Raw genomic sequence first — 121,896 nt, 5'->3', positions numbered from 1 at the left:
CCAGACTGTGTTTTTATTATTTTAAATTTACTTCAGCACGAACGAAAAAGACCCTCATTGGCCAATAAGAAACTTTAAATGAGGATTCGTTGCAGAGCGTCTGACAAAATTAATGTCTTGTATTGTAGAATGCACGCTTAGCACGCGCATTCAAAAGCACTTAACTCAAGAGACGAGACACAAGATTGGGTTCATGAGAACGAGACGAGGCCAGATTTATATTATTATTATTTTTTAAATCTTCAATGACCAAATACATGACTGGAAAAATAGTCTGCAGGTGCGTTTTGAATTGTTTTAACTAATCATCTTGTAATAAATGTAATTGTATCTCTACTTTCTGAGTATGAATTATCATATGCAGTAAAAGACAACAACACTCAGCACTGTAAAAGGTTTTGCCACAAACTCAACTGACTGGCTTCTCTTCTGTATGATCTCATGTGAGTCTTTTCAGACCTTAACTGTACATGAATACCTCCTAACTGAACGCCTTTTCGTAAAATTGAACACAGAAATAAAAGCAGTATAAATAACAAAAAATAAAAATAAATAATAATAATAACACAGTTCTTTAAGTGCAAACAAGTGCAGCCATGATCAAAGTAGGCTACTCTCAAATAGAGACCAAATTTTTCAAGCATATACAGAGCTAGACAACCACACAACCTATTATAGCCTACAACAGCCAATATATTGTATGTGTTACGTCTTGAGACGTATTTTGTTTGCTTTGTTCTGTGTTTTGTGGTATGTATGCTGTTGTTGTTCTTCTTTTGTTTTTTTTCATGTCTACTGCTGTCACTGTCGTGGAGGTGATTGGATACACCTGTTGCTGGTTACCTATTCAACTCGGCTCCACTGATTGGCTGCACTCAGGAGGAAGCAGCATAAAGCCAGCACTGTCTCAGCAAAAGGAGAGAGAGGTTGCAGTTTGTAACCTGTCACACGGACTTCTTTTCTCTGGCTCCAAGCTAACTTTGTTTTGTTGTTGAGTGCTAACCATTGGTGCTACTGTGAATTTGGTTGTAGATTTGTACATTTGTTTAGGGTTCAAGGGTTTTGTAAGGAAACTTGTAGGGAGGTGGGTGCCTTTTTCTTTAATTGCTTTTCTCCTGGTTATCTGGGTAGTCAAGGAGTTAGGGAAGTTCAATTTTGTTATTCATTTGTTTTTGGTTTATGTATAGGTAAGTTATGTTTAAAATTGAGTTAGAAATCTTTTGTTTGTTATGTTGGCCTTTGCCCCCTCCTGAAGCTAATGTTTCCTATTATTTTTTTCTTATGATTTAATAAAAAAACAATAACAAATTATTTTGTTTGGAGTTGTGTTATTGGGGCTGGAGACAAGAGGTCCCTGTGCTTTCTCTCTCCAAAGTTTGTTACTGCTATGCCCATTACGTCTAGACACAAAAAGGGCTAGCACATAACATATGTAACCTAATTTGCTCGCATCAGGGAGTCAGTTTCAAAGCGCGGGTTATTAAAATCGCTTTTGGATGCGCGTGCACATTTTACTTGGTTAATTAAATTAAAATTGGGTTTAACTTCTGTTTAATTAAATATGATGAACGTCTCTCTCTCTTATCCTTAGCTGGCGTTGTGCCAAAGACGACTTCTTAGCTCATACATTGCATTTGAAAGGTCTCCAGTTTGTTGATTTCCATCTTCAGAAGGGTCCAAGTCTCCGATCCATATAGTAGGATCAGAATAATTAGGGACCGGAAAAGGCACATCTTGGTCGCAATCGTGATATTGGCCTTCTTCCACAAGCACCACTTAAACGATGCAAACACTGCTGCTGATTGGCCGATTCAGCACTGAACTTCTGCAACTGCTGCAATCTTCTTAAAATTTTGCACTGAACAGATCATATGCGATCATGAACTGAAAACATAGAGAGTTTAAAACCATGCAGCCGTCCACTTAAAGAAAGAAGAGTAACTGCATCTGAATGTGTGAGAATTTCACAGCTATCAGTTTACACCGGGTGGGTTGAGCCAGTGCGGTCAAACCCACTCACGCGAGTTCACACACTCTGTAGTAACATGTTTCCAAACACAGCTCTGAGAATACTAGAACTAGAAGAGCGTAACACAAATCGGACAAAAAAATAGACATAAAAGATTGCTGATTGTAAAAAATTGTGTTATAATGTAGATCTCACATCTGATATAAATATATTGTTATAAATACAAGATACAAATATATATCTTGAGAGTAAACTTACATTTCAGTCATTTAACAGACTCTTCTCCAGAGCAACAAACTGCTTATTTTATATATATATACATATATATATATATATATATACATATATATATATATATATATATATATATATATATATATACATATATATATACATATATATATACATATATACATGAGGCTCCATTCATTATAAACGGATGGCAATCATGATTTTCTTTCTGAATTTTCAGCTGTGAGGTACTAACTAGAAAACAAGTGCAATTCAAAAATAATAATAATAATAATATATTTTCTATTACATACTATTTTTTGGAGAAACAATTAAATGATTTTCATACATTTTAGTTAATTAAATTGTCTGAGTTTCGTTATTTATTTATTTATTTATTTATTTTTTACAAATTTTTAAACAAATGTTCTAGTTTTCCACTTTTCAGTTGCTGTATACATTTATTTTGCATTGCTAAGTTATAATCTGAATGAACCTAACTGTTATATGCAGTATAGATGATTTTTCACATCTGTATAGCGTGAGTGTAATGCAGCTGTATAGCGTGAGGAATAAATCGTTAGTTGGTGAGATCAGAGGAAGTTAACACCCGCAGGAGGAGCTGATGATGTTTAAAGGAAGAGATGTAAATATAGAATGAAAAGAAAGACGGACAGAAACAGAAAATGTCTGATAAGCATCACATGTGTCTGCTGGGACTGATCACTCTCTCTGCACTTCTCACAGGTAAAGAAACCTGCTCATGATCTATAATACACTATAAAAGATCTGTATAATGAACCATTTCAAAAATGATTTAATTAATTTAATCCCTCTAGCCGTGAGTCTGGCTGGAGTTCATTTTTCACACATTTGAGATATTGTATGTCAGAGATTCTCAGCTCTGGTCCTCGAGGTTCAAGTTCCTGCAGAGTTTAGCTCCAACCTTGATAAAAACTCACCTGCCTGTAACTTTCTAGCAATCCTGAAGACCTTAATTAGCTTGTTCCGGTGTGATTGATTAGGGTTGGAGTTAAACTCTGCAGGAAAGTGGACCTCGAGTCGAGACTGCTGTGTGTCATATTGTTACACTCATAAATGTGATGCACAGGTCTGTTTATGTTAAGATTGTTATAAAATGAACTAAACTGTTGTAAGATATTTAACGCCAGTTTACTCTGCATTAATTTTCTGCTTAAAACAGGACACAAAAAAAAAAAAAAAAAGAGTAAATATATTAGAGTAAGAGTAAATATGAATATGTTTTCATATATAGGTACCAGTGGAGCAGAAGTGACTCATGTGTTCTGCAGTTCTGGTGAAAATGTCCGTCTGTCCTGTAATAATGCTCTTCCTGGCTGCACATCAACTACATGGATCTATACCAGACATTCAGAGGCAGTTGAACTGATTGCTGGAGGAATAAAGAAGAAAGACACAGAGATACATGAGAGACTGAGTCTGGGCTCTGACTGCTCTCTGAACATCAAGAACGTCACAAAAGAAGATCGTGGATCTTACTCCTGCCGACAATATGTGAATGGACCACAACAAGGAACTGATGCACGTGTTTATCTGCATGTTCTTCATGGTCAGTGTTTCTGTGAATATTATGATTATATGTTGAATTAAACAGTAATATTGTTGTCCCTGAAAAGACTGGAATCAGTCGTGTAATCTCTGTCTGATTTCTGTTTCAGTCTCTTCATCATCCTCACAGTCTGAGATCAGATCAGGCCGCTCTGTGACTCTCTCCTGTCAGTTATATTATGATCGAGTCTCTTGTGATACTTTGGTTGGTTCTGAGAGGATTGATCTGATCTGGGTGAATCAGGCTGGTGTGAATCTGCAGACAGACTCCAGATTTCAGATATTCTCCTCAGAACAGTGTCTCAGCTCTCTGACTACAACACTCCTGAATGAAGATCACAACAGAGAGTGGAGATGTCAGGTTACACAGAGAAACCAGCTGAAGACCTCAGCCACATATACTGTCAAGTATTCAGGTAAATTATTTATAACAATTAATTATCAGTCATTTAAACATGATTGTAGTCTATGATGTATCTGAACATTCATCTTCAGCTCCGACCGAAACAAAGACACCGTCTCCAGTCACCAGCTCTACATCAGCTGCAGCTCCTACACAACCAGGTACATAATCAGCTGTTAAGATGAATGTTTACTGATAGCTGAAGACCTCAGTCAGACACACTGACAAGTATTCAGATAAGAAACTACATTTCTTTAATCAATTTCTGAAGAATCTCTGATGCGGAGACATGAGGTGATGATTAATAATGTCCTTCATTCACGATCAGCTGGGTTTATGGCTGCAGATCACTGTGTTTTACTCTCATATAATCAGAGGTGGACAGTAGTGAAGTATTTTTACTTTACTCAAGTAAATTTAAAAAGTATCTGTGCCTTATCAGAGTGTTTTTCTTTTTGGGAACTTTTACTTCACTACATTCGAAAGTACAATGTCATACTTTTTACTGATCTTTGAATTACTTTTACTTGAATAAAAGTAAGAAAGCACTAGATTTCTAATTTAATTAAGTATTACATTATATTTAACATGAAAAGCAGTGCAGTAAAAAGTACAATATTATGCTTTGGAATATTGTGAAGTGAACGTTTTCTAAAGAAAACACTCTGATAAAGTGCAGACACTTGAAAATAACTTTCAAAGCAGAGTAAAATACTTCATTACTGTCCACCTCTTCATATATAATAGAAGTATAAACAACTCTGTAAATTGTGATAAATGAACACAAACTGTGTTGTGTTGTGTGATGTAATGATTAAGTGTGAAAATATAATATTAATGTTCAACAGTATGATGCATCTGAACATTCATCTTCTGCAGGTGTAAAGGATTCAACACTGATTCCAGTCAGCAGCTCAGACTCTGAGAAATCAAGCCAAACTACAGCAGCTCCTACAACACGAGGTACATGATCTCTGACACACTTCATCAGTCTCTCACTTCAGTGGTTTGCAGTTACTCTCACAAACTGTATCATTACATCTGCATCTGCAAAGCAACTCAGATTTAATCAGATTTGTGAATATAATGTAGTCCAGGGTCTTTTGATAAACATGGATCGTCAGTCATGACCATAATCATTTCCAGTACAGTGTGTTATTTGTAGTTCTACCCTTCAAAATAATCATGAATCATCAACATTAAACAGATCACTTGTAACACACGAGGCATGATGCTGCTTGCAGATGTAAATATGTATTTCTGCTGATAAAACATAATCAATTTCTACAGGAGGCTTTAAACAGTTCCTGTAATTAATCAGACTATCTGAGGCTATGAGGCTGTTTTTGCTAAAAAGCTATTCATATTAATAATAATAATAATAATAATAACAACAATGAAGTCAAACAGGGCTAAGATGTATTTTATAAAATATGGTGCATCAGATTCAGAACTAAAATCTTCCTTCTTATACAGATATAAAGATTACAACATCCCATGAGACAACTTCAGCTGCACAGCAAAGTATTTATATGTCTTACTCATTTCAGTGGTTTAATGTGACACTTACAGTAGAATTTATATTTTTTGTTGATTTTTTTTTTTTTTGTAGACTCTAAGGCTGATTATACATGTGACAACTTTTTTTGAGCAATATTGCTTGTGCTCTTTCCTGTTGAGAATGGGTAACAGATTTCTGTCTGGATATTTTAGATCGGTTGTGGGCCCTGTGTCTCACCTGATTGGCTGTTGATGGCAACATTGCTCAAAAAGTGCCCCGTGTATCATCAGCCAAAGAGAAATCTTGTTTAATTTGTAGACCTCAAGCACTTGTTGTGCCTCTCTCAAAGAGCAAGTCAATGTGAAAGCTAGTATATAAATGCACTCTTTCATCATCATTAAGGGATGCGTTTACATATAATTGATCAAACCATCTGAGGCTATATGAGGCTGTTTTTGCTTAACATTTATTGAAGGAAAAAAAAAAATAGGTGATTTTATTTTATTTTTTTATTATTACTTAAATGCTTATGTATTTTATCAAATATGGTGCATCTGAACTAAAATCCTCCACCTTATACAGTTACACAGATTACCCCAAACCCTTCAACTACGACACAGCGAGGTATTTATGTATATCTTACTCATTTCAGTGTTTTTTTTTTTTTTTTTTGTAGACTTTAAGAAAAGCTTATCACTGGTCTTATTTAATTTGTAGACCTCAATCACTTGTTTTCCCTCTCATTGAAATATAATATTTGAATATGGTGAACTAAAAATGCTTGCTCTATACTATCAGCAATATCACTGATTGCAGTTATGTATATACCGTATGTTTGTGAGTGATTTCAGTGGTTTTATTCACATTCTGGGGTTCTTCCGGAATCAGTCTCTAAATATTGAACTGATTTTTCTGTGGAGATGTTAGAAAAGCTGATCACAACTTTGACTTCATGTCATGTCCTTTGTACATCACCACCAAACCACAAGTCTTTAATCATGTCAAGTCTCCTAACAATCTGAAACAATCGTGTTAATTATTATTTTATTAATCTTTCAGTATAGTAGTTTTTATATCTTTGATTTCAAAGACAGTAATATACAGTAGATGTTCTGCTGTTGTCTTTATCTGAATCTGAATGTGTCTCTCTATAGTCTCTCCCTCAGTGATTGGGATTGTTGTTGCTGCTGTGTTGGCTGTTCTGGTTACTGCTGTTATTCTTTGGGTGGTTCGTAAAAAAAGAGCTGGTGAGTTTTCAGAGTTTACAGGCATTACAGCAGACAAGCATTTCAAAATATCAGACTTTATTAAATATCAGTATTTACAGATAGGCACATCAGTTTCAGTTTTATCACACATTTATTAAGATGTGATGTTAAGTACTGTATGTGTTGTGATGAAATGTTTGTCTTGAGTGAACAGCAATCAACAAACTAACAAGAAAATGTATGATATTTTTCAGCATTAGAATTCTTCAAGACTTTTATAATTTATTGTTTGCATTCTGTGTTTTGTTGGTGAGTTATCATAAATATTCCCATTATTTTCCAGATAACAGAAAAGTGACTAATGACTCTGTGGTAAGTATCATAATGCCGATGACCCATGAGGTTGATGCATTAGCTATTATTTTGTCTATAATCACTGCTCCAGGGCAGACTGTCTCAGTTATATGTGTACTTTTATTAGTCAGGTTAAATAAATACTTCAGCTGAGTGAAAAGTTAGTATATTTGTACTGTTTCTTATTTGAATATCACATATAACAATAAATATAATGGAACCCACTGATGCAATCATAACTTACTTCGCCATGTTTCCATTAATGTTTAGGAGCAGAAATATGAAGTGACTTATACTGAGGTTGCCACACGCTGTAAAATCCAAAAGCCAAAAAGAATGAGGTGAGAAAAACACTTCCCTGTTCTTCTGTCGATGCCACTAATGAATCCACCTTCTCTCAACATAACAGTTTGTACACCTAAATCAGTTTTATTCTTAGATGCAGGTCCTCTAAATTTGTATCTTGAGTTAAGCTCTAACATCACGCTGTAATATTTGTGAGTTAACACTTGCACCTTGTTTGACAATATTTGTGATGTTCATTCAGGTTCATGATGAGGATAAAGTGACTTATTCTTCTATCAGATGAGCAACAGCTGGACCTCAGGATGACTTTGTGAACAAGAACCATCACAAATAAGTTAAACAGTCATTAATTAAACAAAGACCTCCTAATATCAATCGCAGAGGAATATTAACCTTATATAACTGACTCCTAAGGGTTTCAGTCAGTCCTATTGTAAATGCCGTCTCTCACATTTTTGCAAACAATCCCAAGTGGTGATCTGAGTGTAATATTTTGGCCAATTTGGGATGTTTATGTCAAAGTAGCTGTTTGCTTGTTGAATTAATGTCAGTACCTTTATTATTAATTCTGGATTTAATCATTAACCTCTGCTTGTACAAAGAAAATGACAGTTTCTCTCTTAAATCATTCTCATTAAATCATCTATTTTCTTGAGTGATTACTGCAGACTAATTAGCTGTCAGCTTGCACTAATTATGAAAACAGAAAGAGTTATGTGATGATTTAAATGTTTATCACAATAAGACAAGAATGATAATTTGGTGTTTGAACCACTGAGCAGCTGCTTTCAGTAACATGTGTAAGATCAGATTTTATTTGTCAGTAATAAATGTAAAACATGAAGCAGCCTGTATCAAACATATATTTACAGTGAAATATTCTTGTGTAGATTTGGTAGACATCATACAGAAACCTCTTGATTGTGTGTTCAAACCACAGTGGATGCAGTGGAGTTTGTGCAAAACTATCTCTGTTAGTGTCAGATTGTGCCTGCGAGGGACTTGTCAGTGGTTTTTCACTGTAAATACTGTTGCAACGTAACTGTTTTACATCCTCTTTTAAACTATTTCTGTGCTTGAGGCATTTGTGAGTAATGCAGAAATGTCTAGAAATGCTTAATTTAACAACTGTAAGAGCTGAGAGTTAGTTTTGAAGAAACAGAAGAGATGATGTGTAGTGAATCATTTTATGACTGAATGATTCTGGTACTTTAACGGTTCTGTTGAATATTGTTTAAGGACTTCATGGAAGAAATATTTGGAAAATAAATGCTAATGCTAACTAATCTCACAATATTTGTTTCATTATCAATGTTGTGGGGTCGCTGCTGAATAATGCAAACAAAATGAACTCAAAGACAGAGACTGAGGGTGAATCCCATTTCTCTGTCTTACCCCTTCCCCTTAGTTTTGCGCCTTCACGTGAGAGTAAGGGCTATCCCAATTCTCGTTTTGATCGAGGGGTAGGGGAAAGGGGAAGTGGTAGATACCCTTAAAAACAAGCATTTTCGCGAGCTTACTTGAAACCAAGGGGTACCCAGAACACACTGCGCAACCGGCAACAATGGCGGCCAGATCATCAAGTATTCAAGTATTTTCGGGTTAAATAATTTATTTAAAAATTACGACAGTCTTGTTTTGTGCTCTAGACAGTCCTGTACATCAGTGGGGATTTATTTAAGACTGCAAGGGAAGCTTGGCTTCCCCTCCCAGTGGGCATTTGATGTCAATTTAACATCAATATGACATCAAACATTGATGTCAAAATTACGTCACGAAATAGGTCAAAAATGAAAGTCATTTTGACGTCAAAGTGTCGATGTCAATTTGATGTTAAGATTTTGACCTCTGCTGATGTCATTTTGATGTCATGCTTTGTTGGCATTTGATGTCAATTCTACATCTATTTGATGTCAGGATGTCATGATGTTGATGTCATTTTAATGCTATTTTGATATCATTCAATATCAAGCTTCGATATCAATTCAACATAAATGTGACATCAAACATTTTTTGACATCACAAATTTATTGACATATTTTGATATTTCAATGTCAAGCATTACTCAATTTCAACCTAAATGTACAATGACTGACAACATACACATACTTTGAGATCTGATATGTTTTTATTTTATTTTTTTGTAATATAGTGGGGCCGCTATGGATTCACACTTCCAGAGCTCTCAAGTGCCTGTAAAAGAGAACAAGAAAGCAAACATTAAAATGGGCCCTGTCCATTAACATAACTAATGCTTAGTACCCATCAGTAGTAGGCTACTCTTTATTATTATTATATTATATTATTATTAATAGTATATAGACAACTAAAAGATAACCCACATTATAGCCTAATCACATGCAGTAGTCAGAGGTGCAGATGTGTACTAATATATGATAATGGATCAAACCTTTTGTTAATATCTGTTAATAGTGTCATATGTCAGGATCTCATTTCACTGCTAGTAATCAGTCCACATTTTGTACTGAATTGTAGAATGTGAACATTCATTCATGGTGAATATTTTTACCCCCATGTCTTGCCACTCTGTTTAGAATGACATGGTGTAGGCGTAAAATGAAGGGGAAGGGTAAAAACAGAGAAATGGGATTGGGCCTAAATCTACATCGTTGTTTGCAGCAGCTCCTACCTTCCGGCGCCCAGTGCCCCCTCTTCTGTCCGGCGCAGCGCGCAAATGGTTGGCCATCAGGCTACCAATGGAAGCTTCTGTGATGCCAGGTTGTGACTTCTGGATGGCACCTGAAAAATTTAACAGCACTTGCCATTTATCTTGCACATACTGATCAAAATAAAAATCATGTAGAGAATAGAGCTACCACGGGCATGGGTAATGAGCATCATTACTGATTGCCAGAGTGACTCGCTGAGCAAATTCACATTGTATGGGTAAAGTTATGTAGCATCGGTATAAAACCTCTAAAACAATCACAAATAGGGCAGTTCATCAATTGTGGTTTGGAATTAGACCTACTGCAACTGGATTGATAAAAGTCATGTAGTTGCAAACATCTCACCTGGCTACTTGTATTTGGGAAGAGCAAAATCTGTGACAGCTTCCGGTGCTTGTACGCTGAAAAAAATTGAAAATATTTCACATGCTTAGGAAATCATTTTACATTCAATCATTGTTAATTTGTTAACTCCTTATTAAAATAAACACTTCTTACAAAATTGTACAGTTCAAGTATTATTAGTCATAATATGGATATTTTATTACCACTACAAGAACATACATTTGATCGGGTGTATTTTCGTGGGCTCAGGATTGAAGGGGAGCGACAATTTATTCCCGTGTCACTAAAGTGAACCACCAATGGTCACACACACGTCAAATTTGACCGCGAACAGTAAATTAAGGGGGGTAGCAACAGTGTTTAAGGTTAAGGTGAGATACTACAGGTGAATAAAAATTTTTAACTAGCAGATATCACCATGAAATTTTCCCAGTTGATTACCTACATTAAGATGAGAAAAAAATGTATTACAAGTTTTCTGTAATTTAATGTTTAAATAAGCAAATTAGGCAATATCTAATTAAATATGCACTAATTTGCATACATTTAAAAAAACGAGTATTGGATAAAGCCAGGTAAAAAAAAAATTCTATTGTGTTCACATATAATGGAAAACAAATTGAGGGATTTATGGATATCTACTTTTGTTATCCTGTAAATCAGAATATTGTCAATAGCCTTAAAAATGATTTCCGCCATGTTTTTTGGAATAAAATGTTATATAAATCAGGCTAGGAATAATATATTTACAAATCCCTCTGTAAATGTCTTCATAATATAACTAGGTACAAGACTGGAAAGTTTGGTGTATATAGGTACTACTGAAGTGGAGATTTCGGACTTCGAGTATGAGAGAAAAGTCATTTAGAGAAAATGGGCTTTAAATATTTATCATCAGCCAATTAGATTGCGCATTCAGCCCTTTTACTTTCACCATTGGTTGTTGATAAAAAAGGAAATGACCATATTTGGAACCGACAGCATTGCGGTGCGGTGCATGTGATGACGGTGCAGGCAGCGATCGCGGAGCAGTTAGAACGTGTATTTCGGACTTTTTTTCACCACAAGTCTGAAAGAAGACATGTTATTGAAGACAAATATCCAAAAATAAAAAAATTGACCATTAAAAAAACCCCGATGTTTTTGCCTGCCGTGTCTCGGTTTGGTCATGCGGTCGTCAGTCCATGTGCTGTTCATGAGCAAAAATATCCGTTCAACGGGAGCATTTGTGCCCAATAGAGACATGGCAAACTGACAAAGGAGACCCCGCGCACACACACACATTGTTAAAATCATACGATGGCAGATATTAAGGATCATACCGATTCCATCATACCGGAGTGTAAACGTTACACTAACATCAGGTTAAGTTAGCTAGCGTTAGCACGCTCAGGTAAAAGGATGGCTGTGAAATTATTCGACATAATTCGGAAAATTACACCCATTAAAATTAAGTAGCCTGTGTATAAGATGGTGTATTGACATAAAAACAACAATAGCATGCTAGCTGGTTACTTACCAGGATTTGGAAGTGAATAATTTTGTAATTGCAAATCTGTGGCAGTTAGACAGTGAGTGAGAGCTAGCGGTTATGCAGATCTGCTACTTTCCCGCGCGACATGGCCAGGATGTGACATCTTTTTGTAGTCAATTTGTAGTCCATGATGATTATTTAAAAAATCAGCTTCAATATCAGATTAAATTTACCTTTTATAGTATATGCAATTATAGTGTCAGCTGTCATTTTAAACGTGAACTAAATGTAAACATGCTAGGATTTAAATAAATAAAAACACACATGCAAAATACATAGATCTAGGCCTACAACTTTCAAGATGTTGAAAATGAGTCGCATTGATTTACAATGAGTGATAAATATACTTTTTCAGACATTGTTTTGACATAAATTTGACGTCTTATTTCCTGACATCAAATCAACATCGATTTAATGTCAATGATATTGACCTGAGATATAGGGACCAGAAAAAACATGTCAGATTGATACCTTTGTTGGGCCTCTTTACAACCAAAAGAAAATTATTACAAAATATAATGAAAATATGCATATTCATGCATGTCATACATGGTGGTCAAAATCTTGACTATTTGTTGATGTCAAATTGACGTCAAGGTGCCCGCTGGGCTATAATGTCAAAAAATTAATGGTCAAATATGTACTATTGTGTTAACATTTTATTGACTAAAAATGCGTTAGAACACGTTCATCTCGAAGACGAGTTCGTTCAGAATCAGCTACATACAGCAGGTCGACTGACTCGATTTCCTTCTCATACATTCCCGTAGCGCCAGTACATTTCCCCGTTGAAGCCTAGCGTCCATTGACTTCAATGGGGCTGCTTTGAACAGTTTTTTTCAGTGCTTCGAAACTAGACGGTCATTGGATAAATGCTGCGATTATGTCCCGCCCACGGACGCTCAGCGTCTCTGGGGTGAATGGAGGAGTGGGCGTGCCTGGACTCCGGGCTTCTGCGTGATGATTGGAGGGTCTGTCGAAAGACTGCATCTCCTTTTGATTGACAGCGATTTTGTTCTATAAAAAGTCGCTGACGCTGAAGCTATTCGAGCTCAGTCCCATAGCGGCTTTGCACTTGGTTCTTATCAATCATTATATATATTTTTTATTCATTTATAATGTTATGTTTTAATATACATGCTGCTAACTCGGAAATTTCAAGATATGCAAGCAAAAATTGCTCCTGACACTTTGGCAATACGACACGAGCAAGAGTGCTGTTTTTGTTTCGTTTGTGTTCGAATCCAAATCCGCGTTGTTTTGGGCGAATCACTGATTCACTGAGCCATTCATAAAACAGTCATTTGATTCGCTCCTGAAGGATTCAGCCGTTTTGAAAGAATCGTTTGACTGACTCAGTGATTCAATCACGAACTTCTGCCACCTGCTGGCCGTTTTTAGGTTTCCCGTCTAAAAGTAGGCATATTCCATTATTTTCCAACATATTTCTATATTCAGAATTTAGTATTTAAAACATTAATCTCATAACATTATGCAATTATAAATACAGTCTAAATGAATAAATGCCACATCTAAATGTCACTTCATGCAGCTTCTGTGCAGTGCTGAGATGAATTTTGTTTAGATCATTTCATGGATAACAATAGCCAGTCATTCATTCACATTATGTATTCAGAGAATAATATTGTCTGTTTTCACTTACATCTATTTATTTATTCAATTTTGATTAATTTTGTAGAATTGAATTATAAATTAAGTTGGTATAGTATCGTAAGACATTTTTATGGTATCATGACAACCCTATTATACACCACATTCCTCGTTTCAGTCCTCCGTCGAGTTTAATATCTTTTTTTTTTTTAGATTGTTCATTCAGTCATTCATACAGTAAGCTAGGCTAGCCTCAGTGGAAAAGACGCCTAGTTGGTACGACAGGGTCACAGAGCATTTTCATGAAAAGGAATGTAGGGCAGAATTTAAGTATAAATAAATGGACAATTTTTATGATGTAGGCCGAAAATGAGCTTCCCCTCTTTGAAATACCAGCAGCTGCCACTGCTGTACATATATATTTGCAACTTTGTTCTTTTGAAATGTTTTAAAAAAAAATCGCTAGTTTGCTACACTAACATTACATTGCTGATTTGCACAACAGTCCCGCAGACTAGCTTTGAATGGACTCCATGCATGTCTACAGTTTTAACAAGTTTGTAAAACGATCCAAAGTTTGTGATCAACACTTGTCGGCTCTGGTGACGTAGCAGCCAGCTAGCGACGGTGTATGATGACGTAACCGTAACCAAGTGGTGTCTCATTTCATAGGGGTATGTGTTCACCCCTAGCGCTTAACACTCGCTTTCGAGGGACAAGGGCTAGGGGTAAGACGAAGGGGTAGGGGAAAGGGAAGGGGTAAGACAGAGAAATGGGATTCACCCTGAGTCTGAAATCCTCGCCTATTTATTTTGAATTCCTTTATTAGATTTTATGCATGGAATATCAACTCAACAAATTACAACATTCATTTTATAAAATTATTTTTCCATGGTATTACTGATAATACCTCACTAAACATTTCCCTCCCTCAACACCCTATAACTTCCCACAGGGAGAAAAAACAACAACAAATAAAAACAAACAAACAATAAATAAATAAATAAATAAATAAATAAAAATAATAATGCTCAGCTTAAGTATCAAGACAGTTAGCCAGCAGATAATCTATAAAGGGGCGCCACACTTTGTCAAATGTCTTTAAAGAACCAGTGAGTGACAGTCAAATTTTTTTCCAATTTAATACAAGTAAACACTTCTTTTAGCCATGTATCAAAGGAAGGGGGTGAGACGTGCTTCCAGAAATCCTCGCCTATTTGAGGGGGCAGTCATTTGTAGTGGTGTATGAACCATAGTGGATATCAAATACACTCAGTCTATCCCACAATGCACTGCAAAAATTACTGATGTGTAAAAAAAACAACAAGAACTGACAATTGTGTGTGTGGGGGGGCTATTGTTTTTGGCCATAATCTAGAAAAGCCGATACTGTATTGGCTATGGCTTAGTGCAAGATAGGCTATTTTTTCTTTTCTTTTTGAGTAATGAAAATGCTGTACTTTATTATTATTTTTTTTTTCCTACTCAAACCGGTTTAGGAACAGTAATAATACAGAGGAACACGTGAACAGAAACATTAAAATACAGATTCTGCTCGAAATGAACTGAAAGATTTCTATACTATATATATACTATATATACAGTGAGGAAAATAAGTATTTGAACACCCTGCTATTTTGCAAGTTCTCCCACTTAGAAATCATGGAGGGGTCTGAAATTGTCATCGTAGGTGCATGTCCACTGTGAGAGACATAATCTAAAAAAAAAAAAAATCCAGAAATCACAATGTATGATTTTTTTAACTATTTATTTGTATGATACATCCTATCGTAATCGTGTGTTTATTATCTTATATAATCTATAGTGGCTGTTGTCATGTTTTTTTCTGCTGCTCTGCTGAAACTCACGTTGTTTGATGTTACAACCGCCTCTCCGTTCTTAAGTTGCCAGGGATACATTCCAAGTAAAATACACATTAGTAAAAGGATCTTTTTTAATTTTTATTTGTCTATATACACTTTGGGAGGCTGCCGTACATTATAAAAGTAGCCCAAAAAAACCGCAACCCACGGCTCTGTAATTTTTCCCGTGACTGTATTTTCAAAATAGCCCACTTGCGCCGTTACCCTGGCAACACTGGTTCGCTGTAACCTCGTCACACAATGATAGATAACCTTCCGCGCTGCGATGATGGGAAGAAGTTGGGGTCAAACCTTATCAAACGATTAATTTGCGTTAAAAAAATATTAACGCATTTAATTTTTTTGATTAATCGCATGCGTTAACGCGTTAACGTTGACACCCCTAATATATATATATATATTTATATTTATTTATTTTTCATTTTTAAGCCCTGATACACAGAGTAGTGTCTGATACTATGGATTGCTATGCATAAGCTGTCCACCATATTGGAGCAGTCAAATATTGTCCGCCGTATTGGAACTCATTTGTGAACACAAGTTGACTGCATCTGCAACCATAGCTATACGCATGTATGAGTATCTGCAATAGACTTCAGCAGATGATTTTGCTAAACTAACATAATATATAAGCCGTTAGCTAACATAGCATTGAAAAGTTACTACAGTTTAAAAACCTGTAATATTGGGTTAATAATATATGTATAAAAACACAAATCAATTCATTGTCAGATGTGAAAAGTTTAAATCTCAGCGGTTTTTACAACCAGAAGCTTCACAATATTGTGACATCTTGGAAAACTGATTTTTACTGTGCTTGAAGAATCGTTGACCATTTTGAGATGCCGTCAGTGTGTATGGAACTGTCAAATATGGCATCTACGTATGATTACTACACTGTCTCTTTACATAGCAAGTAGTTGTTTACTGATTATGTGTGTATGTGTGTGCGCGTTTTTGTGACAAATGAGGAAATACATTTGTATAATGACAAGGGTATGACAGGTATTACAAGGAGAAGGTGACTTTTCAGGACATTACCCCATGTCCCCACTTTTCAAAACGCTTATAAATCACACAGAATGGAGTGTATTGAAAATCTGAAATAGCACAAAGTTTCCTGTAAGGGGTAGGGGTAGGTGTAGGTGTAGGGTTGGTGTAGGATAATAGCACGTACAGTATAAAAACCATTACGCCTATGTGATGTCCCCACTTTTCACAAAAACAAACGTGTGTGTGTGTGTAAGTGATGAGGTGCAATTTTTATTTTTTCATAAATTGTGCTTATCTTGCATAAATAGCTTTTTGTGTGTATGAGCAAACAGTTATGACAATATTGCCTGTAATTTATGAGTGAGTTTTGTCATCTTCAGTCTACCTCGCTAATAAACAAAAATCATGTGTCATCATAAAATCATAATTACAATGTTCATTAATTAGTTGAGAAAGCAGTCAACAAGGCAGAAGCAACATTAGGGAGAATCTTAGCAAGCAGACAACACATACTAGTGAATTCAGAACCGCATACTACTCTTACAATTTTTGGCAGAAATAGTAATAATAGTATGCTTGTATGCGGTACCAAATTCATTAACAGATTCCAGTGTTTACCCAGGCTGAATAGAGCCTGCACATCATTATTGCCCACACCAATAATGTCCTGAGAACAGCAATAGAAGTACAACAAAAAAATAATATAAAATAAATATTAATTAATTAATTAATTAATAATAATAATAAATAAATTGTAAGGGAAGCATGTCCATTTAGCTCAAAGGAAATTATTTATGTTTTATAGGGAATTTAGACAGAGTCACTGTTTTCCGGCTGATGAACTGAATTGGTCAGTGATTCACTGAACGAGGCCATACAGCATCAACTCTGCATCAAAATATAGTGAAAACACTATTTATTAGCACAGTACCAAGATCGGCAGTTTAAGACATTAACTTGTAAGCACAAAACACAAGATACTTCTCTTTTCAATATAAATAAGACTTTACTGGATAAATCTAAGACAATATAAACTAATCTATAACTCACACAAGAGAGGAAGTGAGGAAAGAATGAGTTTAAGAGAGTGAAAATGTGAAATCCAAAAATTTATAGCAATATGTGCAATTTCATAGACCTGAACAACCATGAATCCTTTAATTAACCCTAGCATTGAGTTTCTCAAAGAGGCTAAAATTTATATTAAATGCACCAGTTCAGCTAGAATCTGGCGGTACCTGCGTTGTGTGTTCAGGGGGTTCCCTTGTTGTCCTTGTTGCAGAAAGGGGTTTCCCAAGTTTGTTGATTGGCTGTATGTCCAGTTGTCCTTTGAAGTGATGTCTTGGGAAGCCAATGGTTGGGCATTGGCTGAAGATGTGGAGTTGTGGACTGGTTGAAGTTTTGACAGGTATCATTGTCTTCTTATCCTGGGCCTCTTTGTGGAATTTGTCTCTTTGGGTTGTTCAACACCAATCTGATCGAATCTTAAATTGTCTGATTCACTCTGATACACTACAAAAAACAGACAGAGGATAATTTCCCTGTAGACACAAACACCATCACACACTTTTAGAAGATCATAAATAATTATCGAGTTTTATTATTTGATTATTTTTATTGTAGTGTTTTTAGCAACTACATAAAAATGTTTGCAAAAGGGAAATGTTGCAATATTTGGTTTGTTGTAGAAAACCACTTAAAGAAAGAAGAGGAACTGGCATGTGTGAGAACACAGCGATCGGACTAAACTGACCTCAGAGATGAACAGACTGTTCTCTGTGGGTTGAACCAGTGCGGTAAAACTAACTGAGTTCTCACACTCTGTAGTATCCTCAACAGCTCTGAAAACATGAGAACTCAAAGTCAGAACTCAGAGAGGACAAAATAGATTGTCTAGAGGGGGAGGGGGGGGGGGGGCAGTATTTATTAAAACTTGCAATAAACAAATCTGCTTCTTTACCTTACAGTGCAGAAATAAAAGCCAGCATGGTGTGTGTGTGTGTGTGTTTGAGTGAGAGAGAGAGAGAGAGAGAGAGAGATAGAGTTGAATTTCAACACACCTTCTATTACCTTTATTATCAACAACATTAAACAATCAACCCCTACATTACACACAACTCATTTTAAATACAAAAAATCAAAACAAATTAACAGCACACGAGGTTTAAAAAAAACTGCAAACTCCAAATCCTCATCAGTAACTTCACACAGATCCCTTTTATAACACCAAATCGTTTCGAAATGCATAAGATCTCCCAGAGGCTTCATGCCCATTCAAAGTGATTTTGAATGCAGCTTCCAAAAGACAAAAAATAGCCGACTAGCCTAATATTTTCTATATTTGATACAATCACACAGGCGTGATTAGAACGTTCAGTGCATCTGTCATCAGCTGCTTAATTCAAATCTGTATTCGCCGACTGGCGCTGATCCAGATACAGACGCGTTTTTACAGCGCTGCATTATAAGCAATCACATGCTGTTGAGCTTATGAATGCAATGACCAATCAGAGGCGTTCAGATGCCGTTTTTTCTTCACTCGCTTGCTGACTGAATACCTCTTTCTGGCAAATTCTCTCGTCAGAAACAACAAAGTGCAAATGTGTGTACGAATATGTATGTAAGATATTAATTTCACAGTGTAAACAGCTTCAGTGATTTTAATGGGAGTTTTTGAGAGTGCTTGAACTCTAGACAGTCAGTGAAAATGTTCTTTGATAATGTAAATGTTCTCTCTTTCTGTACATTGAAAGTGTTATGATTAGTAGCCTAACTTACAATGTTTTTATTGACATTAACTTTCAATGTTAAATTCACATTAAATATAAAGTCAGTCCTATTAAAATATGTTATGGCATGACACCCATATCTGTTAATTAAGTAAACAGACACGTTTTTATGCGTTAATAGATTACAATATCAGGTTATTTTGACCATCGCCCACAATAGATCAACTAACAATCTATAAAGGTGAGAATCAAGATATTTCATGATATAGTTAATGCGTTTGGGAATGTTTCGAATAAAAAGGAAAAAAATTGAAATAAAACATAATTGCTGTTGTGGCTGCTGTGTGTCACATAACACATCACCTCATTTGATAAGTAAATGTGCAATCCAGAAATCAGAGGTTCCTGGATCAACCAACGTAGAGAAGGTGTAGTGTTATGTTTCTGCACATAGATAGTCCACATAGTTTCACTCTTATTCTGATTAAGAGGGGCTCTATGGCTAAAGTATATAACATGCCAGATAAGGCGCAGACTTGCATGATACCTCTGAAGACCTTAAAAGGGGCACTTAATTTCCCATTAATTGAAAAACACCTTCAACTTCATTATACAGAACTTTTAGCATAGACACACAATCATTCTTAAAACCAAAGGCTGTTAATGTGCACCACAAATACGTGCGCTAAGAACTGCCCTTCTGCAACTTAAAGGTAACTGTCCATTCACCAAACTTTCATTGAGTACTTGTAACAAATCCAAGCTTACTTCTGCCCAAAATGTCTTATAAAATTCAGTCGGCAGGCCATCAATACCAGGCACTTTATTACATTCCATATTTTGAAGTGCCTTTTGTAATTCTTCTAAAGTAACAGCTTTACTTGATACAAAATTAAGTTCTTGAGGTACTTGAGGCAAATTTTCAAAAAAGACGCTCACATCTGACTCATCTAGAAACAACTCACTCTCATATAGTTTTCGATAAAAACCAACTGCCCTATTTCTTATTTCAAAGGGGACTGATAACAAAACCCCAGTCTCAGAACGCAAGTTATGTATGAACAGCTTTTGCCCATTCTTTTTTTCCAAAGTAAATAATTTTTTTTTTTTAATTAGAAGGTGCATCCATCAATTCAATATTTTGAAACCTTGACCTGAGCTCCTTGTGTAGCCAAATCCAACAAATTATTTACATATTTGTTTTTTCTCTTGAAAGCTCTTTATAAAAATTTAAAGGGTTAGTTTGCCCATTTAAGACATGAAGTTGTATGCAATCCTTAGCAGCACTATAGTGCATACACACTGACCCACCCTTTAGTCACCTCCCTGGTCAGAGTTCTGGCCGCTGGAAGTTTTTCAAGATAGTACTCCCGGTTAGTTTCCGGGGCCTCAAAACTGTGCGTTTTTACGTGAAAAAATTATTTGCGTTTCAAAGCTTTAATAATTTACATCACAAAAAACACGCCTGACAAAATTCATACCTCAGTTTTAATCGGCACTATTTTCTTTCCATTTCTATCAATCCGCGCTGCTGTCAACGTCAACAGTGCGCACGTTCAGATCAGCTGTTGATAGCGCGACTCGCTGACAACATGTCTGACTACGAAACTTCTGATGACGAAACCAATTTTAGCACAACGTCAGATGGAACAGATGATGATGAAAGTAATTTTCAGCTTGTTTACCGTACAGTTTAGACATTGGATCATAAAGTTAGTAAATAGAGCTTACCCGTGGTACTGGTACAGCAAAACTCTTTAAAATATTTTTTTTCTTTTTCCTCCTTGGTTGGGGATGTAATCGTCTTCGCTGAAGTGAGCACTGCACACACGGAAATCCTTGATTCTCGATATTTTAGCTCCCGCAGAGTAGCCGATGGCAACCAGCCAAAGCTGTCTCGTAGCTATATCCGAAACTGGAAAACGATGGAATCTGAACGGTGATCCCGGCACATTCTTGTGGTCACAGCCTGGGAATTTACAAGTTCGCACCATTGTTCATTTTCTACTTTTTATGTCGTTGTCATTCGATTGTGTAAACACTATGGAACAGCTGATCTGAGCGTGCGCACTGTTGACGTTGACAGCAGCACGGATTGATAGAAATGGAAAGAAAATAGTGCCGATTAAAACTGAGGTATGAATTTTGTCAGGCGTGTTTTTTGTGCTGTAAATTAATCAAGCTTTGAAACGCAAATAATTTTTTCACATAAAAATGCACAGTTTTGAGGCCCCGGAAACTAACCGGGAGTACTATCTTGAAAAACTTCAAGTGGCCAGAACTCTGACCAGGGAGGTGACTAAAGGGTGGGTCAGTGTGTATGCACTATAGTGCTGGTAAGGATTGCATAAAACTTCATGTCTTAAATGGGCGAACTAACCCTTTAATCTCCTGAGGTATCTCTACATTCCTGCATATCCTTTAATTATCTTTCTAATGATTCAATTGTACTTTTTCTATCCCTTGTTACATTAAAAGTGTGCTGCTGACACAGTTGTCTAATTTGTATCTTTGCACCACTGTTGTACAGATTGAAAGGATGATTTTCTAGATCTAAAACCAATCCAGAACTCCTTAAAAGAATCTTGAAATAAACGATCACACATCGAATTAGTATTCAAGTGCCAATAAGCACTCTTTGGCTTAATAAAACCCATAGTTATATAAACTAAACTGTGATCGGAAAAACCAACAGGAATAATGGAACACTCTTTAAATAAATTAAACTGGTGTCTGTATCCATAACATCTATCTAACCTGGCTAGGGATAGTAGATTATCATGAGCATGTACCAAGTATACTGTCTCTGTGAGTGATGAAAATTCCTCCATATGTCAACAATTTGATACGAATGAACAAAGAATAAAACCTTTAGAAAATAAAATTGCAACACCTCCACTATAGAGGAGCTCAAATGATTTAATATGGACATTCCATCAAACTCTCTGACCCAATCACACGCATTCAACCCATCACTGTGTCTCTTGAACAAACACAACATAAATATATATATATATATATATATATATATATATATATATATATATATATATATATATATATACAGAAATATATACAGAAAAAAGATATATATATATATAGATATATATATATATATATATATATATATATATATATATATATAAATCTCTTTTTCTGTTTGGCTATTACTAAAAGGTGAAAAATGTATGTTTTCTTCAGCGTTTGCACTATTCTTGTCACAGATCCGCCCACAGCATCATCCACACCAACCACCTACACCCGTTCGCAATCACCGGAGTACTGATTACCACCTGTCATCACTTACCTGCTCGCTATATCAAGTCCCTCACCACAATCCTGCGTTGGTTGGTATCAAGGTCGTAAGCCTGGCTCACTTCCCTACTCACCTCTTGGATTGCCTGGATCCTCCGTCCTGTAAGCCTCACCGACCGACCTATCACAAAAGTGTCACTTTGAGTTGGACGAAGTCACTGAGTTAAAGGACCCCTTTGTTTTAAGTTACGTTTTGTTCGAAATCCTTCGGGATCAGTTTATGTTTGTGGGAAGGAAATAAAAGAAGTGTGTTCCCACTAACCCTGTGTTTGCCTCTCCGTCCAAACCTGACAGAATACCAACCCCTCAAAAAGGAGTAATTGGACGTTGTTAAACTGAGATGGAAGACCAAGCTCTTCCAACACCGGACCCATTCACCGAACTAGTTCACGCTCTCATGAAGCCCTCCAGCCTCCTCCGGCCATCCCATCTCCTTCCGGGTGCCCAATGGCCAAACCTACCCTCTACTCCGGCGATCGGCCACCTGTAGTGGCTTCTTGCTTCAGTGTTCCCTGTACTTTGAGTTTCAACCTCACCAATTCCTGAACGATCGGGCAAAGATAGCTTTCATCATGTCCCTGCTGTCCGGAAGAGCCCTACAGTGGGCTGAGGCGCTCTGGAATTCACACAGCCCGTCGTGCGGTCACTGGGTGCCTTCACCGACCATTTCAGTGAAGTGTTCAGCCATACAGCCTCCTCCATCTCCGTTCACGAAGAGCTCTTTCAGTTACGACAAGCCAACATGTCCATCCATGATTACACCGTAAGATTTCGCACTCTAGCCGCCGCAGTGGGTGGAACGAGACAGCACTTCTCGCCGCCTATCGACGGGTCTTGCACCCTCCATAAAACAGCAGATGTCTGTTATTGAAGACTCAGTGGGCTTGGAGGGCTTTCTCCAGAAATCGTTGCACATTTCACAACAGTTAAATGCTTGTCGTTCGGAAACTACCCCAGCAACCACCTCACAAGGATCGGTCCCACTTGTACCGGAACCCATGCAGGTGGACCGGTACCACCTATCTCCGGAGGAACGGGCCCGCCGGAGAACCCACAATCTTTGTATGTACTGCGGCTCGAAGTCACTCCTGGTAGCCTGCCCGTTCGCCCGCGAACTTCACGGTGAGTACGGTCCATCTTCACCCTGATGTTTCCAAGATTCCACATAGTGATGCTCTAATCATTTACCTGAACCGATCCTTTCCAGTTAAAATCCTCATTGACTCCGGAGCCGGAAATTTCATCTCTTGACCAGCCTCCTTCAACTCCAACTACCCGGCTCCGAGTACTACATCCCACCGGATTTCCACCATACAAGGCAAACCGTTGAGCAAAGGGCTGGTACGCCACCACACTCCAGAGGTCACGCTCGCGTTGGACACTTTCACGAGGAACAAATCTCCTTTCTTATCTTGGAGGAAGCCATTGTGGATGTGGTGCTGGGTCGTCCCTGGCTCGTAAAACATCATCCAGACTTGCATTGGAGTTCGGGAGAAATCCTTCGTTGGAGTGATTCCTGCTTTGAAAAGTGTCTCCCCAGTCTCCCGGTACCTCGCCAGTCCGTACCATCTCTCCCACTCAACTCCACCACCGTGAGAGCCCTACCACACTTACCTCGGTCAAGATTCCCAGAGCCTACCTCCCTTACCAAGGCGTGTTCAGCAAACGGCCGCTACTGCCTTCCTCCGCACAGACCCTGGGACTGCACCATTGACCTGTTACCCGGGGCCAAACTGCCTAAAGGTCACGTCTATCCCCTCTCAATCCCGGAACGCATCGCCATGGAAGAATATGTGAGAGAGGCGCTACAGCAAGGGTTCATCCGTCCCTCCACATCTCCCGCAGCCTCCAGTTTCTTCTTTGTCGCCAAGAAGGACGGGGGCCTCCGCCCATGTATAGATTACAGAACGCTCAACGCACAAACAGTCAAATTCGCCTATCCCTTACCACTGGTCCCAGCTGCCTTAGAAGAACTTCGTGGGGCCCGAGTTTTCACCAAACTCGACCTCCGCAGCGCCTATAATTTAATCCGAATACGGAAAGGAGATGAATGGAAGACAGCCTTTATCACGCCCACCGGGCACTACGAATATCAGGTTATGCCGTATGGCCTTCGAACTCTCCATCAATATTTCAGAACTTCATGAGCGAGATCTTCCGGGACATGCTCAACCGATTCACCCTCATTTATATCGATGACATCCTGATCTACTCTTCCACCCTCGAGGAGCACCAAGACCATGTTACCCAAGTTCTCCAACGCCTCCGCCAGCATCAACTGTATCTCAAGCTCGAAAATGTGAATTCCATCAAACAAAGATCCATTTCTTGGGATACATCATCGGCGGATGGAGTACAAATGGATCCAGCCAAGGTGAAAGCCGTAAAGAATTGGCCACAACCATCTTCTATCAAGGAGCTCCAACGGTTCCTCGGGTTCGCCAACTTCTATCGACGTTTCATAGCCCATTATAGCCATCTGTCAGCTCCTCTAACCTCTCTCCTCCAAGGAAAACCGAAATCCCTTACCTGGACGCCTCAAGCGATGCAAGCCTTCCAAAGGTTAAAGTCCTCCTTTTGCACCGCTCCAACACTCACCCATCCAAACCCCAATCAACGCTTCGTGGTGGAAGTGGATGCTTCGACGGTGGAATTGGCGCGGTCTTGTCGCAGCAAAAGGCGAACCTCCAGTGCTTCACCCCTGTGCCTACTTCTCCAAGAAGATGTCCCCAGCAGAACAAAACTACGACATCGGGAACCGCGAATTACTGGCAATCAAACTAGCACTGGAGGAGTGGCGGCACTGGCTAGAAGGCGCACAACATCCGTTTGAAGTGATTACTGACCACAAAACCTCCAGTACCTTCAAGCCAAGCGCCTAAACCCCGACAAGCCCGCTGGGCCCTTTTCTTCACTCGATTCAAATTCACTATCACCTATCGTCCCGGCCACAAGAACCTCAAGGCCGATGCTCTGTCCCGTCTGCACCAGCCCGACCCATCACCCGAACATCCAGAACCAGTCCTGCCACCCAAAATATTCGCTTGCCCCATCATATGGAAGGTGGATGACCAGATCCGTGCTGCCACTCAATCTGAGCCTGCTCCGCCGGGAGTTCCAGAGGAAGCTGTACATACCAGCCACCTTCCGTCTCCCCTTCTGGACTCTCTACACACGCCTCCGGGATCCGCCACCCGGCCACAACGCACTCTCGCTCCTTCGAACAAGTACTGGTGGCCCAACATGAACCAGGGCGTTGCCCGTTCGTCCGAGGCTGTGCCGTCTGTGCCATCACCTCGACCCCCGTCACTTGCCCGAGGGAAAACTGGTCCCCCTGCCGATCCCACGCCGGCCCTGGTCCCATATCGGAGTTGACTTTGCCACAGACCTACCACCCTCCAACGGATCTACCACCATTCTCGTTGCGGTCGACCGGTTCTCTAAGGCCTGCAAATTGATCCCCTTACGAGGATTACCCACAGCCCTCGAAACTGCGGAAGCTCTCTTCCAACATGTCTTCCGGAACTTTGGCCTGCCCGAAGATATTGTCTCCGACCGAGGGCCTCAGTTCACTTCCAGGGTCTGGCGTAGTTTCTTCCGGCTACTGGGAGTCTCTGTCAGTCTGTCCTCCGGGTATCACCCACAGACCAACGGCCAAACGGAACGGAAAATTCAGGAGATTGGGCGCTACCTGCGCGCCTATTGCCATCGTCACCAGGACCACTGGAGCAAGTACCTACCCTGGGCCGAGTACGCCCAAAACTCACTGCGGCAAGAAACTACCGGTCTCACCCCATTTCAATGCTTGTTAGGATTTCAACCTCCGCTCTTCCCCTGGACCGGAGAGCCTTCCAAGTCCCGGCAGTTGACTTCTGGTTTCGAGAGAGCGAAGAGTGTGGGACACGGCGCATGTCCATCTCCAGCGGGCAGTACGGAGGCACAAAGACATGCAGATACCCATCGCGCCGCCACGCCCCTATACCGTCCCGGCGACCGAGTCTGGCTCTCCACTCGGGATATTCGCCTCCGTCTGCCCTGCAAGAAGCTAAGCCCTCGCTATGTCGGTCCCTTCCCTATAATAAGACGGATAAACGAAGTCACCTACGAGCTCCAGCTCCCAGCAACTTACCGCATTTCACCTACCTTCCATGTATCCCTATTAAAACCGTTCACTAATCCCGTTCTCCCTCCTTCCGCAGAGCACGGCACCTCCTCCTCCCGAGGCCGACCCCAGTGGGACCATCTACAGAGTCGAAGAAATCCTAGACTCCCGTCGACGGGGCGGCCGACTCCAATACCTGGTGGATTGGGAGGGATTCGGCCCCGAAGAGAGATCATGGGTAAACCGAGAGGATGTACTGGACCCCTCGCTTCTTTCCGACTTCCACCGGTCGTACCCGACCGCCCTGCCCCAAAAGGGCGTGGTCGCCCTCGCCGTCGGTCCCGGGCGCCAGGAGGCGCCCGTGGGGAGGGGTACTGTCACAGATCCGCCCACAGCATCATCCACACCAACCACCTACACCCGTTCGCAATCACCGGAGTACTGATTACCACCTGTCATCACTTATCTGCTCGCTATATCAAGTCCCTCACCACAATCCTGCGTTGGTTGGTATCAAGGTCGTAAGCCTGGCTCACTTCCCTACTCACCTCTTGGATTGCCTGGATCCTCCGTCCTGTAAGCCTCACCGACCGACCTATCACAAAAGTGTCACTTTGAGTTGGACGAAGTCACTGAGTTAAAGGACCCCTTTGTTTTAAGTTACGTTTTGTTCGAAATCCTTCGGGATCAGTTTATGTTTGTGGGAAGGAAATAAAAGAAGTGTGTTCCCACTAACCCTGTGTTTGCCTCTCCGTCCAAACCTGACAATTCTCATACACAACTGGTAAAGGTGCCTCATTCAACTTATCCACCCTATTAGGGCATGCATGAATCAAATGTCTCATTCCACCACAATTAAAACACTTCATATTGTTTGTTGTAGCGAAAATAACAGTTGAAATCCTCATGTCGAAAATTCAGGGACAAATCCAGTTCATCAAGGTGCTCCTGCAAAATCATATGAACATAAAAGACACAACATGCATCAGGAGAGGTGACTTGGGACCAATCGGAATCATCTTTATAGGTGAAACTATTTTACCAAAACGTGCAAGCAAATTGGTCAACACTTAATTTGACAATGTAACTTTTTTGGAAGGAGTGGACAAAGGAAGCACTGGTGTAAAAATACCTTTAATCACAATCCCGTTCTGCACTAACTGATTTGCCAAATCAACTGTTTTTGCAAATACAACAACAGCCCCATTCATACGGGACGCTGACAAGATATTGTCATGTCCAATCTCTTCCCCCATAGCTAATCCACAATCTTCTACACTAGCGGTTTAATCTATTTTCACACCATGACGTCTTGTCAATGAATTGAAACTCCCGCTGCCTGGGGCAGCCATGCTCCCAACATGTGGGAGCGGACGCCCCGGCTAAACGACACTCACTTCTCTATTTTTTTTACAAAACAACCAGCGTCAGACAAAAAGAAACCAACAAACTAAACAAATAAGTAAAAGACAAAAAATAAAGATAGCTAGAGAAGTAAAGACCACTCGTACCTCACACAGCAGTCACAGGCTCTCGCTCAACACTCCGCCCGCTCACCCAGCACATGCGCGAGAGAGAGAGAGAGAGAGAGAAAATTGGAAAAACCTCTTCATTTATACAAACAAGATTTCTCTACAAGACAAAATAAAATAAAAATAAAAAACATAAGTTGTAAGTGATTTCATAAAAAACATTTAGCTTAGAACAAATCCAAAGCACAACATATCATCAACAATAGAGCACAACACGTTTATAACACCAGATGAAAATGAATTCCTCAACATTATTTATAGACATATAAAAGTCAAAATCAACTTTCAATCTGGCTTTCATCATCCGAACAAACAAAATGCTTGCATCACAATCAAGAGACCATCCACCTTATTTCTCCTACTAATATAAATAGCCATTTTTGCTTGGCCTAAAACAAAATGAAAAAGCTGGCATTTATGTTGGCATTTTTGATTGTATCTATATGCAAAAATAAACATCTCTTTAGTAAACACTTCTCCAAACATCATAAACAATTGTTGCAACAATGTAAAAACATCACAAAGTCTGCTACACTCTGAAAAACAATGAACCACTGTTTCCCTTTGCGAACAGAAAGGACAATTTTCATTTACATTACAATTAATAACAGAGACAAAAGCATTAACAGCCACAATTCCATGTAACACTCTCCACTGTAAATCGCCAACTTGTTTTGTTAGCGGTGATTTATATGGAGCTCTCCACACAGGCTTGACTTCAATGTCAAGCCCGAAATGAGCTCTCCAGGGAGTATCAGCTCGACCATTCAATTTGTCTTTATTTAAAATCTTGACAAAAGACTTATACATGGATTTACCTGTCGTTGTGGCCATATTATTTGTGAGAGTTCCATTTAACTCTAACAAAGAACCAGTACAGTTTTTAAAATCAGGAACAAGAATTAAAGGAGGGAAAATATCATTACTATTAGGTTGACAATGTCCATTACAATATTCATTACATAAGGAGAGTTCAGCCTGTGTGAGTTCACATTTCCAATTGTTGAGCAAGTGATTTACAATTCTGATAGATCGGACTCCTAAGCGAGAAGCCAGTTTCTCAGCATTAGACAAATTTGGCCCAGTCAGATCAAAGACATGTTTCAAAGCAACAATCCCCACTGCAATGAAACGCTGTGCCATATGTGCTCTATGTTAAATCGTGTCCCATACAGCACTGGTTCTTTCAACAACCAAAATAGTGAATCACTACTTGTCCTCGATTTCTGGAACATCCCCCACACAGTAAACAACCCTTGATAAAACTTAGGAAGATTGCATAGTTTATGAGTCTTCAAATCCATTAAAAACAACGACTGAACTAGGCCCAAATTACCAACTTGGCTCAATACAGTATGGGCTAAGGGTCGCCAGACAAGATTTTCGGGTCCACCAAGAAGTTTTTGTATAAATTGGAGTCTGAAAGTAGCACCCCTACTAGCGAGATGGATACATTCAACAAGAGTATTAATGTCATATTGATTCTTGACAAAAATAAACACATCATCAGCGTAAGCAGATCATTTAAAAACTGAATTACAACCAGGAAGTATTATACCTGAAAGGAGCCTTCTTGGCTCAGTGGCTAATGAGTAAAGCATTCCAGAGAGAGAACAACCCTACCTAATTCCCCTCTGGGCCTTAAAAGGTGCACTTTAACCCCTATTAATCTTTAGTAAACTCTCAATACCTCTGTATAAAACCTGAATCATGGTTATAAAACTCGGACTAAACCCAAACACTTTCAACGTTTGCCACAAGTATTGATGTTCAACTCTGCCAAATGCCTTTTCTTGCTCTATTGAAATTAAACCAAGTTCACAGCCCAAAGAACTAGAGAGATCCAAAATATTGCGAATTAAAATAATATTGTCAGACATGAACCTGTTAGGAACACAGTAGGTCTGGTCCACATGTATAATTTGGTCTATTGCTTTTTTAAGTCTCATGATTAATACTTTTGACAGCAGCTTGTAATCAGTCGACAGTAAAGCCACTGGTCGCCAATTTGTAATCTCTTGCAGGTCACCTTTCTTAGGAAGAAGAGTAAGGATCGCCCTCCTGCAGCTTAATGGTAAAAAATCTTTCTCAAGGTTATCCATTAGCACAAGTAACAAGTATTTTCCAATTTCATTCCAAAAAAAACTTTATAAAATTCCACAGGAAGCCCATCAATATCGGGAGCCTTTCCACTCTCTCAGCTCCACAATGCCATATATAATTCAGCTTCAGAAATTGGACCACCCAGCTCCATGTTAGTCTCCTCTGAAACCTGTGGTAAGCCCTCATAAAAGGACTGCACTACTTCTAGTATCGCTTGAGACTCTTTCTTGAACAGTTTTTAATAAAAGTCAACAGCACATTTCTGAATCTCTGTAGAATCGTGCAGTAATTGTCCAGTGTTGTCTCGCAAAGAATGCATGAGTCTCTTTTCCCCATTTTTTGTTCTAGGGCAAAGAAAAAAATGGGAAGGAGCATCCATTTTAACCACATTTTGGAAACGAGAACAAACCAGGGCACCTTGAGCAGAAAAACCTAACTGGTTGGACAGAGCTGTTTTTTTTCCTTTTGAGAACTTTAATGTGTTCTCTTTCTCCTGTGGAGTCTGCCAACTCTTGCAGCTTCAATATTCCACTCTCTAAATCTTCCATATCTTTTGTAACATTTAGAGTATATTGAAAACAAAGCTGTTTGATTTTACTCTTTCTTATGTCCCACCACTGCTGCAAAGAGACGTAATCAGATTTTGTATTTTTAAAACCATCCCAAAAAAAACTTAAAAGAATCCCTAAAAACATTGCCATCAAGCAAAGTTACATTAAAATGGCAAAAAGCACTATTACATTTCACATCTTTGATAAAAAAATAGAACATTGAACAAAGGAATGATCAGAAATACCAACAGGATGTATTGAACAATTTCTCAAAACATTAGTTTGATGTTTGAAACAATAAAATCTATCCAGTCTAGCTAGAGACAGATAATTATCCTTAACATGAGTCCAGGTATATTGGCGCTTGAAAGGGTGAAAAAAACCTCCAAACATCACATAAACTATTGGATTCAATTAAATTGATTAAACACTTTTTGCTGGGACCATGAGGTTCTATGTGATTCCTATCAGCACATGCAGCAGTACAGTTGAAATCACCCCCCAGGATCGTATAACAATCATCAGAACGATTCCTTATAACATTGTTTAAAGTGTTAAGAAACATCACCCTTTCAGTTCCCACAGTTAGAGCATACACAATAATAAAAATAAAACCTTTAGAAAACAAGATCCCAACTCCACCACTGTTATTGTTCTTATGACTAAGACACACTTCCCCATCCCATTCCTTCTTCCAATCTGCTTCATTGTCTACTGTACTATGTGTTTCTTGCAGGAAAACAACATTAGGTTTTCTCACTTTAATTAGACTGAAAAAAGCAGCTCTCTTCACATCCTCCCTGGCACCATTGATGTTTAAAGATCCTAGCTTTACTTCACACATATTAGATGAATAAATGCATTGGGATTGCCATTTAAACAAACCAGAGAAAATAACACAGAAGAGAGAGAAAAAACAGACAATTAACCATCATTGGCTGTTTGCGATCTAACTTTGAGCATCAATTTCTTAATACGATAAATTTCTTGATCACTGAAAGTAGACTGGTCAGACCTCTCAGTATTTTTCATAAACAACTTGACTGAATCGAGAAACATCTTTAAATCCGGGAAAAAATAATCAACTCTAACTGACCTCATGCCTTCAGTGTCCTGTAAGAATGAACGAAGTCTAGTGAAAGTGTAAACGCTCTCCTCTTCTACCTGTGTGTCAACACCAAACTCACATACACTCTCCTGTGTGTCCATCGAACTCTCTTCAGACTGCGAACCATGCACTAAAGTCAGCTTTGATACTTCACTAGCCTGATCTGCGTTCATCGTGTTATCTAGCTCTTTTCTTTTGATGGATTGTTTAGCCAGATCCTTATCACACACAACATTCTCCTCATCAAACAGCAATGATTCAGCTATTCTAGTAACGATATGAACAGTTTTAGCACCTACTTTGGGTCTCGTTGAACTTACAACGAGTAATTCCTCCACAACTTCCTTCTCAAGATTACTAGCATCACTTTCCTCTCTTACAATTTGTGTATTTCCATTTGTTGTAACTGAAGCGGCGGCTCCGCTTGTGCTCGGCTTTTCCACCACGCTAGCAGCTAGCGGCTGTCCTTCCCGGGCACGAACGAATCAGATGGCCTACAGTTCCGCACCCGAAACACTTCATCATCTCCGATGTTGCATGTACGGTGTAATCATAACCATCAATCTTAAACTTAAACACCAAATTCAATTCCTCATCATTGTTTTTAAGCACCATAAGTACCTGCCTCCTAAAATGCATGTTTTAAATGAGGGGATTTACAGCTCATGGGGATCAGTTTAATCGGAGATACTAGCTGTCCGTGTCTCTGTAACTCTTTAGCCAAAACTTCATTTTTGAGAAAAGGAGGTACATTAGAGATGCTAATCTTTTTAGCAGGATTGACTAGAGAAAGAACAGGTATAAAAGTGTCTTGAATTACTACTCCATTCTCAATTAACTGATTCGCTTTGTCTATGTCATCCAAAAAGATCACAACAGCGCTGTTCATCCGCAAAGCGGATTTGATACTTCCATAACTGACCTCTTCTCCGACCGCTAAACTACAATCCTCTACCGAACAACCGGCCGGCGGAGAAAGCTTAATAGCGTGCCGGCGCGTGAGCTTAAACAAACCAGGCTGATCAACAACTCACAATAACCTACACTAAAAATAAATAAATAAAAAAAAGATGAAAAGATAGAAAACTCACTGACGCTACCACACGCTCACCAACGCACTCACCACGCTCAGTCTCACCATTCACTCAGAGAGAGAGAGAGAGAGAGAGACTGTACGCAAATTCAAACAATCAACCAATTGTAAAAACTATAATTAACAATCAAAGATAGCCAAAACCCATTCGATTTCCCAATAACTGATAAAGAACTTAAAGCAAAAATCAAAAACCTCCAACTCAAAAAAGCATCTGGACCCGATGTCATACTATGAAATGATAAAACACACAAGCAGTAAACTCCAGTTGGCCATTCTAAAACTATTCACTGTGGTTCTGAGTGTAGGTTACTTCCCTGACATCTGGAGTCAAGGCTTGATAACGCCAATCTTTAAAAACAGAGATCAATTTGATCCTAACAACTACAGAGGCATCTGTGTGAGCACAACCTGGTAAAATTATTCTGTAGCATAATAAATGCTCGAATATCAGACTTCATCATCACACACAATGTACTGAGCAGAAGTCAAATCGGATTTTTACCAAATTACTAACGATTATTAGAGCGATTAGTCGACTAATCATTGATTATTTCACTGATTAATCAGTAGACTTTGATTATTCAGCTTTTGCAATTATTAAGTTATACATATTCAATAATAAATAAAGGTCACTTCAGCTTTAGAAAAGCATATTATGTAATTGCAATTAGTATACAATTAATTGGTAACGCTTTACAATAAGGTTCATTAGTTAACATTAATTAACATGAACTAAGAATGAACAATACTTCTACAGCATTTATTAATCTTAGTTAATGTTAATTTCAGCATTTGCTAATGCATTTATAAAAATCACAAGTTGTGTTTTTTAACATTGGTTAATGCACTGTGAACTAACATGAACAAACAATGAACAACTGTATTTTATTAACCAACATTAAAAAAGATTAATAAATAAATGTAATAAATGCATTGTTCATTGTTCATTCATGTTAATTAATACATTAACTAATGTTAACAAATGATACCTTATTGTAAAGTGTTACCAATTGCTTATACAAGTAGATGTATTTGGCACACAAAATGAGATGACAGACAGAGACACTCTCTCACCATATAATTAGCTACATGAAAAAGTAACTGAATGACACATGATTCTGCCTAACATCTCCTTTTGTAAGTCATATTGATAAGAAACAAAATAAAGGTAAGTGATAAGACGCTTTGGATAAACTATCTTATCCACAACATAACGTCTTAAAATATCTTATAGGGTTATGATAACCAAAACAGTCCTGAGCTAGATCAAGCTTTGATCTCTGTAAACCAAACTATCACTTTTTTTTCCTTCTTTTCCACACTAATAAAAACATTTTATCATTAGCTATCTCCACACTGGAGAGCTGCTTTATAACAGAAAATCAAGTTGTAATTCTAACAAAGCAACACTGACTGATTTTTCATGTTTAATACTGAAAAGTTGCTTGAATTAAGGCTATTGCATAAAGTACTATATAAATAAACATGATGTGATCTGACGTTACTGGAGTAGCCTACTTTACTGAACTGCAGAGCTCATGTAAACATCCACATCGCTGTAATCAGATGCATTTTTAACTGCTGCTTTCACACTGCTGTCAGTTTTTGTTGTGTTTATCTCATTTCTGAGAGGAAAGTGTGAAATATATTTACTTATTCATCCAAACGCCGCTCAGGTTGACCTGGGCCCTGACAGTCAACCTGAATAAAACCAAAATTATGATATTTTAAATTATGAAAAGATCCAGATCCCAGGGAACACAACACACATTTACATTAGGCACTAACCAGATAACACACACATCACACTACAACTACCTGGGTTTGAAAGTCACATCCACTGGAAACTTTAATAATGCTGTGACAGAACTGAGAGATAAAGCACACAGGGCCTTCTACACCATAAAACGGCAATGTCCTATAGAAATCCCAATTAGAATTTGGCTGAAAATATTAGAATCAGTAATTGAGTCCATTGTCCTCTATGACAATGAGGTCAGGGGTCCACTGACCAATCCAAATCAAGATCTCACCAAAAACATCCAATTGAGACCCTGCATGCGGAACTCTGTAAAACTATATTACACGTGCACCGGCACACAACAAATAAAGCATGCATGGCAGAATTAGTCAACTATTCTCTATTCATAAAGACACAAAAAAGCGCAATTCAATTCTGGAAACATCTGAAACTCAGTAACCCCCAATCATATCATCATAAAGCCCTGCAATATCAAGAGATGAGCAAAGAAAGCAACCCCTTCCCTCAGCTGATCCAGAGCTTCAGTCCTGATGCTTCACTAACATCTACTGATGCTCTGAATCACATCAGAATCAATCAGATTACTGCACAAATCAAACAGAGTTACATCACTCATTGGCAAACCCAAACACAATAGCAGAGTAAAATGCAATGCTATTTGGCCCTAAAGAGAGAGTACAGTATGGCAGAGTATCTGTACACAGTGTCAGATAAGAAACTGAGAAGCACGTTGACCAGATACAGACTCAGCGGACAGAAGCTGATGATAGAGACGGGCAGAAACAGAAAAACATGGCTGCCCCCGGAGCAGAGATTGTGTTCACACTGTGATCTGAATCAGATGGAAACAGAGCTGCACTTCCTAACAGAATGCTCCAAATACACAGATATACGGACAGTGTTCTCTGATAAAACACAGCAGATCCATCAGACATTTAAAACTCTTTCAGACCAGGAGAAACTGCCGTATCTGTTAGGGAACACAAGAACTGCTGTGTGTTTGCTGCTCAGTATGTGTCTGCCTGCAGAGGGGGACAGTAATGAAGTAAATTTACTTGAGTATTGTACTTAAGTACACTTTTTGAGTATCTGTACTTTACTTGAGTATTATTTTTTCTGGAAACTTGCGACTTTAACTTCACTACATTTAAAAGACAAATTTAGACACTACATTTAAAAGAGTACTTTTTACTCAACTACATTTATATCAAGGTCCCCAAGTCGAAAGTCGTTATATATTTTTTTCTGCGAAAATCCAGCCTGCGACTGTCACGGGATGGGAGAGACGAAGACTCAAATGCTGGCAAAAGGAATCTTCTTTATTAACAATTTACAAAATAAACAAAAACACAACTGAAACCACCCCGAAGGGGAAAAAGCCAGAGAAAACACAAGCACTGAAAACAAGACATACACGAGGCACAGGGCAGACATAAAATCACAGGCATACCTGGCAAAAGTGAGACAAACGAGCCCAGAACAGAAAACACAGGGAGCTTAAGTAGGGACGGCAATCAGGAACACAGCTGGGGCAAATTAAACAATAATGAGGTGAGTGGAGTTTGGGGAATTGAATCCGGAGACAGTGACCTCTGGTGGTGGGAGGGAGCATCGTGGACCCGGATTCATGACAGGACCCCCTCTTAGGAATGGCTTCCAGACATTTCCAAGCACCCAACCAGGGGATGGCCAGGCGGGAACGGAGCAGGGAAGGGAGGATGGGGGCCAGGTCCATGTGCTGGTGGGGACCTGGGGACTGAGGCAGCGCCCGGCGGGATGGGGACCCAGGGCAGAACCAGCGGCCACCACAGCAGTGTGTGCGGAGCTGCCACCCTGAAGCGGGCAATGGCTGGCTCCGCTGCTTGAGGCCTTGTGAGCAGGCGCCGCCGCCTCGGGAGGATCGTGGCGGGCGCCGCCGCCTCGAGAGGCGTGGCGAACACCGCCGCCGGGAGAATCGGGAGCTTTGTGGCGGACACCGCCGCCTTGAGAGGAACGTGGCGGACACCGCCGCCTCGGGAGAGCGTGGCGGACACCGCCGCCTCGGGAGAGCGTGGCGGACACCGCCGCCTCGGGAGGCGTGGCGGACACCGCCGCCTCGGGAGAAACGTGGCGGACACCGCCGCCTCGGGAGGAACGTGGCGGACACCGCCGCCTCGGGAGGAACGTGGCGGACACCGCCGCCTCGGGAGGAACGTGGCGGGCGCCGCCGCCTCGGGAGGAACGTGAGCGAACACCGCCGCTTGGGAGAATCGGGAGCTTTGTGGCGGACACCGCCGCCTCGAGAACGTTGTGTGCGGACACCGCCGCCTCGGGAGGACGCGAGCGAACACCGCCGCCTCGAGAACCTTGTGTGCGGACACCGCCGCCGAGATCCTGTGAGAGATCGTGGCGGCCACCGCCGCCTCGGAAACCTTGTGGCGGACACCGCCGCCTCGGGAGGAACGTGGCGGACACCGCCGCCTCGGGAGATCGCGGCGGACACCGCCGCCTCGAACCTTGTGTGCGGACACCGCCGCCTCGGGAACCTTGTGTGCGGACACCGCCGCTTGAGATCCTGTGAGGATCGTGGCGGCCACCGCCGCCGGGAGGATCATGGCGGGCGCCGCCGCCGAAGGCGTGGCGAACACCGCCGCCGGGAGAATCGGGAGCTTTGTGGCGGACACCGCCGCCTTGAGAGGAACGTGGCGGACACCGCCGCCTTGTGTGCGGGCACCGCCGCCTCGGGAGGAACGTGGCGGACACCGCCGCCTCGGGAGGAACGTGGCGGGCGCCGCCGCCTCGGAGGAACGTGGCGGGCGCCGCCGCCTCGGAGGAACGTGGCGAACACCGCCGCTTGGGAGAATCGGGAGCTTTGTGGCGGACACCGCCGCCTCGAGAACGTTGTGTGCGGACACCGCCGCCTCGGGAGAACGTGGCGGACACCGCCGCCTCGGGAGAGATCGCGGCGGACACCGCCGCCTCGAGAACCTTGTGTGCGGACACCGCCGCCTCGGGAACCTTGTGTGCGGACACCGCCGCTTGGGATCCTGTGAGGATCGTGGCGGCCACCGCCGCCTCGGGAGGATCATGGCGGGCGCCGCCGCCTCGGGAGGCGTGGCGGACACCGCCGCCGGGAGAATCGGGAGCTTTGTGGCGGACACCGCCGCCGAGAGGCGTGGCGGACACCGCCGCCTCGGGAGGAACGTGGCGGACACCGCCGCCTCGGGAGGAACGTGGCGGCGCCGCCGCCTCGGGAAAACGTGGCGGACACCGCCGCCTCGGGAACGTGGCGGACACCGCCGCTTGGAGAATCGGGAGCTTTGTGGCGGACACCGCCGCCTCGAGGAACGTTGTGTGCGGACACCGCCGCCTCGGGAGGACAGCGGCGGACACCGCCGCCTCGAGAACCTTGTGTGCGGACACCGCCGCTTGAGATCCTGTGAGAGATCGTGGCGGCCACCGCCGCCTCGGGAACCTTGTGCGGACACCGCCGCCTCGGGGCGATCGTGACGGTTACCGCCATTTCGGGGCGATCGTGAGCGGCTACTGCCGCCTCGGGAACCTTGTGCGGACACGCCGCCTCGGGAACCTTGTGTGCGGACACCGCCGCCGAGATCCTGTGAGGATCGTGGCGGCCACCGCCGCTCGGGAGGATCATGGCGGGCGCGCCGCCTCGAGAGGCGTGGCGAACACCGCCGCTTCGGGAGAATCGGGAGCTTTGTGGCGGACACCGCCGCCTCGAGAGGAACGTTGTGTGCGGACACGCCGCCTCGGGAACCTGTGTGCGGACACCGCCGCCGGGGATCCTGTGAGGATCGTGGCGGCCACCGCCGCCTCGAAAGAGATCGTGGCGGCCACCGCCGCTTCGGGAGAATCGGGAGCTTTGTGAGCGGACACCGCCGCCTCGGGAGGCGTGGCGAACACCGCCGCTTGGAGAATCGGGAGCTTTGTGGCGGACACCGCCGCCTCGAGAAGGCGTGGCGGACACCGCCGCCTCGGGAGGAACGTGGCGGGCGCCGCCGCCTCGGGAGGCGTGGCGAACACCGCCGCTTCGGGAGAATCGGGAGCTTTGTGGCGGACACCGCCGCCTCGAGAGGCGTTGTGTGCGGACACCGCCGCCTCGGGAGGACATGGCGGACACCGCCGCCTCGGGAACCTTGTGCGGACACCGCCGCTTGGGATCCTGTGAGGATCGTGGCGGCCACCGCCGCCTCGGGAACCTTGTGTGCGGACACCGCCGCCTCGGGGCGATCGTGACGGTTACCGCCATTTCGGGACGATCGTGAACGGCTACTGCCGCCTCGGGAACCTTGTGAGCGGGCCCCGCCGCCTCGGGAACCTTGTGTGCGGACACCGCCGCTTCGGGGATCCTGTGAGGATCGTGGCGGCCACCGCTGCTGGGAGTATCATGAGCGGGCGCCGCCGCCTCGGAAGGCGTGGCGAACACCGCCGCCGGAGAATCGGGAGCTTTGTGGCGGACACCGCCGCCTCGAGAGGAACATTGTGGCGGGCCCGCCACCTCGGGAACCTTGTGCGGACACCGCCGCCTCGGGGATCCTGTGAGGATCGTGAGCGGCCACCGCCGCTTCGGGCGATCGTGGCGGCCACCGCCGCCTCGAAAGGATCGTGGCGGGCACCGCCGCCTCGAAAGGATCGTGGCGGGCACCGCCGCCTCGGGAACCTTGTGCGGACACCGCCGCCTCGGGAACCTTGTGTGCGGACACCGCCTCGGGAGGATCGTTCCCGGACACCGCCGCCTCGGGAACCTTGTGCGGACACCGCCGCCTCGGGAACCTTGTGTGCGGACACCGCCGCCTCGGGAACCTTGTGTGCGGACACCGCCGCCTCGGGAACCTTGTGCGGACACCGCCGCCTCGGGGAACCCTGTATGCGGACACCGCCGCCTCGGGAACCTTGTGCGGACACCGCCGCCTCGGGAACCTGTGTGCGGACACCGCCGCCTCGGGAGGACGCGGCGGACACCGCCGCCTGAGGAACGTGAGCGGACACCGCCGCCTCGGGGCGATCGTGGCGGCCACCGCCGCCGGAGACGATCGTGGCGGGCACCGCCGCCTCGAAAGGATCGTGGCGGGCACTGCCGCCTCGAGAAGGCCTGAGATGAGCCCTGCCCCTCAGAGAAAAGCTCCACGGATATCCCGCTTGGTAGCATTGTGAGCGGGCCCGCCACCTCGGGAACCTTGTGTGCGGACACCGCCGCCTCGGGAACCTTGTGCGGACACCGCCGCCGGGACGATCGTGAGCGGGCACCGCCGCCTCGAAAGGATCGTGGCGGCCACCGCCGCCTCGAAGGATCGTGAGCGCCACCGCCGCCTCGAGAGGAACGTGAGCGGACACCGCCGCCTCGAAAGGATCGTGGCGGGCACCGCCGCCTCGAAGGATCGTGAGCGGGCACCGCCGCCGACGATCGTGAGCGGGCACCGCCGCCTCGAAGGATCGTGAGCGCCACCGCCGCCTCGAAAGGATCGTGGCGGCCACCGCCGCCTCGAAAGGATCGTGGCGGCCACCGCCGCCTCGAAGGATCGTGAGCGCCACCGCCGCCTCGGGAACCTTGTGCGGACACCGCCGCCTCGAAGGATCGTGAGCGGGCACCGCCGCCTCGAAAGGATCGTGGCGGGCACCGCCGCCGGAGACGATCGTGAGAGGGCACCGCCGCCTCGAAGGATCGTGAGCGCCACCGCCGCCTCGAAAGGATCGTGGCGGCCACCGCCGCCTCGAAAGGATCGTGGCGGGCACCGCCGCCTCGAAAGGATCGTGGCGGGCACCGCCGCCTCGGGAACCTTGTGCGGACACCGCCGCCTCGAAAGGATCGTGGCGGCCACCGCCGCCTCGGGAACCTTGTGTGCGGACACCGCCGCCTCGAAAGGATCGTGGCGGGCACCGCCGCCTCGAAAGGATCGTGGCGGCCACCGCCGCCTCGGGAGGATCGTTCCCGGACACCGCCGCCTCGGGAACCTTGTGTGCGGACACCGCCGCCGGGACGATCGTGAGAGGGCACCGCCGCCTCGAAAGGATCGTGGCGGGCACCGCCGCCTCGGGAACCTTGTGTGCGGACACGCCGCCTCGGGAGGATCGTTCCCGGACACCGCCGCCTCGAGAGGAACGTGAGCGGACACCGCCGCCTCGAGAGGAACGTGAGCGGACACCGCCGCCTCGAAGGATCGTGAGCGCCACCGCCGCCTCGAGAGGAACGTGAGCGGACACCGCCGCCTCGAGAGGAACGTGAGCGGACACCGCCGCCTCGAGAGGAACGTGAGCGGACACCGCCGCCTCGAAGGATCGTGAGCGGGCACTGCCGCCTCGAGAAGGCCTGAGATGAGCCCTGCCCCTCAGAGAAAAGCTCCACGGATATCCCGCTTGGTAGCATTGTGAGCGGGCCCGCCACCTCGGGAACCTTGTGCGGACACCGCCGCCTCGGGGCGATCGTGAGAGGGCACCGCCGCCTCGAGAGGAACGTGAGCGGACACCGCCGCCTCGGGAACCTTGTGTGCGGACACCGCCGCCTCGGGAACCTTGTGTGCGGACACGCCGCCTCGGGAGGATCGTTCCCGGACACCGCCGCCGGGACGATCGTGAGAGGGCACCGCCGCCTCGGGAGGATCGTTCCCGGACACCGCCGCCTCGAAAGGATCGTGGCGGGCACCGCCGCCTCGGGAGGATCGTTCCCGGACACCGCCGCCTCGGGAGGATCGTTCCCGGACACCGCCGCCTCGAGAGGAACATTGTGGCGGGCCCGCCACCTCGGGAACCTTGTGTGCGGACACCGCCGCCGGGACGATCGTGGCGGGCACCGCCGCCTCGGGAACCTTGTGCGGACACCGCCTCGGGAACCTTGTGTGCGGACACGCCGCCTCGGGAACCTTGTGCGGACACCGCCGCCTCGAAAGGATCGTGGCGGGCACTGCCGCCTCGAGAAGGCCTGAGATGAGCCCTGCCCCTCAGAGAAAAGCTCCACGGATATCCCGCTTGGTAGCATTGTGAGCGGGCCCGCCACCTCGGGAACCTTGTGCGGACACCGCCTCGGGAACCGTGTGCGGACACCGCCTCGGGAACCTTGTGCGGACACCGCCGCCTCGAAAGGATCGTGGCGGGCACTGCCGCCTCGAGAAGGCCTGAGATGAGCCCTGCCCCTCAGAGAAAAGCTCCACGGATATCCCGCTTGGTAGCATTGTGAGCGGGCCCGCCACCTCGGGAACCTTGTGCGGACACCGCCGCCTCGAAAGGATCGTGGCGGGCACTGCCGCCTCGAGAAGGCCTGAGATGAGCCCTGCCCCTCAGAGAAAAGCTCCACGGATATCCCGCTTGGTAGCATTGTGAGCGGGCCCGCCACCTCGGGAACCTTGTGTGCGGACACCGCCGCCTCGAAAGGATCGTGGCGGGCACCGCCGCCTCGAAAGGATCGTGGCGGGCACCGCCGCCTCGAAAGGATCGTGGCGGCCACCGCCGCCTCGAAAGGATCGTGGCGGCCACCGCCGCCTCGAAAGGATCGTGGCGGCCACCGCCGCCTCGGGAACCTTGTGTGCGGACACCGCCTCGGGAACCTTGTGTGCGGACACCGCCTCGGGAACCTTGTGCGGACACCGCCGCCTCGGGAACCGTGTGCGGACACCGCCTCGGGAACCTTGTGTGCGGACACCGCCGCCTCGAAAGGATCGTGGCGGGCACTGCCGCCTCGAGAAGGCCTGAGATGAGCCCTGCCCCTCAGAGAAAAGCTCCACGGATATCCCGCTTGGTAGCATTGTGAGCGGGCCCGCCACCTCGGGAACCTTGTGCGGACACCGCCTCGGGAACCTTGTGCGGACACCGCCGCCTCGAAGGATCGTGAGCGGGCACTGCCGCCTCGAGAAGGCCTGAGATGAGCCCTGCCCCTCAGAGAAAAGCTCCACGGATATCACAAGCACTGAAAACAAGACATACACGAGGCACAGGGCAGACATAAATCACAGGCATACCTGGCAAAAGTGAGACAAACGAGCCCAGAACAGAAAACACAGGGAGCTTAAGTAGGGACGGCAATCAGGAACACAGCTGGGGCAAATTAAACAATAATGAGGTGAGTGGAGTTTGGGGAATTGAATCCGGGAGACAGTGACCTCTGGTGGTGGGAGGGAGCATCGTGGACCCGGATTCATGACAGCGATCTGCCAGGATCTTCCTGTGTTGCCAAGTCTTACAGTATTTATAAGCCTGCAGTTTCCCGCCTAGCTTTGAAAGGACATTTGGCTGATTTTTTTATTTTTTTTTACACAGATCTGGCAACCTCGGGACCTAAACCTCCCCGCTAAACTAATGTAAACGTCTGTGCTACTACACAGCTAAAAGCGCTCTAAAAAAAGGCATGTGTTAACTCATTAAAGCTCTTTGTAGTTTAACCATGTTTTTACTATTAACCATAACTATGGTATTTGCAGTACAATCACAGTATCCACAAATGTACTATTTTCTCACTATAGTAACCATAATTATGCTATTTGTAGTAAAACATCAGTAACCACAAAATTCATTATATTCATTAAATTCATCATAGTAACTATAGTTTAGTTTTCATAGTTAAACTATGGCAATACAAATGGTAGGCTAATATATCTGTCAAAAATGGCTGCTACACTACAAATTGCTGCTAAAAACTGGTCAGGGAAATATATAAATCTGAACATTATTTTATTGTCAAAACACTGCACATAAATACATATATATTTAATTTTTTTTTGCAAACAAATGATCAATAAGTAGGCTAAATGATCATACAGGTCACAATGTTTTACTTCATTTTTTTTCAACTTTAGAATCTAAACTGGAAATTAATAAGAATTTAAATCAGAATCAGAATGGATACAATTCAAACAATACCCAACACTAGCCACATGTGAGGTTCACTGATTTCTGAGCATTTCATGAACACTGATCAGTTGATGGCAAAATTCAAAAAGACGGTTCTTTGGCGCAACCTGCACACCCATGAACATACTGAGAGAGTATGCTCCAGTTTTCTGAAGAGACTAAAGGTTTGTTTTCTTTTCAATGTTTGCTTTGTTTGCCTAAAATGAACCATATCATAGACTTCAGTATCTCTTTGAAAAAGAACTTTGTAACTTTTAAACAAGTATTAAAATGATTTCAATGTAGTTGTAGGAGTGTTAAATAAAAAAAATAAATAAATAAAGATGTTATCTTCATTCAGTTGTTCCATTTCTATAGGTTTGGTAACATAAAAGCTCTTAATTCCAAAGATAATACAAGCTAATCAGTGTATTCAGGCTGCATTAGTGGCATAAGGTATTGTAAGTATACAACAATGCGACAATAAAACAATGCATTTACTTTTTACTTTTGATAGTTAAGTACTTTTAAAAACTTCCGTACTTTTACTTAAGTAAAAATCTGTCTTTACAACGTTCACTTGTAGTGGAGTAGTATTTGGACAGTGGTATCTGTATATTATTACTATTATTATTATTATTATTTTCCCTTATGTTAATACATATATGCACTATTTGTAAGCAGCCCAGCTGCAATTGCTTTGGCAGTACAAATGTATAGTTTTTGCCAATAAAGCACCCTTGAATTGAATTGAATTGAGAGAGAGAGAGAGAGATGGAAAGAAAGAAAGATGTTGAGTCTCTGGGACAGTCACAAACAAACCAAGTTTAAGTTTGAGTTGTTTATTTACAATGCAAACTTGATGTCTAATGTCAGGCCTCACTGAATAGCATGTTTGAATTAATGGTGTCCCCATAATTTAGGGGGCCGAGGCACCATCTCAAAAAAGACTGGCCACAAGAGAACAAATAGTAAAAACCTTTTTTCTAATTACAAAAACCTTTGTATTCTACTGTTATTACTTTTCAATTCCATGTCATTTGCCTTTAAACAAAATGCATTCAAGATAGATTTAAACCTTCAGTGTTCTTTGCAAACATACTTTGAATAATGTCACTGCAGATATTCTTTACAGCACTTATTCTGCTCAATTACACAGTAACTTAACAAATATAGCAATTCAACTTGCCATACCTAACAAGATCGAAGGGAGATGCCACAGGACTGCATTAATCTATACAGATCCACTCAGAATTACTAAAGACACACACATACACAATTAAAATAAATAAATAAATAAATGAAAACATTCTGAATGTGTGGAATCTGACGTCATTAGTGAACAGTTCCTCTGTCAGAATGAGTGTTTGGAGCGTCTGATGCCCATATGTTCATAAACACCACATATGGAAACAAAGAATAAAAGAACAGAAGCAGAATAAACTAAACCAGTTATTTCAGCTGAATTCTTATCAGATGGTGATTAACAAACTGTAGGCTATAAGAGAATCATGCAAGTTAAGAGACTTGGCTGTCTTTTCCTTGTTACTTAAAGGGATAGTTCACCCAAAAATGAAAATTCTCTCATCATTTACTCACCCTCAAGTAGTTCCACACCTGTATGAATTTCTTTGTTGTACTGAACACAAAGGAAGATATTTTGAAGAAAGTTTGTAACCAGGCTGTTTTGAGGCACCATTGACTTCCATAGTAGGAAAAGAATTACTATGGAAGTCAATGGTGCCCCAGAATTGCTCTGTTTCCCACATTCTTCAGAATATCTTCTTTTGTGTTCAGCAGAACAAAGACATTCATACAGGTTTGGAACTACTTGAGGGTGAGTAAATGACGACACAATTTTCATTTTTGGGTGAACTATCCCTTTAAGACTCCAGGGTTACATGCATCTGGAATATTTTATTCCGATTGGTCAACTACAGCAGTAGATATTTTCTAATATATGCCATTACGTACAGTAATGCTATAAATCCAACACTCATCTGAGTAACTGAAACGAGCGTAGCCATCATTTCAGAAGTAAGGGGGACCCCCAACTGCTCCCCAGGCGCTGCAGCATTGGCTGCCCACTGCTCCGGGTGTGTGTTCACGGTGTGTGTGTGCACTTGGATGGGTTAAAATGCAGAGCACAAACTCAGAGTATGGGTCACCATACTTGGCCACACGTCACTTCACTTTCACTTTTTTCACTTTCACTTCACTTTCAGAAATGCCAATTTATTTTATTTTATTTATTTAGTCTAATTGACAGGTTTTATTTTATTATCTCTTACTTTTAAAGGGCTACAAAACCAAATACACTGCTGGACAATAACACATAATTTGTGTTCTATAGTATTTTTTCCCCCAGTATTTTCCTAATGACAATTATATTTATTTACATTGGCCCTTGAAAACCTCTGTGTGAACATACTTGCCCAACAGTTTACCTTATTAAAAGTGAGGAGTTCACATCCCCCGCATATTCTACACCCATGAACTGAAACATGTGCTACTTTCATGCTTCTCACATCACACCACACACCTGCTCTCTCTCATTTCATACAAATGCAACTGAAGTCATATTGTGTCTATTTTGAAAATTAAGGAAAGTGTATGGATATATTATTTTGTTTGTCCATTGTAATGAACTGATTTTAGCTTTAAAATAATATACAGGCAAGATTAAAATAGGTTATAAACTTGAATCAATAATTAATTTTCACACATTTATTTCTATAACTGTGCTCATGTGTTTGTGTCTCTCAAATCATTATAGTGTCATCGAAATTGCATGTAGATTTAAGCACTGAAATTATTTTTGAATTATAAATTTAACCAGAGACAGGAATACTAAAATTACTAAAGAATTACTAAAATAAAAACAGGCCAATCGCAAGATATTTGGTGTGGAGGCACCTGGGGTAGCCAACCAGATATCATTGCGGCCAGTGCCACCCCTATCCACCATGAAGCTCTGCCCTTACTCTTACTCTATTTATAGATTTGGAAAATAGTTAATATTAATAAGCTCGATTTATCAGCAAAACACATTGTTGATTCAATATTTCTCCATCAAGAACTGATATTATGACTCATGACTTATGAAATTCAGCTCATAGTGTTGGGACACTATAAACAGTCGGTTGGTGAGATCAGAGGAAGTTAGCAACCACAGGATGAGCTGAAGATGTTTAAAGGAAGAGCTGTAACTATAGAATGAAAAGAAAGACTGACAGAAACAGAAAATGGCTGATAAGCATCACATGTGTCTGCTGGGACTGATCACTCTCTCTGCACTTCTCACAGGTAAAGAAACCTGTTTATGTTCTATAAAATATGACGTTAGAGATCTGTATAATTTAAAAATCCAGTCAGCTAAAAATAATTGTTTGAATTCATTCATTAATTTGACAAAGTTAATTTGAATATCTATTTTTGATACTGTTTTATTCTTCACTATACTGACGTTTGCCATTGTGTATCTCTCACTCAAATGTCTGTCGCACAGTTCTGCTCATTTTAAGACTGTAATACAGTAACATAAACCACTGTACTGGGTCCAAAATCACATACACGCCAATTACTTTTTTTTTTTTTTTGTAATAAGTAATTACTTTACCACCTCAAAATGTTAATTCTACATAGTATGAATGTGTGCAATCCATACATACTACATTTACTGTACTGTCATAAGACTTCCTAAAAGTACTATAAGTCATCCAGGTTCTTTTGCCTACTCTTTTATGACTACTGTTATACTGTTTTTTGTTTTTATTTTATAGTATGAAAGTATGCAATTTTGATAATGATAATGCAATTTTGGATTGTCATTATCATTGTCTCTTTTGCTGCGTCCCAATTCGCATATTATCCGTCCTAAATAGTATTTGAAAATAGAATTGGTATGTCCCAAAACATAGTATGTTTAAAAAAGTATGCCAAAGATTCCCGGATGGTCTAATCGAATTGGGACGCAACATTTGTCTTTTAGTTATTTGTCCCCATTGCTTCTGTTTTCACTTCCTGTGTTGAGTTTGTTGCCTTGGTTACATATTAACACATATTAAGACATGTTTGACTTGTTTAGTTCCTTGTTATCTTGTGAGTATATAATGTATCCTCATTTATTTATTTTTTTTAACATAAGAGTGGGCAGTAGTAAATAACAGGGTGCTTATGACAAAAAGATTTATGGCTTTGACCTTTTGACCTGACCCCGTGACCGTTAATGATATCCAGATGTGGGAAAATGCATGCGTGAAATTCCGACATCATCTGGGGATGAGATATGTTGTTTGTACATGTCCGTCCGGTGACAAAACCATAAATGAGCTGTCAAGTAATGTTTCTGAAGATTTTATGCTCAACCGGGGGGGTTTACCAATCTGTGGCACGTGTGTCTGGTTGCGTTCCAAAGCACTCTCCCTCTGTATGGGTGATGAAAAATTGGCTTTAAGGACAATAACAGAATAAAATATAGCTGCAAGCAGCAATTACGGGGCCAAGCACTCCAGTGGCAAAATTAGGAGTTTAGAATGGCATGGAGCATCAGATCAAATGCAACAATCAGTAATAAAAGCAATTTTAGGATGATTGTATTTGAAATGGCTGAAAAATCAAATTCAATCTCTAGTAATATGATTAAATGGCTTATCACTTTTGATCAACAGGTGGCGCTGTAATAAAATAATTTTGGTGTGTTCTGTGTGATGTAACAATGGCACACACAAAGTTTGTTTTCATTATGTCAAAGCTTTGCAAAGATATAGCCTCAGACTCATTTTGGCACCATGTCTAAAATTTGTAACGGTGCTGTACGAAAACGGTTTCGTTAAATCGACACGAAATGCATAACTTTTTGTCAGCACAGTCTGAAGATGATCTGACTCGATTTTGGTGAAAATCGGACAAACGTTTGAGGAGGAGTTATTAGCATTTTTCGAAATTTCATTATAACTTTTGACCACAAGGTGGCGCTGCCCCAAAACTTTTTGAGTACCATCAGGGTATGGTGCCGAAGATACATACCGAGCTTTGCAATGATACGCTAATGCATCCATAAAATACAGCATTTTAGAACATAATTCAAAATGGCCGACGCCCAAAATGGCTGACATGGGAAAACTGGGTGATTTTTGTGATTTTTGGCCAAACCATTCAGAAGTTATAAGCAAAAATAACATTTTTCATATCTCCTGACCACTAGGGGGCACAGCGCCGAAACACTGCAGGTAGTCTCAGGTCATGCTTTTCATAACACACACCAAGATTGCTCTCAATATGCCAAACTGTTGCAAAGATATAGCCTCACATCCATTTTTGCATGATTTTCGTAGAATTTGTTCGTGCGCTATTCGAGAACGGTTTGACTAATCAACTTGAATTTCATAACTTTTTGCCAGCATGGTCTGAAGATGATCTGGTTCAAATTTTGTGACAATCGGTGCAACGGCCTAGGACGAGTTCGAAAAAGTAGGTTTTACGAACAATTAAAAATAGCAAAAAAACTAAACCTTACAATTTTTCGGTATGAGCCAAGGAATTAGAGGGAAAAATAATTTTACTTCTGTGGCTTACGGTTCAAAAGTTATTAGCATAAACATAAGTGCAAATTTGGACAAGTGGTGGTGCTAGAGAGTTTGAGTTAGAGACTCCAAATGTGCTATGGTTGGGACTGTCCTCTATCAGTGTGCTAAATTTCACAACTTTCCCGCAAGCGGTTCTATGGGCTGCCATAGACTTCGAGCGGAAGAAAAAAAAGAATGCTAACGATTACAATAGGTGCCTCTGCACCTTCAGTGCTTGGCCCCTAATAAACAATTTTAACAGATCATAAGAGCATATCACAATATGCGTACCCACAATATAGTCTGATGACTGTATAAAAAGAAATTAAAAAACACTCCTATTAATTAAATGGAAATAAATAAATAAAATCCTTGTGCATTTTTTCCAAGAGAAAATGAATTCCTCCTCGTGCAAAGATGACAATTCTTCGAATGAGAGGTTTACAAAAAACTGTGTTTAGTTTAAGTTGAAAGAAGAAATTTTTCTTTGAGATTCTCTCTCTCCACCCTCTCCCTCTCTGCCAGAGTGAGCATGATAGTGTCTGTGTGGGTGTGTCCGTGGTATCAGATTGCATTCCAAGGCGCACATGCATTTTTGGTCATTCTCTCTCTCTCTCTCTCTCTCTCTGAGGATTAGGTAGTAGTGACCAGATTGTTTGGTTTGGAGCACACTTTGGAGTTTCTTTTTTTTTTTTTAAGTTTCTCCTTTCTCTTTAATAACAGAAACAGAAACAATTTTCAACTTTTTGAGCACTGACTACGGTCAGTTAGGAGGTGATTTTTCACGTTTGACTCTTGGACATGGTTGTGCATGCCGGAGGATTCCATGTCAATTGAGGACATATTGATTGCGATCAGTGAACAGGTTGGTAGTTTAAATATGAAATCAGCCTCAAGAATGAACAAAGTGCTTGTTATATTTCTCAAAGAGGTTTCAATGGTTGATGAGCTGCTAGAGAAAGGTTTAGTTGTAAATAACATCCTTGTACAGGCATTGCCCTTGTCGAATCCTTCTAAAAAAGTTGTACTTTCAAAAGTACCCCCGTTTATAAAAGTAGTAACCCTGAAGGAAATTTTTGAATGATTGCTGAACGAAAATTGACCGCTCCGATTAAGATGATTCGACTAGGACTTAAAAACCTGACATCAAACACGTCATGTCTTTTCAACGTTTTACCTACATGATACCGAATTCACAACACAACCCGCTTAATCTGGTACTAAAAGTAGTAGTGGAGGGTAAAGATTATACGATCTTTGTCGGTTAAGGTCAAATGCGGTGCTTTTTGTGCGGTGAACATGGACATGTTAGACAGACATGTCCTAGTAAACAAAATGATATTACGGATTTGACGGGCCCGCAAACTATTAAAAAAAACACTGTTCAAGAGAACAATACTGTCGTTCGTGAAATGGTTGCTGAAGAGACTGAAAATAGTATGGGGGAAAATGACAGTAGTAGCGAAACAAATAATTCAAATGTTGATCAGCCAGCAGATGGCGTTAAATGTCAGAGTGCTAATGCTGTAGAAATGCAAAATGTAAGAACAGAAGTGCAAGAAACACTCTCCAAAAGCAGAGAGGATGAACTTCCATTGATGGAATGTGTAGAAACAAATGAGTAAAATTAGAAAAAATCTGAAAATGAAGTGAATGAAAATTGTAGTCTGTCAGACCTCGCGATGTCAGAGCTAACTGAACTGTGATTCAGACAATGAATGTGAAAGTATACAGAGCTTCTTTGAAATTGGAGATAATGAACCTCAAATGGGGACATCAGAATTGAGTGGATGTGAAGTGAAATTCTACTCTGAGAGACAGATTAGCACTTTTCTTGAAGAGAAAGGTGTGCGGAATCCACAAATTGAACAGTTTTTTTCCAGATTTGAGGAAGTTTTTAGCTTCCTGTAGAGATTTAATGATAAATTCCACAGTTGAGGAGTTTAGCAGACAAAAACGATAACGTCTAAAAAAAAACAATCACCCAAGTAAAAAAAGATGATTCATCAAGGAAAAGAAAAACAATATTATTGATTTGGTAGAGGAATAGTTGTGTTTTGATCGCTGCATTACAGTAATATTTTATGACATCTTTACAAATTGCATCATTAAATTTGAATGGATATTGTAATAAAGAAAAGAAAAGCGCACTCATTAATTTTTTAGCTATTAAAAAGGCTAGTGTGATATTCTTGCAAGAAACACACACAGATATATATATAACCAGGCAGAATGGCTAAATGAATGGAAAGGGCAGAGGTTTCTTAGCCATGGGTCTGGTGTAAGTGCTGGAGTGGCTTTTCTTATATCGGAAAGTGTCCAGGGGAGGGTTTCTGATATGATAGAAATTATTCCTGGAAGAATGAAGTGAATAGATATTATTTTACAAAATGTGTCCTTTTCTCTTATAACTGTACATGCTCCCAACATTGGATATGAATGAGTTTTATTTTTTTTAAAGTTACAGGAAGCTATGAATAATATTCCTCGTGAAATTTTATTTTAATTGTACTCTTGATCATACAGTTGATAGAAATCACGATGAACCTCATCTTAATTCAGCAGAAGCTCTTAAGAAAGTAATAATATTTAATTCACTTGTAGATGTGTGGAGATGATCTTTTCCTAAAAGTAGACAATATACATGGCTGAAAATGAATTCTAATATAACATCGGGGGCCAGGTTAGACAGAATATATGTTCAGTAGCATAGAAGAGGAAGTTTTTTTGATAGTAAAATTAATCCTACACCAATTTCTGATCATTATTATGTTTCTGTTATGGTTACAGTATCAAACACTATTTACAAATCTTATCGGCACTTTAATAACAGCTTGCTGCAAGATTGTATATTTCTACATTTCTTTCTTTTTTTTTTTTTTTTTTTGGAAAAGCTTGGAGAGAAAGACAGAGTTTAAATCCCTAAGTCAATGGTGGGACATTAGGAAAATTCAGATTCAGTCGTTTTGTCAACAGTATGCAAAAAATAATGCAAAAGAAATCCAGAAGAAAATTGCTGGAAAAGGAAATAATGAGATTGAATAGCTCCATAAGTGAGAAAGATGGAACAAGTGGAGATTTGCTTGAACAATATAATTTTCTTTCAAAAAAATGTGCATGAAGAAAGAGATCGAGGAACAAAAGTACAAACAAGATTTACTCAACTTAACAATATGTATTCTTCAACATCTTTATTTTTTGCGTTGGAAAGAATAGTTCGAGAAAAGAAGTTGATTACTCATCTTAAACTTAAATCTGATGGAAGAGAGACAACAGAAAAGAAAGAAATTGTTTCAAAAGTTTTGTCTTTTTAGGAAGAAATAGTGCTCAACCTTGTGATTCTGAGGCAATATTTTTTTTTTCTCAGTGGAATTCCAAAATTGAGTGGAGATGAGAAGATACAACTGGAAAAAGCAATTTCATTTGAAGAACTGAGTGCAGCTGCTAAACAACAATCTTCTGGACGATCTCCGGGGTTGGATGGATTGACCTCTGAGTTCTATAACACTTTTTGGTCATTGATCGGACCAGATTTACATGCTGTTTTCTTGAATGTGCAGTTGCAGAAGAGCTGTAATAACGTTATTGCCGAAGAAAGGAGATTTAGGACTCTTGAAAAACTGGCGCCGTATCTCCTTATAGAGTGGGGGAACTATGACGTCACTTTGATCGGCGGTTAGCATGAAACTGGTTCCTTCGACAAAAAACCAATAGGATTTTCCCATAGGCTTTTGGATTATCGCAAAAAATAAGCTCTGTGTTCAACCATAGTTCATGAAACTTACACGTTTTGTCCATCAAGATAATCTTGACAAGATAATATAACTTTGACGAATTTTGAATCCGAAATAAAAGCGTCCAGAACTGAAAAGCTAAACTTAGGCTATAAAGAACTACAGTACCACGGTCGCTCGCCTTAAACGTCACCACCAGCGCGCTCTCGAGAACTGTTTCAAACTTATTTTTAACACGTTCAGTGAAGGATTTACTCTGTATATGAATTTTAATCCACGCTACAAGAACCGTTTCATGAATAAATACAAAACTAGAGACAAACTAAAACTGAAATGAGACATTAGTAATAAATAGTATAGTGAATAAATTAAATAATCATAAAGGACATATGAAAGCACGTATTTCTGTACATTTCGAAATAAGGTGCATTAAAAGTCAATAAATCCTTGATTAATATGAATATTTTAATTAAAAACTTATCCCGCGTATTTAATCTTTTAAATAACAGCAGAGTGAGCGAGTTTTTGGATATGGTAAGATTAAACTTATTTAGTAAACAAAGTACCACATTTCAGCTATCATTTTGTTAGGATTGGTACACAAAATGTTATTTTATCCGTGCTTCAAGGAAATCCTCAATCTATGTTTTCTAACCGCTTCATGTGGCCGCAAACATTTAATTTTTACGTGCCTTTAAGCAATATGCATCATTAAAGTTTAACTTTCAGCACGTTAAGCCGGCAAATGTGGTGTTTACATGTAATAATCGTAATACCTTATGGTGAAGAGAGTCTCCGTGTCAGTAAAGCGATAAAACAAGCATCTAACCTCTGAAAACATGTGTCGTATTTCAGGGGCAAAGCAAAAAAAACAACAACATCGAACAACAATATAAAATGCTATAAACTATTCATTGGTTATCCTAAAATTAATTGAATTACAAATTATACTACAACTGGAAAATACTGTATATTGATAAACTGTTCGGCGTGATAACGTTTAATGTCTCCGACAGCGTCTGTCGTCCCATTTAGCAACTTGTTAGTAACCGTCTTTTTTAAGAAACATAGCAGCTTAAAAAAATCACGAGTGTGGTGTAACTGGTGTGTTTTATGTCGTAGAATAAAACGTGAAAGTATCTTGAGCCTGTGTGAACCACGGACCTTATTTTAGGGATTTAACATAAATCCCATTCAAAAAACCCATTGACTCTGGCACGTTGGAACCGGAAGTGCTAAAATGCTAACTCGCTTCCGGGTTTTCGCCTACAAAGTGACATCATAGTTCCCCCACTCTATTAGGAATAGATTACAAGGTCCTTTCAAAAACATTAACAAATTGTTTGAAGGAAGTTATGGCTTCTATAATTGATGAAGATCAATCATATTGCATTCCAAGACGTTCCATCTTTGATAACCTTTTTCTGGTGCGTGATTTATTACATCTTACTTTTGTCTCTTGACCAGGAAAAGGCATTTGACAGTTGATTATAAATATATTTTTAATACTTTGTCAGCCTTTGGATTTGGAGAACAGTTAATTTCATGGATTCAGATACTTTATACGGATGTATGTAGCATGCTGAAGATAAATGGAACTTTAACAAGAGCTTTTCCTCTGCGTAGAGGTGTAAGACAAGGATGTAGCCTCTCAGGACTTTTATATGCAATATATATAGAACCTTTATTAAGAGTTCTAAGGGAAATAAAAGCATTGACAGATACTACTCCATGCAAAATTCTCCATTGAATATCACCCCCTCTCTTAGGTAATGGTGGCTTGTATAGTGCTCTCCATTCTGGTGTACAATCCATACTAAGCCCTAGAACACTACGCCAAGGTGTATCACTCCTGCTATTCAAAACCCTTCTATTAAAAACTTTGACACAGCTTTTATACACCTCTTTCACATTAAATGAATCAGCACTAAAACATATATCTTTTTTTTTTCCAAAAATGGACCTTGACATTCATCCATTTTAGTTGACAAAATTACATTATGAAAGGGGTCCTCTTCATTAGGTTCTATGAAACCTCTACAAAATTCTGAAAGAATTTCTACCTCTTCTTCTTTTAAAACTGACCGCCACTTCATTAACATTTGACGAACCAACCTGATAGATTTCAAATCCAGCTTTGCAGCGGTTCAATGTTTCCAAAGTCCGGTCCAGCAGTATTCACTAAATGTCCAAGCGTCGTAAATCCTGCTTTGATTAATCGTCCAGTATTTGCATTCCCCACTTCATCAAAACGGGTTCCATAGATCAGAGGTTCTTGAAGCAACCAAAAAAGTGACCTTGAGTTTTGTCCAATAACAGCACCAAATAAGTTCCAAACTTGTTCTTAAAAAAATTGGTGCATCTGATGTGCCTACTTTCTGAGGGTACAACAAAAAGAGAGACTTATCGAGACTTAAGCCTCCCAAACTCTTCAAAATCTCACATGCAACAGCTTTCCAATTTGAATTAAATGATCCATATAAAAAACGATGTATAAAACACATACGAAAAGCTGCAATTCTGCTTTGCACATTTATAAGACCCTGTCCTCATTCATCCTTTGATAAATATAACACACTTTGGGACACCCAGTGTAATTTTTCCCAGAAGAAATTTATTAAAACCTTCTGGATATCAGACAGTAAACACACAGGAGGATCCACACAGGCTAAACGATGCCACAAAGAGGAAGCCACGAGGTTGTTAATAATTAAAGTGTGCCCCCTGTACGACGTTTTTGGAATCAACCACTTCCATTTGTTTAACCTTCCTTTTACTCTTTCAAGAACATCATTCCAATTTTTCTTAACAATAAAATCATCTCCAAGAAATACACCAAGATATTTATAACCTCCTTTAGTCCAGGTTACGCCATTTGGGAGCTTTGGTGCATCCTGTAGCCAATGACCGACCAAAATCGCTTCACTTTTGGCCCAATTTACTTTAGCTGATGATATTTCTTTAAAATCATTTAAATTTTTTACCGAGGTATCAATGTCTTTTTTATCATTAATTAAGACCACTACATCATCAGCATAAGCTGACAGAGAAACATTTTTAATAGAAGACGGTAAACACAAACCATGGTAACACTTTATTTCGATAGTCCACTTTAGACATTCTACTAACAGTAAGTAACTTTGCAATTTCATGTCAACTAGCAGTTAGTAGGGTATTAGTAGACTGTCTGCTTAATATCTTCTAACACTTTATTTTGATGGGTCCACAACATACAACATACTGACTATGAGAAACTTTGCAAGTATATGTCAACTTATTCCACTAACCCTAAACCTACCCTGACAGTCTACTCTGAGAGTTTGTAGACATGTAGTTGTGAATTAATCAGAATTAGTTGACATGTAGTTACAAAGTTAATTATAGTTAGTAGAATGACTAAAGTGGACTATCAAAATAAAGTGTAACCCAAACCATTAATATTTTCTCGAACCTTCTATGGCTACAGAGTACAACATACCAGACAAAGGACAACCTTGTCTTACACCTCTTTTCAATTTAAAGAGCACTTAAGCCACCGTTAACCTTAATAACACTTTCAGTATCATTGTATAAAACTAATTTTAAAGAGTCAAAATTATCAAACAGGTGTGCACATCCCAAACACCCAGATCGGGATCAGGTGCAGAACAACTAAGTAATTTAAATGGAAAAAAAAGATTGAAGTTCGCACACTGAAAAGTAGCTGTTCAGGATTAATTTATTATTAGCAATGTTTCGAACCACAGGTCTTCATCAGGCACATTACCAAATGTAAGAAAAGTCATCTTTAAATAGAGTCAGGTTAATCACCTTAATTAGGCCCATACACAAAAGACATGTGACAAGTAATACAAATCATGTGACACAGGAGGAAAAAAAAACAAAAACAAAACAAAAAAACACACCAACAAATGGAGACATAATTCAATCAATATAAAAAAGGCTTAATATCAAAATCTTCATTCCGCCCCAACGGTGATAAAGTATCTAAAGTATAAATCCAAAAACATTCCCTCTGTAATAATTTCTTCTCATAATCTCCTCCTCTTGAGGGTTTTATTACCTTCTCTATACCAATATATTATAAAACACTGACGTTATGCCCTACTTTTCTAAAATGAGACGCTATAGGACTACGCATGTCTCCAGTTCTAATATTACTGCGATGTTCGCTAATACGAGTACGCAATTGTCTTGACGTTTTACCAATGTATACAAGACCGCAAGGACAACGAATCAGATAAATATATATATATATATATAGGTATATTTTTGGAAGGATGGAAAACCTGAATCTAATACGTTCCGCCGCAGTCGGGTTGCCACTGCGGGCCCTCGTAGGCACCGACCACCTGGTGGTTACAGAACTTGGGCCTCTTCAACCTCATGTGATTCTGACTCTGATCCTGCTGGACGACGGCGAAATGGTTCTACTTTTTTAGGCCGTACTCAGCCCGACAGTCAGGAATTGGATCGAAGGATAAATCGATTAAGAAGAAATGCAGAAGGGGTAAGCGGAAAAGGCCTTTCCCTACCTCCAAGGATGACCAGGAGCAACCAAGGGATACGATAATGAACTTCTCAGATAAGTCGCTTTCTAAACCTTGTGTTACTGCTCTGAGCAAGGGACTTTCCTTTATTCCTACTACTGAAACTAATGATTTTCATACTATGATTGATTTTCACAAATTCTTTAGAACCCTGAGACTTCGGGAGTTCTTTGGTACAAATGAACAGTCTTTTGCATATAATGTTGTTCCGCCCGCTACCACTCAGGAGGTCACTCTTGAACAGTCTATTGCTCGTATCTTAGCAAAGACAATACAGTGGTAGTGCGTCCCGCAGATAAGGGAGGAGCTATTGTACTTCAACATGCTTCAGATCATGAAAAAGAAATTCGCAGACAGTTGGATGATCATGTTTTTTATCAATTTTTACCTGTTGATCCCACTGATAAATTGAAAACTTGTATTCACTCTAAGTTATTGTCACATTTTGAAAATGGTGAATTCAGTAAAAGTGAATTTGAATTTCTTAAAGTAGACTTTCCAGTTACACCTATTATATACACATTGCCCTAAGTTCACAAAGGACTAGATACTCCTTTGAAAGGTCGTCCTATTGTGAGCGGTATTGGTAGTCTTACTGAGAACATCTCGTCCTATGTAGATTTTCATATAAAATCATTTGTACCCATGTTATCATCTTATGTAAGAGATTCTATGGATTTTATTGATTCTTTATATGGTGTTGATTTTGCTGTTGATGATGTACTTCTTATTACTTTTGATGTCCAGAGTTTATATACCAACATTCCTCAATATTGATGATGTAATTAGTAACAGTAATTGATTACTTTTTGAAAGTAACTTACCCAATACTGGTGACATGGACGATTTTGTAAAGGCTTTTCACATAAAAATAGCAGAGTCATAAAATATCTCTTCAAAGACCAGTATACAAAGCAGATACATCACATATTGTAACTTTCTACATATATTTTTCAGTATAGATAACCAATAGTGTATTGATAGTATATGATATTTATCACGCTGAAAAAGGTCGGTTCAGAAAAGGCTGATAAAATAAACTAAGTACAAGTTTCCTTTAAAATGATAAACTAAGATTTGAACAGGTACTGTTGAATAAAAATCATAATTTTTATATAAGTAAAATATATATTTTTTAAAACTTTAAGATTTCGTCTAAACAATCTTTTAATTTTGAAAGATCTTATTTACACTCTTAAAATTATACTTTAATAATAATACATTTTTAAGACGAAGACGCACACTCTGGAAAAGGGGCAGCAGACTAACTTGACACAGGAGCTGTTATGGACCGTAGAGACTCCTCCCCGTCTCTGAGTGGGCCTTGAAGCATTCAATCCATTTCATTATGATGTTTAGCCCTGGGAGGATCTGTGAGTTTCGTTTATATTTCAACTTAAACATTTTTTTTTTTTTTTTTATATTTATTTACTTTATTGGAAAAACAAAAAAAACTAAAATAAAAACACGTGCATGTGTGTGTGTGTGTTTGTTTGTGTTTTTTTTAAATGTATGATAAATGTTTTGCTTTAGTAACATGTTTGTTACTATGACATATATAATTATATATTTTGTTTATTACCATATTCTTTAAATGAAGAGAAGTAAATGTTGAATACATGATTAAAATGTACGATAAAAGATTTGCTTTGCTTTATTAACATGTTTGTTGCTATGTGTTTTATAAGTTCAATAAACTTAAATGTTGAATACTTGTTTAAAATGAATTATGAATGATTTACTTTAGTAACATGGTAGTAACATGCTGTCATATAATAGTTATATATTTCCATACTCTTTAAAATAGAGATAAGTCTCTCTTTAGCTTGAAATGTTTATGTGCGTGCTTGCTGATATGACTTATCGTGATACACAATTGTATAATGACATAGGTATTACACTGATATGACAATGTGGTTTATGATGAAACTTCTTGTGTCCTCATAATTCAGATCGCTTAAAAACAATATTTTATTAAAAATGGTTGTATGCAGAATTTTGGTAGGTGTACAGTAAAAAAAAATATTTTGTCTATGGAGTGTAGTGATACTCCAAATGAGTCTACCCATGTGCATAACTTTTTTTTAAATTAATTTATACTAAATGATGTTTATGAAAAATATTTTTAAAAAATGAAGTAAGTTTACTGTGATGGGTAGGTTTAAGGGATGATACTGTATAAAATTCATTAATATAAATGTAAATATAAATATTAAAGGTTCTAAATATATTGTAGAAACTGCTTTGCAACACTTTGTTTTGTGAAAAGCTATACAAATAAATGTGAATTTGATTATGTCTATGGAAAACATAGAAATTTTACATGTCCGGACATGTCGGTGGCCACAATAGCCCTTATCCTTTGGCCTATTAAAATATATATTGTTTCCCCTTTTTTCTTATTTCAACGTCACCGGTTCCTCATTACAAAATTTTTTGTTACCTAAAACTAGTGTAAATGTTTTGCATTGTTTTATATTGTGTGTAATCACATAATTTATTTATTTAATAGAAGAGAATATGACTCGGGATGATTGAATGCACACATGTGCGTATGTGAGAGAGAGAGAGATTTTTGATTTTTAAAAATCTTTATTATACATTTAAAATCTTTCACATATCATCTCATTTTATAATATTACCAAATATTAAAGTATTATTTTCAACTTTACAGAGTACTTCTCCATGTGTCCAAATCGTTTCAAAATCCAGTAGATTTTTCATACAACAATAAAAAGAAAAATCATGTTTAATTCTTGTTTTTACAATTCCTTTAAAAACCTTCACTATATTACAATCATTTCCAAAATCAATTTTCTGTTTTCGACTTAAAAATAATAGACATTTTTGCTTGACCTATAATAAAATTCAGCAAGCGCCCCATTCTTTTCTTTACTTTGGATTCCTTAAAACCATAAATAAATGCAGGTATACTGAACATTTCATTAACGTCACCACAGTAACCTTTGACAATGAATAAAGCAATGAAAAGTAGTTTCTCTCTACCCACAAAAAGTACAACTGTCTATTACTTGGGGATTCAAAATAGAAATGAATGCATTAACTGCAACAATACCATGCCAAATCCTCCACTGCAAATCTCCAATATATTTTGTCAATGGTGGCTTGTATAATGTACCCCACATTGGTTTAAAATTAAAAGCAACACAAATGACTTCGCCATGGATTATCAGAACGATGTACCAACTGTTTTTTGTTCAACACCTTTACACACTCTATAAAAATATTTTCCACAAGTAAACTTAATATTTCTGTCCTTCAAATTGTTTGATACTGTTAAAGGACAGTTCATTTCCGTATCTGGTAAGTCCAGAGAAATCATCATTTCTGGAAAATTGTCCTCTGCTTCTGGTGTTTGTTGTAATACTGAATAATCATATAGAAGCATCCATTCTTCTTCAGATAAGGAACTTCATCTTTCCAACATCTGTCCAACTATTCGTTCAGAACGAAGTCCAAGTTTATGAGTCAATGCGACAATATTACTTAAATCCCTTCCAGCCACTTCCACCAAGTCCTTCTTTATTATAATATGTGCATTTTTTGTTTTTTGTTCAAGCCATGATGGTATCTCGTAAGATAAATTCAAACGAGACCCATTAATCAATGGTTCTAACATCAACCAATGTAAAGATTTTCCATCAGTAGACCTTGTTATTTTCATCAAACACCATGATTTCCGAACTCCTTCGTAAAAAAAAAAATCACTTTCCAATCAATTCTCTTACAATCTGTCCAAAACACTTCTTTACTTAATCCCAGCTTCCCAACCACACTTAAAAGTTTAAAAGCAACATTATTCCAAGACAAATTCTGATGCAATAATTTAACAAATTGCAGTTCAAAAAGCTGCTTTCCGGCTTTCAAGATGTATTCGATCTTGTCCTCCCTCCTCTAAAGGAAGATACTGTCACGGGTTGGGAGGAACGAAGACTCAAGTGCTGGCAAAAGGAATCTTCTTTATTAACAAATTATAAAATAAACAAAAACACAACTGAAACCACCCCGAAGGGGAAAAAGCCAGAGCAAACACAAGTACTGAAAACAAGACATACACGAGGCACAGGGCAGATGTAAATAACAGCCATACCTGGCACAAAAGTGAGACGAATGAGAGCAGAACAGAAAACACAGGGAGCTTAAGAAGGGACAGCAATCAGGAACACAGCTGGGGCAAATTAAACAATAATGAGGTGAGTGGAGTTTGGGGAATTGAATCCGGGAGACAGTGACCTCTGGTGGTGAGAGGGAGCGTCGTGGACCCGGATTCATGACAGGACCCCCCCTCTAAGGAATGGCTCCCAGACATTTCCAAGCACCCAACCAGGGGATGGCCAGGCGGGAACGGAGCAGGGAAGGGAGGGATGGGGGCCAGGTCCATGTGCTGGTGGGGGACCTGGAGACTGAGGCAGCGCCGGCGGGATGGGGACCCAGGGCAGAACCAGCGGCCACCACAGCAGCGCAGCGGAGCTGCCACCCTGAACGGGCAATGGCTGGCTCCGCTGCTTGGGAGCCTTGTGAACGGGCGCCGCCGCCGAGAGGTTCGTGAGCGGGCACCGCCGCCGAGAGGAACGTGAGCGAACACCGCCGCCTGGAACCTTGTGTGCGGACACCGCCGCCTGAACCTTGTGTGCGGACACCGCCACTGGAACCTTGTGTGCGGACACCGCCGCCTCGGGAGGACCGCGAGCGAACACCGCCGCCTGAACCCTGTGTGCGGACACCGCCGCCTGAGGACCGCGAGCGGACACCGCCGCCTGGAACCTTGTGTGCGGACACCGCCGCTGAACCTTGTGTGCGGACACCGCCGCTGAGGACCGCGAGCGGACACCGCCGCCTCGGGAGGACCGCGAGCGGACACGCCGCTGAGGACCGCGAGCGACACCGCCGCTGAGGACCGCGAGCGACACCGCCGCTGAACCCTGTGTGCGGACACCGCCGCTGAACCCTGTGCGGACACCGCCGCCTGAACCTTGTGTGCGGACACCGCCGCCTGGAACCTTGTGTGCGGACACCGCCGCCTGGAGTTTTGAGTGCGGACACCGCCGCCTCGGGAACCTGTGTGCGGACACCGCCGCCTCGGGAGGACCGCGAGCGACACCGCCGCTGAACCCTGTGTGCGGACACCGCCGCCTGGGATCCTGTGAGGATCGTGAGCGGCTACCGCCGCTGACGATCGTGAACGGCCAACGCCGCTGACGATCGTGAACGGCTACCGCCGCCTGGAACCTTGTGTGCGGACACCGCCGCCTCGGGAACCTTGTGTGCGGACACCGCAGCCTCGAGGAACTGTGAGCGGGCACCGCCGCCGAGAGGTTCGTGAGCGGGCACCGCCTCGGGAGCTTTGTGAGCGGGCACCGCCGCCGAGAGGTTCGCGAGCGGGCACCGCCGCCGAGAGGTTCGCGAGCGGGAACCGCCGCCGAGAGGTTCGCGAGCGGGAACCGCCGCCTCGAGAGGTTCGTGAGCGGGCACCGCTGCCTCGAGCCTTGTGTGCGGACACCGCCTCGGGAACCTTGTGTGCGGACACCGCTGAACCTTGTGTGCGGACACCGCCGCTTCGGGATCCTGTGAGGATTGTGAGCGGCTACCGCCGCTGACGATCGTGAACGCCAACGCCGCTTTCTGGACGATCGTGAACGGCTACCGCCGCCTCGGGAACCTTGTGTGCGGACACTGCCGCCTCGTGAACCTTGTGTGCGGACACCGCAGCCTCGGAGGAACTGTGAGCGGGCACCGCCGCCTCGAGAGGTTCGTGAGCGGGCACCGCCGCCTGAGCTTTGTGAGCGGGCACCGCCGCCTTGAGGAACTGTGAGCGGGCACCGCCGCCGGGAGCTTTGTGAGCGGGCACCGCCGCCGAGAGGTTCGCGAGCGGGCACCGCCTCGGGAGCTTTGTGAGCGGGCACCGCCGCCTCGGGAGCTTTGTGAGCGGGCACCGCCGCCTCGGGAGCTTTGTGAGCGGGCACCGCCGCCTCGGGAGCTTTGTGAGCGGGCACCGCCGCCTCGGGAGCTGTGAGCGGGCACCGCCGCCTCGAGAGGTTCGTGAGTGGGAACCGCCGCCTCGGAGGAACTGTGAGCGGGCACCGCCGCTTCGGGAGCTTTGTGTGCGGGCACCGTCGCCTCGAGAGCCTTGTGAGCGGGCACCGCCGCCTCGAGAAGGCCTGAGATGAGCCCTGCCCCCTCAGAGAAAAGCTCCGCGGATATCCCTGCTTCGGTAGCTTTGTGAGCGGGCGCGGGAGCCTTGTGAGTGGGTGCCGCCGCTCCCCTCACCGACATCAGCGGAGGATCCTCCACACTGCGTCTCGGCCCGGGACGGCCAAAGAAAGACCCCGAGACACTGGAAGTGGCTGGCACGATCCGAGGAGGTCTTGGAGCAACAGCCCAGATTGGGAGGGGGGCACCCTCCCGCAGCTCCACCTCCTTCAAGTAGATGACGTGGTCGACCATCTCCCAATAGGACCACGTATCTATCTCCCCCAGCTCCTCCCGGTTGACAGGCTCATCCAGGCCCGCTAAAAACAGCTGGATGAGGTTGCTCCCTCTAATCCCCAGCTCCTGGCCTACCTCGAAGAGGTCTTTGGCGTAATACCCAAAAGGGCGATTGTCTTGTGGGCAAGGATGTGGCCCACTGGCTGGGGCCTGATTCCTCTGTCGACCAGGAGCTGGGTACAAGAAGATTCCCATTGCCGCTGAGTCTTCAAAGGTCTCGTTCGTACTGTCACGGGTTGGGAGGAACGAAGACTCAAGTGCTGGCAAAAGGAATCTTCTTTATTAACAAATTATAAAATAAACAAAAACACAACTGAAACCACCCCGAAGGGGAAAAAGCCAGAGCAAACACAAGTACTGAAAACAAGACATACACGAGGCACAGGGCAGACGTAAATAACAGGCATACCTGGCACAAAAGTGAGACGAACGAGAGCAGAACAGAAAACACAGGGAGCTTAAGAAGGGACAGCAATCAGGAACACAGCTGGGGCAAATTAAACAATAATGAGGTGAGTGGAGTTTGGGGAATTGAATCCGGGAGACAGTGACCTCTGGTGGTGAGAGGGAGCGTCGTGGACCCGGATTCATGACAGATACAACACACTTTTAGGAAGCCAATGTAATTGACCCCCAAAAAAAAAAAACTATAGATGTTTAAATCTTTTCTAACAGGCCCCTTGGGGGTTCTAATACAGCTAAACGGTGCCATAACAGGGATGCCACTAAATTATTGATTACAAGGATTCTCCCCCTAAATGACTTTTTTTTTTTTAAAGCCATTTCCACCTTGCCAACCTGCCTTTCAAAAGCATTTTTCCCCATTGTCACTTCATCTCCAGAACATTTAAACAATTAATCTTTGAAGAGGAGATTTTACTAAAATCCTCAACTATTTTTATGAGTCTATTAACATCTTCTTGGTCATTAATTAAAACCACTATATCATCAGCATAAGCTGACAACTTTACTGACATATAACTACTATTATATTTAAAACCACAAATACTCTCTCTTATTTTATTTAAAAATGGTTCCAAAACAATTGAATATAACATTCCAGACATTGAACATCCCTGTCTTATTCCTCTTTCAACCTTAAAAGGAAAACTCAAGCCACCATTGATCTTCAATATGTTGTCAATGTCCTCATAAAGGATCTTTATCATATCTATAAAACCAGGAGGAAAACCAAAAGCTTTAAAAGTATCCCACAAATAAAAGTGTTCCACACAGTCAAAGGCTTTTTCCTGGTCTAAATCAGACCACATTTTAAGCCAAAAACCCTTGAAACCTCAAAAACATCTCTGTGAAATATTATCAACAATTGATCTTTTGGGTATACAATATGACTGATCTATATGTATTATCATTCCCATCACTTTTTTTAATCGATTAGCCAAAGTTTTGGATAAGATTTTATAATCAGCACATAATAATGCTACTGGTCTCCAATTTTTGATTTCTTTCAAATCACCTTTTTTTGGGAGCAGGGTTAAAACTGCCCTTTTACAACTCTGTGGCAGCTGTCCTCCATTCAAACTTTCATTCAGAACTTCAAGCAAATCATCTCCCAATAGCCTTATAAAAATAAACAGGAATTCCTGGCGCTTTGCCATTTTTTAAACTCTGTAATGAAATATACAACTCCTCTTTTGACAAAGGTTTAATCAATTCTTCAAAAGATTCTTTAGGCACCAGAGGAAGATCTTTGTAAAATTTTTGTGCCAGAAAAACATTTTCTTAATATTCACTTGCATAGAGCTCTCCATAAAAATTAACTGCTCTTCTGCGTATATCAGATATTTCCGTGAGTTCCTTCCCATCAATAGATCTTAATCAATGAATTAACCGACACTGACCATTTTTCTTTTCCATGCCAAAAAAAAAAAAATCTGGATGGGGCATCCATTTCAGATATATTCTGAAATCTTGATCTCACCAAAGCCCCTTGTGCTCTGACTCCTAATAGATCAGCCAAAACTGTTTTTTTCTTTTTCAATGATTTAAAATGATATTGATCTCTTGTGGAGTCACATAAATTCTGAAGCTCCACAATATCAACTTCTAAATTTTTAATGTACCCAACAATGTCCTTGGTTACACTGAAAGCATATTGATTACAAAACAGTTATATTTGAATCTTCCCAGCATCCCATCATTGTTTCAATGAACTGAAGTTTTATTTTTGCAATTTCCATTTTGCCCAAAGAAATCTAAAACAACTCTTAAAATGAAAATCTTCAACAAGTGCACAATTAAAATGACAACATGCACTCTTATTTCTTATTGAATTAATATAAACAGAAGTAATCACCATAGAATGGTCTGAAAAACCCACTGGACATATATAACAACTTTTAAAACACTGAGATTTAAATTTATAACAATAAAATCTATCCAACCTTGCTAAAGCAATGCGATTTTCTCTTACATGTGTCCATGTATACTGTCTTATATTGTCATGCAAGTTTCTCCATATATCACAAAGTTCATTTGATTCAATGAGTTATAACATTCTTCGCCTTGAAGGGCCACGAGGCTCCAGATGATTCCTATCATTATCACTGGCAGTGCAGTTAAAATCTCCACCAAGTATCAAACAATGATCTTCACATTGCTGAATTGTATTAGCAAGTGTATCTAAAAAAAATAATTCTTTCAAATGCATTTACCGGAGCATACACAATCAATTCCAGTGTTATCTTTTCATATTTCGCTGTAAATTTTAATAATCTTCCTTCTATTATTTGCTCTACCTTACAGGATTCTGGTAAAAAAAATTCATTGAAAATAAAATTCCAACTCCTGCACTAAAAACACATTTATGACTAAGACATATATGACCATCCCATTATTTTTGCCACTCTACTACATTATCTGGTGTGCTATGCGTTTCTTGAACAAACACTATATCTATATTTAAAATTTTCAAAACATCATATAATTGTGCTCTTTTAGCAACATCACTCGCTCTATTTAAATTAATGGATGATATTTTAAAATTACTCATTAGGAGAGAGTAAGTCAAAAAGCACAAAACAAGCACATTTTTATTATTACTCCACCAATTGATCGTTTTCATTTTGACTGAATCTAGAGCGCAATCTTTGTACTATTTTTTTTCAGCCGATACACATCAGGATTGGATAGACAGTTTTCCCCTCTTTGTCTCATCAAAAATCTGGCTGATTCATTAAACAATGTTTGATCCGAAAAGTAATCAGTGTGTTATGGAGCCAACGAGACGAGACACATGCAGATCCATGTGCAAGCTTTATTTACAAAGGCGTGGTTAGGAAACAAGCTAGGGTCGAACAATGGCAAACAGGTATATCACAGGCAAGGCAAAGAGTCATCCAAAACAGGCCTGAGTCAGTCGACAGCGAACAATATCCAAAGGGGCTAGACAAGAGAGGTAATAAGAAAACGTAAGCAATAATCCAGGCAGGGGAAAACACAATCCGAAACAGGCAAGGCAAGACTAGGAAAACTACAAAAGGCTCTGGAAGGTAGCTAAAGCTAGGGCAGCGATAAGTGCATACAATACTCGGCAGTGAAAGAGAGGAAGTCCATGGCTTATGTAAAGTGTGTGACTGGCTGCACCTGAGTGCATGTAACGAATGCAATGGATTGTGGGAACTGAAGTCCGGAGTGACATGTAAAAGTCTGTGTGGTGTGAGAGTCAATGTAAAGTAAAGATGACATCTGGTGGTGAGTAAATGGAAGTGTGTGACTTCAACATTCCGCTTCCCCTTAGTAGACTGTAGAAAGCTTCTCACTTTCTCCAAACTATAGCCACTAAAATCTTTCTTCATATTCACATTAGTGAATGAATCAGAAGATTCTCTCTCACTGTCTGAACCTGATATGTCATCAGCACTGTAAGATTCTCCACAAGCCCCAATTTCCTTAGTTGCATCAATATTCTGCATTTTTTTCACTCACAATAAATTGTTCGGTGTTATTTTCTTCCTCAGCCCTTTCCACAGTACCATTATTTTGAATTTCTTTTTCTGGACATGAACCCATTAAATGTCCATCCTTGCCGCATCCAAAACACTTCAAGTTTTCAGTTGATGCAAAAATCACATAATCAAACCTGTCGATCCTAAACTTCAGAACAATATTCAATTCCTCTACACCACTCTTCAGTACCATGTATACTTGTCTCCTAAACAAAACAACATGTTTCAGCAATGGCGATTTACAGCCTAGAGCAGGGATACTCAAATCTGACTTGCGAGATCCACTTTCCTGCAGAGTTTAGCTCTAACCCTAATCAAACACACCCGAGCATGCTAATCAGTGTCTTCAAGATCATTAGAAAATCACAGGTAAGTGAGTTTGATCAGGGTTGGAGCTAAACTCTATACCCCCAGATGAGCATGCCTATTCCCACATCTGGATACCATTAACGGTCACGGGGTCAACACGACGTTGGTGGGCCGCGTGGGGAGGGGAAAGGTCAAAGCCATAAATATTTTTGTCATAAGCACCCTGTTATGTACTGTGGGCGCACAGCCATTTCAAACTTCTGCAAGGCTTCCTGTGACATTATGAATCCAAGATGGCGGCGTGATCAGACGCAGCGGCTGCTCCAGGTCCCAAAGACGGTGCTTTTTTGTCTTTTAATGTCGTCTGTTCGTCTCCAAATAGTGTAAATTTACCGCTAGTTCATAAGGAAATCACTCCTAAACTCATATATGTTCACCAAAGACTTTTGGGTATCGGCAACGCATACAAAGACCAACTCTCGCCGGCGGCTACTGAGAAGCTACGAGGCCTCTGTTTACTGCTGAAACCGGACCTCGAGACCGCGGCCTCGCCTACTGTCGCTACCCGCACAAGGCGGCGTCATGGCGGTGTGAGAGAGGACGGAAGCGCCAGCGCGGAGGTATCTGAGCTAGGCTGAGGGAAAACCCCACAAGACCGGCTCTTCCAACACTCATGCTCTCAAACGTTCGCTCTCTGGAAAACAAACTGGACTTAATTCAACTCAGTCGATCTACACAGCATGAGACAAGGGATTGTTGTGTGTTTGTTTTCACTGAAACATGGCTGAACGACAACATCCCGGACTCCGCCATTCAGCTGCACGGACTAACTTGCTACCGCGGACAGAGATTCATCACTGTCTGGTAAGACTCATGGCGGTGGCTTGTGTGTCGTCAACAAAGAATGGTGTAACAATGCTGGGGTAGTGACAAAACACTGTTCATCGCTGGTGGAGTTTATGTTTGTGAAGTGTCGACCGTTCTATCTGCCGCGGAGTTCACGGCCATTGTTATTGTCGCGGTATACATCCCCATGCGCAAACGCAGGACGCGCCATGAGCTGTACAGCGCCATCAGCGAACAACAAACAAATAACTCCGACGGCTTTTTCCATCATAGCCGGTGACTTCAACCACGCAAACTTAAAGACAGTTTTGCCAAAGTTCTACCAACATGTGAACTTTGCAACAAGGGGAAATAACACACTGGACTTTGTTTACACAACAGTTAAGAGCGCATACAAAGCTGAACCCCGCCCCCACCTCGGGTACTCGGACCACATCTCTGTTATGCTAATCCCAGCATATAGACCACTTCTGAAACTGGCCAAACCGGTTCACAAACAGATCAAGGTATGGCCAGACAATGCCACCTCAGCACTGCAGGACTGCTTCCAGGACACAGACTGGAACATGTTTAAAGAGGCGGCCACCTACAACAACCACACAGACCTGCAGGAGTACACCGAAACTGTGACTGCTTACATCAAAAAGTGCACTGATGATGTGACAGTCACCAAGACCATCACCACACGCGCCGACCAGAAGCCATGGATGACAGCAGAGGTTCGTGGGCTGCTAAAGTCCAGAGATGAAGCATTCAGATCAGGAGATAAAGCAGCCCTCAAAACAGCAAGAGCCAATCTGTCCCGCAGCATCAAAAATGCAAAACGGTCATATGCTCAAAAAATCAACAATCACTTCACAGACAGCAGTGACACACGGAGCCTGTGGCAAGCTATTCAGACCATCACAGACTACAAGCCCCCGCCACAGGCCTGTGATGAGGACACATCCCTCCCAGATGCACTCAACCACTTTTACTCACGGTTTGAAATGCAGAATGACACACCTGCACAAAAACTGCCCACACCTCCCAATGACCAGGCACTCTGTCTATCTCCAGCCGATGTAAGGAAGTCCCTATCTAGGATCAACCCACGCAAGGCTGCGGGTCCCGACAACATACCTGGCCGTGTACTGAAAGACTGTGCTGTACAGCTGACAGATGTCCTAACAGATATCTTCAACACCTCGCTGAGCCAGGCAGTCGTCCCCACATGTTTCAAATCCACAACAATCATACCGGTACCAAAGAAATCACCTGTGTCCTGTCTAAATGACTACCGTCCCATAGCACTGACTCCAATCATAATGAAGTGCTTTGAGAGGTTAGTCATGCACAACATCAAAACCAGCCTCCCCAACACACTCGATCCGCTCCAGTTTGCATACCGTCCGAACCGCTCTACAGACGATGCAATTTCCTCCACCCTCCACCTGGCTCTTACCCACCTAGTAAATAAAGACTCCTACGTTAGAATGCTGTTCATTGACTTCAGCTCAGCATTCAACACAATAATCCCACAACAGCTCATAAATAAACTCAACCTGCTGGGCCTTAACAATTCCCTCTGTAATTGGATCCTGGACTTTCTAACCGGAAGACCTCAGTCAGTCCGTGTCAGCCACAACACCTCGAGCACTACCACACTGAACACAGGTGCCCCACAAGGCTGTGTGCTCAGCCCGCTGCTCTTCACGCTGCTGACCCACGACTGCACTGCCAAGTCCAGCTCCAACCACATCATCAAGTTCGCTGATGACACAACAGTGGTAGGTCTCATCAGCAACAACGATGAAAAGCACTACAGAGAGGAAGTGGCACAGCTGGCTGAATGGTGTGGCACTAACAACCTGTCCCTCAATGGGAGTAAGACAAAGGAGGTTGTGATGGACTTCAGGAGAAACTCCGGTGATCACCCCCCACTGACCATCGACAGCTCGACTGTGGAGAGAGTCAGCAGCACTAAATTCCTGGGGGTGCACATCACAGAGGATCTCACCTGGACCACCAACACTATGTCACTCTCCAAGAAGGCACAACAGCGCCTACACTTCCTCCGCCGGCTGAAAAGAGCAAGTCTCCCTCCACCCATCCTCACCACTTTCTACAGGGGCAACATTGAGAGTGTGCTGACCAGCTGCATCACTGTCTGGTACGGGAACTGTACCGCAGCAGACCGCAAGACCCTCCAGCGGACAGTGAACACAGCTGCAAGGATCATCGGTGCCCCTCTCCCCTCCATCCTGGATATTTTCCTCACACGATGCTCCAGCAAAGCCAACAGTATCGTGAAGGACTCCACACACCCTCCCACAGTCTCTTCCAGCTCCTACCATCAGGAAGACGGTGCGGAGCATCAGAGCCCGCTCTGCCAGACTGCTCAACAGCTTTTTCCCCAGGTTGTGAGAGCCCTGAACTCAAATCACCCCGCCCCTCTCTGAACCCCCATACAAACCCCCTACCTCCTGTAACATGTAACGTGCAATTCAAAGTGTGCTACACACAGGTGAGTGGGCCTGTACAAACCACCTGTAGTAGCACACTCTCCTCCTCTATGCGCACTAGTCACTTTTCACACACACTGCTGTGTGTACACAAATCCCACAAAAAGAACTCAGTAATATATGTATGTTTACATGCTCATGCACTACAAATCATCCTGCACTGTTCCCCAGCCAGCTGCTTGAACAAAATGTTTCTCCTTGCACATGTACAGTATTTATCTGAAGCATTCGTATAGTTTGTATAGGTACTTTTTATAGATAGTATATTTATAGTCAAAATCTATCAGTAGGATAGTTGTGTATAGGTTTATATTGTTTTACTTCATTGTTGTATGCCTGTATTTATGTAGCACCGTGGTCCTGTGAGGCACGACATTTCGTTCCACTGTATGCCCCCGCATGTAGCGGAATGACAATAAAGCTCAACTTGACTTGACATTAGCTTCTAGTTATTTTGCCTGTACAAAAACAGTCCACTAGGCTGCTTTACATTACAGACTGGTAATTTATCATTTTATTAATTCAACTTTATTCAAGTCCCCCGAGGGGCAATTAGTTTTGCAGCAAGACATGCAAACCACAAAGAATACAGAAACACAACCCTAATAATATTGTACAATTTACAACCTCATCCACCCCCCCAAAAAAAATAAAATAAAAATAAAATAAAAACACACACACACACACACACACTAACCATTGCCAACATTCAGCATGTGTCACACTTCACGGGGAGCGAGGGAACCAGGAACAAGGAGACGAGGAATTCACAAAAGGAGAGTTATTAATCCAACAGGGAACACAGGTCACAGGCAGGGAAGACATTCAAAGACTGACAAACATGAACTGAATGGACTGGGGCTTATAAAGACAGGATAACGAGGGAACTAAGGAGACACACCTGGAATCAAATTAACAATCAGACAGGTGAAAAACTGGGTCACAGAACACATGGGGAGCAAAAACACAACAAAAACAGTCCAGGGGCGTGACATTACTCCTCCCTCCCGGAAGGTGCGTCCTTGCCATGGCGGAGGCTCAGGAGGAGGACGGACAACTGGGAGGGGGCCGGCTGACAGAGACCAGGGAAGTGACGAAGGAGGGAGGAGACAGGAGGGACCCGGAGCAGGAGGAGCCTGGCAGGACCCAGGCCGCAGCCATGATGATGGCCCACGGTGGAGCCGACGGAGGGAGGAGCCATGGAGGAGGAATGGCCGCCGACTCCAGGGGGCCGACCAATGGCGGCGGAGCAGGTGGTGGAGGAGCCCGAGGCGGAGACGGAGAGCCGACGAGCCAGGGGGATGCCGAGGATCCGGGGGGCCAAGGTGGAACCGAGTGCTCTGGCGACCGAGATGAAGGCGGAGCTCCGGAGATCTGCGGCGGAGCCCGAGCGACTGAGGACCAAGGTGGAGCTGGCAGGAGGAAGGAGCCCAACTGAGCCGGTGGGATGGAGCGACGAGGTGCAGCCGGATGATCCTGAAGATATTAGGCTTGTTTGAGATGCGCCTCGCCTCGCCAGAAATGAAGGTGAGAGTAGGCGGCTGCAGTAAGGGGAGGAGTGAAATAAGCGCAGTCAAGACGGACAGTTCTGAGCTCTCGAAGTGGAACAGATACCTACGAGATCAAAGGCAGATATCGCGTTATTCTCACTCATATGCTGTGCTGCTGATAAACATGATATAATTTCAGTTCTGTTGCTTTAATATGAATATAAATATGATGAACAAGACACTCAAAGTGCTTGCTATTTAATTTCATACGAAAGGCGTATATATCATCCATTTTTATTTTAATTCAAACATGTATTTTAGATTTTTATAGAAAATATGACAACAATCACATATCTCACACAGAGATCACACTGTCATAGTGTTTGGGAATATTCATGTGCAATTTAAATACATAATAGCATGAAATCAGATTTTAAAAATAAAACATTTTAGAAGAGAACGCAGCATCACGGTTGTCTGAACCAATGAGCTTTAAGCTGTGTCGTCAGTCAGTCGTTTCCCATCATGCTTTTGATCAGCGCAGTCGGTGGAGAGCAACTGCGTGCGACTGCTCAATCCGACACAGCCGCCTCGCCGTCGCGAGAGTTTTTTGGCACACTTCAGCATGACATCAGAGCAAGGCGGATGTAACTCAGACACTTTTCAAACCGGCATGCATCTCGCGGTGATCACCGGTGATCGGTTCTGCACAGATTTTGCTCATCTCAAACAAGCCTAATGATTAGCATGTTCAGGTGTGTTTGATTAGGGTTAGAGCTAAACTCTGCAGGAAAGTGGATCTCGAGGTCCAGATTTGAGGAGCCCTGAGCTAGGGTGTCAGCGGTGAATCCAGTGGAGAGAAATCCCCCCACAACTAACTGCAAACTGGCATTCAGATCTGCCTCCATTTTGTTAGCAATGCCCCAACTTCCAATAATCCAATCAATTCTCGAAGGATGAAATCAAGTCCCGCCCTCTCATTTCAGATTCTGTTTCACTCGGATAGACGTCACAGTAGAGAAAAAAAGACAATCGCTACTTCCGTTTCATGCCGATGTTATAGATCAACTGGGGATCGTGTTAACTGGGGACGTGCGTGTGCACGCTAATAGTTTTACCTGAGTTTCCAGCAGATGTTGGACCTCCACAGATTCGTCACAGGGAATTTTCAACGGAACAGATTTCAAAGCTTTCCACATTATTTGTGAATGTTTGCATCATTATTGGACTCTGTTGTTTCCTCTGTCAATGTTCCAATGTATCTGACGCGGTTTAAGGGAAGTTTTAATGCGTTTTCATGTCGCTTCTCATACCACGCCCAGATTAATTTGTTTAGGCTACATTCGTTTCAATAGATTTTTTTTTCCTAATGACAATTGTAATTGCATTAAATAAGGTGTTTACTTTGTTTCTTTGCAACGCCTGTGTAGGCTGTTCAACAATATTACTTAATTTGTGTAAATGAATTTGAGCAGTAATATTGCTGTGGTCAAAGGAATGTCAAGCATTTCATTTTCTTTCTTTTTTTATATTGCTAAAGAGTGAGTGATAAACAAGCTATAGTTTTGCATTAGGCATATAATTTCGAATTAGTGACACAGATAAGATGCAGTGAATTATCCTGAATAAGGAATGTTCAACAAACGTATATAGTTAGGTGTTGAAGCAAAACCACACACACACAAACACTTTTAACAATACATAGCTTCAAAGCAGCTTTTTTTTTTTTTTTTTTACTATGAAGAGAAATCTGCTATGTCAGAAATGACTGTCGATGTAATGATCATATTGCAGAAACGTACAGTTTTATAGAGGTCTGTCAAGTCAAGGGAGGTCAACTTTATTTATAAAGTGCTTTATACAATACGGATTGTGTCAAAGGAGCTACACAGTGTTAAATACTGAAATAGTGTGTCAATAATGCAAACAAAGTTCAATTTAGCCGTAAAGCAGCTCTAAAATGAGGACAATAGTAAACAGTCAGTTTCTCAGTTAAAGTCAGTTCATCGTTGATACAGCGATGTGTTTGTCCAACACAGTTCAGTTGTGCTGATGGCTGTCTAGGTGACAAGGTCTTCGCAGGGGATCTGTCTGTAGGGCACATCTAGTTGACATGGTCTCCACTGACATTCAGAGCTGTTGTGGTCTTCTCTAGGTGCTGATCCACCATCTGGACTGGAAACAGCTGGATCTGGGTAGTTAACATCATTCAGTTAAGCACAAACATGTTTAGGCAATGATTTACATATTGTGATTATAATGATTACAATATAAGGATAATTTTGCAGTTTTGCATGTTGATTCAGAGTTGGGATCGTAAGTTTTTTGCAGGGGATGTTATCTCTTCACAGGGTCATCTAAAATCGTCACAAAGGCTGAATCCAAATGTTAGTGAGGTTGTTACCACTGAAATTAAGATAACTGGCATAATTCAAAGTTATATATATAAAGAGGCCCACACTCATTATTTATGAAACTGACAGACTTTTGTGTCATATTTTTAGTTCAAGAAGTCTGCAATAAAGTAAATATTGAAGGTTTTCCTATTCTAATTAATGTTTGGGAGAGAGGTATCATATTCGTGTAAGATGCAAATGAGGTTAGTGATGTATACTGTCTTTTACAATATTAGCCATATATGTAATAATTCATCATCACAGCATCATATGTTCTGCCTATGTCAGTCATGAAAAAGTTGTGGCTGCTGAGTGATTGTCACAGGACTTTCATAAAAAAGACTAGACTAAAGAAACTAGAAAAAGAAGCTATGAGGCAGTAAGAAAGATCCTACAGCATGGTTCACTTTTAGTAAACACCTGTCAAACACTTTGTCACCTTATATGTCACATGTATGGCATGTTTATATTTTTATCACTCATACAAATTGTGGAAAAATGCCTTCCTGTGTTCGAGTTTGGCTTTGATGCACTGCTCATAACATGTTTTCTATGGTCGGAAACATAAGTAGTCTGGCAAGAGACCAGTAGGCCTATATGTAAAATGAAAAGCAGGAGTCATGAACTTAGAATTTACAGACAAAGTGTTCTCTACATGTTCAATGAAAGACAACAGATTCACAACATTTATATTCAAGCACCTAACTGAGCATAATGTACAGTACAATACAAACACTATTAAGCATATATGAAATTAAGTTAATTTAATTGATTATACGATTATAAGAAACTGAGTACAGAATTGTTCTGAACAGAGTTCTAAGCCAATGCAAAATGTTGATTTCAGATCAGTCATAAATCCAGGATGAAACATTATGTCCAGAAAAGAGGATAGAGAGGCACCAGAGCTGACTGTACAAGCAAGAGATCTCAGATAATAAAATCAGAAGAGTAAAATCACACAAACTCAAGCCAAGCCAAAGTAGCCCATCTCTCTCTCTCCCTCTCTCTATATAATCACTCAGAAAATAAATAATTTGATTAAGAACAATAGTAAACTCAATGAACAGGCGTGTCAGTAAAAAATTAAAGGACTTTGCAATTCATGTTTGCTTTAGGTAGCCTACACAGTAAAAACAAAGTGTTCATTTAACTCCTATAGAGTTGAATTTGACTCTGTTTCAGATAACATTTGGTCCCACTCGAAATCAGTGTAAAATTTACTCTTTGGTCAGTGTCAAGTTTTTAGAGTTAATTCTACTCAATATTGTGTAAAAAATAACAATGAAACGTGTAAAAGTATTTAACACTGTAGTTTAATCACACTGTTAAGAGTAATATGCTTACACTGTATAGAGTTAATTTAACTACAATTTTACTTAAAAAATATTTATGTAATATTTACTTTTCATTTCTCTACAGTGTTTTAAAAATATATATAAATCATAAGATGCAGTGTTACTGAATTACAGAACTATCAAATGAAAACAAGCACAATAACTTTAGATCACAGCACTCACAATTTATTGTACAAATTTTTTTCAAGCATTTCAATGTCAGTGAATTTACATTGCAAACCCATTGCCTTGTCTCTGACAGAAACATGTATAACATCATAAAAATGTTTACCAGAGAAAGCAATATGGCACGACAAGGAGAGTTGTGTCATTCCCTCCATATGACATTTGTATGTCAAAAGGCCTAGGGTAATGCAGGTTGTCGATATGAAAAAAAAAAAACTTTTCAGATCAACCTCTTTGATCTGATCACCTCATATGCATGGAAATGTTCTTGAAAAGTTATTGTAACTAAGGGCACTGTGAGTAGCAACAGTTTTTCACACATTATCAGAACTGACTCAATCTGATAAAACACGGGCACTTCAGATTCAACTTTCCCACAGATAACCAAGTATGGGCGATAAACAAACCCATTATGTTTAGCCCAATTAACCTTCATAACCTGAATGCTACTGGGCACTTGCATTGCCATAGCAATTCCAGAACCTCCTTTTACCATATTTAAAGACAACATTTTTCCTGGACCAATGTCTAACCGACTAAAAGTTGTTGAACTTCGCCAACTATATGCCATATGATGCTGATGCTTTTTTGCCAGCGTTTTGGTAATATTTTTAAACGATTTAAGCTGTTTTTTGAAAAAATTATGCTTCCCTTCATACCTCATACACCAACTATGAAGGACAGGTCCAATTTTCTGGATGCAGCGGGGATAGTGGATAAGAAAATGGTGCTTTGGTAAAAGGTTTTTCTGAGGATACAACTTCTTAAACAGTGTGTGGTGATCCACAATTAAATGTTTTAAATATACACATAAATCTTGAGATAACATGGGCGAGAATATAATGGTTATTATTTGAAGTAGTAAAAGAAGCAGGCCCCAGTGTTGGTCAGTAGAAGTTACCAAATCTCCAAAGATAAGAGGAACATTCCTAAGTAAGCACCAGGACTGAACAGCATTCAGTCCCAGATCATTAGATCCTTCAACTAAATTAACAGCTACAGGCCTGTTGTTTCTCTCCATGAAACCATAATCAAAACTTTGTATTCTTGACTGTATTTCTGCTGATGTAACATGTTTTTCCTTCAAATACAGAAATAATAACTTCAATTCGTACTGGCCCACCCCTTCTAACACATCATGCATCACATCAACTGAGAAGTTCTCTGTTGTGTGAAAATACTCCAATGAATTTAATATGCATGTCCTTTTCACACCAAAAACGTATGGAAGGGATGGATTACGAGCCATTTCTTGACAGTGAGCAGTGTGTATATCTTTGGTGCGCAAAACTATTTTGGAAGAATCTTCAGAGAATTCTGTCTGAAAGTCCTCATTTTCCGCTAAACAGAGCCTGCAACAGTACCTTGCACTAAAAGACTCCACCAGACCAAACAAACTATGCAAACCCAAGTTATCACCAGTAACCTGTACTACAGTGCCACGAACATAACCATTGTATAATGGAATCTCAATACCATCACTCTCTAACACTTTAATGTCTCGAACAATGGGAGCAAAATTTCACTAAAACCATACCGTTTAACATCTTGAGTATGAAATAAGGCACAGGTGTATGTTAGCCAAAAAGAATTCCATTTTGGAGAGAAGTTTCTTAAAGTAAAATATACTCCACCCAATTTATGAATACCTCGCTTAGGACCCAGAGGGTTGGCGACCTCAAAGTCATCATAGAACATCTGGATCTGTATTGTCTGCTTCTCAGTTGAGAACAGGGGGTGACTTTTAAAAAAAGATCCATCACAAATATCTCTCAGTCTAGAGTCGCTGGTAGCTGAGCTTTGCAACATTTCTGCAACATACTGACTTTTAAATATTGACTGCAGTGTAGATAAAATTGGAATATACAGTGAGGAAAATAAGTATTTGAACACCCTGCTATTTTGCAAGTTCTCCCACTTAGAAATCATGGAGGGGTCTGAAATTGTCATCGTAGGTGCATGTCCACTGTGAGAGACATAATCTAAAAAAAAAAATCCAGAAATCACAATGTATGATTTTTTAACTATTTATTTGTATGATACAGCTGCAAATAAGTATTTGAACACCTGTCTATCAGCTAGAATTCCGACCCTCAAAGACCTGTTAGTCTGCCTTTAAAATGTCCACCTCCACCCCATTTATTATCCTAAATTAGATGGACCTGTTTGAGGTCGTTAGCTGCATAAAGACACCTGTCCACCCCATACAATCAGTAAGAATCCAACTACTAACATGGCCAAGACCAAAGAGCTGTCCAAAGACACTAGAGACAAAATTGTACACCTCCACAAGGCTGGAAAGGGCTACGGGAAATTGCCAAGCAGCTTGGTGAAAAAGGTCCACTGTTGGAGCAATCATTAGAAAATGGAAGAAGCTAAACATGACTGTCAATCTCCCTCGGACTGGGGCTCCATGCAAGATCTCACCTCGTGGGGTCTCAATGATCCTAAGAAAGGTGAGAAATCAGCCCAGAACTACACGGGAGGAGCTGGTCAATGACCTGAAAAGAGCTGGGACCACCGTTTCCAAGGTTACTGTTGGTAATACACTAAGACGTCATGGTTTGAAATCATGCATGGCACGGAAGGTTCCCCTGCTTAAACCAGCACATGTCCAGACCCCACTTAAGTTTGCCAATGACCATTTGGATGATCCAGAGGAGTCATGGGAGAAAGTCATGTGGTCAGATGAGACGAAAATATAACTTTTGGTCATAATTCCACTAAACGTGTTTGGAGGAAGAAGAATGATGAGTACCATCCCAAGAACACCATCCCTACTGTGAAGCATGGGGTGGTAGCATCATGCTTTGGGGGTGTTTTTCTGCAACATACTGACTTTTAAATATTGACTGCAGTGTAGATAAAATTGGAATATACATGAATTTATCTTGAACATCTACCTGATCATATGTTCCAGTCTTTTATTTCGTCTTGTGTCAAATCTTGAACCAATCACACATTCAACTGGTTCTACTATTTCCCACTTGTCAGTCATAAATTTTGATCGCTTGTATTCGAATTTAGAATTGTGAAAGGATTCTCTAACCCCTCAAAACACGCCTCAACTTTCTTGCATATTTCCGTTTCTCTTTCATTACTATATACATGCTTTATCACTGTCTCTTTAGCATGCTGATGGATATCTTGAACGATCTCTTCCATGGAAATCACTACAGAATTCAGTGTACTTTGACCAACACCTGCTGCCTTTAGATCAGAAATTACAGCTGAACAACTATTTACAATGTATGGCGAAGATAACTGTGACTCAGCAGCCTCTAAATATTCAGTCGACTCTTCAACATGAGAAACATTACTTGTATTGACTGTACTTTGAGGATATGTAAGATCATATTCTACAGAATCAACTAAGCTGCTTCCATGGCACTTATTAAGATGCTTTCTTAAACCAGAAAAACTACCAAAAGAACGTGAGCATCCTTCTTGACCACACTTAAGAAAAAGAGTCCTGCCTGTACATAGCCCATGAATTACCTTAAAGTGCTTAACAAGGTTGTTTGGACTTCCATGGTCACTTTTGCAAAGAAAACACTTCATAGTTTTATCTCAATTAACGCACCATTCTTGCTCGCAACTCTGCAACTCTAGGAGTTTCCTTTGTTTCCCCCATGTCGATGTTATAGATGGTTGTTTGCACAAAAGTGAAAAAGCTGCTCAGAGAAGAACTGTATGACGTACCAAAGACGTAATGGGCTTTAAAGAGTTCGTCAAAAGCTCCAACTGAACCTTTTGCCTTGCATGGAAGTGCATGCTTGTCAACCACAATGAAGTAGGAGTGAATGGTGCTCTGTGTGGATCCCTGGGCGAGAAGGTAGGGCTGACTGCTTTGGGTGATGTTGTCTAGATGCTGCTGCACACTGGTTCCAACCTACAACAAAACACATTCAACAGAATTGTTTTGGTGACTAACTTCTGACAATAGGTCAGATCACCTCAAACTGTGCACAAGATTGTGATGGAATATATTTTAAACAACTGTTAAAGGATTAGTTCACTTTAAAAATAAATGTTGCTGATAATTTACTCACCCAAGATGTTCATGTCTGTCTTTCTTCAGTCGAAAAGAAATGAAGGTTTTTGAGAAAAACATTCCAGGATTTTCTCCATATAATGGACTTCCATGGTGACCAACAGTTTGAGGGTTTAAATGAGGGGTCAAATGTTCATCTCAATGCAGCTTCAAAGTCTCTACATTATTCCAGCAGAGAAATAAGGGTCTTATCTAGTGAAACCATCGGCTGTTTTCAAAATAAATAAATAAATACTTTTTAACCACAATTGCACGTCTTGTAGAATCTCAAGATCCGCCACACATTACGTCATGACGTTGGAAAGGTCACGCGGGGCGTAGGCGGCAAAGACTAATATTAACGCCCTTTACCAAAAAAAACAAATAAACCATGATGTCGGACGATTTTGAAAATAAAGGAGAAAATGAGATCAAATATTTCAAGCTTCCCTACCTTTTTGAACCGGCTTACGTCTATGTCCCGCGTGACCTTTCCAACGTCATGACGTAATGTGTGGCGTATCTTGAGATTCTACAACGCGTGCAAATGTGGTTAAAAAGTATATGCATTGAGACTTTGAATCCTCATTTGAACCCTCAAACTGTTGGTCACCATGGAAGTCCATTATATGGAGAAAAATCCTGGAATGTTTTCCTCAAAAACCTTAATTTCTTTTCGACTGAAGAAAGAAAGACATGGACCTCTTGGATGACATGGGGGTTAGTAAATAATCAGCAAAACATTTAAGTTAACTAATCTTTTAAGCATACCTTTTGAAATCTGATGAGCTGATCTACGGCTTGATATGCAGACATCTTTCCTGGCCTCTTTCTACCTTGTGCAGATGGTGGTAGCAAATGTAGCAGCAGCAAGATGGCAGACATGTCACTGTCCCAGCCTACAAATAAGTAAATAAAAACCTGGTTAACATTATGCCATAGCATAGAATTCAAATTGACAACTTGCACCATTACGAAAATGTACACTACACACATAACCCACAATAAAAAGTAAAACAGTTCCATTCATACCATTCTCAACTTCAGCAGCTGACTCAGCATTGCGCATCAAATCCAAGAGTTCTGTGGTGGGTACAAGTCCATGGCTTTCCTTTATTACTTTTGTTTTGAAAGTGGTTGGCCACTTCTCCAAGAATTTGTTGGCCGTGGCCTCACCAAACAGAAGTCTGAAATATTCTTCTATCTGCAATGTAACACACATAGACAGAAGTGATGAGTGATACCTAATGCTACATTGGATATTTTGGTGATGCAGTGAATTAAGATGTCATACCAGTCCTGGTGTGTCCAGAAATCGTGGGAAGACCAAGAAGACATCTGATGATTTGGCTTCATCGTTGACCATTGCTTGCCGATATATGAAGGTCATTTTCATCTTCTCACGGACAGTCTTTTCATCAGCAGAGTGTCTCAAAACAGCAATAGCTGCTTCCACATTCTCATCAGATGGCTCTCTGTCATAGGTGAAGGGCTGACGACCACGGCCTGGCCCACCAACTTAAGACAAAATACAATGTTGAGAACTAATTTCTGTACAATTCACAGGTCAACATTATAATCGCATGTCACTGATCAGTAAACATACCTTTAGGAGATTTGCTGACTGAGGCACCTCTTTCCTCTGCTGTTTTTCTTTGTATGGTCTTCAATCGCCATGCAAGGTATCCCGAACCACTCTCCGGATCATAGTAATGTTCCTATGTGATTATAAATAAATTATAAAGGAGTACTATTAACATTTCAAAGAGTGCATATTGCAATAACCCATTTACTTACATATCCATGTTGTGAGTATGGGTCTTCTAGATAGGGAAACAAAGCTACTATCCCCTGTGCATACATCACTCTGACACTTTTGGGGGGGGATGTCCTAGCATATGAATTCAAAGTTAACATCACACTCAATTGACATTGCACAACACAATTTACATACATAATAACTGTAAAATAATAACAATGTTTCTTTACAGCCCATCTATATGCTTAATGCTTACCCATGTGTTTCTGTCATCTCAGCAGCAAGTATGTTTATCATCTGTCTTCTGGTGGCGTCTGTCAGAGATTTGGTTTTTCCATACTCTTGCATAATGCGTTCACCACCAGGCTTTGATGTTAGGATTTTTTCAATCAACTAGGTGGAATAAAATGTGCTTTCCGTTATTGTAAAACCAAATGTAATGCTGAAAAAAAATAGTTATCTAAAGAACACTTCCCATGGTGAAACAACATTCAGATTGGACCACCACTTACCGCTTTTGCCTCATAGTTTATGTGGCATGGCCTTTTAGGCTGGCTTCCTTCAGCAGCGGCTACTTCTTCAACAGGGTCACACATCATAAAATTCAGGATGACGGTGTCATCAGATGTACCCGAGCATGATGATGATTGAGAGGCACCTGTTCATTATGAAATTTGTACAAAACTTAGAAACATATTACAAGTTATTTTTAAGACAATAAATGTTCTCATTCTAAAAATAATTTGTGAATTGTCTGAATGAATACCAAGTCCTCCATTGCCCAGCATGATTCTGAAAGTTCCAGGTGACTCCTTCACTATTTCTTCAAAAACCTCTGTGTCAACTTCTGTGTCTGACTGGTCATACACCTTAATGTCAGGCTGCCTGCTTTCTGGTATGTTGAATTTTAGACACACTGTTAAAAAAAAAAAAAACATGCATTCCCTTCTCACAAGAATCAAAGGTGATCACAAAATGATGAAAGACAAGTATCTGCACCCGATTTTATGTAACTGAAAATATAAAGCACAACTGAAATGATTATTGACCTAACTAGATATCATAACATAATAGGTTAATGCCTGTATTTTGTCATTGGGTGATGTATATTGCTTTAACCTAATGTACCCACCTTCTTTCAAGAAAGCATCAAATGTCAGCTCAGATAGCTTGACCTATTTCTGCTCTTCCCCGAATTGAACACGCAACAGCATTTTGCCCCTGTTAACAAAGAAAATATATTCAAAATCATCATATAGGGCTGGTTCAACTAAGATTTACATATCCATTTCTCTCAGTAGTGGCAATGCACTATGCATTAGATGTTACTGCAATTAAAAAGTGCGGCTGAAGAAGATTGTGCTGGTTGAATATAACTTTCTATAAATAATACATTTTCTGCAGCAAATGGGTTAGGCTAGTTTAGAGGCACGGTGTCCCTATCAGCTAACGTTACCAAATAACTGTGCCAACTGCCAAAGTAGCCCAGATAGCAAATAGTAATTGAAACGATGTTAAATCAACATCCCGCTGTCAACGATAAAATCATTGAATCAACGTCGAACTCTGATGTTGATTCTTCATCATGTTGCACCCTCTATTATCATTGAAACAACGTTTAAATCATACCTAGAGATCAACAGAATTTCAATGGTATTTCAATTACAATGGATATTGAAACAATGTTGAAATCCCAGCATATCAACAAAACTTCAATGGTGTTTTAGTATACCACAGGTTTAATCTGAAGGTCTGTAATTTTAATATAATATTAAAAACATTATTATTAGGCTATAATCCTGCTTTATCGACAGCCAGGATGGGCTAGCAAAATATAGAAAATAGAAACTATACCTTTAGGCTATAACCTAGACTAGCACAAATGACACCCCACGCATTCTTTAAAAATTAAACAATCATTTTTATTGTATTATTTCATTTTTTTTTTTCTTTTAAAGTGCTAACTCCTGCTGCGTCTGTCTTCCAGCTCCTCCCGCCGGTCTGGGCGTCGCGCAGCCACTTCAGATGAGGCTTATTATACTAAAGACTTGCTTACTTGAAAAACGATGTGGATTAATGATCTAAAAAAAAGGACAAAAAGTAAATCACAGTGTCAGTAAACAGCAATTTAATTCAGAATCATCCACTGCCCTGAGTATTTCCCCACAAAGCAGATGATAACATGTTCTTTTAAACTGGGCTTGCAAAGGTTTTTCTAAAGACTGAACAATTTTTATTCATGAATAATGGACTCCGTTCACTATATTTAAGTACAAGATACCTATATCACGTCACATCACGTAATTTTCTGTCACATGTGCTATAATGTCTGAATGGAACATATATCCACCTGCCACGCAAAGATTTTACCCCCTCTCTTATCTTGCCATCTCATAGTTAGGTAAATCATTTTATATTTCTGGGTAGAAACGCATTTTTGTCGAGGCTGTATAAGACGGACTACATTCAAAGCACTTTTAAAAACTGCCCAATATGTTCATGGATGTATTCGAATTAAAGGGAGGCAAAGGATTAGCTTGCAGTGACATCTTTCATAAGGACAATTTATGAGGCCAAGTGACTCTAAAAAAAAAAATCATGTTTATTATTTTATTAAATCAGAACTAATTGTTAACTCAACAAATTAAATGTAAATAACTGGATACTTATAACTAATTAAATAGTAAATGTATTGATTAGAGTTACCATAGACAAAATATTTTTCTGGTTGACTAAATTGCACATTCATTTCTGCTTAAATACTGGGTGCATGGAGGAATATGCATAAATCTCACCGCAAAAACAGGCTAATAAATTAATGAGGCATTTTAATTGTTTCTAAATGAAGTTTGTGGGGCTAAGACGCCAGGCCTGGTTGTCAGGCGCTGTATAACAGCGCTTCCCCGCGCTCAGAAAAGGTGCAGAAGATCATCAAAAATCGTGATATCGCATTAAGCACTAGTATAAAACGACTGTTATCATTTCTGAAAACAAACACAATGGAGTTACAAAACTGTATCGCACATCGCAGCCCTGCTCGAGGATTATTCATATTTTGGATTTGTAGGCTATTACGAGATGGTCTAATCGGCATTTCCAGTTAACGTTACAACTCGAGACAGTTCTGCATTAAATAAAGTAAAGGTAAACCATGTCTTTTGTGTAATTCTGGCCCGCCGCTGCTGTGGGTAAAGCACTATGCTAGCGTTGGTTCCGCCGGTGTTCTCCGGCGGTCAGAAGAAATAGCGGTGCTGTGTTAATAGATTTCACGACACTAGCAATGGGTACAGACATGTATTTTGAGCTAGCTGTCACAAAAATAGACTGGACCAATGAGGTTTTGCTAACTTTATAACCTAGAAGAGATCAAGTACTTTTGGCAGATTTTGACACATTGGTAAAACAAAAATCTATTTCAGTGACTGCAGCACTGCGTCGGTTACTACATTAACCATCATGTTAACGATCAACCTAACAGTATTTGATTTGGTACAATTCATTCATATCGAACATTAAGCAAGCTTACCTGTACGCTTGTGCCAAGGTCCAGAAATGAGCTGTGTCCGGTGCAGTACGTTGGTGTTGATCTCCCGGTCAACCAAAAATCGATGGATTTTCAATCATATTTCCCAGTCAACTATATATCGATGCATTTTCAATCATATTTCCCGGTCAACTATATGCCGATGACTCTTCAACAACAGCGTCGTTTCCCGGTCAACTATAAATCAATGACTTTTCAACACATTCAGCGATCGCCCGGTTAACCAAATATCAATGCTTAATCAATCATAAAGATAACTATAGATCAATGTTGTTCCAATATTGTTGCCATCAACATTAATAACATCAGGTTTTCATCGATATGGTAATGGTGATTCAACATTTATTTTGCATTGAAATTTCAACATCAACCATAATGATGATTCAGATGGAAAAACAATGTTTATTCAATGTTGGCTTGCTGTCTGGGAGCTGGCTCATTAGCTGTTTAAGTTCGAACAGTAAAGCACACCGTTTTTTCGTATCCGTCATTTGTTGGCTCTTAAAAGTGTAAAATCGTGATTGACATAATGTGAGGTCGTATTTATTTTTTAACGTGCGAAAATTTCGGACGCGAATTTCGGACCTTTTAAAATGGTTAAGCCGTGTTAAACAAACACGTCATGCAATCAGTGATCCAAGTTATCGTTTTATAAGACCAATTAACTATCAGAAGCAAGCTAACATTACCAGTAATCTGTAAAGTTGATAAAAAAATAAATAAAAAAAAACAGATTTAAGGTCCTTGCACACTGAGTCCGAAATTCGCGTCCGAAATTTTCGCACGTTAAAAAATAAATACGACCTCACGTTATGTCAATAACGCTTGCACATTGCCTACGAAACTTTCGTCCGTCATAAAAAAAAATCGAAACGGGTTCGATTTTCTGCGTTTTTCGCATCCGTAACAAGCGTTTGAATGGTGTTTTGACAGTTGAGAGCCACAGAATGATGGATACGAAAAAACGCATGCGAAAATTTCGGACTCAGTGTGCAAAGACCTTAACGTTGCCTGCATAGGAAGGTAAAAATACGTTATAAGACAATTAACTGTATTAAATCTTTTGTTGTTATAGCGACCGAGCAAACGTTATTTTACGCAAATCATTCTGACCAACTTCATTCGTGAAAATATTGCAACACATAAAGAAACACAGTTACCGATACGGATTGCTATAGCTGGTTACTTCTAATATGACCTCAACTAATATCAGCACAACTCTAAAATTATGTAAATTTAAAAAATACCGTTTTGGTGTTGACAACACAGGGATGTTACTTACCTCAGTGGCCTATAACGTTCAGTTACTCCTTTGCAATCTTCCTCCACCGACATATATGTGCCAACTGCCAAACTTCATCACAACAGAGTGGCGGGTATTCATCACTGCTGTAGAGTTGAAATTGTCGCGCGTTTCTGCAGATTTTTACACTCACTTTTAACTCCACTGATAGAGCAACTTTACTCTCCAAAATGTTGAAAATACTCTACCTGGGTTAAAATAACTTTACTCTGAAATATTAACACCCCATTTTTTACTATGTAGCTACTGCTAATTTTAACTTAATCTATATCTGTTAATTAGAACACATGACAGCACACTACAGACACAATGTGATACAGTAATATTGAAAAGAAAATACTTAAATGTTTACTTCAGTTCGTTGAAGAGTTTGATCATCCATTGAAACAAATGTCCCGTGTTAACGTGAGCGTGGTTGTGAGTGTGAGATCGGAACATGGTAAACTTCCCTAAAACCGCGTGACATACGCAGGTACGGACACCGCGGAATCAAAACGCTTTATTATGCATGATGCCAATGTATACAACTGGTGAAACACGTTTTTTAATCTATGACCCGTGGAATATCACAGTGACGAATCTGTCGCCGTCTAACATCTGCTGGAAATCCAGGTAAACATACTTGCGTGCACGCGCACATCCCCAGTTAACACGATCCCCAGTTGATCCATAACACCGACTTTAAGTTTTCCACTTTCTCCTAATTGAGCAATTATGTGTTTTATGTCATTAAATGTTTAAATAACTAACCCTGATTTTTCCAGTTATCACTCAGATGTGTGTTTCAGGTATGAATGGAGCAGAAGTGACTCATGTGTTCTGCAGTTCTGGTGAAAATGTCCGTCTGTCCTGTAATAATGCTCTTTCTGGCTGCACATCAACTACATGGACCTATGACAGACATTCAGAGGCAGTTGAACTGATTGCTGGAGGAATAAAGAAGAAAGACACAGAGATACATGAGAGACTGAGTCTGGACTCTGACTGCTCTCTGAACATCAAGAACGTCACAAAAGAAGATCGTGGATCTTACTCCTGCCGACAATATGTGAATGGAGTACAACAAGTAACTGATGCACGTGTTTATCTGCATGTTCTTCATGGTCAGTGTTTCTGTGAATATTATGATCATATGTTGAATTAAACAGTAATATTGTTGTTCCTGAAAAGACTGGAATCAGTCGTGTAATCTCTGTCTGATTTCTGTTTCAGTCTCTTCATCATCCTCACAGTCTGAGATCAGATCAGGCCGCTCTGTGACTCTCTCCTGTCAGTTATATAATGATCAAGTCTCTTGTGATTCTTTGGTTGGTTCTGAGAGGATTGATCTGATCTGGGTGAATCAGGCTGGTGTGAATCTGCAGACAGACTCCAGATTTCAGATATTCTCCTCAGAACAGTGTCTCAGCTCTCTGACTACAACACTCCTGAATGAAGATCACAACAGAGAGTGGAGATGTCAGGTTACACAGAGAAACCAGCTGAAGACCTCAGCCACATATACTGTCCAGTATTCAGGTAAATTATTTATATTAACAAATAATTATCAGTCATTTAAATATGATTGTAGTCTATGATGTATCTGAACATTCATCTTCAGCTCCAACCGAAACAAAGACACCGTCTCCAGTCACCAGCTCTACATCAGCTGCAGCTCCTACACAACCAGGTACATAATCAGCTGTTAAGATGAATGTTTACTGATAGCTGAAGACCTCAGTCAGACACACTGACAAGTATTCAGATAAGAAACTACATTTCTTTAATCAATTTCTGAAGAATCTATGACGCAGAGACATGACAGGATGATTGATAATGTAATTAATTCACAAACATCTGAAGGTTTATTAGCTGTAGATCACTGTGTTTCACTCTCATATGATGGAGGCATAAATAACTCTGTAAATGCTGATAAATGAACACAAACTGCATGTCATGTGATGCACTCTAAAAACCCTGGATTAAAAACAACACAATTTGGGTTGTTTTTAACCCAAGAGCTGGGTAAATATAGGACAGAACACATTTGGGGTTAATTTTACCAAATTGGGTTGTTTCTTTAACGCATCATGTTGGGTTGATTTAACTCAGCTTATGGGTTGATTCATTTCTATTATAATATGGCTTATTTTTTTTTTACTTTATACATTAAATAATGTTTACAGATTAACTTAATTCCTATAAACTTTTGTAAAATACTCCACACAACCACTGGTTTGCAGGATAACGTCCTTTACTGACATTTATTTATCATTAACAGCTTTGTTTATTATGTATACATATTGTCTATTTAAACTCATTTAGCAAACATTAAAAGTAAAAAAATAAACATTAAACAGAAGTAATTCACATGTAATCAGCCAGTCTCTGTCATTGTTTACAACGTAACGGTGTTGGCTCTCGAGCTGGAGTCGTGTTCGGTGGGGAACACCCTGTGTTTCACTCATCGCTGAAATATACTGCGACTGCCTTCATAACCTGCCCACAAACAAACAGTGAACAGCTCTGAAGACATATTTTAACATCCAAAGTATTTGAATTCTGTATCTTTATGAATAAAATCTTTTTTTTTTTTTTGCAGAGTAGGCTATGAGGCTTTTTCATCACGCGATAAGACCGATGTTTAGGTGATTCACACACAGCGCGCCTGTATGTTGCTCTGCATGAAATTGAACAATATACAGCATAGTAACTATTTTAGATATAAAATAAAATGTACACAAACCTGTATTTACCAAAGAAATCAATTCGATAGCGCTTGTAACTGCTCTCTCCAGAAGATGAGGCGAAATAAATAACTCAACTGTTGGGTTACGTCTGACCCAGGAGCATTTGGGTTAAAGACAAATAACCCATTTTTTAGAGTGTAATGATTAAGTATGATATGATATTAATGTTCAACAGTATGATGCATCTGAACATTCATCTTCTGCAGGTGTAAAGGATTCAACACTGATTCCAGTCAGCAGCTCAAACTCTGAGAAATCAAGTCAAACTACAGCAGCTCCTACAACACGAGGTACATGATCTCTGACACACTTCATCAGTCTCTCACTTCAGTGGTTTGAAGTTGCTCTCACAAACTGTTTTTAATCTAATAATCTATGTTATGAGGTTGTTTTTGCTACTCAGAGCTGCTGGAGATAATAAGACACTGTCATTGAAAGCTAAACTGTAACTTTATGTTTTCACACATTCAAATATTATCTCTGTATTTCCACAATCTGGCACATAAATCTAAAACTATACATTTATCCTCCATAGTGTCAACTACAGCAGCAACACAGAATCAAGTGACTACTCTAAACTGTCTAATTCGAGGTTTGTATACGAATGATTCTCATTTCAGTGGTTTTATTCACATTCTTGTAGAATCAGGAGATGATCATATGCAGCTGATCATAAACTTAGACTTTATGAAGCTTCCCTCTCGGTCCACAAGGAGGTCTCTTAGAGCTCTAACTGAGCCACAACTGGTTCCTTGCTTTGCTTCATTATTCAGATACTACTGATGACTTTATATCATTGAGACTATTAGTGGATTTCTAAATAATTGTTAGTAATTGTTCATTCTTTTATATCCTTGATTTAATCTACAAAGTCATTTATATTCTCACAGATTAATTCTCTTCTGTTTTTCTATCATCTCTCCACACATCTGTCCTGCAGTGATTGTGATTATTGTTGAGATCGCAGTGTTTGCTGCTCCTACTGTGATTCTTCTTCAGATCATCTGTGTGAGAAGAGCTGGTGAGTTTTGAACATCACAGAACCTGAGGATTCACATTGATCTCTAACAAGCTGCAGACACTGTGGGAAACAAACAAAAAGATTGAAAAATGTATTTCAATGTATGTAATGAAATGTAAAATGAGAGGTCATTGAGTTATTTTGTATTTATTTATTTTGTAGGGAGGAAGGACTCCTACGTCCAAGAGGAAATAGAAATAGCGACAATATTAGAATAAAATACTCTCTACAAATATCATTGTACATTGTATAAATTTGGAAAGCTTTCAATATCATTTTCCAGTTCTCCACAGACTTTAAATGTGATATGAATTAGAGATTGATTAAAAACAGCAACATTTGTACTTTTAATAAACATGAATGGTTATTTACACAGATGGAAATCATAATATCAATATATGGTAAAGATGCTTCAGTGTCATGACAACCAGAGAAACTGTGGAAGTCTTTGTTCATGTGTCTATTATCAGAAAAACACCGAACAAGAACAGTGTTCATGACCCAAAGCACTCAAGTACAGTAAATCAACTAAAGAATGGCTGGAAAAAAGTTATGCTGCTTCAAGTCCTGATCTTAAACCAACTGAGATGCTGTGGCATAACTTAACAAGCACTGTGCTCTCGAGACTGAAACAGATCTGTAGGGAGAGATAAACCAAAACTGCTCAAAAGTCTTATCAGCAGCGACAGAAAAAATTTGATGGTTTTGCTGCTGAATCTACAAGTTAATAAATTCAAGAGCTCACTTACTTTCTCTGCCCTGCACTGTTTAAGATTACTCAGTGTATTCAATAAAACTGTGAAAAATATGATTGTTTGCATTATTATTTTAGTCTATTGTGTTTGTCTGTAATTGTTAAAGTATGACATGTTCAAAAGGTTCACAAACTTATTACAAAATGTTTTTCTTTCTTTTTCAAAATCAGAGAACTGGATGCCAAGAGCTATTCAATTGCATTTTTAATTTCATTTTCAGTGCCCTCCCAACAATTGTATTTATTTATTTATTTACTTACTTGCTTGCTTACCAACATATTTATTTTCACACACTCTTTTTATAGTTTATCATACGGTAATGGCTGGTTTCAAGAGGAGAATCAGAAAAATGTTTGAGAATGTAAATACTCATTTACATAAATTCATTTAGCAGACGCTTTTATCCAAAGTGCCTTACAAATGAGGAAAATCACAAGCAACTTATTATAGAGCTAACAATATTCACAGTAGCCTACCAGACATAGATAAGAACAAGCAAAAGAGCAATAATTCACATTTTTGATTTTTTTTTTTTTTTTTTTTTCTTTGTTGAATTATTTAAATTAGCGTCTAATTTTCTTAACAGTTTTTCAACTAAATCTTTCTACTGTAAGCACGAGCTTATCGGTTTGCTTCATAATGTTCTGTTTCAAACTATTTAATAACACTTTTATTTAAAGTATTGATCAATTTACGTGGAGTGAAAGAGAGATCAGTTTATTCTTTACATAAACATTCAACATTGTGATTGTGAGATAATCGTGACTTTTTAAGTAACCACTAGGGGTCGCTGTATTTACCAACTGTTTAGTGTTTTTGCCCCGACTGTTTGTTCAGTTTCTGGTCATGAATTCTTGGTAATGTCTTGCTATTTTGTGGTGAGTCCTGAGTCTGCAGCACCTGATTCTGCTGATCTGATCTTCAGTGATTTGTTGAGAAGCAGTAAAGACAGAGAGAGCAGACTAGAGACCGAACCACTTAGACCTTTTAGTAACATCATGCTTGGGCTAGACAAGTAACCTTGATACGATAACAAAAATCATCAGTTACAACTGGGCTTACCTTCACTGTAAAAAAACAAAAACAAAAAACAAAACTAATTTTACAGAAAATAACTACATTTTTTACAGTAGTTTTCTGTTATTTCAAATTACATTCAAAACAGTATAATTACAAACAATATCTGTAAATTAACAACTTGAATGTTATTTTAGGTACTATATCATTAAAGACAAATTACAGTATTTTTTTTTCTTTTTTATTCAGGAAAATTACTGTATTATTTTACAGTATTTTTTGTGTTATTTTAAATTATGTTCAAAACTCTGTAAAATTACAAGCAATATCTGTAAATTAACAACTTGACTGCTATTTTAAGTTATTCCATTAATTACAAATTACAGTAATTCTCATTTTTATACAAAAACATTATTGGATTATTTATACAGTATTTTTTCAGTTTTCTTAGATTATGTACAAATTTACGTAAAATTACAAAAATAATCTGCAGTTAAAAAAATGTACGTAGTTCATTATATTAAAGGTTTATGTCCATTCTATCAATGTAATGTTCTTTTTTGTCATTTTAAAGTAAATCTTATTTGTTTTATATTTAGGTGTATTTTTACATTCAAACTCTGTAATTTTATATAGAATATAAAATCAGCCTAAAAATCCACAAATCATGTAACTGTGCAAAAAAAAAAAAAGTATTATAAATGTTTTATTTTTATAAAGAAAAAAAAATCAGTGAGTGTATAAAGTACAGTCTAACGTTATAAGAGAAATGTAGCAGACAGACACGTGTAATCACAATAATTTATTGCAGAAATGTCAAAAAGCAGTACCACAGTACAGTAGTCCAAATGACGATGCGTTGTAGTCGCGGTCCTCTCTGACGGAATATAATAGTTCAGTGCGAGGAGCAGGGCATCATTTAAGCTGTTAAACGCTGAAAATACTCTCCCGATAAACTCCGTGACTGCGCGCGTTTCTCACGCATCACCGGAAACACGGCATGTTGCAATCTATGACGAAACCGGCGAAAGCCAATGAGCGTTTGATATCGCTGCCGTAAAACTTGTTGTAAAACTTCTTAACGGTAAATAGCTGCATATCACTTATGAATGGTTTGAATTTGTATCTGTTCCTCACACAAAGCATCACATTGATACTGAAGATTTGAATAAAAATAAAATACTTTTATGATAATTTTATTTAATGCTTGTGAATGACAGCGTATTAATAAATGTATGTGCCCCATGTTAAAACCAAATTAATATTGCATGATAAGTTAAATGTTCTCTCTCTCTCTCTCTCAATTCAATTCAACTCAATTCAGCTTTATTAGCATGACTGTTTAGCACTATGTTGCCAAAGCATTAACATATATATATATAAACAACATAAATAACATAAATAATAATAAATAAAATCCATCTAAATAAATGAAAAGATAAAGTAAGTCAGTTTTGAGTTAATCATGTTTAACATCTAACATTGTGAATGGTTAATACATATTTAGCAGCGAGTGCAGCTGTGTTATCATCTTCTCCAAGTAAGAAGGGCATTTTCTCAGTATCACTAAGTTCAGTAAATGATGGAATCAATGCTTCAAATCTGGGGAGAAATGTTTCCCTCACATTGTGATATTTAGGACACATCAGCAGAAAGTGTTTCTCGTTCTCTATTTGCTGTAGATCACAGTGTCTACAGATCCTGTGCTCTCGCTCTGTCCATGTCTGTCTGTGTCTTCCTCTCTCTATTTCTAAATCATGGTTACTTAATCTGTATTTGGAGAGGATTTGTCTTTCTTTAATGGTCTAATCAATAAATAATTGGCAAATTTAGTGGTTCTGTTTAGGGTTGAGTAGCATTGGAGTTTATTATGAAGGTCAAAGTGTATTTTTAGAGATTCATCATGAGTGTCTTTCAGATTTTTGTCAGTTTCTTTAATAATGGTTTTGGGGTTGTAGCTGTAGTCGGTGAGGAGCTGGGTTTTATGGACGAGCTGAAGAGCGAGCGTGTTTAGAGGATGAGATTCTGCTGAGGTTTCATTGGCGAGGAGGGCTTTATATCGGACTGAATCAGGATCAGATCGATGGAGGTGATGCCAGAACTGAACACATCTCTTCTGGATCTCAATCTTCAGTGGGTATAAGCCTAATTCAGCTCTGCAGGCATCATTGGACGTACCTCTATGGACCCCTAAAATGTTTTTGATAATTTCTAGTTGCGTGGAGCACAGCTGATGCCTGTCACTGGCTTACATTGGTATCTCTTCTGTGAGCCCATCACGGAATTTTCGGCGATTCCGTGATACCACCACAGATTCAGGGGTTAATAGTACGTGGTCATTACAGGGAATTCTGTGAGATCAGGTTGTCCTGAACACACTCAAAAGTCTGATGCATGGGTTGGTTCATACTAAGTGTGATCTAAGATTAAAACACCCTTTTTTGTAGGTAGCAGTGGAGCAGAAGAGACTCATGTGTTCTGCAGTTCTGGTGAAAATGTCCGTCTGTCCTGTAATAATGCTCTTTCTGGCTGCACATCAACTACATGGATCTATATCAGACAGTCAGAGGTAGTTGAACTGATTGCTGGAGGAATAAAGAAGAAAGACACAGAGATACATGAGAGACTGAGTCTGGGCTCTGACTGCTCTCTGAACATCAAGAACGTCACAAAAGAAGATCGTGGATCTTACACCTGCTGACAATATGTGAATGGAGTACAACAAGGAACTGATGCACGTGTTTATCTGCATGTTCTTCATGGTCAGTGTTTCTGTGAATATTATGATCATATGTTGAATTAAACAGTAATATTGTTGTCCCTGAAAAGACTGGAATCAGTCGTGTAATCTCTGTCTGATTTCTGTTTCAGTCTCTTCATCATCCTCACAGTCTGAGATCAGATCAGGCCGCTCTGTGACTCTCTCCTGTCAGTTATATTATGATCGAGTCTCTTGTGAATCTTTGGTTGGTTCTGAGGGAATTGATCTGATCTGGGTGAATCAGGCTGGTGTGAATCTGCAGACAGACTCCAGATTTCAGATATTCTCCTCAGAACAGTGTCTCAGCTCTCTGACTACAACACTCCTGAATGAGGATCACAACAGAGAGTGGAGATGTCAGGTTACACAGAGAAATCAGCTCAAGACCTCAGCCACATATACTGTCCAGTATTCAGGTAAAAAAAAAAAAAAAAAAAAAAGGTTATTTTAAGAACTATTTACTGAAAAGTTCTTTGGGGAAACTGGTTCTTCATATAGGCGCTTTCTCTCAGCCATCACATACATCAACAACAGACATTGCTGAGTGCTATCTTAACAGTTTTTTTGTATTATGTTTGTTATGTTGTGTGTGTTAAACAAGTGCAGTGCTGTGGAAACGAATTCCCCCCTTGGGGACAATAAAGTTAATCAATCGCTGTTAAATGCTTTACCATTTTATTTCTTTGTCAGTAGTTGTTGTTTTTATATCTTTAGTTAAATAGTAATATGTCTCTTAATGTGTCTCTATATGGTCTCTCCCTCAGTGATTGGGATTGTTGTTGCTGCTGCATCAGCTGTTCTTCTTGCTGTTATTCTCTGGGTAATTTGTAAAAAAAGAGCTGGTGAGTTTTTTCTAGATAACCTATTCCTAATATTAATGTATTCCTAATATTCAGATAACCTATTCCTAATATCCTGTGTTTCAGAAAACAGAAGAGGGACTAATGACTCTGTGGTAAGTAAAAGCCAAAGACCCGTGAGGTTGCTCTATAAGCTGTAATATGTGAACTCTTATTAGTCACGTTAGTTAAAGCATCAGCTAGAAGACAAGTTTGTATATTTGCACTGTTTCGTGTCTAAAGTTCACAGATAAGAATAATGGAGCCAGTGATTCAGTCAGCAGGTCCATTCATCTTACTCCCAGCACTAATGTAAGTGAACAATATGATTCATCTTCAATCATTTGTGTATATTTTTATATTTGTGTTTGACAATTGCTGTGGTGATTTTCCTGTGGGCCATATTGTACTGTAACATAGTCACGTCTCTTCAGCTGATTGGCTGGAGCTGCACTGACAGGTCATGTGACCAGCCACTCACAATGTTACACTTACTACTTATGAGAATTTGCCAATGCCTCCCTTTTATATGAATACAGTAAACCATTATTTAAAAAAATAAAAATAAAAAATAACTGTAATTCACTGCTATTTCAGAGGTTTTATTAGATGCCTAGTGTTGACTGACTTACTACAGATGAAATTTGTCCAATATCTCCTATTATGTGTGTACAGTACTTAATGATATAGTGTATTTAACATATTAAAGGCATAGTTCACCCAAAAATTTAAACTCTGTTTTCAATTACTCTCCCTCATGTGGTTCCAGAATCATAAGACTCTGGAACCACAAAACCCATTGCCTAGACTGTCTAGACTTTCAGTGGATGGACACAAATAAAGAGAGAATATTAAACATATTGATAACACTTTAGAATTATGTTCTGTCATTAATGAATACTAAACAGGACAAATGAGTAACACAGTATTCTAACAGTTTTACTGTCACAGCCCTGTTTTACTGCCCTGTAGTTTTTGGCATGTTATAATTACCTCTATCATCAGGGGCCGCTCTGTAGTCTGAGTTGCTTGTTTGCCTAAAAGGGGTAGAGACAGTGTTGCCAGACTTATGATAATTATTGAATTTGTATGTTAATTTTGACCTCTGTACGATCAATAATGAAAAAATCCCATAATGTACAATAATTTGTGACACTTCAAATGATGGTCATTGTAATCATAGGGCTTCTTATTCTCATTGATCGAGCACACCTCAAAGTGTGTTATGAATGCAGGAGGGTGCCCTGATTTAAGCCAACGAGCACTATGTTGCGGTTCATGACGGCATTAAATCTGTAACACAAAAGGACCTCCTCAACATCTGGCAACAGGCAAGCTTCCAATGACAGCGACTCAGAGGTGGAGTTTGGACCTTCCCACTAAAGTATGTCTAGATATTTATCTATTGTGGTAATTTAGATTATGTCAAAAATCTTTTTTTATTCAGCATCAAAAAGTTACTGTAGGTGTTACAAAATAAACACTCTAGTAACAAGAAACTCTGATTGATTAATGAATTAATTAATAAGTAATGGTGCTTTGTCGAATGTTCACTGTTAGCTAATCAGAGAACTACTAACTACTGTATACAGGTTCATAATTAATATGAATAATGTATAATGTATAATTAATCCTAAAGTGAGCACTGTAACCCACTAATAATGACTCAATTATTAATATATCCTTCAGAAATAACTGCTAATTATTTGGATCAGTATTCTAAAGTGAATAACATGATCATGAGCAATTTGAAATATGAAAATAACATTTGACTTATACTGGTGGTATACAACACTATTGTCATTTTAGAGTCATTCAGAATCTGAACTGTCTCCATAACTGAGTTCCATTATTGATTCTGCTATTTACTCATCATCTATGCGAAGCTGCTTTGACATAATTTGTATTGTATGAGGTGGTGCTGTAAAATTAAGTTGAAAATGCCAGGAATGCATTTTTTATTTTATTTTTTATTGAGGACAAGAAACAAACAGGTCATCATGGGTGTTACAAAGTCAAGACAATACAATTTCCATACATTCTTTGGAGTATAGTTTTACACTTCCACAATCCATTTATCCCAATACTTAATACATTTTTCCAAGTTAAGTCTAACAGTAAATGTAAGTCTCTCCATGCAGTATATTTCATATACAATTCCCAACCACTTGTCCTTTGTTGGAGGGTCAACCTGAAACCATTTATGTGTTTTGGCTTTCCAACTGCTTGCTAAAAGTATTTTTAATAAGTATTTGTCACTGTATAGAACTTTTTTAGGTATTTTTCCTAGATACAGCGTAATGAATGAAAAATCCAACTCCTCCCCTAATATTTTCCCAATTTCAGCTGCCACTTCATGCCAGTAAGACTGTATTTTTGAACACACCCCCAGAAAATATGAAAATAATTAGCCACTGAGGTTCCAACAAAGGCCCCGACTCTGTTCACCTGTGTGTATTGCTGTTAATTTGGGAGTTATAAATAATCTTATGAAATTCTTCCATCCAAACTTCCATCCAAAACTTTTTGTTTTACATAGTTTGACGTATATTTTTTATTGGTTTGTATATGTCCATATAATTTTGAAACTTAACGTTCTTATTGTCTTCTTTTCAATATGCATTAATGAATGTAGTGATCAAGTTTTCATCACTAGTTGCCATACATTTTACTTTGTTATTAAAGTAATTCCTAACTTGCAAGTATCTATAAAAATCCTGCTTTACTAATCCCAATGTGTCTGACATGGCCTGGAAACTCAGTAAATTTCCATTAGAAGTGACTGAGCAGTAAAATGTAATTCCTCTCCAGACCCATTGTTTAAATCTTTCATCCAACCTAGCTGGTTCAAAATCTGGGTCATATACTATCCACTTTAATACCCCAGCCTGTTTTTCTAATTGTAATTTCCTCATAACTCTAAATCACAACTTCACAGAGAATACAGTCCAGTTGTTTAATTTCCTGTAGTTCCTTTTTAGCTAGATTATTTATTCCCAAGTAATGATTGTAAAGGCGTATCTATCTGTGTAATTTCCAAAGTTTTCCATCTAGACTCGTAGCTCGGTATACACCAGCATAGTAAGGGCTTCATTTGTGCAGCATAAAAATAATCCTGAAAACAAGGTAGGGCCCTCCCACCCTTCTCTTTTGCCAACTGCAATGTCTTAAACCTTATCCTAGGTCTTCTACCATTCCAGACAAATCTCAATCATTCCATCCCATTTATTAAATTGGTTTTGTGATATGTCCAGAGGTAATGACTGAAAAAGATATAGTAACCGTGGTAACACATTCATTTGAATGATTACTCGTGTCTAGTGGGAGCAAAGTCCATTAGCAAAATCAGATTTTATCTCTTTACAAATAAGACCATAATTACTGACAAAGAGTTTTGATATATATTTTGTAAATTGTATCCCTAAATATTTGACCAATGAAGAATTCCATTTATATTTATATTGCTGCCTTATATCTGAATTAGGTCTAAAGTTATATGGAAGTGTTTGAGTCTTTTGTTTATTTATTTTGTAACCAGAGTATAAATTATGTGTTTTTAAAAGGGTCATCAATTTAGGGATGGTAGATTCAGGGCTTGTCAGGAATAGAAGAACATCATCTGCATACATCCAGATCTTATGTTCGTCTTCTTTAATAATGATCCCCTTTATCTCTGGATCCTCCCTTTATTGCTTGAGCTAGAGGTTCAATAAATAATGCAAAAAGAAAGGGACTTAGGGGGCATCTGTTGTGAATCATCAGACAGATCGGGATCCATTTGCAGCTTTATTAGAATAGTCAGGCAGAATAGGGTAATTGACCAGCAATAGTAACAGAGTAGGCAAGGCAGAGACGTAGTCGGGAGAAACAGGCAGAGTAATCGAGGCAGGCGGTTTATAATCAGAGTCCAGAGAAACAGTCCAAATCAGGGCAACCAGAGAGGGATCACAGAGTCGATAACCAAAGCAGAGATAGTAACAGAAAAGCAAACACGGGTAGAAACGCTCAGTAGTGACAGCCAAGGCAAATCAAGACTTCGCAATGTGTGCATGGAAGTGTGCTGCTTAAGTATGGGTGTGTGAATGAGGTGCAGGTGTGGCAAGGTGATTAGGCCCAGGTATGAGGGATGATGGGAAACAGAGTCCGAAATGGGGTTAGTATTCAGGGGATGGTTCCCTTAGGTGGCCGAGAGGAGTGGTGCAGGAGCTTTGATTGTAACAGAGCCCTCCCCTGCGAGCGGCTCCTGACGCGAGGAGGCAGACGACGCCGGGTCTTCCACGAGGTCGAGGGCCGGCTTCTCCGGTGCAATCTGTGGAATTCCTCTGTGAGAGTGGGGTCTAGGATGTCGTCCGAGTTAACCCATGATCGCTCCTCCGGACCGAACCCCTCCCAGTCGACTAGATACTGTAGTGTACTGCCCCGGCGTCTGGAGTCTAGCAGTTCATGCACTCGATACGCCTCCTCGCCGTCGACCAGAATGGGCGGGGGAGTCTGCAGCTCAGCTCCCTCCTCCGGTACCCCTCTCGGACCACCAGCAGGTTTCAGCAGAGATACATGAAAAGTAGGAGAAATGCGGTAATGAGAAGGCAGTTCTAACCGAAATGATACAGGGGTAATTTGTCTGGAAATCTTGAAGGGCCCAACATACCTGGGACTGAGTTTCTTGCATGGAAGTCGGAGGCGAAGATCCCGGGTCGAGAGCCAAACCCATTGCCCCGGCTGGTAGACGGGGCCTGATTGTCGGTGTCGGTTGGCCTGAAGTTCCTGGCGCCTAACAGCCCGTAGCAGATGGGTGTGTGCTCGGTCCCAAACTTCCTCACTGCGTTGAAGCCACTCAGTAACCGAAGGCAACTCGGTGGGTTCTCCTGACCAGGGGAACATTGGTGGTTGGAATCCGAGGATACATTTGAAAGGGGTCATGCCTGTGGCTGGTTTGGTCAGGGAGTTTTGAGCATATTCCGCCCACATCAAATATCGACTCCACTCTGTCTGTTGTTGTTGACAGTAGGAGCGAAGGAAGCGAATGACCTCTTGATTGAGACGCTCGGTTTGACCGCAGGAGTTGTTCCCGTAGCCGAGATCCCAGGGTGGCCTGAACTGGGGTTTGTGTGAACCTGAGTGAGCAGTTGCTGACGGAAGGGTTCTGGAACGAATGCACGGTCGACAGGACATTCTGGAGGAGGTTGAATCTGTTGATTAGCGTGGTTGATCTCGGTCATTATATCCCACTGAACGGGAGCTAGCAGAATTCTTTCGGGAATGATATTTTCGGAGGAGCCAGAGATCTCTACCTTCAGTTTGACGGAGAGTGCATCTGCTTTGGTATTCTTGGTGCCAGGTCGATAGGTTACAGTGAAGTGGAAACGTGTGAAGAACAGTGCCCATCTGGCCTGCCTGGGATTCAAACGTTTGGCTGAACGCAGGTATTCAAGGTTCTTGTGGTCGGTGAGAACGAGAAATTGGAGTGCAGTCCCCTCCAGCCAGTGTCGCCACTCCTCCAATGCTAGTTTTATGGCCAGTAGTTCGCGATTGCCCACATCATAATTCCGTTCAGCAGGAGAGAGTTTGCGGGAAAAGAAGGCACAAGGGTATAATTTAGCGGGCTCACCATGGCGTTGGGATAACACAGCTCCCACCCCCGTATTTGAAGCGTCGACCTCAACGGTGAATTGGCGGTCTGGGTCAGGGTGTCGAAGGATGGGTGCGGAGGTAAAGCGAGTCTTTAGTTCTTTAAATGATAGGAGGGCTTCGGTGTCCACACTAGGCGAGAGGTGTTGCGCTTGGTCATAGTGGTGAGCGGAGAAGCGATGGAGCTGAAGTTTCTGATGAAGCGTCGGTAGAAGTTAGCGAACCCCAGGAAGCGTTGTAATTCTTTTACCGTCTGTGGCTGTGACCAGTCGAGTACTGCCTGGACCTTCTTGTCATCCATAGCGACCCCGTCTTGACTGATTATGTAACCGAGGAAAGAGGTGTTGGTCTGGTGGAACTCACATTTCTCTGCCTTTACGTAAAGCTGGTGTTGTAGTAATCGCTGAGAACTGATCGGACGTGTCGACGTGTTCCTCTTGGGTATCTGAGTAGATCAGTATGTCGTCAATGTATACGATTACCCATCTGTCTAACATGTCACGGAAGATGTCATTCATTAAAGCTTGGAAGACGGAGGGACTGTTAGCGAGCCCGAAGGGCATAACCAAGTACTCATAGTGCCCACTAGTGGTAGAGAAGGCTATTTTCCACTCGTCCCCTTCACGGATGCGGATCAGATTGTAGGCATTCCGTAGGTCGAGCTTGGTGTAGTATTTTGCCTGCCGTAGTTGTTCGAGGGCTGAAGGGACGAGTGGTAGTGGGTAACGGAACTTCACAGTGATTTCATTCAAGCCTCGATAGTCAATGCATGGTCTTAGGCCCCCATCCTTCTTCACAAAGAAGAACCCGGCGGATGCAGGAGAGGTGGACGGTCTGATGAATCCCTTGCTTAATTCCTCCTGGATGTAGGTCTTCATGGACTCTGATTCTGGTTGGGACAGAGGAAAATCCTTCCCTTGGGTGGCGTAGTCCCAGGCAGGAGATCGATTGCGCAATCGACTGAGCGGTGAACGGGGAGCCGGGAGGCTTTCCTTTTGCTGAAGACTTCTATGAGATCTGCATACTCAGGGGGGTAAGGTGAGAGTGTCGGCGAGGAGGGTTGTAGTTGTGTTGGGTTGTCTGATGATTTTGGACAGACAGCGTTCTTGACATGCTGGTCCCCATTCTGTAATCTGTCCCTCCCTCCAGGATACTTGAGGATCGTGGGTTCGAAGCCAGGGAAGACCGAGAATCAACGGATGGTTAGGTGACTGTATGACGTAGAATTGGATCTGTTCAGAGTGCAGGGTTCCGATGTGCAGTGTGACGGGTTCGGTGAGGCGGAGAATCTTTCCTTTGCCTAGAGGACGACCATCTAGCGCCTCCACTGCCAGAGAGGAATTACAGGGGTTTAGTTTCAAGTGATGTTGACTGACAAACACACGGTCTATGAAATTTCCAGCTGCTCCTGAGTCTAGAAGAGCCGTTGTCTGGATTACTTGGTTCTGAGAAATCAGTTCAACAGGTAGTTTGATACTAGAGGCTGAATTGAGCGAGCGAGTAATGTCACTCACCGAGCACTGATCCGATGATGGCCGAACGGGACAAGTGTTCTTCATATGGCCTGCTTGACCGCAGTACAGACAGAGTTGATTTTGTATGCGGCGTTCCCTCTCCTCGGGAGTGAGGTGAGTGTACCCTAGTTGCATAGGTTCAACAACGTTGTGAGGTTTGGGTGGTGAGCGTGGTGCAGACCGTACGGTGCGTCGAGAACGAATCAGATTGTCTATGTGGATGGAAAGTTCAATGAATTGACTCAGGGTCCTCCTTCGTCTCGACACGCCAGCTCAGATTACAATTCAGTGTTCAGTCCCTTCCGAAACAGCAGTTTCAAGGTATCCTCTACCCATGTGGTTTGTGCCGCCAGAGTGCGAAATGACAGGGCATACTCAGCCGCAGTTCTCCGGCCCTGTGAGAGTGTTAGAAGCTGCTCACCCGCGTTTCCTTTCTCAGTTGGATGTTGAAACACCTCCTTGAAGTGTTGGAGGAATGAGTCAAAGGTAGGGAAGGTTGAACCATCAGTCCTCCATACCGCAGTAGCCCAGTCCAGAGTGCCGGTGAGTAACGAGCACACATAGGCGATGCGACTGGATTCAGTGGGGTAAAGTGAAGGTTGTTGGCTGACGAAGAGTGAGCATTGCAACAGGAAGCCTTTGCATTTAGTGGTGTCACCGTCAAATTTCTCAGGAAGGGCGAGTCGAGGGTTGACAAAGGGAGCTTGCACGGCCGGAAGGTTGTTCGGAATGGGTGGCGGGTTGGCAGCGGCTTGAGGTTGAGCCATGCGCAGACCTTGCAACGCTGTAACGAGCTCCTCAGTGAGTGTAGTGAGTCGATGCAACTGATGTTGGTGCAGAGCAAGTTGCGAGGCTTGAGCCGTGAGTTCGGTTGTCAGCTGTGTCAATGCTGCTGGATCGCTGTTTGGCGAAGTCTTCTGTTGTGAATCATCAGACAGATCGGGATCCATTTGCAGCTTTATTAGAATAGTCAGGCAGAATAGGGTAATTGACCAGCAATAGTAACAGAGTAGGCAAGGCAGAGACGTAGTCGGGAGAAACAGGCAGAGTAATCGAGGCAGGCGGCTTATAATCAGAGTCCAGAGAAACAGTCCAAATCAGGGCAACCAGAGAGGGATCACAGAGTCGATAACCAAAGCAGAGATAGTAACAGAAACGCAAACACGGGTAGAAACGCTCAGTAGTGACAGCCAGGGCAAATCAAGACTTCGCAATGTGTGCATGGAAGTGTGCTGCTTAAGTATGGGTGTGTGAATGAGGTGCAGGTGTGGCAAGGTGATTAGGCCCAGGTATGAGGGATGATGGGAAACTGAGTCCGAAATGGGGTTAGTATTCAGGGGATGGTTCCCTCTGGTGGCCGAGAGGGAGTGGTGCAGGAGCTTCGATTGTAACAGCATCCTTGACGTGTCCCTCTTTCCAGACTGATTGTTTTAGATAAATGTCCATTGATCTTAATCCTGGCCGTTGGTGAGTAGTATAACATTTTAATACACTTAATAAAATTATCATTAAAGCCGAATCTTGCCAGTACCTGATACAAATAATCCCATCCAACAGAGTCGAATGCTTTCTCAGCATCTAGACTCAACAAGACCTTGCTTGTATTTTCTAATTTTGTAGCATTCTCCTTAAATTATCCTATGTCTGTCTATTTTGTATAAATCCAGTTTGGTCTAGATCTACCAACTCAGAAATAATGCCCTCCAGTCTCTTAGATAAGATAGAAGCAAATAATTTATAGTCCACATTTAAGACCAATATTGGTCTATATGAGCTACAATCATTCGCATCCTTCCCTTCTTGTGGGATGACCGAAATAACTGCTTCTTTCCAAGATTGTGGGATTTCTCCACCTCTCAGTATATAATTAAAGCAGTTAAGCAGTATGGGTGTTATTTGGGCTCTGAACGTCTTGTAAAGTTCAGATGGAAAACCGTCTGTTCCGGTGCTTTATTTGCTTTCAGCCTTGATATTGCGCTATCTAGTTGTTCCGACGTTATTTCGCTGTTAGTTCTTCATTCTGTTTTTCCCCTATTAACGGTAGGTCCAGTGAATCTAAAAAACATTTTAAGGTTAGGTTATCTGCCCTGGTTTGTTGGGTATATAGATCTTTGTAAAATAATTCAAAAGATTCCTGAATATCCTTTAATTCGTTACATACTTTCTGTGTTTTAGGATTCTTAATTCTATATATTATATTTTTTTCCTGCTGTTTTCGTATACTCCATGATAATAGTTTCATTGCTTTAGGGTCTGTTTCGTAATACCTTTGTTTGGCAAATTTGATTCGTCTTTCTATTTTCCTCATCGCATATACCATTCAACTCTTGTTTTACTTTATTTAATTGGGTCAATATTTGTGGAACTTTCTGTTTAGCATGCTTTATTTCCAGGTTTTTCATTTCCACTTTAATAGTAGGTTTAATAGTCTTTTCTGTTTTTCTTTTTTGCGGGAAGCGGTGAGAGCAATAATTCTACCCCAAATTACTGCCTTAGCGGCATCCCATAGAGTGCTTGGAGACAGTTCACCATCATCGTTCCTTTGGAGATATAATTCGAATTCCTTCTGGATCTGCTTCTGAATCATTGGATCATTCCGTATACTTGTATTAAGTTTCCAAAGTGTATCTTTCTTTTGATTTTCTAAGTGTAGGGTGAGGTATACCCCGGCGTGGTGGTCGGATACATCCTTAATCCCTATGTAACAAATTTTAATTCTATGCCTGTCTAAGTTATTCATAAATATATAATCAATTCTTGAGTATGGCAGGCTGAGTAAAAGTAAATTGCTTTTCCATTGGGTGAAACTCTCCATATATTGAACATACCCAATTATTTAAGAAACCTTTGAACCACTTTAGCATTTGGATTCTTCATTTATTGCTTGAGCTAGAGGTTCAATAAATAATGCAAAAGAAAGGGACTTAGGGGCATCTGTTGTGAATCATCAGACAGATCGGGATCCATTTGCAGCTTTATTAGAATAGTCAGGCAGAATAGGGTAATTGACCAGCAATAGTAACAGAGTAGGCAAGGCAGAGACGTAGTCGGGAGAAACAGGCAGAGTAATCGAGGCAGGCGGTTTATAATCAGAGTCCAGAGAAACAGTCCAAATCAGGGCAACCAGAGAGGGATCACAGAGTCGATAACCAAAGCAGAGATAGTAACAGAAAAGCAAACACGGGTAGAAACGCTCAGTAGTGACAGCCAAGGCAAATCAAGACTTCGCAATGTGTGCATGGAAGTGTGCTGCTTAAGTATGGGTGTGTGAATGAGGTGCAGGTGTGGCAAGGTGATTAGGCCCAGGTATGAGGGATGATGGGAAACAGAGTCCGAAATGGGGTTAGTATTCAGGGGATGGTTCCCTTAGGTGGCCGAGAGGGAGTGGTGCAGGAGCTTTGATTGTAACAGAGCCCTCCCCCTGCGAGCGGCTCCTGACGCGAGGAGGCAGACGACGCCGGGGTCTTCCACGAGGTCGAGGGGCCGGCTTCTCCGGGTGCAATCTGTGGAATTCCTCTGTGAGAGTGGGGTCTAGGATGTCGTCCGAGTTAACCCATGATCGCTCCTCCGGACCGAACCCCTCCCAGTCGACTAGATACTGTAGTGTACTGCCCCGGCGTCTGGAGTCTAGCAGTTCATGCACTCGATACGCCTCCTCGCCGTCGACCAGAATGGGCGGGGGAGTCTGCGGCTCAGCTCCCTCCTCCGGTACCCCTCTCGGACCACCAGCGGGTTTCAGCAGAGATACATGAAAAGTAGGAGAAATGCGGTAATGAGAAGGCAGTTCTAACCGAAATGATACAGGGGTAATTTGTCTGGAAATCTTGAAGGGCCCAACATACCTGGGACTGAGTTTCTTGCATGGAAGTCGGAGGCGAAGATCCCGGTCGAGAGCCAAACCCATTGCCCGGCTGGTAGACGGGCCTGATTGTCGGTGTCGGTTGGCCTGAAGTTCCTGGCGCCTAACAGCCCGTAGCAGATGGGTGTGTGCTCGGTCCCAAACTTCCTCACTGCGTTGAAGCCACTCAGTAACGAAGGCAACTCGGTGGGTTCTCCTGACCAGGGAACATTGGTGGTTGGAATCCGAGGATACATTTGAAAGGGTCATGCCTGTGGCTGGTTTGGTCAGGAGTTTTGAGCATATTCTGCCCACATCAAATATCGACTCCACTCTGTCTGTTGTTGTTGACAGTAGGAGCGAAGGAAGCGAATGACCTCTTGATTGAGACGCTCGGTTTGACCGCAGGAGTTGTTCCGTAGCCGAGATCCCAGGGTGGCCTGAACTGGGGTTTGTGTGAACCTGAGTGAGCAGTTGCTGACGGAAGGGTTCTGGAACGAATGCACGGTCGACAGGACATTCTGGAGGAGGTTGAATCTGTTGATTAGCGTGGTTGATCTCGGTCATTATATCCCACTGAACGGGAGCTAGCAGAATTCTTTCGGGAATGATATTTTCGGAGGAGCCAGAGAGATCTCTACCTTCAGTTTGACGGGAGAGTGCATCTGCTTTGGTATTCTTGGTGCCAGGTCGATAGGTTACAGTGAAGTGGAAACGTGTGAAGAACAGTGCCCATCTGGCCTGCCTGGGATTCAAACGTTTGGCTGAACGCAGGTATTCAAGGTTCTTGTGGTCGGTGAGAACGAGAAATTGGAGTGCAGTCCCCTCCAGCCAGTGTCGCCACTCCTCCAATGCTAGTTTTATGGCCAGTAGTTCGCGATTGCCCACATCATAATTCCGTTCAGCAGGAGAGAGTTTGCGGAAAAGAAGGCACAAGGGTATAATTTAGCGGGCTCACCATGGCGTTGGGATAACACAGCTCCCACCCCCGTATTTGAAGCGTCGACCTCAACGGTGAATTGGCGGTCTGGGTCAGGGTGTCGAAGGATGGGTGCGGAGGTAAAGCGAGTCTTTAGTTCTTTAAATGATAGGAGGGCTTCGGGTGTCCACACTAGGCGAGAGGTGTTGCGCTTGGTCATAGTGGTGAGCGGAGAAGCGATGGAGCTGAAGTTTCTGATGAAGCGTCGGTAGAAGTTAGCGAACCCCAGGAAGCGTTGTAATTCTTTTACCGTCTGTGGCTGTGACCAGTCGAGTACTGCCTGGACCTTCTTGTCATCCATAGCGACCCCGTCTTGACTGATTATGTAACCGAGGAAAGAGGTGTTGGTCTGGTGGAACTCACATTTCTCTGCCTTTACGTAAAGCTGGTGTTGTAGTAATCGCTTGAGAACTGATCGGACGTGTCGTACGTGTTCCTCTTGGGTATCTGAGTAGATCAGTATGTCGTCAATGTATACGATTACCCATCTGTCTAACATGTCACGGAAGATGTCATTCATTAAAGCTTGGAAGACGGAGGGACTGTTAGCGAGCCCGAAGGGCATAACCAAGTACTCATAGTGCCCACTAGTGGTAGAGAAGGCTATTTTCCACTCGTCCCCTTCACGGATGCGGATCAGATTGTAGGCATTCCGTAGGTCGAGCTTGGTGTAGTATTTTGCCTGCCGTAGTTGTTCGAGGGCTGAAGGGACGAGTGGTAGTGGGTAACGGAACTTCACAGTGATTTCATTCAAGCCTCGATAGTCAATGCATGGTCTTAGGCCCCCATCCTTCTTCACAAAGAAGAACCCGGCGGATGCAGGAGAGGTGGACGGTCTGATGAATCCCTTGCTTAATTCCTCCTGGATGTAGGTCTTCATGGACTCTGATTCTGGTTGGGACAGAGTGAAAAATCCTTCCCTTGGGTGGCGTAGTCCCAGGCAGGAGATCGATTGCGCAATCGACTGAGCGGTGAACGGGGAGCCGGGAGGCTTTCCTTTTGCTGAAGACTTCTATGAGATCTGCATACTCAGGGGGGTAAGGTGAGAGTGTTGGCGAGGAGGGTCGTAGTTGTGTTGGGTTGTCTGATGATTTTGGACAGACAGCGTTCTTGACATGCTGGTCCCCATTCTGTAATCTGTCCCTCCCTCCAGGATACTTGAGGATCGTGGGTTCAAGCCAGGGAAGACCGAGAATCAACAGATGGTTAGGTGACTGTATGACGTAGAATTGGATCTGTTCAGAGTGCAGGGTTCCGATGTGCAGTGTGACGGGTTCGGTGAGGCGGAGAATCTTTCCTTTGCCTAGAGGACGACCATCTAGCGCCTCCACTGCCAGAGAGGAATTACAGGGGTTTAGTTTCAAGTGATGTTGACTGACAAACACACGGTCTATGAAATTTCCAGCTGCTCCTGAGTCTAGAAGAGCCGATGTCTGGATTACTTGGTTCTGAGAAATCAGTTCAACAGGTAGTTTGATACTAGAGGCTGAATTGAGCGGCGAGTAATGTCACTCACCGAGCACTGATCCGATGATGGCGAACGGGACAAGTGTTCTTCATATGGCCTGCTTGACCGCAGTACAGACAGAGTTGATTTTGTATGCGGCGTTCCCTCTCCTCGGGAGTGAGGTGAGTGTACCCTAGTTGCATAGGTTCAACAACGTTGTGAGGTTTGGGTGGTGAGCGTGGTGCAGACCGTACGGTGCGTCGAGAACGAATCAGATTGTCTATGTGGATGGAAAGTTCAATGAATTGACTCAGGGTCCTCCCTTCGTCTCGACACGCCAGCTCAGATTACAATTCAGTGTTCAGTCCCTTCCGAAACAGCAGTTTCAAGGTATCCTCTACCCATGTGGTTTGTGCCGCCAGAGTGCGAAATGACAGGGCATACTCAGCCGCAGTTCTCCGGCCCTGTGAGAGTGTTAGAAGCTGCTCACCCGCGTTTCCTTTCTCAGTTGGATGTTGAAACACCTCCTTGAAGTGTTGGAGGAATGAGTCAAAGGTAGGGAAGGTTGAACCATCAGTCCTCCATACCGCAGTAGCCCAGTCCAGAGCCTTGCCGGTGAGTAACGAGCACACAAAGGCGATGCGACTGGATTCAGTGGGGTAAAGTGAAGGTTGTTGGCTGACGAAGAGTGAGCATTGCAACAGGAAGCCTTTGCATTTAGTGGTGTCACCGTCAAATTTCTCAGGAAGGGCGAGTCGAGGGTTGACAAAGGGAGCTTGCACGGCCGGAAGGTTGTTCGAATGGGTGGCGGGTTGGCAGCGGCTTGAGGTTGAGCCATGCGCAGACCTTGCAACGCTGTAACGAGCTCCTCAGTGAGTGTAGTGAGTCGATGCAACTGATGTTGGTGCAGAGCAAGTTGCGAGGCTTGAGCCGTGAGTTCGGTTGTCAGCTGTGTCAATGCTGCTGGATCGCTGTTTGGCGAAGTCTTCTGTTGTGAATCATCAGACAGATCGGGATCCATTTGCAGCTTTATTAGAATAGTCAGGCAGAATAGGGTAATTGACCAGCAATAGTAACAGAGTAGGCAAGGCAGAGACGTAGTCGGGAGAAACAGGCAGAGTAATCGAGGCAGGCGGTTTATAATCAGAGTCCAGAGAAACAGTCCAAATCAGGGCAACCAGAGAGGGATCACAGAGTCGATAACCAAAGCAGAGATAGTAACAGAAAAGCAAACACGGGTAGAAACGCTCAGTAGTGACAGCCAAGGCAAATCAAGACTTCGCAATGTGTGCATGGAAGTGTGCTGCTTAAGTATGGGTGTGTGAATGAGGTGCAGGTGTGGCAAGGTGATTAGGCCCAGGTATGAGGGATGATGGGAAACTGAGTCCGAAATGGGGTTAGTATTCAGGGGATGGTTCCCTCTGGTGGCCGAGAGGGAGTGGTGCAGGAGCTTCGATTGTAACAGCATCCTTGACGTGTCCCTCTTTCCAGACTGATTGTTTTAGATAAATGTCCATTGATCTTAATCCTGGCCGTTGGTGAGTAGTATAACATTTTAATACACTTAATAAAATTATCATTAAAGCCGAATCTTGCCAGTACCTGATACAAATAATCCCATCCAACAGAGTCGAATGCTTTCTCAGCATCTAGACTCAACAAGACCTTGCTTGTATTTTCTAATTTTGTAGCATTCTCCTTAAATTATCCTATGTCTGTCTATTTTGTATAAATCCAGTTTGGTCTAGATCTACCAACTCAGAAATAATGCCCTCCAGTCTCTTAGATAAGATAGAAGCAAATAATTTATAGTCCACATTTAAGACCAATATTGGTCTATATGAGCTACAATCATTCGCATCCTTCCCTTCTTGTGGGATGACCGAAATAACTGCTTCTTTCCAAGATTGTGGGATTTCTCCACCTCTCAGTATATAATTAAAGCAGTTAAGCAGTATGGGTGTTATTTGGGCTCTGAACGTCTTGTAAAGTTCAGATGGAAAACCGTCTGTTCCCGGTGCTTTATTTGCTTTCAGCCTTGATATTGCGCTATCTAGTTGTTCCGACGTTATTTCGGCTGTTAGTTCTTCATTCTGTTTTTCCCCTATTAACGGTAGGTCCAGTGAATCTAAAAAAAAAACATTTTAAGGTTAGGTTATCTGCCCTGGTTTGTTGGGTATATAGATCTTTGTAAAATAATTCAAAAGATTCCTGAATATCCTTTAATTCGTTACATACTTTCTGTGTTTTAGGATTCTTAATTCTATATATTATATTTTTTTCCTGCTGTTTTCGTATACTCCATGATAATAGTTTCATTGCTTTAGGGTCTGTTTCGTAATACCTTTGTTTGGCAAATTTGATTCGTCTTTCTATTTTCCTCATCGTATATACCATTCAACTCTTGTTTTAGTTTATTTAATTGGGTCAATATTTGTGGAACTTTCTGTTTAGCATGCTTTATTTCCAGGTTTTTCATTTCCACTTTAATAGTAGGTTTAATAGTCTTTTCTGTTTTTCTTTTTGCGGAAGCGGTGAGAGCAATAATTCTACCCCAAATTACTGCCTTAGCGGCATCCCATAGAGTGCTTGGAGACAGTTCACCATCATCGTTCCTTTGGAGATATAATTCGAATTCCTTCTGGATCTGCTTCTGAATCATTGGATCATTCCGTATACTTGTATTAAGTTTCCAAAGTGTATCTTTCTTTTGATTTTCTAAGTGTAGGGTGAGGTATACCCCGGCGTGGTGGTCGGATACATCCTTAATCCCTATGTAACAAATTTTAATTCTATGCCTGTCTAAGTTATTCATAAATATATAATCAATTCTTGAGTATGGCAGGCTGAGTAAAAAGTAAATTGCTTTTCCATTGGGTGAAACTCTCCATATATTGAACATACCCAATTATTTAAGAAACCTTTGAACCACTTTAGCATTTGGATTCTTCATTTTGGGGGGATTAGTTGTATCTACCCTGGGTTGAAGTTGGACATTTAAGTCCCCATCACATATGAGAATCCCATGCGATTATGTAGCTATTAAACTGAATATTTTCTTGAAAAATCTTTAGATGCTTCGTGGCGGAGCATATACATTGAACAACCTTACATCTTTATCATCTAGTTTGCCTCTAAATGAAATAAATCTACCCTCTTTGTCTTTAATTTCGGATATAAATTCAAAATTTATCGTATTAGGAATCAAAATACCGACTCTCCTGCGTCCAGATTTATGAGATGAGTAGTAAGTATTTTGGAAACCCAATTTTTTTCAATTTCTCGAGTTCCGTTGAGGGTAGGTGAGTCTCCTGCCAATAAATTACTTGTATTCTTTCTCGTTTCATTTTAGCAATAATTTTGCTCCTCTTAATCAGATTATGTAACCCATTGACATTGAGCGTTATTACCTTATATTCCTGACTATGCATTTATTCATTTCAAACCACGTATCTTTTTGTAACATTTTCCATGACAACCCACTAAACATCATAAACCACATGTAAACATTCTTAACATGAGGAAAAAAATACATAACAAAAAACAACAGACTTCCAAGTCCAAGGTTTAACATAAAATCTTCAATTTGAGGTGCAATTCAGTGCAAAAGAAAACACTCTCAAATGTTCGATGCACTAGTAGTTTCTAAACGAATTACCAATTAACCAGATATGATCTCCTTTACCTAAATTACCATGACATCTACTACGTTCTCTCATCAAATAGACACTTTACAAAATTTGTTACCGCACCATTTACCATAATAAGCATTCGGTTTGTCCATGTTATCCCCAATCTTAAAGTCCATGTTATATCATCAGTCATCAACATTTTTTATCGTGGAGGATTAAGACTCCCGTCATTTACCCCACGATCTCGTTATTAGGTATATCAGTACTTGAAAATTCCGTCCTGACTCGTTGGAAGCTCTGCAACTTTTCCCGTATCTATTCTTGATCCTCTGTTGTGCGGCGTCGATCTGCTGTTTCTAGGATGTGGAGTCCAGGTCTTTGACATTTTCCACAGAAAATCCTCTTTTCTTCAAGTTTTTAGCTGCATCAGCCATTCTCGTAGATTTTAGTGCCGTTTAGCTGGGTGTGGGATTTGGAACCGAATTCCTTTGGTTTTGAGCTCCTTCAGTATCCCCGCGTAGGCCTTTCTTCTGCTTGAAATCTCAGAGGGATAGTCATGGTCGAAATAAATCCTCTTTCCTTCAATTTTTACCTCCTTTTTTCTCCATGATGTATGCAGCACTTGCACTCTGTGCTCTAAAAAACAGAGCACCAGTGATCTGGGTGGTGAGTCGCGGGGAGGCTTTGGAGCGAGCGCTCTATGACAGCGCTGTATACCCAGCCTTGTGTCAGTTAGCGGCAGTCCCAACTCCGATTTTATAAAACTCGTCACAAACTCCAGCATTACTACCCTCGGATCCCTCCGGAATTCCATTTATGCAGAGGTTATTCCGTCTCGAGCGAGCTTCCAAATCGATCTTTTCTTGTATCTTCCTTTGTTTCTCCAACACGTCAAGAAATGCGTCACTCGCCGTTCCATTCCTCGATATCAGCTGTACGTTGTTCTACTTCAGTCACTCTGACTGCGGTAGCTTGCAGGTTGCATGAAAGGTCTTCAATTTTCTGGTTAGTTTATTCTCTGAACTCATTCAACTCCTTCCACATGTCTTCCCGAAGAGCAAGCCGAAATTCGGCCATGTCGTTCTTGAAATCCACTCTGAATGCTCTAATCTTGTTTCGAAAAAGCCGCTATGCCAGAGTTAGCTACTTCTTCGTTACGTTAGCCTTCCCCGTTCGCCATCTTTTCAGTGGCTCTCTTCACTGCCGTCGATGTCTTCGATTATTTCTCCTTTTTCTTGCTTCGAGCCTGTTTTGCTTTTACCCCTTTTTTGCTTCTCCCCTTCCATTTTCGCTTTACATATAAATTCAATTTACTAAATGTAATTTCTGAGGGGATTTGAATCAACCGATTGGGAGAGGTTCTTTCAAGGAGCCATCTGGAAGTCCCACCAGGAATACAATTTTAAATGTAGAGAGTCATTGTGGCCACAAATACATTCATTGGAATGAGGGAGGAAGGAGGAGTGCAAATCACAAACTCAGTCATAAATCATTCATTTCTGACAGACTTCCAGACCCAAACCCTGTAGCGAGATATTTTACCAACTATTATATTCTACCAACTTTAAGCTTGGTTTATCATATTTTCATTGATTTCTGTTTAGGAGCATAAAGATGACGTGACTTATATTGAGGTTAACACACACTGTATAATCCAAGCCAGAAAGAAGGAGGCGAGTAAACACTTGCCTGTTCTTCTGTTTCAACTGATGCCATCCATCTTCTCTAATCTGTTTTATTCTTACTTGCAGTTCTTAAAAATCTTGAATTAAGAATTAATTGTGGGTTGAAACTTCTCATCAACATGATCAACTTCTTTCCAATCTGTTCATTCAGGTTTATGATGATGATAAAGTGACTTATTCTTCCATCAGAGGAGCAACAGCTGGACCTCAGGATGACTGCAGTCAACTTTATGCCTCTGTGAACAAGAACCATCACAAATAAGTCAGTTATTAATTATACAATTAGCATCATTTGTAGAGGAATATACACCTTATATAACTGGATATTTCCATTCAGTGCCATTGTAAATAATGTCTTCTTTCATATCAGTCCACCGGCAACTAGTTTATAGCTGTCATTTTCCTTTTGTAAGTATTTTTCTAGATGTTATCCATGTTTTATGTCTCAATGACATGCAAGCAAACAACCAAATAAAGAATTTCAAGACAAAAAAAAAAAAAAGGTATTCACTTCCTTCCTGTCACATGAGGCCGTCAACTTCCAACCCCTACTTCCAGGCAAAGGCAAAACCTCCCAAAGAAATGTTTTCATGTTACTAATAAGTATTTTTTGTTGACATATAGATATCTATATAATCACGAACGTCTCTAGAATGATCCAAACAAAACAAATCTTACAAGAGATCTATAGCCAAGCGGCTGCAAATGACTTATAAATGTACATATCATGGGGAAATGGGGTATACTGTGTTGATAGGTTAATAAATCAAGGTTATTAGTCTTGTTTAGTGCTTTTTGCTTTCATATTATCCCACCTAAGACATAACTTAACCCTTTAACTGACATCTCTACTGTACAGTAGACCTTAATTTGATTGGGAATAAATCTGTCAAAAGGAGGGGATGAGAAAGCAATCTTTCCACAGCTCTACCGCCCAACCTCTGTGTCTGCTGTTCCAGTTTTCAAGAGACAGCAGCAGTTTACAAACTTCAGTCAGTCACACAAAAGGAAGAATGGAAAGATTAAGAGTTAAAGCATGGCATTAATTGCTGTAGATTCTCTTTTTCTCCCTTTTATGATATTATGTCTTGTAAGGGGCAAAATATTGAGGCCCCTTCATCCAGTTTGGATGTGTTTCATTCTAATCAGTCAAGGACCATAATTATTATTATTATTATTTTTATTTTTTTTATGACAAGTAGCTTATGATTCCATTATAATGATGAAATTTAGGCAATTCAAGTAATGAGTTTACATTTATACTATTATGAAATCACCTACTACAGTAAGCCATTGAAAACTATGGGCCTAAAAATGCGTAATTTTCTTTCAGGTATAATTTTTTTTGTTATATAGGTGTATTTTTTTCTTCATTCTATTTATTCTTATTTATTTATTTTCAATTACATTTTTGATACACAATGCCCTGTTGGGGCAACTTAATGGCTACACTTTGTCCTGCACTATGTTCCACCACTTTGTTGTTTGTTGTGTTTTCATATTCAAGAGATTATAAGCTACACTCCCACCGGCAAATTTGCCGCACATTCAAATATGATTTTCAAGAAAAAAGAATAATAATAATAATAATAAAAATGGGGAAAAAACATGCAGAACATGTTCACATAGGACACTATTAACATTCAGAAAAACATTCAGAAAAACTTGGCCACAAATGGGTTAAAGTCATAGTTCACCAATACATTAACATTATGTCGTCATTTACTCACCCTCATGTGGTTCAAACTCATTAGACTTTGGGTCTGGAACCACAAAACCTATTGCCTAGACTGTCTAGACTTCCAATGAATGGACAAAATTAATGAGAGAATGTCTTCCAAAAAAAAAAAAAAAACTCAGTTGTGCTCTGAAGGTGAATGAAAGTTATACAGATTTGGAAGGACATGAAGGTAATCTTGAGTGTTTATTACAGACTAATTAACAATCAGTTTGTGCTAATTAACAAAATAGGCAAAGACACTTGATGATGTAAGTGTTTACAACATTTTGTAAGAAATAATTTGATGTTTGAACTTCTTGAGCAGCTGCTTTCACTAATGTTTGTAACATTTTATTTAATTTGTTAAAAATAAATATATGACATGCTACTATACTGTACGTATAGACCTATTTACAATGATTTTTTATTTTTTTTCTCTATGATTGCAAATATATATTATTTTGCAATCTCTGTAGACATCACACAGCAACCTCTTGAGAAGCCTGTGTTTGTGTTCAAACCTTTAGAGGCTGAACAGAATTTGACCGTGTCATATCTGAGTTTGCTCAAATCTGTTGCTGGTAATCTGCTGAACAGTGTGCAGAAAAATACTGTCAATATTTTACATTTTGTTTCCCAAGATTGTTTCTGGATCCTCCACAACAGTGTATACACTGTGAGTGTCTCACTAAACACATTGGATTCGTGTCATCAGCTCATTAATAAAGACTCCAATGGCCTGTAGCATGAAGCGAGATGAACAAACTCAGAGCTTCAGAGTAGGTTTAGAGTTGATAAAACCAAGCAAATCCAACCTGGTTTAGATCAGGATCACCGAGTTCATGAAGAGCATGAACCAGAGTTTGTGATTAACTCTGGAGCGCGTGCAGCAAACAGCCAATCACACGGAGCGTGGAGAGCATCAGCAAAGTGTCAGTGGGATTCACTTTTCTGCTGAAGATTTAGAGATGTCTTTATTAAAAATGTAATACATTTAAATGCATTTACAAGGCAGGAATAAACACTTCTGATGCAGCAAAAGAAGGCAGCAAGAATGAACGAAACGCATCCGTGTTTCAGTCCGTCTCGAATCGCGCTCACGGAAAGCGCTCGAGAAACAGTATCTCTTCTACAGCTCGGTACGCTTTAAACTCATTTTTTTTTTTTTGTAAGAGCCAGAGACTGTATGACAATCACGTTACATGATTTGACTGAAAACGAAACAAAAATTAAAACATCTTTGAGGGAGGGGGCCTCCTGGAGTTTCGGGGGCCCTAAGCAGCTTGCGTATTCTGCGTATAGAGACGATCGGCTCTGGCTACAGGCCACAAGAGCTGAAATGGTTGTGCAAGAGTTTAACTAGAGTTCAACAGAGTTGTTTAATTAAGAGTTTATGTTGAATAAATTAATGCTGATGTTATAGTTGAATATTCAATGTTAATTCAGCATCCATTCTGTGTTGTTGGATATTGTTGTGAGGACTTTTATTATGACGGGAGGGAGAGAGGAACAGAATAAAGGAGAGGAGTTTGTTAAGAAGAGCTCGTCTGTGTCCGAGGGTTTTATTTTAGTAATCTTCTAACTTTCTCAGTATTAAAGCCCCGAAAGCACCCACAAACAACTATTATAGTTGTTTCATTTAAAGCACACATTCAAAATGTGTACTATTGGGAAAACTACTTCTCAAATGTGCATTAAAAAAGGTACATGCACACACCCATGTGTGTAAAACTGTAGAAATACAAAAACTGTGTTTGTTTGTTTATAAAGTAAGGAAGGAAAAATGAACTAAATGATTTGTGTAAGTCAAAAAATTGAAGAATATTTAGAATTGAGAATTGAAATATATTTAAAGACTATCTGGAATAATAAATGATAGAAAAACATTTATTTCAGAGATTCAGCAAAGAAACACTCTGCCATAACTGAAATGACATAGGAAATGAACACGGGTCATTTTAGACCCATGTTGTGGATTAGAAGGGTAGTGACACAAAAACTATTTTTATTCAAAAAGTAAGAAATAAAAAATAAGGATTTGTGATGATCAAAAACAAGTTAATTGAGGAATTTCTGGAATTATGAAATTCATTTTTGCAAAGATATATAAAAAATAAACTCTGTCGGGTCACTTTAGACCCATGTTGTGCATCAAAGGATTAAGGGGTGGTAACTGTTTTAATTCGTACAATGTGAATCGTACAACAATGTATGATTTTTTGAAAAAAAACATGAAGGTCTTCCCCTAAACAGTGGAGCATAAATAGATCATACAAATACATATCAATTAGGCACAAATTAATCAAAACCTAAAATAGTTACATACCACAATGAAACTGTAAAAGTGACACTAAAGTGAAGTGCTTGACCAAGATTCAGGTTTTTCAGACATTTAGTTTGGGAGTGAGAATAAAAAAAGTGGTAACTTGCAATTGTTACCTTAAATAGCTATCTCTATCTGATTTAACACATACAATTATTTTATGGTTAGAAATCAGTGTGTTTGGGTGGATTAATTGATTGTAAATAATGTTTTTGACTTGAATAAATCCTGTTATGTCAGGTTACCATTGTTTTCCGTGCATTAGTTTCTGGTGGTTTGTGCTCAGTGTGGTTGTATTTCTCATCTTAAATTCCATTGAAGCAAATATTGGCCCATGATTATAACATTAATATTTTCTGACTTTGATCTCTATGAGTGACTACTTTGAAAAATGCTGCACTTCAATGCACAAGACACAACATAACAGTGTTTCACACTTGGGTGTAAAGCATATAATGTGCTCGCTGTTTTCCAGAATTGATCTGAAGATCAGGTATATGAGTAAATAGATTTTCTGTGTCCAGGACTTATTTTACTGTAGTGTGTGATTTCTTAAATACTAAAGACAATTACTGATGTGTTTTGTTTCAAAAGTATAATGCAAAGGGTGAATTTATTTTTCTTTCGATTTACAAAATGAGATCCTTGAGTTTGAGATTTTTATTGTGATCTCTCAAAGCAGTGTTTGTGGACTGTAATGTGTTCATTTGTGGGAGATGTTCATATATTTGTAGTTTTGATACTCCAAACTAATGCTAATGATTTCTGTGCACATCATTTGCTGGGAAGCGCTGCATTTTGTTAGCTGTTTTATTCTGCGATGTGGATGGTTGGGTGCCATGTTGAAATCACATGACCAAATGAATGTTATAATTTTATCATGGGAAGCCCCGTACAATACTTTTAATTGCTGAATAAATCAATCATGAATGATGAACATGACAAATTTTACTTTTTAAATTTATTTATTTACATATTATAATATTAAACAAATGGTCAAAATGATCAGTAAAGGGATGGAAACCCAGTTTGTGCTGTTTGTGGCATAGAAATATTACACTTTCACTTTTAGTGAATGCAGACTTTTTAAATTGATCAATAAGATGTAAATCATATATTATTTTTTATTATTTATTTTTCATTATACAGGTCATTTTATGTTTTGTTTTGAAGCCCAAATTCAGACCCGAGGACCTCAAGTTCAGACTGACGTCTCATCAGCGTTGGGTTCTGTGTGTGTTTGTGGCGTTTGAACATCTCTGAGATTTTCTCTGCAGACCAAAACACACAGAATAGGGTCTGAAATCACTCTCAAACTCATCAAACAGAGAGACATCACCAACCACCAAAATAGGTCAAACATGTGCATAGTAAAGAATTTCACACAGATGATCAGCACGAAAGGTAAGTACAGCATAACAAAGTTAGCAATGGCAACAATTAAAATTGAACGTGTGTTTATGCTGACAGGAGTGGAAGAGGATTTACAGGTGATTGTAAACGTTATGAGCAATAAACTCAGACAAGCCAAACATGTGCCAAGACTGAATGATGACATAGTTACAAATAGACGCATGAAAAAAATGAATACAATCACTATGGAAAAGACAATCACAAGGATGGAAATTATGATGTAACATGGCAGTGAGCAAATACGAGCAGAACACAGTGGATATTTCAGTCTCAAAACCCCCTCTAGAGCCACCAGCTGATGCAGAAAACCATTCAAACTTAACCCTGAGCAAATCTGGAGAATAATGCCAGGGAACCAGTATCTGTCTCTTTTGAGCAGCTCTATCACTGTATATATATTTATAAGCAGTTGCATCAGGTCACTGAGGAGGAGGAGGACGATGAAGGCTGAGATTCGGCCTCTGATCTTTCTGTGGAGGTGCAGAAGACGAAAAGCCCAAACCAGAGCTGGCAGACCCACACAAACACTAGTGATGAGGAAGATACACAGTCTGATGTCTGAAGAATTATATGGACGTTTCTCATATTGAGTTTCATTAGGGTCATAAGTGTGATTATAATCAGTAGTAAGATTGTTGTAAGGATCCCTGTAATCATCCATCAAAGTCTGATTTTCACCGGTCTAGTTGCTGAAAGAAAAAAATAATGTTATATACTGAGTTAATGAGTGAGATACTGAGAGATAGTGTGAACAATTCTGAGCATTTATGTACAAACACTGCTGTTTCAGTGGCGGAGCCAGAGGGGTGTCCAGGGTGGGACCCTGACG

General features: G+C 40.9%; 3 protein-coding genes, 1 long non-coding RNA gene and 1 pseudogene across 7 annotated transcripts; 3 read left to right on the top strand and 2 right to left on the bottom strand.

Moving 5' to 3' along the window:
- Nucleotides 1-2,684: 2,684 nt before the first annotated feature.
- On the top strand, nt 2,685-8,847 carry LOC131543570 (uncharacterized). Of its 3 annotated transcripts, XM_058781054.1 has the most exons (11): nt 2,856-2,947; nt 3,477-3,791; nt 3,901-4,206; nt 4,286-4,354; nt 5,073-5,156; nt 5,670-5,717; nt 6,277-6,318; nt 6,849-6,941; nt 7,246-7,274; nt 7,527-7,597; nt 7,804-8,847. In XM_058781054.1, the coding sequence occupies exons 1-11, from the start codon at nt 2,887-2,889 to the stop codon at nt 7,823-7,825; spliced, it is 1,140 nt and encodes a 379-aa protein (XP_058637037.1). In that variant the 5' UTR covers nt 2,856-2,886; the 3' UTR covers nt 7,826-8,847. The 3 variants fall into 3 exon arrangements, with proteins under 3 accessions (XP_058637036.1, XP_058637038.1, XP_058637037.1); XM_058781053.1 differs by lacking the exons at nt 7,527-7,597; nt 7,804-8,847 and having other exon boundaries at nt 2,685-2,947; nt 7,246-7,515; XM_058781055.1 differs by lacking the exons at nt 6,277-6,318; nt 7,527-7,597; nt 7,804-8,847 and having other exon boundaries at nt 2,685-2,947; nt 7,246-7,515.
- Nucleotides 8,848-9,607: 760 nt separating this feature from the next.
- Nucleotides 9,608-20,624, bottom strand: LOC131543580 (uncharacterized). 2 transcript variants are annotated; one of them, XR_009271938.1, is made up of 5 exons: nt 18,372-20,624; nt 17,857-18,130; nt 10,598-10,653; nt 10,213-10,322; nt 9,608-9,755 (listed from the first exon to the last, which is right to left on the bottom strand). It is a non-coding gene; the product is annotated as an uncharacterized LOC131543580 (long non-coding RNA). The 2 variants fall into 2 exon arrangements; XR_009271937.1 differs by lacking the exon at nt 18,372-20,624 and having other exon boundaries at nt 17,857-18,240.
- A 26,348-nt stretch (nt 20,625-46,972) lies between these two features.
- On the top strand, nt 46,973-92,317 carry LOC131543574 (uncharacterized). The gene is made up of 8 exons (XM_058781060.1): nt 46,973-47,039; nt 88,555-88,869; nt 88,979-89,284; nt 89,367-89,435; nt 90,702-90,785; nt 91,031-91,087; nt 91,436-91,516; nt 91,679-92,317. The coding sequence occupies exons 1-8, from the start codon at nt 46,979-46,981 to the stop codon at nt 91,732-91,734; spliced, it is 1,029 nt and encodes a 342-aa protein (XP_058637043.1). The 5' UTR covers nt 46,973-46,978; the 3' UTR covers nt 91,735-92,317.
- Nucleotides 80,171-88,544, bottom strand: LOC131543573 (uncharacterized). Its single transcript, XM_058781059.1, has 11 exons — nt 88,119-88,544; nt 87,746-87,879; nt 84,052-84,140; nt 83,686-83,835; nt 83,176-83,577; nt 82,958-83,051; nt 82,767-82,878; nt 82,455-82,678; nt 82,193-82,364; nt 81,932-82,059; nt 80,171-81,019 (listed from the first exon to the last, which is right to left on the bottom strand). Exons 5-11 carry the CDS (start codon nt 83,265-83,267, stop codon nt 80,702-80,704), a joined length of 1,140 nt encoding a protein of 379 aa, XP_058637042.1. The 5' UTR covers nt 83,268-83,577; nt 83,686-83,835; nt 84,052-84,140; nt 87,746-87,879; nt 88,119-88,544; the 3' UTR covers nt 80,171-80,701.
- A 3,054-nt stretch (nt 92,318-95,371) lies between the features above and the next one.
- Nucleotides 95,372-116,089, top strand: LOC131543445 (uncharacterized; annotated as a pseudogene).
- The last annotated feature ends 5,807 nt before the right edge of the window (nt 116,090-121,896 follow it).

The sequence above is a fragment of the Onychostoma macrolepis genome, chromosome 07 (genome assembly GCF_012432095.1).
Source record: "Onychostoma macrolepis isolate SWU-2019 chromosome 07, ASM1243209v1, whole genome shotgun sequence".
In the NCBI taxonomy this organism is placed as follows: Eukaryota; Metazoa; Chordata; class Actinopteri; order Cypriniformes; family Cyprinidae; genus Onychostoma; species Onychostoma macrolepis.
Note: the sequence above shows the minus strand (reverse complement) of the source record. Positions and strands in the feature narration are given on the sequence as shown.

What these genes read in the sequence shown, in the direction of transcription:
- LOC131543574 (XM_058781060.1), top strand. Translation starts at nt 46,979, where the DNA reads ATGGCTGATAAGCATCACATGTGTCTGCTGGGACTGATCACTCTCTCT. An exon ending in ATATACTGTCCAGTATTCAG is followed by an intron (nt 89,285 to 89,366) that starts GTAAATTATTTA and finishes ATTCATCTTCAG; the next exon opens with CTCCAACCGAAACAAAGACA. An exon ending in TCTAAACTGTCTAATTCGAG is followed by an intron (nt 91,088 to 91,435) that starts GTTTGTATACGA and finishes TCTGTCCTGCAG; the next exon opens with TGATTGTGATTATTGTTGAG.
- LOC131543570 (XM_058781053.1), top strand. Translation starts at nt 2,887, where the DNA reads ATGTCTGATAAGCATCACATGTGTCTGCTGGGACTGATCACTCTCTCT. An exon ending in TTATCTGCATGTTCTTCATG is followed by an intron (nt 3,792 to 3,900) that starts GTCAGTGTTTCT and finishes TTTCTGTTTCAG; the next exon opens with TCTCTTCATCATCCTCACAG. An exon ending in AACTTCAGCTGCACAGCAAA is followed by an intron (nt 5,718 to 6,276) that starts GTATTTATATGT and finishes CACCTTATACAG; the next exon opens with TTACACAGATTACCCCAAAC.
- LOC131543573 (XM_058781059.1), bottom strand. Translation starts at nt 83,267, where the DNA reads ATGCAAGAGTATGGAAAAACCAAATCTCTGACAGACGCCACCAGAAGA. An exon ending in GAGATGACAGAAACACATGG is followed by an intron (nt 83,052 to 83,175) that starts GTAAGCATTAAG and finishes TTCATATGCTAG; the next exon opens with GACATCCCCCCCCAAAAGTG. An exon ending in AGTCAGCAAATCTCCTAAAG is followed by an intron (nt 82,679 to 82,766) that starts GTATGTTTACTG and finishes TTTTGTCTTAAG; the next exon opens with TTGGTGGGCCAGGCCGTGGT.